The following is a 144179-nucleotide window of genomic DNA, read 5'->3' as shown; positions in this document are numbered from 1 at the left end:
CCAGTGTTGGCCAGCTAGGGGCTATCCCACTCACCTGTCCACCTGGCAGGGGGCTGAAACAGGTCTGGCCTTTGAATGGAAGCAAAAGGCTAAGCTAGTCTGAAGGTGGCTGAGAAACACATTTGGCAGTATTGGGCTTTTTTTTAAAATAGCTGGCTGGGAAGAAAGGGCCTGGGGGCCACCATTGTGGGTGCTCAGGACCTCACAGGACTGGGGGGGCATGTCTCAGTGGCAGAGCCTCTGCTTAGCATGCAGAAGGTCCCAGGTTCAGTCCCCGGCATCTCCAGTTAAAGGGACTAGGCAAGTAGGCGATGTGAAAGACCTCCACCTGAGACCCTGGAGAGCTGCTGCCGCTGTGAGTAGAAAACACTGACTTTGATGGACCGATTCAGTATGGCAGCTTCATGTGTTCATGTGTGCTTTCCTGCCCTGCTTGCATCCCGGTTAACAAGCCACCACTGTGAAAACACTGAAAGTCTCTACTCCCTCTTAAAACACAAGAAATTGATCTTATTTACCAATCAAGGTAGCCAAATATTGTGCTGTTATTATGAAGCTTCGTAAATCATCTGCTTAAATGATGCTATCTGCACTTATTGTGCCTTTTTCTCACTCCACCTAGTTTTTTATGTAAAGTGTTCTTAAAATTTATATATATGTTCCATCTTTTTAAAGCCGCTTTTATATTGTTTCAGCTGAGGTTTCTTGCTGTATAATTTTTTTACTGGTCTGACTGACTGTATTAATACATTTGAATTTGAATCTTATGTAAAGTTTCCATTTCTTGGATCCAGGAAGCATGAAACTTAAGGCCAGTGGCTTTTTACCTTTTTTGTGGCAGGACTCCAGTGCCTTGAACTGCTGCACGATCGATAGAAATCCAACCAATTACGTGCTTTGTTTTCCCTCCCTCTGCTCCATCAACCCCGAGCAAAGACCAGACTACGCCTTAGATTGCAGGTCTGTGCCCGGAGCTCCAGATGTGTAATTTGGGTTAAAAAGGAACCACTGAAGGCCAATATGGAGAAGAATGTAGGGCAGGAGAACATTTCTTGCCTTTGAAAATGCACCTGCTCTGGTTGCTTATTGCTCCAGTAAAGAAAAAAAGATATACGTACCTGTCTTTTTCCCCTTTCCTAGCCAAAAGCAGCTGGGAACAGTCATTTTTAATCTGGAAAACAACAGGGGAGGGAGATGTAAACTGGCACCTTAATTTTCTAAATAAAATAAAAATTGTTCCATATACAACCATTTCCAGAGATAAAGCGAATATAGCAATAAAGTGAGTCACACAACTTTTTTTGGTTTCCCAGTGCATATAAAAGTTATGTTTACACTATACTGTAGTATATTAGGTGTGAATAGCATAATGCCTTTAAAAATGTGCTGTAATACTAATGAAAAGTTTGAAGTATTGCAAGAATGACCAAAACGTGACAGAGACACAAAACGAGCAGATGCTGTTGGGAAAATGGCCGATAGACTAGCTTAAAAAAATGCAATATCTGCGAAGCGCAGGGAAGCTAAGCGCAATAAAACTAGGCATGCCTGTACATTCTCACTTCTTTGGAATCGGGTCCATACCAGCAGATTCTTCAGACTGACTAGGTAGATTGTTACACAAAAATATGTCTGTTTAGGCTATTTCCAATCTAGCAGTTCTGAAATATAGCTCTCATTCTGGAAATATGGCCAATGGAATGTTCCCCTGCTACCACTCTGCCCTAAGAAAGTTATCAGATAGCACTGGTGGGTTGTACTAAACACTGAGGAATTCTTGGGTAACATAAATATGACACTGACTGAGCACGTGGAATTTTGCACAGTTAAGTGTTTTGTTAACATACCTGTCCCTCACTCAGCACCTCTGAGCTCCGACAGATGTACCAGGAATATATCCCCTACCACTGACAAATGGGTATTGATATTGTTTTGTCGAGTTTTATTAAGAGAGAACTAAGAGAGACTGGGGAATGGGTGTGAGGGGGAGAAGAAATACCTATTGCATTTCCAGGGCCATTTGTCTTAATTGATTGGCACCGCTTGTGAGAGCAAGGCCTGTAGCAACAGATAACCTAGCATTAAAAAGACAGCAATTAGAATCCAAAGGGTTCTCGGGAAGGAAGAGGGGCTTAAATAGCAATTTAATTATGAAGACTTATTGTTCTGTTTCTCAAAGGACAAGGCTCTTCCTGTCAGTTTCCTCCCAAGTTCAGATTAATGGCCCTCTTGGGCTATCATCAGCTAAACACCTCTAACATCCTATAAATCTGTGAGAGAGGTCACTGGGAATGTCCCAAGAGTGCCAAGCTATTGAATTTAGTGTCGGTCTTTGGGCTGTTCAGGAACCTGAGTGGATACGCAAAGCACAGAGGGCCTTTGTCACTTTGCTAATCAGTTGGCATTGGGATGGTACAAAATTAAGAATGGTTGGCTCTGCCATTCTGTAAACATGCATAGTTGTGGGTCACACTAGGGATGTGCATTTGGATATCCCTGAGCCAAAAATATATCTGAAAATATATTGTATTCATTTATTGGAATTTTATGGATATATTCAGGTCTCCCAAATATATCTTGGATTTTTTGTGATACCAAAACCTGGGTCCCAAAAAATCCTGAAAATATTAATGATTAACTGGGAATATTGGGAGCCAGTGTTTGAGGTTCCCAGTATTCTCTCTCTCTCCACCCCCCTCCCAGGTTTCTGTGTCTCTCCAGGCTTGATATTGGCTTACCAGGTTGTTTAAGTCAGATTCTGTGAGTTTCAAGTGTTTCTCTTGTTTTTAAAATGTTTGTTCTTTGCTGGAGTTGGTTTGGTTTGGGTTCGAGGTTTTTTGTGGCTTGGCACAGTTTACACTGAGAGTCCTGCATTTTACGTAGGTTGAGATTCTCACATTTTATATAGGTTCAGATTCTTGTGTTTTACATAAGTTCAGATTCTCCCATTAGGATCAGAGCTCTTAGCCCTGGGAGGACAAAAGGCAGATTTTTATACCTGTGTTCCTCTCTTAGGCTATTAGCAGCTTGGGAGGGAGGATTTCTATCAGAGAAGCAGTACAGGGGGAAGGCATTGTAGCCTACATAATGTAGTGTTTCACCTGAAGATTCCTACTAGTATCTGATGAAGGGTGCTTTGACTTTCAGAAGCTTACACCCTGGGAATCTTGTTGGCCTTTAAGGTGCTACTGAATTTGAGTCTTGCTCTTTTACTGAAGAGCAACACAGGTGCCCACCTGAAACTACCTTCACCTGAAGATTGTCCATCAGACCTAATGCTCAGGATGTGAATACACTCCAGGTGCTCCCCAAAGGCACTCTCAGCTGAGATCTCTCATGCAGGTAGAGACTTCAGTGCCTTTCTCATATTGTGGTGATGTTCTAGGGCCTCATTCATTAGGTGGGCCAATACATATATCTGTTGTATATCCATCTTAAATTACACTGCCTCCACTCTAGGCGTCTGATCTTGAACGTAGTGATTGGGACCATTAATGTCATTTTTCTCCCCCAACTCCTACGCTTTCCTTCAATCATTGGTGTTTCACTGTGCCTTGCGGGGCCTCTAATGTGTTTTCAAGCCCTTGACTGTGGGAGTTAATAAGATTGTCAGCCATAGAACAGAAAAATAAATGAGATGAGCATTGTGTCTTCTTTTTTTGTTACCAGAGAAAATGTTGCTTTCAGTCATTTAGGACTGAATTTTTAAAAGGTCAGTGGAACATCTCAACTTTGCAGTTTTCTCTGCAACTCATCTCACTGAGTTTCCATGATCGTTTCAACTGAGGAGTTTCTAACCAGTCCTGTCTGAATGTTTAGTCTTCCAATGAGAAGTCCTTCTCACATCCATTGTTGCTGTGCTGCTTTCTGAATTATTTGATCGGTGGAATATTAGAGCGTGAAGGTTTCTCCAAGGCTCACCCACTTGCCCTGAGAACTTGCATCAACGGTTATTTCTCCCCAAACTTTCTGTAATAGAATTAGTTAAGCTCCTGTCTAAGTGCAGAACTGGCTGATGTCATCAGGCGGGGAGAGCTGTGTTTGAAAGTTAGTTATGATAAAACACTTGGGAAAGTCCTGCCTAACTCATCTTTGTTACTATTATATTTTTCTACCTTCAAGAAGCCCTTATTACATTGACTTACTTGCTGCAGAATTCCTACAGCTCTGCTGTGGAAGCGTGTGGTGTTGTGAAATATTCCAAGACATTGTCTAGGCCAGCGGTTCCCAAACCTTTTGAGTCATGGAGCACTTTTTAGGAGAGAAATTTGTCACAGAGCACTAATTTTCACCTAGCACCTATATACAAAACCGAATGACCATCGTATTTTTCTTTCTAGTCTATTCATGGAGCACTAGTAGATGTTTCGCAGAGCACCAAGTGCTCCTTGGAGCACAGTTTGGGAACCGCTGGTCTAGGCGACCCATGGCTGGGACCTGCAGGAGGGTCACAGAGTCCCACTCGCTAGGTCACAAGCTCCTACTGAGCTGCCATTTCTTGCAGCTTTTTGGAAGGACTGGCTGTTAATGTGCATGTTGTGCACCTCCTGCCTCTCTTAGCATACCCGCTGAGAGTACCAGAAGAGTGGCAAGGCAAGGTTACTCAGTAGTAAAGATGTCCTATTCTACGCCTGGCCAGGGATGCAGCTGTGGGATCTCAGATGGGCAGCCAGTTCAAGACCAACAACTTGAGCAGGGCCTGCAGAGCTGAAGCCCTCACAGTGGGGAGTTGTCCAGGCTGATACCCAAGTTGGTTTGTAGGAAACATTGAACCAGCCAAAGTTAGAGCCGAGATGAAGGGTTATATTGGAAAGGGTTCGCCTGACCCCTTCAAGTAGCCAGAGTAGGATCTCAGATCCTGTCAAGCTCTAGATTGAAACTGGAATGTGGGGAGCTTTGAGTTGCCAAGTATACGCTCTTTGGCCTGGCCCAGAATTTGGTTGTAGCCCTCCATCTTCATGGTTCCTGGGGCCTGGGGGAAGACTCTGAGGGTGCTGGAAGCAAGAGGGCCCACTCAGGGTTCCTGATGTGCCTGTGCCACAGGAAACTGAATGAGAGCCTGCAGATATAGAGGGGGCAGGAGGTCTCCAGAGTGCCCAGGGCCTCCTGTGTAGTGGGAACCATAGGGGGTTCTTCTTAAGAACATTTGAAGATGGCTACTAGTCGAAATGAATGCTAGTCATGATGCATACCTATTCTCTCCAGGATCAGAGGAGCATGCCTATTATCTTAGGTGCTGTGGTTCACAGGCAGGACAATGCTGCTGCGGTCGTCTTGCTTGTGGGCTTCCTAGAGGCACCTGGTTGGCCACTGTGTGAACAGACTGCTAGACTTGATGGACCTTGATATGATCCAGCATGGCTTTTCTCATTTTCTTAGTCATTTTACTCTTGCCCAGCACTCTCCAAGTCTAGTGCTGTCCTACATAAATACACTCTAAAACACGTCCCACACTCTTCTCTGGCTGCCTATTGCACGAGATTATTGGTAGCAATGGGAAAGCTTGCCTTTTGGTCCCCCTTTACTGATCTTCCCATTGAGGGACCTCTGAATTTATTTATATTGTGTTATTTTCCTGTAAGCGGCTTTGGGTCCCCACTGGGAGAAAAGCAGAAAAACTAAGCTAAACAAACAAATCAATTCCAGCAGTTCAGTTTCCAAGCCACCGCCTTCCTCCTAAAGCATACCCGTGGGATATTTCTGCAGCCCCAAAATGCCCAAGGAAGTTGATTCTACAGCTAACATTTTTTCCTAAGAACAATTGGTTTGTATTTATTTCTTGCGGCAGCCTTTAATAGAAGCTGCATGCTGATATTGTGGCAGTAACAGCAGGGCCATAGCTAGAGGGGGCCGAGGGGGGCAGCCGCTGCCCCTGTGGCATGCAGAGGGGTGGCAGGACTGCCTCTTCTACCCAGCACAGAGGCTCCTGTAGGAGAGGCAGTTCTGCTGCCCTCTCTGCATGCCACAGGGGCAGCGGCTGCCCCCCTCGCCCCCTCTAGCTACAGCCCTGAGTAACAGAGAGGCATTCTGTTACAGCCAGCTTCAGCCGCCTTTGGCCAGTAAAACCAAACACAGCACTGCCGTGTATATGAGTCCGGTGGGGGTTCGCTAACCCTCTCGGTTTGCTTCTGGGGCCAGTTTTTTTAAAAAGGGAAGGCTGTCAAACGCTTGGCGGGCCGACTGCTCTTTGATGAGTCACAAGGAGTTCGCTCACTAGAGGACAGGGGAGCAATTAAGAAATTATGTTACATAGAAGAAAGAATTAAAAATGCCCTTTGTGACACAGTGGTGCTGAATAGCCCCAAAACATCACTCACAATAGCAAGGACTCAAGTCCCGAAGACTAATGAAGCACAGACCTAAAATTAAGCCCCAGAAATCCACAATATATGGGCCTTGGGTTGACTGGCAGATTTTCACTTAACCCTTTTCAAAAGATCTTCAGGGATAACAATACTGGCCTACCTTATAGGACTGTTGTAAGGATTACTGAGGTAGTGAATAAGAAATGCTTTGATCGGCTGTGGTCCGTGCAGTGGTTCCCTGGCGGACCATCTGTTTTCACTGCTGCGTGTTGCTGGACAGGGAAGGGGAATCCAGTGGGCCACTTTTTCAGCACCAGGAAGGCAAACAGCTCCTAAAGCCACAGCAGCATCCACTGTAGGTGATGACAGCACTGGCCTATACCAATCCTTGCTACCCACTCATCAACCATGCGCCTGCACAGTGCTAGGGAACAGCTCCACTGTCCCTCCTCCTCCTGATACCCTCTGGAAGAGGTGCCCGATCCTCTGCTCAGTGGGGTCCACCAGCAGATGTTGACAGAAGTCCACAGATGAATTCCTGCATGAGTGACCACTGCCGTAGATCACTGAAAACCACAACAGAAATGCTAAATGCATTCTGCTAAATGTACCAGGAGCATAATCTAAGCTGTCAGCGAAAGCCCTTTGTGCGCGATGACCTATTACCCATCACTTCCTAAATAGGTGCTCGGGAGTAATGCGGACGGTTGGGTTAGGATGTCAGATGTAAAAGCCCCATGTTTCCTCCTCTGTGATCTCACTGTGGCCTTTGCCCGAAGCATGTTTGCGCATTTGGAAATCTGACTTTGGCTTCCCTCTCCTGAGATATTTTGTTCTGCTTTGTTTTTTCTGGCACTGCCTGGTTTATTAGTCTACATGAAAAACCATTTAGCTTGCTTCTGTTTCAGAAGGCCAAAACAGGGCTTTAAAAAGCAACAACAGAGACCATTTAAAGGTTTGGTGGGATTATCAATACAAGGTATTCCCCATCCAATAACCCCCCGCTTTCATTTATTTTTCTCCAAATAGCAGCTCCCTGTACTGTTCAGTCTCATAAATGAGTTGAGAGTAATTGGGGAAAGAACAAAACATTTTCCACAGGTGGTTTTGGACTAGTCTTGAAAGCGGAGTATATCTTGCTGATCCTCAGTGCTGCAATTCTGCTGTAAAGGTGCCATAAAGTACACCTAAGCACACTTTGCACAAGCAATTTCCCATTGCCTCCGGTTATAATAATTTATCTTGTCTTTTGTTCTTAGATGACTGATCCTCAAAGGACTTTTAAGGGGGACAGTACATGTTGCTTTAAAAAGCAGACACATGTAAACAAAGCCTCTGTTGAGTTGTGAGAACAGCACAATCTCTGACTCCTTTGTGCTTGATCAAAATGTATGTATTTACTTGCTAAAATATCTTTCCCGTCGACCATGGCGACTCAAAGTGGCTTACAAAAACCTATCCCACATACAGCAAACAATTAAAAAAAAAAACAGACAGTTGGGGGGGGGGGACACAACTACACAATTTGCCCTCCAAGGAATCATATAATTTAGCTGCCATATAATGTAGTCCTTGCTAGACTATTTCCACTGGTTAGAAATTCTTATTGGCGAGGTGTAATACCCTAGACAGGAGCCCCGTGGTGCAGAGTGTTAAGCTGCAGTACTGCAGTCCCAAGCTCTGCTCACGACCTGAGTTCGATCCCAGCAGAAGTTGGTTTCAGGTAGCCGGCTCAAAGTTGACTCAGCCTTACATCCTTCCGAGGTCGGTCAAATGAGTACCCAGCTTGCTGGGGGTAAAGGGAAGATGACTGAGGAAGGCACTGGCAAACCACCCCACAAACAAAGTCTGCCTTGGAAATGTCGGGATGTGATGTCACCCCATGGGTCAGGAATGTCCCGGAACTTGCACAGGGGACCTTTAGCTTTTACTTAATACCCTAGACTCAGCCGAGACACAAAGGCGATAAATAGACTCCCTAGTCCACTTTGGTTTTGCATGTCCACAAAATCATATTGCATGAAATAAATACATCACTCCCTGGATAAAACAGCTAAAGACGCTTTCTGAGAAGCGGATACTGCGTTATCTGCTGTCAAATAAATCGGTCAATTGCGTGAGAGACGTGGCAACTTTTCTCTTTATAGTGTCAAGGAAAAATTAAACTTTATCTCCCCTTTTTAAAGTGTGAAGTGGTTGATGGATAGCCAGTGGCTGTTATATCTAGGGAAGGGAATTGATCAGTTAATTAGAAACAAGGCAGATGATTACTCCACTAGCAGGTAGGGTTGCCAGCTCCAAATTGGAAAAATCCTGGATTTTTGGGTGAGGGGCCTGGGTTCTCTATAAAGAGAAAAGTTGCCACATCTCTCACACAATTGACCAATCTATTTAATAGTGTTGTTTAAAAGTAAACAGCTAGTTCAGATCAGGGCCATAGCATGGGGAAGAAGGAGTTTAAAAAGAGAAGTGTATGAAGCCGCTTTCCCTGGATATGGTTAAAACTTGAAACTTCATTTTGAAAACTGTAAGGCTTAGGCGATTTGTTACATAGTGGCCAAATAGTACTATAGAGATGTTATGCTTATTATAAATTCTAGCTTTGCTTTTTAGAAGAATGTTTGTTGGCCTTTGATTAGTATGGACTTTTACAGGGGCTGTGGCTCGGTGGTAGAGCATCTGCTTTGCATGCAAAAGGTCCCAGGTTCAATCCCCGGCAACTCTAGTTAAAGGGACTAGGCGATGTGAAAGACCTCCGCCTGAGACCCTGGAGAGCCGCTGCTGATCTGAGTAGACAGTACTGACTTTGATGGACCGAGGGTCTGATTCAGTATAAGGCAGCTTCATGTGTTCATTAAGGTGTTCATTATACAAAAAATAGACAAAACATTTTTTTTTTAAACGAAAAAATTGCTGGTGGATTATCTTATTTAGCATCTTCTCTAAGGATTGTGATGACACATCTTGGAACTGTTAAATGCTAAATAGATTGAGTAAATATTCATCTTGCAAAGCCAGTGTTCATTTTCTGAGAAGTAAGAGGGGTTTTTACATGTTGCTGATATTGTGTTAGCTCTGATTACAGCATAAAGATCCCAACAGAAGGCTGTCCCTCAATGTCTATTACGCCATAATGAAGCCTAGTTTGGAAATGTTTTGTGCGCCATGTTTGAAATAAAAGCGATTTTTAATAAGGTACTGTTGGATATGATGGTGGGGCATATTTCAGGTTTCTTTTAAGCCCAGAGAAATGGGAGGATCATCAGAACTTGACCATGGTGTCATTTACAGTGTTTAGTTAAAGGAGAAGAGAAAACAAGTCTAAATTGGAACAGAAACAATGGCTTGCAAGTTGTGAATTGGTCATGGCCTTGGAATGAATGCTTCTTTTCCTCATACGTATTAGGCTGCAGAGAAAACATACATTTAAGGAATACTGGGGCTCAGTTCTTCAAGTCAATACTGGGAGAAATACAAATTTTAAACCCCTCTCAAAAGACCCATGTGTCTTACATGCCAACGGAAAGAAAAGTTGCCTTTTTCCACGGCTGTTGGCATTAGCTTAAAACAGATTGAGATGTTCACAGCAATTGAAGCGGGCTCTGGCAGAAACATTCAGAAAGAAGTTTGTACTTCGAAGTTGGTTAATGAGCCGCCACTGGGATTTCTACAGGCCAAGGGTCAGTTCCCATGTAATACTGCAAATCGTTTCATTTTGACGTTTGTCCTCACAAACGTGATGTGAGGCAGGCCCACTTCTTTCCCCATGTAACTAAGATGGAGTGACTATTATTCTGTGGTGGGTCATGCTAGTATGCACAGCCCTCTACCCCTACCCCAGTTAAATGCTTAAGGCATCATGTGTTCTGACCATAAGCACAACATTATATAGGCCTGTATTTTTGGAAGCCCGATCTATGCATGTTTCTCTTGTTAACAGTGGTGGAAGATTTGTGAGCTTATTCCAGGGGTGGACTGGGAGGATAAAAGACCCCCAGTTCCAGAGGGACCAAAGCAGCTTACAATATCACTCTTCTCTCTTCCACTTTACTCTCACAACAACAGCCCTGTGAGATAGGTTAGTCATAGGTCTTTTAAGAGCCAGCGTGGTGTAGTTGTTAAGAGCAGTGGTTTGGAGCAGTGGACTCTGATCCGGAGAACCGGGTTTGATTCCCCACTTCTGTACATAAGCGGCGGAGGCTAATCTGGTGAACCGGGTTGGTTTCCCCACCCCTATGTATGAAGCCAACTGGGTGACGTTGGGCTAGTCACAGCTTTTTTAAGAGCTCTCTCAGCCCCACCTATCTCGCAGGGTGTCTGTTGTGGGAAGAGAAGGGAAGGTGATTGTAAGCCAGTTTGATTCTGCCTTAAGTGGTAGAGAAAGTCGGCATATAAAAACCTCCTCCTCCTTCTTTATGCATGGCTGTTTCACTTGCTGTTACCCCTCCGACGAGTTCGGGTCTTTGTATTTATTATGCATGTCATTTCCGACTGTCAGAGGTCGCCTCGCTCTCCCCCTGCATTTCCCCGTGTTTTGCCTGTGTTTTCAAAGACCTGTTTTATCTTGAATTTGAAAATGCAGTCAAAATGCAGGGAAACACAAGGGAGGTGACCCTCTGACGGTCGGAAATGGCATGCATAATCAACACAAAGACCCAAAGTTATCAGAGGGGTGAAGGTGAGAGAAACAGCCATGCATAAAAGACCTGAGAATGACCAGCCAAAGATCACCCAACAAGCTTCAGTGACAGAGTGAAGATTTGACCTTGGTTCTCTGAGATCGTAGTTGGACACTCCAACCATTACTGGCTCCTTGGCCCTTTTCATCTCCTTCCAAGGTTTCCACCCCTTTCAGAACTACCCAACAAGCTGTAATTCAACATGTGAAGTTTTTCCCAGCAGTGATGGAGGAAGGTTTTACCTGTTGATTTTCTGTCTGTCGTCCAGTTGTTAAAAGCCCTAGTAGGCATGGAGATTAAAGATTGATCTAAACTGATGCTATGAAACCCTATGTGCCTGTGCTTCCAGAAGTCACTCTGAGCAGTCATGCAAAACTGGAGTGAAAAAGCGGAGTCAGTTGAATAAAGCTGCTGCTGCAAGAAATAAATCCAATATCTGCAAAATCAGCCCAAATAAATACTGTAGCCTTGCCAAACATAATTTTTGTTCTCTGCGGTATAAATGGCCCTTAAGCTTTAAGTGTAAACAAGCTGTGACCATTCAAGGGATTCTGGCTATAACTAAGATTCTCTTGAGACAATACGAAACCATGACCCTTGAGCTATGGAGTAGATTGACCTGACTGGCAATGGATCAGATGCATTCATTTCCTGTGAAGGTAATTTGAGAGGCATGGTTTTTTAAGTCCCTGTTTGTCACTGGCTCCAAATAGGAGTTCTTAAATTGGTTTTTTGTTTGACGAAACACACTTTATAGGCCAAGACATTCCCCTTCTCCCCCTCCCCAAGGGCTCTTCGTTTTATGTAAGCCAATCACTTGAAATGTGGTGTTGGAGGAGAGTGTTACGGATAACATGGGTTATAGATCAAATCAAGCCTGAACTGACCCTAGAAGCTAAAATGACTAAACTGAGGCTATTGTATTTTGGTCACATTATGAGAAGACAAGAGTCACTGGAAAAGACCGTCATGATAGGAAAAGTTGAGGGCAGCAGGAAAAGAGGAAGACCCAACAAGAGATGGCTTGACTCAGTAAAGGAAGCCACAGCCCTCAATTTGCAAGATCTGAGCAAGGCTGTCAAAGATAGGACATTTTGGAGGACTTTGATTCATAGGGGCGCCATGAGTCGGAAGCCGGCACTTAACACATACACAATCCTTCTCAAAGATCTCAAGCATAAATCATTCACAGCCTTAACTGGATATGACTGGGATTGAACCTGTATACAAATCATATATTTTACCACTTAGCTATGGCCCTCTATGGTTTTAGCACAGCATTGCAAACCCCCCCCCGCCATATTCCCATCCACAGCCCTGTGAAGTCTCCTGTCTTCTACTTTAAGGTGAGCAGCTGTGGCTCAGTGGTAAAGCATCTGCTTCGCATGCAAATGTTCCCAGGTTTAATCTCTGCCATCTCCAGTTATAAAGGAACTGGTGATGTGCGTGTACTCTATGGTGAATGCACATGACCATTTGGTCTGCATTTCCCCACTATGTTCGGTAGCCTCTTTTTCTGCCCCCCCCTTCAACCCATGGCAACTCCTGGCAACTTGTGACAAGTAGGTTGTGTGCACAGCTGCTTTGATTGGCATTTCACAAGCAAGGAGTCTTTTTGGTCTGATAACAGCAAAGTAGTTTTTATGGACTTTTATGGACAAGATTTGCACAATGCAATCTCTTCACCAGGCTACTCTCATCAAGTTTGCAAGCAATCTGGGGCCTGTTAATCCACGTATTCAGTTAATTGCACAACAAAGGTATATCCTGTTTACTCTGCACTGAGCCCAGTGTCTCTTTCCGTTTACACAGAAATCAAGCAAGCCATTACATTTAATTTAAGGTTTTCTAAAAGATTGTGCCCTTGAGCAAAGGTTAAAATGTGTACCAAAGGCTATATAGCCAAGGAGACTAGAGAAGCTCTTTGATCAGAATATCGTAAAGCCAGCGTAGAATCACACGGCTTGTTGGCACTTTTCTGCCCCTGCCAGGCATTATCCTAAGTGGTCCCAGCTGAGTCAGCTGTGCTTGCTACAAGCCATTTGAGGCAAAAGACCCTTCTTTCCTTAACTTTCCTGAAGCTAGAAGAAGAAGAAGAGTTGGTTTTTATATGCTGACTTTCTCCACCACTTTAGGGAGACTCAAACTGGCTTACAATCACCTTCCCTTCCCCTCCCCACAACAGACACCCTGTGAGGTAGGTGGGGCAGAGAGCTGTAAGAGAGCTGTGACTAGCCCAAGGTCACCCAGCTGGTTTCATGTGTAGGAGTGGGGAAACCAACCCGGTTCACCAGATTAGCCTCCGCCGCTCATGTGGAGGAGTGGGGAATCAAACCCAGTTCTTCAGGTCAGAGTCCACCGCTCCAAACCACTGCTCTTAACCACTACACCACACTGGCTCCTTCAGAATGTGTTCAGCTACTAGCTACTTCAGAATGTGTTCAGCACCTCTCTTTCACCCACTCCAATAGTGATTCTCTAGAGCAGTTGCTGATAACATAAGAATATGCCAATTTGGGAGTTGCCCTGGGTTCAGTGGCTGTGTAAGAGGACACTGGAAGATGTAACTTTGGTAGTGGGTAGTGGAATCTGTATTCCACAGAGAAAAGGTGACTTCCATTTTCTCTGCTCAGCTGAAAGGGGAGACTGTCTTCCTTGTAGACGAAAGCAGAGGTTCCCAAACTGTACTCCATGGGGCACTTGGTGCTCCGCGAAACATCTCCTAGTCCTCCATGAAGAGTTTGGAAAGAAAAATACTACTGTCATTCGGTTTACTATATGGGTGCCAGGTGAAAATTCTGTGACAAATTTTTTTCCTGAAAAGTGCTCCATGACTCAGAAAGTTTGGGAACCTCTGGACCAAAGGATTGCAACCCGTCTTAAGGAAATGCTCGCGGCTCCTCCTTGGTGTTTCTTTATTAGGGCTTAGCAAAAGCGACCCTAGTTCATGTGAGGGCTTCTAAAAGTGACAGAACATTATCAGATCATGTGTGAGGTCAGCCAAGGCATGTGATTGACGCCGGGACATCTGCAGTGCCTGGTTCTTCTTGGAAAGAGGAGCTCTGGTTTCAGGGTGGTGTTCAATAAGATTGAACTGGCCCAAGGTCACCCAGCAGGCTTCGTGTGGAGGAGTGGGGAATCCAACCCCGTTCTCCAGATTAAAGTCCGACGCTCTTAACCACCATATCACGCTGGCTCTCAACTCCCTATAGGAGCTGGCAATCTGCAGGCCAGCAGATTTTTTTTTTTCCTAAAAGAATACTTCTTGGGACAGTGAATTCCATAAATGATTTATGGCTGTGTGAAGAACTGCTTAAATCAGTCTTGAATCATGGCACTTCATTGCATAATCCCTGACTTCATTGGGGGATCCCTATAAGAGAGATGGGAGCAGGATGTGCTGCTGCAGTTGTCTTATTGGGGGCTTCCTAGAGGCACCTGGTTGGCCACTGTGTGAGCAGACTGCTGGACTTGATGGGCCTTGGTCTGATCCAGCAGGGCTTTTCTTATGTTCTCAAATATCTCTCTTTCCATGCTGGCCCCAATTCTGCAAATAGCTATCATGTTATTAATAAAAGGTTCTGCTGGAATGCCATCAGGACCTGCATCCTTCCGAGTATGGAGACCTTTCATACGGTTCCCTATCTCTGAACATAGAACTGGTTGCCATTCTGGGAAATCAAGAGGCATTGTAACCTCTAGATTGTCATCATAATTTGTCTTAGAATACAATGATGAAAAATACGATACCCAAGTCTGGGCAGTGATAGCATAAAGGAAACTACCTCTAGATTTCAGAGGAGAGGAAACAATCGACCAGTAGCTATCATGTTCTGTCTTAGTCGCATTGGTTCCATCATAAAGTTAAAAAATTCCAAGTTTTTTATTCTTCACTAATAGAGGAAAGGGCTCCTGTAGAAAGAAGCGTCATGACCTCAGCCTAAAATTGAAACTCTCCCCAGCACCCTGCATTTCAGTCAGAAAACCAGTTTTACTCAGATCCTCGGCGCTTCTGCAACGTAGAGCGGCCCACCGCTTTCAGTTAGGTTAGTCACTGAACTGTAACAGCCTTTCAACCTTTCTCTTTGATGCGTCATAATAATGTGGGCATAATTCCCGGGATCAATGTTTACAGCCCATTACGAGTGCGGCAGATCAGGAGATCAGAAGATTATGAGTTTTGCAGAATGCTCTTTAGACCCGCATAAATGGCAGTAACAGCTCCTGGTGTCTGCTCCGTGGAGGAATCTATTGATAGCATAAATTGCTAATAATAAAAGGTATTGGGGCGGGGGAACAGTCTGTCTGGCGCGCAAGTAAATTATTAATTTTTCAGCAGTCTAAAGGAATGCGGCGACTATGAAATCCAAATAAGTGGACTGCGGGGGGTGTCAAACACCACAAAGTCTTGTGGCACCTTGAAGGCTGATAAATGTACTGCGGCATAAACTTTCATGATCCAAAGATCACTTCATCAGATCCTTGAAGAATTAGATATGCAGATTTGACAGAAGTGTGGGCACAATAAGGTTTACTGCAGAAATGAGCTGTCCCCTCCATAGGAAGGTTTTTATGCACTATTCATCTCTTCCAGTTCATCAGCAGTTGCAAGTAGTGGTCCACAACATCTCTAGTTAGACCCTGTGTTAACTAGATCTTGTTTTGATTGGCATTCCATAAAGTAATCACCCAGGGCTCAGGCATATGTTGGGTTAACATCCTGGTTTACAGAAGAAATGTTTTAAAAAGTTGAAAAACTGGAGGGGGGGGGATTGACAGAGAAACATTCAGGTCTAGACTTAAAACCAAGAGACAGGTTTTTCGGCTTCTGTAATTACTAAACTAGTATCTCAACCAACGGGTTGAAATTAAATCAAAAGAGTTTCCGTCTAGACATTAGGAAGAATTTTCTGACAGTTAGTGCTTGCTCAGGAGGTGGTGAGCTCTCCTTCCCTGGAGGTTTTTAAGCAGAGGCTAGATGACCATCTGTCAGCAATGCTGATTCTATGAGCTAGGCAGATCATGAGAGGGAGGGCACCTTGGCCATCTTCTGGGCATGAAGTATAAGTCACTGGGTGTGTGTGGGGGTAGTTGTGAATTTCCTGCATTGTGCAGGGGGTTGGACTAGATGACCCTGGTGGTCCCTTCCAACTCTATGATTCTATGATTCTACTGCTATTGCCATTTTCCACGTGAAATGTGGGTGTGTGGAAATTGCAGGAGTCTATTGGATAGTGTCTGTGTCTTTAGCCCAACTCCTCTCTGCTAACATCTGCACCAGTTTATATCCTCCTGTTTTTAATTGACGGATGTTTTCCCTTTTCTGGATACTTTTACTGGAACACCCACTTCCCCAGCACTGTTTTGTATTTCAAAAAGAACTGGTGGAGAACAGCAAAATGTCCCTCTCCTTCTTTGTGCCCCTGCCATTTTGTGGACTTTTTTGTGCTTTTCTTAGTTCTTTGGTGGCTGTTTGCTCGCTTACTGTACAAGGCTCGTGCTGACGTATTCATCCGGCTTTGAAATTGGAGCCAAGAAGAGTGGGCCTTCTTTTCCGACTGCTGTAGCACTTTATGAATATCATTTATCTTTTCAACTAGAGGTAGGATAATTTAGTTATTCATGTTAGGATTTATCGAACTGTGACCGTTTCCTTTGGAAGGTGAGGCTTCTTAGAGACAAAGTGTTAGTTCTCATTCTGAAGTGTTTACCAGGAACCATTAACAACCAGCTTGTGGACGCAGTGCTGTGATCAATGCGATCTTTCTGTGCGCCTCCTTTTCCTTCCAGCTAAGATCAAATTGACATTTTAAGCCTTTTGTCCGGTCTTTTTGCACTGCTTAAAACCCACCTGGTTTGCTAGGCTCTCAGCTGCGCTGAAAACACACTCATGGAGAAGAAATAGAGGCAGCAGCTTTATTATCAAGACCGTTTGGTGTGAGGATTACGAATCTTGTTGGTGGGAGCAAAGTTGTCAGATATTTCAGCATCAACACTAGGCAGAAAGGGTTTGGCTCGCTCACGAGATCTATGAATAGAATCTATAAATAGGGCGGTAAAACAACATAACACGCGAGCCTCCTCTAGAACGAAGGCCATTTATGCATGGCGGTATCCTCGTGGTCAGTCTGCCAACTACTTCGGGACGTTGCTTTGATTATGCTTGCATTTTCCGACCGTCAGAGGTCGCCTCGCTCTCCCCACGCATTTCCGCATGTTTCCCCCTCATTTTCTTTCTTTTTTTTAAATATAATTTTATTCACTCTCAAAAGGGGTACAGAAAAGGAAAAAGGGGAAGAGTCCGGTAAGGGGGAGTTATACAATTCGTTTTGTGTCTGTGCCCGTCAAAACTCGTCTACATTTCTGCTTTTATTGTCATTGTTATTATTATAAGTGGTCTTTTTGGAGACACAGGAGGGTGAAGGGGAGGGATGGTGCATGGGGAGGAAGGGAATGGTACTTGTGTTCTGGTCCTTCAACCCCCGTCTAGCTCTTTGTACTTGCGTAGCTTCACATGAAGCACTACCAACTCATTACTAAGTTTTCGTTCTGGGAAGTAGTCTCTCTGCGGTAGATGTTTGGACCGTTGATGTGTAGACCCGCGATTTCTTTCTGCTGTGCCCTGGGTGCAATCCTGGGTGGTCTGGTTATGGTCTGGTTATGACCTGGGTCACTTCACATCCATATTTTTCGTAAAATGATCGCCATTTTTGTTGATGCTCCTCCAATTGTGTGCCGTGGAGTAGGTTTGTCAGTCTTGCCATTGTTGCGTACTCCATCATTTTTGTAATCCATTCAAATATTTTGGGGTTTTTCTTATTTTTCCAGTTTCTTGCGTATAGATCTCTCGCCACAGTCACCGCGTATTGAAATACCTCCTTTTGCTCGGTCTGTATCTGAGTCGGTGCTATTCCTATAAGCATGAATTTCGGGTTTAATTCAAAGTCCGCCTGAAGGATTTCCCTTATCTCTTAGTGTATACGCTCCCAGAATTTCTGAGCCTTTGTACAAGACCACCATTGGTGGTAAAAGGTTCCTTCTGCTTCCGAGCACTTCCAGCAGTGTGCTTGGTCGGATTTGTACATTGTTCGTAGGTCTGTGGGTGCCAGATACCATCGGTAGAACATTTTGTACCAATTTTCTCGGACGTCTTGGGACTTTGAGAATTCGATTTCGGAGTTCCACAGCTTCTCCCAGTCTTGCACTGGGATCGTTTCCCCAAAGTCCTGCATCCATTTTATCATACATGTTTTGACCTGTTCCTCAGCAGTTTCCATGGTCAACAGCATTTTGTAGATTTTGGACAGCAAGTGATCTTGGGATTTGGTTATCAGTAGTTCAAATTTCGTGGGCATGTCTGAGGAGTTACATTCAGTTTTCTGTCCGTGGACCACTTGGTGATATGTGAACCATGTTATTTTGACGTTTTCTGCCTTTAACTCCTCAAGTGTTTGGATTTGTCCGTTCTCCTTCATGAGCCCACCATAGGTCAGGAAGTCGTTATTTTTGCTGCTTCCCATATCCAAGTATGCTTTAGTAGATGACATCAGGTTTGACACATGTGGACTGAGCGTCCATCTCAGGGAGTTCCAGGTTTTCAGCAGATTGAAGGCAGTGGAGTCCCGGGGTAGGGCCTTGGGCATTGTTGTTGGAGCCTTGGACCATAGCCAGTAATGAAAGCCTTTCCTAGTGAGGCTTTTTCAAGTCTGATTTTGCGGTCTTCTGGGTATAGAACCCAATCCGTAATGGCTACCAGCGCTGAATCGTGTCCAGCCAGCATCCAGAAAACGTGGGTGAAATGCGTGGAAACACTTGAGGAGAGTGAGGTGACCTCTGACGGTTGGAAAATGCAATCATAATCCAAGCCCATGAGGAAACAGCCATTCATAAATGGCCTAAGAGAGGTAATACAGTATAGTAGTTAAAGTTTCAGATTAAGATTGGGGAGACCCGTGGTTAAAATCACTGCTTGCTTTGAAACTCACTCAGTCATTCTGTCTCAGCCTAACTGACTTTACAGAGCTGATGTGCCCCTTGGAGGAAGGGTGGGATCTTGCCCAAAAGTCTATCCAGATGCAAAATCAGTCAACCATCGATCCCCATTAATCAACCCACATTGGGGCAAATAACTGGAGGCCCAGTAGAAATTCGTTTGGCCTTTAGAATGACTCTGAGAGCACACGACCACTGGTACAAGTGTGTGCATGTCAGCTGCTTTCTCCCTCGCTAAGGCACAAGAAAGAGCTTTTTAAGCACCTGTTCTCTCCGTCTTGAACAGTATCAGAAGTTAATTCACAGTGGGTAGCCGTGTTAGTCTGTTTGCAGTAGTCAAAAAGGGCAAGAGTCCAGTAGCACCTTAAAGACTAACAAAAATATTTTCTGGTAGGGTATGAGCTTTCGTGAGCCACAGCTCACTTCTTCAGATACAGAAGAAGTATCTGAAGAAGTGAGCTGTGGCTCACGAAAGCTCATACCCTACCAGAAAATATTTTTGTTAGTCTTTAAGGTGCTACTGGACTCTTGCCCTTTTTGACTAGTATCAGAAGTGACACAGCTAAGAGGGTCTTGGCAGGGCAGTCTTGCTGTCGGGGTAGCAGGTGGGGCTGAGAGAGCTCTAAGAGAGCTGTGACTAGCCCAAGGTCACCCAGCTGGCTTCATGTATAGGAGTGGGGAAACTAACCTGGTTCACCAGATTAGCGTCCACCACCGCTCCAAACCACCACTCTTAACCACTACACCACACTGGCTTTTAAGTGTGACTGGAGTTGACTCTATGGCTTGGCTCACTTCTTTAGCCTTCTCTGCGTGTACACTATGTCATGTTTTCTGATTTGTGGCACATTCCTAGTCTGGATTGCGGTGACTTGAAAAATACATGCCTTAGCTGTACACTTTGGATAAACAGCTTTTTTCTGTGATCTCTGGCCCAGACCTTCACGGTGATACTAGACTTCTTTAATTTCAGGGGTTAGCAATTCTGTACTGGCTTTTATCTCCAGACTTCATGCACTGCTTCACCTTCAGGTTTTAACTGTGCCTGGCTAAGGTCCATCCCAGGCATGTTGCCAATAAGCAGGTACAGCTGCTGTGGCCTAGTCAAACACTTGGAGACACCTCAAGTGCTAGTAAACCCTTTCCCTGTCAGTCCCAACAAAAGCTGGTCTCTGGATTCCTTTAACGTGTCTGCAAAATTAAAATTCAGTGCAGACTGATAACTTTCCCAAGTTATCAGTCTGCACTGAAAACCTGGAAGCAGCATGAAGGTTTTTAAAGCAACAACAGTGAGGCTTATTTACTTGCAGAATTTTAAAAAATGAAGTGTGTAACTATTTGAAGAGTTCTTCCCACCAGCTCTATTGTTTCTAAGGGCAGAATTGCCGGTGGTGAGGGCAAATGTGTATTCTTAAATCCGTGTTTGTTCAGACAACATGAGTATCCTGTCTCTTTCCCCTTGCCCTGCTTTTTCTGCCCACCAGAGTGTGCGTAGTTTATGGAATATAATTTGGAATGGGCAAAGGGCAGAAAAGGTCAAACAGCTCTGTTCTCCTTTGTCAGTCTTCGGCTCTTCGTTGCAACCCTTCCCCTACCCAGCAAATCATCGGAGGAAAGAAACGTGCAAATGCATGCAACGTGTAATTTGGCCCTAAATCAATTTGCTCCTGGGTGCAACCCCTGTCAGTCAAAGAGACAAGGGGACACGGGCTGTGAACTTTTCTGCAGATGGGGATCGTAATTTTAGGTGAGCTAAGCATCTGTCTGGCAGTCTTTCAGTCTGCTCCAAAAAAACGGGGGGTCAGCCTATTTATAATGCAGGAAGGTTGGTGCCACTGTTCTTACAGTATTGCAAGAGACATCCCATAGAGTCTCATTTAGGGTCTAAAAATAACAGTGTGGTAGGTTTGCTAATGCACTGATCTTTGCCATTCTCGTAATCTTGAATGCACTCCCTTTTGGCCTTGGCCCTCAGACGTTTGGGTCGCAGTGGCTTCTCCAGGTTGGAGATATCCTAACAGTGCATTCCTGAGATTTCGGCGTTTGGGGACAGCGGGGAGGAGGCGCCGCTGAGTTGCCTCCTAATCCATTTCCCCAATGCTGAAAATGTTGGCTGTTACCGCACTAGGTATTCCCAGCAATGTATCAAGAGTTTGAAAATGTTATAAAAAAACATCGCTTTTAAAAGGGTTTTTGGATGCCACGGCTTAAAAATGGAAGACGTCTTCACAGCTAAAGGGGCCAAACAAAGTGCGAACAGTATTTTTTATAACAGTTTCAAACTTTTAATACATCGGTGGGAATACACAGAAAGTGCGAACAGTATTTTTTATAACATTTTCAAACTCTTAATACATCGCTGGGAATACCTAGTGCGGTAACAGCCTTTTAAAGGCTTTTAAAATTTTAAATGGGGCTTTTCGCCCCATACAGAAAAACAAGGCTGTGCCTGCTAAAAAGCAGGCGCAGCCTCGCCACCAGCATACCCGGGGCGAACGGGGACAGGAGTTTGCCTAACGTCAGCTCTTCCCCCCCCCCCCGGGACGCCTTGGGAACACCTCCCGGGACGCCCCCCGGGACGCCGGTGCGGTGGAGGGTTGGGGAGGCCAGCATTTCTAAGAAACGGTAGCTTTTGCATTATCCCCCACTCAGAGCCCATCCTCAAACACTATTTAATAGAGTAGTGTTATTCTAAAAGGCTGTAACTTGTTTTCTGAAAATGTGCATATGTTTCTAAGTGCACAGCTGCAACTAGTAACTGAAATCTGCTCAGACCTACCTTAGGATAATGACCGCTTCCATTTCCCCCCCTCTCTGTCTTGACTTGAAACTTTATGGTCATCAGGAATACAGGCCTGACTGTACTTTGTTGCCTTACTAACTCTCATTTTTGAAACTGTGCATTGCATGACTATAATAACTATCTGATAGGGTGGCCAAGAGTTATCCTATGTGCTGTGGGGTCCTGTCGGCCTTGATTCTGAACGCCGTATTGCATATCTGTTCTAAGCACAGCAGTGTTCAGGATAATGAGGACAATTCCTTCGTAGCTGGCATCACGCCCTTTCCCGTTGGTCAGACAAGTTGGCCTCAGCTGTCAGCTGTGAGAGAGGAATAGCTGTGAGGCTGGAGCCCTTTTCCAATGGCGGTGGTTTGTGGTGGGATTTAATTTGTTCCAGCTGGCCAGCGCCTCTGTCTCTCTGCCATTGGGCGAGGGAAGGGAAGCCTTGGAAGCCAGCCCTGTTGTGTGGAAGTCTGTGTGCATTTCATTGTGGAAGGAAGGACACAACTAAAACCTTCCCCCGCCGCTCCTTTTTTTGCTTTTGCAAGTCTTGCCATGAAGTAGTTTGAGAGTAGCACAAGTAGTTTGCAAGGGTAGCACAAAAGGCTTTCCCCTAGCAGAACAGTGCAAACGGAATAGAAGTTAACCCTATACTTAATCTTTTCTTCACAAAAGCTCTGATGATGGATGCACAAACATGTCTTTTTGGGTTTCTTTTCTTTTCTGGTATGTTGTCAATCAATCAGTCAATCAATCAATTGACCTTTATTGGCTTATTCTCAGAAATATAGCATAGACGGTACACAAGAATATGGCCAGAATGACTTTTATGATGAATTCAACTGATAATGAGTCTGTGGAACAGTTCAATGAGAAATGGCAGCCATTTCATACTTATATATCAGCTAATCCATAGATAAATACAGTATACGAAATTAGACAACATAACTAGTTATATGAAAATGTAAAATGCTTTTGAATATATTTGACCAACAAGAATGCTCATTTATTGTAGTACAAAAATGTAAAATGTTTCTGAATATGTTAGACCAATAAGAATGCTTGTCTATTGCAGACGGATTGCTTTTACCCACCCCTCCCTTTTCCCCGTTTTTGTACCCTATAACTATAATAAATTTTAAAAATATTCAAAAAAAGAAAGAATCCTGAATCCATACATTTCCCATATAAATATGATTTAAACTTTGATCCTAGTCTTGACGACTTCTGTCAAAAATTCCGCCACCTTTAATGTGACTTCAGGGATAGAGTCATTCATTAAAAACCGGCATACGGAAGTTTCTTGGCTAGATTTTATTTTATCAATCAAGGGTAAAATTGTTTTCTTACAAGGGCCATCATGCAGAAGACAATTTATGATTATATGCTGAAGTGTATCATGTTGACTCAAACCGCATAAACATATTCTTTTCTCAAAGGGGATATTTTTAAACCTTCCTTTTAATACCTCCGAGGGGAGGGCATTAAGTCTGGCAAGCATAAAAGCCCTCCGTTGGAGGGGAGGTTGTCATTGTAAACTTTTCCATTTTGACAACTTTTGTTGCTGTTTCAATATAATGATGTCACAGTTATTTGCTACGGAAATCTAAAAATCTACACTTAAATCAGAAATGGCGTAAATAGGCCATATGATAAGAATAGGCTTGCGGTCTCAGCCAGCTCTTCCTTCTCTGTGCTTGGGCCCTAGACTCGATTGACAAAGAGAACCTCCACATCCAGGGGCACTAAACCTCCGAACACTGGTGCTTAGAGGCAACCTCAAAGCAGGCCTTGGCCTCTATGGTGGTTTTTTTCCTTCCTTCCACTGAGAATCCAGAGAGCAGTAATGCATTTCTGCTTATTCTTTCTTTTTACACTGAAACGATCAGGTTAGGGGGGAAAGGCTGGTGACAACCCCGTCAAATTTAAACTCTTTTACGGTCTGTTGACATCAAAGGGAGATATTTAAGAACTGAAATGAATGAGATTTTTTTTTTAAAAAATGTACTCAGTTTTAGTTAAACTGATTAATCCTGAGTCTCTGACACAGGGTGGAGTCTGTGAGCATATCTGCCCTGGGTAGTTGAATAAATTGTCATTTCATGTCCTCAAGGAACCTTGGGAACCTTTGCCATAAGAGGGGGAGGGTGGGTGTCTCTAATATAGGATTCTCAGTACCCTCACCAGATGACAATTCCCTGGTTTCTTTTGGGGAACATTTTTAGTCATATAAGACTGATGGGTGGGGTCCAACCTGCTTTTCCACTGGTGGTCACCCGGAAAGGCTGTGCGGGGTATAGGCTTGCCATTTGCCTGCATGTGGTAGATAAACCCTTGCCCTTGGCCGCAATCCCCCAACCTTGAGAAATTGAGGAATGGGAGAATAAATTGTCGGAAAATGACCTCCCTAGTGGCACCCTAGGAATATCCCCATGTTTCTGTGGTCTTTACCAGAAAGATTAGGGGAAATTCCTAAAGCGTCAGCCAGAAGTGATATCTCATCTTCCCCAAACTCCACCCTCCCTAGGACTCCCCCTCAAAATTTCCCATACTTTGCTGAGGCAGTGCTAGCAACCTTAGGTGGGGATCATGGGGCCTTAATGGACAAAAGGCATGTTGGATCATGAATTGGAAGAGACTGTGAAAAATGTGGTTGGACCCCACCTCATATATGCCCTGAACATTCTTCAGTAATGTGTGGATCAGCAGTGTCCAGGACTAGGATATCCTGCCTCTTACACTGTTAATATATTGTAGACTTTTATAAGGCAATAACATTTATTGTAATCTGCTTCCTTCATAAATCTTGGCCAAACTCCATCCAGAAATCTAATAAACCAGGAGAGAGGTGAATCAACATTTACATGTTTAAAAGACTTTACTATAATGGGCCTAACGCAGTTGTCTCTTTTTTCAGTTTTAGAATCCAGAAGTATGGATCTTTGGCTGTGGCTGTTTACTTTGGCATTGGTGTCTGCAAACAAATCTCTTTCCACAAGTGTGGGTGAGTATTACGAGGAAATGCCTTTCAGACATTGACACTAAGCCCTGTTTGAGGTACTTAGCATGAGAGATTTACACCGTAATCCAGTGCACAGTTGATCCAGTTTAAGCCCCTGGAAATCAAAGGGCTTAAACTAGAGTAACTCTGCACAGGATTGCAGTGTGAGTCACGGCAGTGTGTATTCTGTGAGTGTTCACGGCAGCTATCGAAAGCTGGTCTAGATAAATGCGGTTTCTGATAAGCTCGGCTCAGTTATTTAGCATTAAGCCAGACTCTAAAGATCATCTGTCCTTACATAAACTTGCCTGCCTGTGGAGATAGTTTGTGTTTCCTTGCCATAGGGGCAAACATAGTTTGGGTTTCCTTGCCATAGGGGTTGAAGGCATCTGCAGCAAAGAGCAGGGCCTTTTCAGTAGCAGCTCCATGACCATGACTTCCTTCAAGTGATGCAATTGAGCAGTTTCCACATCGATGTTTTTTGCTCCTCCTTTCCTTACTTACAACAGTACTATTTGGGGACCATCCAAATGATATGGTCCTCTGTTTGTCATGCTTCTGCCATTGCCCCCTGCTTGGCTGCAATCTTTCCCAAAGCTGATTTTGGAAAGATCACAGTCAAAGCACTGGAAGGTATACATTTTTATGAATCAGACAGGCACAGGCACACTTTTGTGTTACGGAATATGCTCAGTTTCATTCTGTTTAATTGCAAGCAAATTAATTTGCCCCTCAAACACTCTCAGCTTTAAGAGGCTTCAGGTCAGCAACCCTGTATGAGAAGACAATTTCTCTTCCCCCGTCCCCACCATGCTATTAGCCTCTTATACTTTCTGAGAATCTTGACTGTTACTTGACTTAATGAGGAGTGCATTCAATATCTTGTCATTCTGGTAGGATTTATGTAGCCCTCAAAGCACCGTAAAAAAATAGCCACAGAGTAGGGTTGCCAACCTCCAGGTGGTGGCTGGAGATCTCCCGCTATTACATCTGATCTCCAGGCAACTGAGATCACCTGGAGAAAATGGCAGCTTTGGAAGGTGGACTGTATGGCATTATACCTCAATGAAGTCCCTCCCCTCCCCAAACCCTGCCCTCCTCAGGCTCTACCCCCAAAATCTCCAGGTATTTCCCAACCTGGACATGGCAACCCTACCACAGAGAAATCTGTTAAGGTCAATGATAGGCTACATTCCCCCCCCAAAAGAGAACACACGTTCAGAGCTGACCTTCCAGTTACCATCAGCAAGTGGCCTGGCATTTTCCCAGCATGCCTTGATCCAGCTCCAACTGAGAGCCCCCCACCCTCTGCCTGCCATTGACAATCAATGTGATCATAAGCAGGAACCAACCTATGCCTCCGTAGGGTTACCAACCTCAAGGTGGGACCAGGAGTTCTCCCAGAATTAAAGAGCGGATCTCCAGAGATCAGTTCCCCTGGAGAAAATGTCAGTGATGATGGACTCTATGACATCTCATCTCCACTATGACGCTACTCTCCTGAGGCATCCCCCCCCCAAATCTCCAGAAATGTCCCTAGCCAAAGTTGGCAACCTTATAAGTCCTTCCATTATGCCTGGATCCAGCATCCCTGCAAACATATGTATTTAATTTTATTTGTTGTTCATATTAGTTTTTTTTACTCCTCTGAGTCACTTGAGAAGCTAAGTTTTGCTGATGTGTGGGATAAAAATGTAATAAGTCAGACGCAAGACCCAATTCTGTCAGTTTTTAAACTACATGTTGCAGATGTTGCATAAAAGACATGCCTTGTTCTGGAACATAAGCAGTGGCCTCCTTATGTACAAGAGGGGCGTTAATACAAACCTTTGAACATGAATCACCACAGACTTGTCACAAAAGCTTGCCCAGTACTCTCTTTGCACCATTTTACTAATGTTCATGATCTGATTTGCTCACATTCACTTGTGAGATGGAAAAGGCCCATAGAGGGGAACACCAAAAATGAGGTGCTTGATTACCTTAGTTGGCACACGGGATCATATGGGGAAAGGCAGGTACACTAGAAATGTGAGTCCCACACCATGAAGAGCTTTAAAGGTAACAACTGTTGCCATTTGGAGATGTGAAGGGCTTTGAAGTGCATCAGGGAGTTATTGGGATCCTGACATCCGTTTGTTTTCCCAGGGAAGAGAGCCATAAAATGCACCAAGAAGTCAAACAGAGCAGAGCTATATTTGCCTACCTGCCAGGGAAGGCAAGGTGGACAGCTGTTGTAAAACATGACTTGGGTATTTAGATATGTGGGATGTGCACTCTCAGTTGATTGGGATATTGGGGCTCACTTCCTCATGTGGGGCAAGTTCCCTAAAACTGGATTGGGAGAGGCTTCCTGCAGGGAAGGCAGGAAGGCTTAATGGGTTGAAACATCCATTAGTCCTTATTCAAATGTTGGTGGTCAGATTCCCCTGCATGGAGAAGGTGGGGTCAGGATGTGCATTTGTTCCACAGACATCCGGGAGGGTCCCATGTTACTCCGGGGCTTTTCACAAAGTCAGAGAAGTGGGCCAACATACCATCAGTTTGCATTGGTGGCAACCCCGTACTATCAGCATTGCCTACAAACATCTCTTCCAGCTTTCCTGAATTCAGTTTGGATATAAATTGCTTCCTCTGATAACACATTCTGTTCCATGGAGGAGATTCAAAAGATGCCTGGTGCAATCCTCTTTCGGAATTTACTACCTCCCACTACCTAGGAACAATCTATTGCTCCAACCGGACACCACCCTGCCAACATTTTTTTTTTTTGCTCTTCAAAAGCTTATATGTCAAAAAAGTCTTCATTAAATATGACGGAGTCACAGCTGACCTATGGCGACCCTATAGGGCAGGGGTGTCAAAGTCATTTGTTACGAGGGCCGGATATGACATAAATGTCACTTGGTTGGGCTGGGTTATGCCTTGCCATGCCTTGCCAGCCCACATTGGGAGCGGGGTGTAGTTTCCTTGGCTGGCAGGCCAATAGCAGTGGGTTTGCCAGCCTAGATCCAGGGTGGGGGGATGGCTGCCCGTTGCGGGCTTGCCAGCCCAGATCGAGAGTGGCGGGGGGTGGCTGCCATGGCTGGCTCGTGGGCCGGATAAGAGCTCTCAAGGGGCTGGATCCAGCCCCCGGGCCTTACTTTTGACATCCTTGCCACAGGTTTTCAAGGCAAGAGATGTTCAGAGGTGGTTTGCCATTGCCTGCCTCTGTGTGGGCTGAGAGAGTTTTGAGATAACTGTGACTAGTCCAAAGTCACCCAGCAGGCTTCATGTGGAGGAGTGGGGGATTGAACCCCGTTCGCCAGATTAGAGTCCTGCCGCACTTAATCACTACACTACGCTGACGTCTGTATACAGAATTTTAAAATCACAATATCCTAATGGTGATTACATCAAGCACAAAGAGTGTGGTTTTAATTCTGCCAAAATAATGTATCCAATTTGTAGAATAAACTAGTATGGGTTAAGCAAAGGGCAGTAGAACAGAAGCTGAGGAATGCGTCCTGGCTCATGGAACAACACATCATGAGTAAATTTAGGCATTTTCAAAACATGATCTCTCCCCGATGGAAAAGCCTGGACACATCCTGTTTTGTTTTGATTCTGGAATAAACTTTGATCCAGTTTCAACCTCTGTCGTACAGCTCATGACAGTTATAATTCAGTACCCCACAAGGGGGGGAAAAAGTGTATGAAGAGCACATGATCAAGAAAAACAAAGCAGTGTTTGGACGGTGTGTCCTTACAAACATTGGATTTGGCGCTATAAATCTGCACCGTGAAAAGTTGTTGTTTTCTTTTTATGCAAGTTTGAATTTGCGGAAGGAGGTATTGATTCACAAGTTATGGAGACATGATACTGTTACATGACATGCTGGCTGCCCCAATTTGTTCTTTAAATATAGGGACCCAAAACACAATATAGGGATTAAAGCACAAAACTAGTCCGGAAAGATCTGTAAACATAAAGCACCAGCACCTTGCAAGGAACCCAGAAACAAGTGGACAATCGAGTACTTTGATGTCAATATCTAATTTGTGAGCTCACAACTTATGGAAGCTTCTGGGTTGTCCTCAAGGACAGCCCCACATAGAGCTCGTTACAGTAGTCAGTCCTCTAGTTACTGAAGTGTGGATCAACATGCCCAGTCAGCTGAGATGAAGAAAGGGGACAAAGCCCAATGCCATTAAAAGAACAAACTCAAAAAAAAAAGTTGAGTCTTTCTTCCCCATTTCTTTCTTTTCCATGGTCAATTCCATGTATTTGCTTACAGTGCAATCCTAAAGAGAGTTAGGATCGCACTGTTAGCATCCCTTCTCTGAGGGGAACTTGGAATTGCCACAATGGCTCAGATTCTCTAGAATCAATCATCCACCATTGTCCGTTTTAGCTGGTTCCTTATGTTACCCCTGGATACCTATGAAATGTTTTAATGTAGACAGGCATTTAATATTATCTGTTTTATTGGTAGTCCCACTTTAGATTAATAGTTTTATTGGCTGATTCCTGGCAGCTTTGTGTGGGTTTTATTGCAAGACTGGTAGATATTGCTGGTGTGGGAAGAAAGACGATAAACAAGCTCTCTCTAGTCATCTGTAACTGTTTCCCCTGCAAACTTGAGGACTACTGGAACTTTTACCATTGGTTGGGTACTTGCAGGGAAGATGTCAGAAGGGTAGGGGGAGCAGAAAAGGTAGCTGCATTGTTTACAAAACCTGCTTTTGAAACAGGGGAAAGCCTGGGCTGAAAGTGAAATTTGAAATTGACTGCACATGTTACTCTGTAAAAGTCTTACAGAGGTGTAGCACAGCAAAATAATTGGCAGTAAAAGGCACTAAACAGTTAAAATCTGGCCTATTTCCTCCATTACATATATACAAAACCCTCATTTGGCGGCTGTTCAGGGGGATAGGGTTGCCAGCCTCCAGAGATCTCCTGGGATTACTGCTGATCTCCAGGCGACAGAAGTTAGTTCACTTGGTGAAAATGGCCACTTTGGAAGGTGGACCCTATGGCATTATATTGCATTGAAGTCCCTCCCCTTCCCAAACCCCACCCTTCCCGAACCCAGCCCCCAAATCTCCAGATACTTCCCAACCCTGAGCTGGCAACCTTAGGGGGGAATCCATCAAGCCAATGGAAAACTGGCCAATTGGCAACCCTATTGAATAGCCTTTTTGCGTTCTTAAGATGCCTAAGCAGTAGAGATATGCACCTGTGCCCTTCGGGAGGGGTTTGTTTTGTATGTTGTCATTGTGAGCCTTCCATTTTGGTCATTTTGTTGCTGGTCCTTCCAGTTTGTTTCTTTTACAGCAGCTTAATGCCAATTATACACTATTCATACTCGTTGATAGGGGGGAAATGTTAAAATTGCATAAATTTAAGGTGGGGAGGAAGCAAGACCAAACAGAAGATGTACAAAAATCAAGACTTGCAGGTTCAGTTTACACATGGGAGAACAGAAGGGGGAGTTGGTTTTTATATGCCGACTTTCTCTACTACTTAAGGAAGAATCAAACCGGCTTACAATCACCTTCCCCTCCCCACAACACACACCCTGTGAAATAGGTGGAGCTGAGAGGGCTGTGAGTAGCCCAAGGTCACCCGGCTGGCTTCATGTGTAGGAGTGGGGAAACCAACCTGGTTCACCAGATTAGCCTCCACCGCTCCTGTGGAAGAGTGAGGAATCAAACCCTGTTCTCCAGATCAGAGTCCACCATTCCAAACCACCATTCTTAACCACTACACCACGCTGGAGTAAATTTACTCTGTCAGTTGGGTCTCCAGGGTCTCAAGTCAAGGAAGGTCTTTCTCAGCACTTGCTAGTTGAGATCCTTTAAGTGGAGATTCCAGGGATTGAATGTTGGAGCTCATGCATGCAAAGCTAATGTTTTGTTCCCCTTACTTTAACGTAATATGCAAATTTAATCACTGAATCGATTTAAAGAAAGATAATGAGTTCTTAAGTGGGTTGAGTTTATTACAATTGCTGTGACATTTTCTCCTGGTGTTGCTCTTTCTACACACACACACACATAAAGCAAGGTCGCTAACCTACAAGCTTTCAGTCTGTCATTTGTGGTGGGGGCTTCAACAGAGTTTTGTGGGGGGAGCCTTTCAGCTAAACACGACAGTGCCGTTTTTTTCCTAGTGTCATAATTTAAATTAAGGTCAGGGATTTTTTTTCCCCCCAAATGAACTTCTGCTAATAATTTGTCCTTTCAAATTGCCTGGTACTCAATCAAAATGGCGGGAGTAATGAAGTTAAAAGGCAGCTGAAGCCCGTTTATGATAACATGCATTTGGCCAAGATGGAGCCATTATATGCAAATACATCCTGTTAACAAGCAGCTGTGTTGATCGCCTGCCAGGCACTTCATAAAACAGTGCCTGTTTGGAGCCAGCTACTTTGCCACCCATGGCAACCCATAAACTATTATGCAGTTCCATAATGGGAAGTTAAGAAGGTACACTACAGCTGTTAGTACCACAAATTCACAGCAAACATTAGAGTGCTTTGACATTTTGAAAAATCAGATTGTGAATCTGTTGCACAAAAGACGAACGCAGTGATCTTGTGTGGCCACTGGTTTGCCCATTTGTGTATTTATTACATTTTTGTTCCGCTTTCAAAGTCTTGTTTTGAAAGAGATTTACAGAGCCGCTCGGGGAAACAAGAGCTTGACACAGTGAAAACCCTACATTAGGGAGGGGCCGTGGCTCAATGGTAGAGCCTCTGCTTGGCATGCAGAAGGCCCCAGGTTGAATCCTCATCATCTCCCGTTAAAGGGACTAGGCAAGGAGGTGATGTGAAAGACCCCTGCCTGAGACCCTGGAGAGCCGCTGCCGGTCTGAGTAGACAATACCGACTTTGATGGACCAAGGGTCTGATTCAGTGTAAGGCAGCTTCATGTGTTCCTGTGTACATTAATTTTAAGAACAAGCTTTAATGAGATGGAATGACCAACTGCAGGTTAGAACAGGGTTGCCAGCTTGGGTGGGGAAATTCCTGGAGATTTGGGGTAGAGTACAATGCTGTGGAGTCCACCCTCAAAAGCAGCCATTTTCTCCAGGGGAACTGATCCCTGTCATCTGCAGCTCAGCTGTAATTCTGGGAGATCTCCAGACCCCCCCACCTGGAGGTTGGCAACCCTAGGTTAGAACTCAAAAGTGTAGTGTCAACTATTTTTACTTGAGAGGAAACAAAAGTTGGGGTTAAATGAGCCTCCTAGGGCAGTGCCTTCTGCAGCAATGGGGTAACTACTGAAAAGGCCCTGATCTTGGTGGATCTTGCATATGGAAATGGTGATACCCTAAGCAGGCCTCAGAGGCATTGGGTGAAGCAGGACTGTAGATAGGGAACCTGGGGCCATAAAGAGACTTTTCACCGTGGTCACCCCCGCCGACTGCTTCAGGGCTTCCTTTTGATTATGCATGCCTTTTCCGCCCGTCAGAGGTCGCCGCGCTCTCCCCACGCATTTTGCCTGTGTTTTCAAGATGCTGTTTTAGCCAGAATCTGGAAAATGTGGGCAAAACGCATGGGGAGAACAAGGTGACCTCTGATGGGCAGAAAAGGCATGCCCCAAAGCAGTCAGCGGGGGTGACAGCAGGGAAACATCCCTGCATAAAAGGCCAGACTCTTGCGTCTCTCATATATCTCCCAAATGCTGTCAGTAGATGAATATGCAGATATAGATAAGTACATAGTTTACTGTGTAGTGTTTAAAGATGATATATGCATTAATAATAACAAATGTTGATGTGGTAGATAGGCGAATGGGTAAGCCGCTGCCCAACCTTGGTTGTCCACAGTCCTTAGGCAACCAGTGTGTTAGTGGCCCTGACTTGTGTTGGCCCAGGACAGGTTGCCTGTCTCTGTACCTCGAGAAGAGTACTAAAGTACTCTAGGATATGAGCTGGGTATGTATAGCCTGAAGAGGAGAAGAATGAGAGGTGATATGATAACCCTCTTCAAGTACTTGAAGGGCTGTCATATAGAGGAGGGTGCCGAGTTGTTTTCTGTTGCCCCAGAAGGTCGGACCAGAACCAACAGGTTTAAATTAAATCCATCTAGACATTAGGAAGAATTTTCTAACAGTTAGAGCGGTTCCTCAGTGGAACAGGCTTCCTCAGGAGGTGGTAAGCTCTCCTTCCCTGGAGGTTTTAAAGAAGAGGTTAGATGGCCATCTGTCAGCAATGCTTGATTCTATGACCTTAGGCAGATCATGAGAGGGAGGGCATCGTGGCCATCTTCTGGTCATGGAGTGGGGATAACTGGGGGTGTGGGGGGGAGGTAGTTGTGAATTTCCTGCATTATGCAGGGGGTTGGACTAGATGACCCTGGTGGTCCCTTGCAACTCTATGATTCTGTGAGCATTTATGGCAGAGGTGGGCAAATTGCAGCCTGGGAGCCACATCTGGCTTTGTCGTGGTTTGCTTCCTTTAGCCGTGGCCACATCCAGACACCTGAATCAATCATGTTGGTTAATGTTTTGTTTGAAGTGGGCTCGCAAACCACAATTTATCATAATCGTGGTCGAGTGTTATATCTACGTTGGGGAAACTGTGGTTAAGGCATTCCTCTTGTCTCTCTTCTTGCAAGGAGACATGCTGTTCTCGTTGGTGTTCTTTGGGGAGGCCAGGCTCAGTTCAGCAAGTTAAATCATGATTTCAGTTGACGTTTGGAGAGTGGAGATTCTAGCTTTGCCATCGTGGTCTTCTGTTGGCTGTCTGGCTTAGTTCTTGTGGCTCCTGTCTGGCTGTTAATCCAAGCTAAAAACCAGCAATGTCAGGGTGCAAACTACATTTGATTAACATTAGAGCAGTCCTATTACAGACGCTTCGCTGTCCTGCACAAGTTGTAAACTACAACCTTTAGTTTCTTCAAAGGCAATAGGAGCTCAGCTTCTGATTGATTGATAGTCAAGAAATGCTCTGCACGTGAAAAAGAGCACAATGTTCCTTTGTGCTATAAGCTGAGCTCTGAGGAGAAAACTTCCTAACATCTGGGAGCGTATTTAAAACAACAACAACCACACCCATGCCAAAACTTCCAGGCAAATAGTTGTGGGTGTGTAGTATTTCCCCACAAGTGGGTGTTGTTCCCCTCCTACATAAGTAGCTAAACTATAAAAGAGGCTCACTGCATAACTTATTTGGCTTAGTGGTTGCACACAGAACTCTTTGTAACAAAACATGATGTTTGAACAATTTGCAGCTGACAGTTGTACATACCCAGTGACTTGTGGATCGTCACGTGATCTGCCTTTATGGCTTTATTAAGAAATAAATGGAAGGAGCAGATACTTGTTGCCTGAAAAAAAAATTGGCTTAACTAATATAACACTCACATTACAGCTTAATTCCGTTATCTTTAGGGGAAACACATACACATTGGACTGTTTAGCCTAATAACCATGCATTGAAATACTGGATATGCAATTTAGTTTGGGTGACGAGGAATAAAATGATAAAGAACACTATGTGCCTTCTCAGTCTAGACTTTATTTACCCCTATTATGTTTTAATCCTGAATAATACTCTGAGGTGGTGCAAAACATTGCGTAATACAGTGACAAACTTGAATTATATTTCACGAACTGGGGAAAATTAATTGTATAAGACTTGGCCATAATGACTATTGTTAAAAAGAAAGTTTAATCCCTTTAGTATTTATCACTGAAAAATCCACTTAATTTTTTTTTAATGTTGCTTGTATTTTAAAAAGAAATCAAAAGGAGCATGGTCCCTGATCTAGACTGAGACAACATCATTCAACATGATGGATCACAAATACAAGGATAAGACAGAGTTGGGAGCCAATATTGTTGGTACAGTCAGTGTGCATTGTTCTTTAGGATGTCCTTGAAGTGCTTCCATCTAAAACCGAGTCAGCTAAGGGGGAGGGAGAGGCAGGATAAACGGGGAGGCAGTATACTCTTGTTCTAGTTCATCCATCCATAGGCTTAATATCCAGGCTGCACAGCTAGCAGAATGAGGTGGTAGAATCTTGAGGCGGTAGATTGGGTTGTACTAGTTGAGAATGTAGCCCTGACCTGGATGGCCCAGGCTAGCCTGGTCTCGTCAGATCTCAGAAGCTAAGCAGGGTCAGCCCTGGTTAGTATTTGGATGGGATACCACCAAGGAATACCAGGGTTGTGACGCAGAGGAAGGCACCTCCGTTAGTCTGTTGCCATGAAAACCCCAAAAGGGGTTGCCATAAGTTGGCTGCGACTTGACGGCACTTTACACACACACAGTTGAGAATGTAGGTGGTGGGGAGTCACATTTTTAATATTCCCTTAGGTAAACACTCCCTTAGGCAAATGACTTCCACTAGAGACGCTGATCTGAGCTCTCCGTTCCTCGGGAGCTCCCGGGGGACCCAAGAAACGTTCTAATTTGGGGTGCACCCTGCACCCCTACCCTGTGCCTAAATAGTGGACCGGGAAACAGGAACTCTCCTGCAGCCTTGAAGAGCGGTCTGACCCCCATTTTTTCTGAGAGAGGAAGACTCTCGGGGAATTGGGCGAGGTCCCGCCAGCATAAGGGGAATTACAACGCCACGAACAAGAATACCTACTCTCCTAAAATCTGAGTAAGTTTAAAGAACTCTTTTGTTTGTACCTGGATCTGGAAGCTCCGAGAGATTGCTAAATACATCTGGCAAATCCGTATCTCCCCACCCATTGTTTAAATGACTCTTTGAAAACAAGAAAAGATCAGATAAACCGGCAGGAATCTTATCAGTTAGATCGGTGGGAAGACATAACAACTAGGATTTTTGAAAGACGCTTCAGCTACCAATCAGAAACTACGAAGTATGAAGGGGAGGGAGGAGGAGTAACCCCCACCCCACCCCGAGGTCTCGTCTTTCTAACTAAATTAAATCTTCCTGCCTCGTCCTTCCCGGAAACAATATATCATCGCGAGAGTACCAGAGAACTTGGAATCGTAAGTGTGACATTATCGTGTAACTGGCAAATACTTCCCAAGTTCCTGAACAAAAGGAAGACGGAAGGTTTACGACCCTGATTCCTGCAGCACCTCTTTGTTATTTACAACCGCTGTATTTGTCTGGACTTTACCAACTAAGTCTTAACAGAATTTTCAGAAGCAGCAACCATGGAACGTCTGACTAAACAGCTGGATCAACTTTCTGCTTTGATGAACACTCAATATCAACTTATCAATCAAAAACTGGATATTATCTTAGACGACCTTAAGGATATAAAAACCCAAATCTTCACAATGAGGTCAGAGGTGACACTAGAGGGCTCTCTAGTTGACAAGAGAGATGAAGAACAGAAGAATCTTGCAAAGGAAACGGAGAACTACAATAAACAAACTGCAACAGTCCAGCTGGCAACAGCGGATCTGAATGTGAGTGACTTTGACTTCTGTCTCTATAATCTGCCTGATGAACTTTTTAACACCAGCTTGGAGGACTTAAAGGGTAGAAAAACTGGAGCTACTGGGATCTCTTTCTTTGACTTTGGGATGGAAGAAATTGCAACACAGATTTACTATGAAGATCATTCACCTGCAGAAGAAACTCTAACATCAACTTGCAAGGATGCTCTTCGACGTTTAGTGTTAATGAGGAAAAGAAGAACAGCACCCAAGAGCTGTTCCTTGCCCCAAAGCAGTGATTCCCAATGTGGTGGCTGTGGACACTCTGCTGTCTTCAAACAGTCTTGAATGGAACAGGGGGAAAGGAAACTTAAGTTTGTCCTCAAAGCAAAGAGCCAATTCCAGCTTTCTTATACCTCCTTAGTGCAAAACATACTTCAGAAGAACCTAGCAGGCTTCATCTTGGCATTTGGAGGAAGCACCCATCATAACAGGACTCCTGGCTTGGAACTAGGGTTGCCAGGTCCCTCTTCGCTACCAGCGGGAGATTTTTGGGACGGAGCCTGAGGAGGGCGGGGTTTGGGGAGGGGAGGGATTTCAATGCCATAGAGTCTAATGGCTAAAACAGCCATTTTCTCCAGGTGAACCGATCTCTATCGGCTGGAGATCAGTTGTAATAGTGAGAGATCTCCAGCTACTACCTGGAGGTTGGCAACCCTTCTTGGAACCTTCCCATAATTTGTACTTCCTTCCCTGTGGCAGTCTTTTGTGGCGGTGTCCACTACCCTTTCTTAAAAGTCCAAAAGTGCCCACAAGCTCAACAAGGTTGGGAATCCCTGCCCTAGAGGCTTCAGCAAGCCACTACAAGGCCTGGTGGATGGTGTGAAGGTATCCTATGAAATTCCCAGGCTTTGGGGAAATAAGGATGGGTGAAAATGGTGGTGTCAGTTCCTAGACCCTAAGAAGAAAAGAGAGCCTTGAAAGAAATCACGGCTAAAACTCAAGTACTGAGGTGAAAAGGAGTGATGGTTCTACAAATGGAACTCAGAGCTCTCAAAACTGCTCTGATTCAAGAAGAATCCACCCAAAAGGTAATCAGCTATTACTAAGCAACGTCACGCTCATGACACGCTTTCAAATTGTCAGGTTCCAGTATTGCGGGGGGGAACAGTCGCGCTGTAGCTGGATTTTGGAATCAAGTCTGTATGTTGCAAGTCGTCGTGACTTTTGAAGCAAGCTTTTGTTTGAGAGAGGCCTTGCGGGATCTTGCACGAAAGAAACACCAGCTGCTACTTAACTGCAGATGGACATTCACAGGTTATTGCTGGGTGTTTTGATGAAATAGAAGAGTGGGAATGAGTCAGGAGGAAGAGGAATCTTACTGTGAGCAATCAGTAGTGGTAGTGGGAAGGAGGGTGAAGGGGAGGAGGAGGAGAAGAGTTGGTTTTTATGTGCCGACTTTCTCTACCACTTAAGGAAGAATCAAACCGGCTTACAATCACCTTCCCTTCCCCTCCCCACAACAGACACCCTATGAGGTAGGTGAGGCTGAGAGAGTGCGACTTGCCCAAGGTCACCCAGCTGGCTTCATGTGGAGGAGTGGCTAAACCAACCTGGTTCACCAGATTAGCCTCCGCCGCTCATGTGGAAGAGTGGGGAATCAAACCCATTTCTCCATATCAGAGTCCACTACTCCAAACCACCGGTCTTAACCACTACTCCACGCTGGAAGCAGAAAGGAAGGGCAGGAGTGGGTTGGGAAGTGGAAATGGTCCTGGGTATAGCCAAGTTGAGTGGCCACACAAGCCAGTGTGGATTACTCAGCTCAGCAAAAACCAACAATGGGCATTAGCTCCAACCGTTGCTTCCTTCTGAAAACGGGCAGCAGAGCAAGAAAAGACAGCTGGCAAAGTGACACCAATTACCATTTATTTATTTATTTTGTGATTTATAGCCCTCCCTCCCCGGCCGAAGTCAGCAGATGAAGAGTCCCAAGCCAAGTGGCAGAGTTGCTAGAGAGCATTATTATGCTTGCACCTGGTCACCAGCGGTCTTCTAGGGTAGTGACCCACTGGGAAATTCCACTGTTAAGTTAAATTTTATTTATTTGTTTGTATCTCACCTTTCTGCTCTTACAAGGGTCGCCAAGGCAGCTAACAATTTAAAACGTACATGATAAAATGGCATTATAATACCATTAAAATCAATCCCTCTCCCAAACATACATCATTAAAACATTTTTAAAAGAGTTAAAAAAACAGTTAAAATACATACAAAACATGTATGGCCAGTCCACCCTTGAGGAAGGAGAAGGCAGGTGGCCACTGCTAATGACTCGGAAGGCTACAGTTGTCTCTCTTTAAATGCAAAGAGTTGGTGTGTCTGCTCTGAGTAGTCCATCTTATTCTGTTTCAGGCATGTAGTGCTACACAGAAGTGTGTGTGTGCGCGCGCCATGAAGTCACAGCTGATTTATGGTGATCCCATAGGGTTTTCAAAGCAAGAGATGTTCAGAGGTGGTTTGCCATTGCCTGCTTCTGCATCACGGCCCTGGTATTTCTCGGAGGTTGCCCATCCAAATATTAACCAGGGTTGACCCTGCTTAGCTTCTGAGATCTGATGAGATCAGCCTAGCCTGGGGCTATCCAGGTCAGGTTCTATGGTGCTTACTCACAGGAAAATGTTCTTAGGATGACACTGTCAATGGATAGAAAAAAAGATGAGATTATACTGGGTGCAAAGAGGATAATTTGTACCCCAATCTGCTGCTGATTTTATCTGGGGGTTTTTTGGCTCAGATCTGTTCTACCCATAATTAAACACTGGGAGGGGGCAGCGTGGAGAGGCATTTTGCTTGCTGCCCCTGCTAGACACACACACTCTTAATATCACTATTTGTGTCTAAAAGACAAAAACACCAGGCAAACCATGTCTAGACAGCTTAATTTGTTTAGAGAATATCATTGGTCCATTCTGAATGCATATAATTACTTTCCCCCCTCTTGAGCTACCACAGTATTGATAGCAGCATTGAAACTTATTAAAATAAATTATCAGGATGTAAAAGGAAATGTTGCAATGAACTGATATGTAGCAATTAGCAGTGAGGAACTGATATGCAGCAATTAGCAGTGATTGTTGCTGGTAGGGCTTCAGCCCCCAAGCCCCCAGGAAGAAGCACCCCCCAAAAAACCCAGCTGTTCCTTAGCTGAGGATAGAGAGAGAAATTCTGCCTGGAACAATAACAGTGGCAGTGTATCTGGGCACCTGGTTGACAGTTTTGCAGTGGTGGTAAAGTGGAGTCTGGGTGTATGATGAAGTAAATCACATTACTGCTTCTTCATCAAGCATTGCCAGAGCAAAAAAATCAAACCAAATCCACTTATCTAGGCTGAAAAATCCTGTATGGTCACATTGTCTCAGATTTTGAAGGTGCTTGAATGGGGCTTCATTCAGACATCCAATTTAACAGAGGTTAATTTTTTAAAAAGTACACACACACACACACAGCTTGTGCCGTGCTCATGCATGCGTCTGGTTTATCCTCTTCCTCCTTCCTTCCTGTGCAGAGCCGAATGAAAGAAAGGTGATTTAAGAATTAACTCTGGTTATTTATGATGTATGAATGCAGGAGTGCTAGATTTCTTAACCAAGGTTTAGGTTAAACCATGTTTGTTTGTTACAGATAACAGGAATTAGTGTTAAACCACAATTCCTTTACCATGCTCCGAGAGAGAAGGGAAGGGGGAAGAGGATGAACCAGTTGCACATGCGAATGTGGAACAAACTGGCTTCGTGCAGCCTTGCTGACTAGGTCTAGTCAGTCTTTGGGTAGGAGACCCTCAGTTCACACCTTGAGTTCTATAATGGAATAAAGTACAAGGCAGCTTCATGTCCCTTGGTGGTGGCAAATGCCATCGGGTCAAAACTGACTTACGGCGACCCTGTAGGGTTTTCAAGGCATGAGAAGTTCAGAGATGGTCTGCCATTGCCTGCCTCTGCGTCACAACCCTGGACTAACTTGGTGATCTCTCACCCAAGTACTAACCAAAGCCGAACCTGCTTAGCGTCTGAGATCTGACAAGATCAGGCTAGCCTGGGCCACCCAGGTCAGGAGTCATGTGCCTTGTGTGTGTAAAGTTCCATCAAGTCACAGCCAACGTATGGCAACCCCATAGGGTTTTCAAGGCAAAAGACTACAGAGGTGGTTTACTGTTGCCTTCCTCTGCACAATCAGAGGAGCATGCCGAATATATTAGGTGCTGTGGAACACGGGCAGGATGGTGCTGCTGCACTCGTCTTGTTAGTGGGCTTCCTAGGGGCACCTGGATGGCCACTGTGTGAACAGACTGCTGGACTTGATGGACCTTGGTCTGATGCAGCGTGGCTTTTCTTATGTTCTTATGTTCTAACAACCCTGGCAGTCTTTGGTGGCCTCCCATCCAATTACTAACCAGGGCTGACCCTGCTTAGCTTCTGAGATCTGACAAGATCAGGCTAGCCTGGACCATCCAGGTGAGGGCTCATGTGCCTTATATATGCCTATGTATATTATTCCTTTTAGTATAAGGCATCTTCATATGATCAGAGATGGAATAAACACTGAATACAACGCACGTGCTTCTCTGCATGGAAACTGGGTAATTATTTGTCCATCTGTGTATAGGAATAGCTGACTATCAACTTCACATTTAAAAAAAGAAAGAAAAGACTGGAACAAATCCCATTGAATTTTCGAAGGGTGATTTGAAGAGTGTGAGAAGTAAGAGGAAGCGTGTTCTTGAAGCTTGTGGTAACAATAGACAGTCTAGCCGGTTGGAGCATCGGGCTGTTTCCCAAAGATATATTTAATAGGGGCCAAGGGGATGAGCCACATGAGATGTTGCTATGGAAATGGAGAACACAGTGACATTTTTCTCGAAGCCAGAATAATATAACCATGAATTCCAAGGCTGCCCCCAAGCAATGTCTGATCACAATTTTGGGCTAGATAAATTGCTGCCCTTTGAAAAGCATAATGATAGATTTTTGTTTGCGATGAGGAGGACCTCCTGGTGCGTTTGGGTACTCCTCTTCCCACCATCCTAGGAGGCAGGAACTAGATTGCTCTTTCCACCACCGATGGGGAAGGGAGTGCCCGCCCTCTTCAGTTCTTTTCCTGCTTCCTCAGAGAGCGCACAGATTCTTTGAGCTCTGCGGGACACCAGTTCTGCGGGACACCAGCGGCTAGATAGCAAGATCTTTCCCTAACCTTCCTTGTTAAAGTATTTATCTTCCCCACCGTCCAGGCCTTACAGCAAAAAGAGGGGGGGGGGAGAGAGAAGGCTGTTTGTGTCCTCAGTCTGTCTCCCCTGACCCCCCAGCCCCATTAGCAAATTGTTATGGCTTCAATAGACTCAGCCACTGAAGTTACATCTTCAGAAGGAAAGCTGGAGATTATCCACAATCAATATTGGGGGCTATCATAGACTCTCAACAGCCATTGGAGCGTTTGTCATCTTGTTTTACTTTCGGAAAGGGCACAGAAAATAGTGAAGGCAGAAAAAAGAATTCAGATGGTAAAGAAACTGGGCCTTTTGATGCTAGCCCGATTACAGGATTCAATTATTGCAGCAATTGATTCTGTGCCGTGGGCAAGGGCCCCCTCTTGACAATTTCAGTGGTTTATATTTCCATATCAAAGACACATTGCCCTCAAACGACATGTCAGAATGAAAATGCCCAATTCCTTGAAGAACGACTTCTCCTGGTGGACGATCAAAAAGCATCTTTCCAGGGGAAAACCACTTCGCTGGTCAGCAAACATACAGCATACTACGGACACGAGCCCGGTGGGCTAAGGAGTCCATTGCTCACTGGGACATGTATAGGGCACATGTACAGGGCACAAGAACCATAATGGAATCCAAACACAGCTAGTTTTCTATATGCACAGATATCAGGAGAAGATTTGAAGACAAGCCTTCTCCCTGACACTAACACTGCAATCCTGTGCAAAATTATCCCAGTTTAAGCCCACTGAAATTCAATCACATGAGCCCTAATTTGATGTTGTACTGCCCAGACACAGAATTACCACTTTGGGGAGAACTAGGTCATAGCAAGAATGTTCAGGCCCTTCTCTCACAAATGTACTATGGTTTACAGTGTTTGAGGGGACAAATAGAAAGCCAAGATGCCATAGTTTTCAGAAGCTTTTTGTTTCTTAATTTTTTTCCCTGTTAGCAAGCCGGTTGTGCTGATTTCTTTTAATATGTCAAGAATGGTTTCCCCTTGGGAGAAACTTGTGTCTGTAAAACATCCGCAACCATGATGAAAAATCAAAATAAAAGAGTACCTATGATCATATCTTCCTTTAGGGCACGGAAGGATATGAAAGAGAACTGCTTCTGCGTTCATGTCTTGTTCACCTGCCTTGTGTATGCTTCATTAAAAGTTGTAGCATGGAATAAGGTACAAATGTCAAGTGGTGGGAAAATCTATATCTAAACTCATAGGTGCAAATTAAAGTATGGATCATCACAGCCCGTAAGTGCCTCTGAAAATAACTATATTGCAAAGGGCTTCATTTCAAATAAATTGCTTTCTGGACCCAAGTACAAAGCACAGAGCTCAAGGTCAGCAGTTAGAAATGGAATGGGATCATTTGACTTAACCAAAGAGCTGAGAGACATTTTCTGGACATACATCATATACTTTTTTTTTTTTTTTTTACTGTGGGTAGGGGAAGTAATGTTGAATTAGAAGGAAATTGCAGTGGAAATTTGTTCATTCTTCTGCATAGGGGCACATCTATATTTCTGCCCCCTCATCCCAGCCATAGAGAATACGGGATTCCACAGCAAACCTTTATTGTAATAATTCTTGCTTGTTATACTGGTCCTAGCTGAGTTCCTGAATATATTTATAGGAAGGAAGCCAGATCACTTTGAGACTTCCAGAATACCACAGGAAGGACGGTGTTGCAGCACATTGTTAGACACCATGGGGAAATCATTTTGCCTCATCTCTAGAAGACGAAATGAGAAGCCAAAACCTGTCACTTTTTTTTTATCCTGCCCTTACTCCAAGGAGCAGGAGTGACACCCACAGTGACCCCTACTCCATGCCCAGGAGATCTTGGCCATCTTCTGGGCATGGAGTAGGGGTCACTGTGGGTGTGGGGGATGGTAGTTGTGAATTTCCTGCATTGTGCAGGGGGTTGGACTAGATGATCCTGGTGTTCCCAACTCTATGATTCTATGATTTTATTATCCTCACCTGCCTGTCAGCACAAGGGCCCCCAAAGCCATCTTTGGCGCAAGTGAAAATCCCACTGATCAAAAGGTTTGTGTGTTTATCAATGTATTATAAACCTCAAGAGTTCAAAGTTGTTCCAGATTCTGAAGATGTGGTGCCATATTTGAGCCAGTGTTGCACAGCTGTTGGAGCAGGGGTTCCTAACATGGTGCCTATGGGTGCCATGGTACCTGCTGACACCCTTCCTGGCACCTGCCAAGTGCTTTTAGAAAGTGTAAGGGGCTGGGTGGGGATCTGCCCAGCAGGGCATCTGATTGGCTGCACAGATTAAAAGGCATCTTGTTAAACAGAGCTTCTTCCTGAAATGTTGAAGAGTTACTATTACAGTTATATATAACCTCGCTTCCTTACAGTTTGTGGTTGGCTCCACCTCCTGCGGCAGCCATTTTTATTGGCTCCACCTCCTGTGGCAGCCATTTTGCAATTGTGCCCGCCACCCTGTGTCAGAATTGCAAAGGTGCCTGCAGGCTCAAAAAGGTCAAGGACCCCTGTGTCAGAACCACAGGAGATGACTGGGGAGATCAGGGTTCAAATTCGCATTCAGCCATGAAGCTCACTGGATGTCTTTTGGTCAGCCTCTTCTCAGCCTAACCTACCTACCTCACTGGGCTGTTGTTTTGAGGATAATATGAAGGAGAAATATGAAGGATAATATGAAGGAGAAAAGAACCATGTTTCTGAGTTAAAGGGACTAGGCAAGTAGGTGATGTGAAAGACCTCTACCTGAGTCCCCGGAGAGCTGCTGCCGGACTGAGCAGACAATATTGACTTTGATGGGCCAAGGGTCTGATTCAGTATAAGGCAGCTTCATGTGTTCATTAGCACTAAAGACTAACAAAAATATTTTCTGGTAGGGTATGAGCTTTCGTGAGCCACAGCTCACTTCTTCAGATACTTCTTCAGGTATCTGAAGATATCTGAAGATACTTCTTCAGGTATCTGAAGATATCTGAAGATACCTCTTCAGGTATCTGAAGATATCTGAAGATACTTCTTCAGGTATCTGAAGATATCTGAAGATACTTCTTCAGGTATTTGAAGAAGTGAGCTGTGGCTCACGAAAGCTCATACCCTACCAGCAAATATTTTTGTTAGTCTTCAAGGTGCTACTGGACTCTTGCCCTTTTCTACTACTGCAGACAGACTAACACGGCTACCCACTGTGAATTATCTTCATGTGTTCATGCGTTCAATCATTTTCAGAGTCTGCTGCCCAGTGCAAGAGGTCCAGGTGAAGGGTCCCGGGTTCAATCCCTAGCATCTCCAGTCAGAAGGATCAGGGAAAGGGTGATATGAAAGAGCTCTGCCTGAGCCTCTGGTTGCTGCTGCCAGTCAGAGCAGCCAATACTGAACTAGGGGGGAAGGAACAGCAGAAGAGCAGCTTCATATGTAATCAGGAGCAGAATCTCCAAGCAGCTCGCAGCACTGAGCGAATTTTTGTAAGCGGTCTGTCTGGGAGCGTCACCTGATCTGGCCCGGCCCGTTGTGGTTAAGAGGCTTTCTGGCTGATCTCCCTGTAATTTTCTCCTTTGGCTGTAGCCGAGTTGAGGGCACACCAGATGACTTGGCATTCCTTAGTTCTGGACCTGCTCTGGGCTTTCACATTTTGACACCCGCCGCCTGCTGTTGACTTGGCCCTTTGCTGAGCCAAGGTAAAGAGTGTCAACAGTATGTTCTTGTCTTCACAGGGGTGTCCCTGAAGCTTCTGGATACTGGAGGAAAGGAGGAGAGCCAACCCACTGTGCTAGGCACGAGCGCTTATTAAAATCATCAGCAGGAAAAAATATTGCTTTCAGAATATCTGTATTCTGAAATCCTGCTCTTGATGAAGTCAAGGGAGGTTTATTTATCTGTTGCTAGCTTCAGTTGGAACGAAGGGTTGGCATTGGGTAGGGGGGAGAGAGCGCTAGCGCAACTCACTGGAATAACAGAAATAATTTTTCCCGAAGATCTTCCAAGCGTTTAGTAACTGAGCCTGGTGGGCAGAAATCCGACTTGAAAGCTCATAAGAACTTGAACCGAACGGGTCTAAACGAAGAAGGAAGATCAGGATTAACTCTGCCATTATGGTGGTTCTCTGGTTGAGAAGAGGAAACTTTAGATTAGGCAGGGGGCATTCTATGGAGCTGAGAGACGAGGAGTCACCTGCCCTTCATTTTAAATCCTTCAGCCGAAAGAAAACGTCTCGGCTCCTTGGCTAGGAACTGCTGCCAAAACATGTTCTTGGCAGAAAACGCCTGACACATATGTTCTTTTTTAAACTCTGCCTTTTGCCAGGGAAAGCACGGGCCAGGGACATACTGAAGCACCCGTCTCGCGATGCCTAATATAGACAAAGGTTATATAGCTCGTCCCCATAGAAAACTCAAAGCAGGTTACAATATAAATAACTCATTAAAAAAATACAATGAAAACAACATTATTAAAAACCATGAGCATCACAGTTTAAAAACTACAATTAGGATTGCCAGTAATAAAAGCTAAACCAATCAAAATCCAGTCCTAAATAAAACTGTCTTCAACTGCTTCCAGAAGATCAACAATAAAAGGGGCCAGGTGCGTCTCCCTGGGGGAGGGGGGTTGTTCACTATCTGTGGGGCTGCCACAAAAAGTCCCTCTCTCGTGTACCCAACCAAACAAGCATCTTTAATAGGTGGGCCATTGAGGAAGGCATTTCCCCATTGTCTTAATTCCCAGGCAGGAACATATGGGAGAAGATGGGCCTTCAGATAACTGGTTCTGAGGCATGTAGGGCTTTAAAGTACAAAACCAACACTTTGAATTGGGCTTGGGAGCAGATTGGTAGCCAGTGTAATTGCTGTAATATTGGGGCCATATGCTCCCAATAGCTCGCCCCAACCATCAGCCACAGCAATCTGCACTAGCTGCCGCTTCCAAACACTCGTTGAGGGCAGCCCCAACTAGAGTGTATTGCAGTAGTCTAGTCTAGATGTAACTAAGGCATGGATCACTGAGCTAGATCTGACTGAACCAGAAATGGATGCAGTTGATGCACCAGCCAGAGCTGGGTAAACGCACTGCAAGCCTCAGAAGCCGCCTGGTTTTCTAAGGTAACCACCGTGTCAAGTTTTTCAAGGGGAGTATATCCCCATCCAAGACAGGGGAGTTCTGAAGTCCTTGGTTTGCCTTTCTGCTAACAAAGAGAACATCTGTCTTGTCAAGACTAAGTTTCAGCCTGTTCTTCCTCATCCAGCCCATTACTGACTCCAAGCACCGGTTCAGAACATCAATAGCATCCTCAGAATTAAATGGGACAGAAAGAGAGGACTAGATATCATCTGCATATTGGTGACATCACAGCCCATAACTCCTGATGACCTCTCCCAGTGGCTTCATAGAGATATTTAAACAGCTTGGGGGATAACATGGACCCCTCTGGCCATGGGGCAGAACAGGAATCCCCCAACACTATCTTCTGAGATCAACCCCGCCCCCGATAGGACTCGAACTACCACAATATAGTGTCTCTTAGTTCCAGTGCTGACTATTCACTGACAGACCTTAGAAGAAAAGAAGGCATTTACACAGTGTGAGAGTAGTCATATGATCTAGTCCATATTACTAAAAAGCAGTTTGGCACTGGGGGAGAAATTTCAGCAATAAAGTCCATTCCTGAAGGGGGGGCAAAGCGCCTTTGGAGCTGGGGTGACCCCGCACCAACATCACGGAATAAGGTGGCTCCTATGCCGGTGCAGGGGCAATCATGCCAGTGGCCGGGCGCTGCCAGCCCCCTCTGCCAGCGCTGCCATGCCAGCAGGTGTGTGTGTGTGTGTGTGTGTGTGTGGTGGTCCCAAAGGTGGAGTTGCCTTTAGGTAGCATCTATAGCCCTTTTGCCCCGGGAATGCCCCCTTGAGCGGCGGCAGGGCTGCGCCACCATTTTTGATGGCGCAGCCTCTCTATTTCCAATGGGGCATTGCCCCCTTTTTCATAATTTTATTTTCGAAAATGCTTTTTTAGGCTCCGTGGCAGCCAGGAAGCCTTTGAGGAGGCTGTGCCGCTCTGTTGCTCCTGGCCACTGCGGATCTACCCCACCCTTCAGGATTGTGCTCATAGGGGCATTTTTTTTTTAAGTACATCTTCAACAGCAGGAAGAAAAACACCGTGTCTGTATTCAATACGTATTTTTCCATGCCCAGAAAAATCTTTCTTTTATTTCCCCCTCCCCCCCACATGTGCTGCTTTCTTTTTTTATTAGCGCTAGAATAACAGACCAGACACTTCACTCAGGCGGCATCTCCACAAAATGGCACTGAACAGATTGTAATTAAAATAAACATAAACGTAGCAGGTGGGCAAGGTTGAGGAACAATAAGGGATTATTATTCCGTTGCCAGAGCAACAACTTTCTCGCTGGCTCAAAGAACAATAGTTATGAATGGAAATATATATATATATATATATATATATATATATATATATATATATATATATATATATATATATATATATATATATATATATATATATATATATATATATATATATATATAATGATGCAGACTGCCAGGGCCCCAAATATGAATAATCTTACACACACCTACTAAATGAAGAGCATGAAAGAGAGAGCTTGAATTTTTGGCTAGAAAGGGGCCAGCTGCAGCGTATTGAGGAGCAAAATTTTAAACTAAACATTGCCTAAGAGGAAGAGTTCTCCTTTTACCAAATGCTGGATAGCTTGCATTGTGCCACCCCTGGCTTTAAAGCCACATGGTATTGCATTCAGTGGATTTCCCCCCCAGTATACTGGAGGAGGCCTGTGGTGCAGAGGGGTAAGCTGCAGGACTGCAGTCAGAAGCTCTGCTCGCAACCTGAGTTCGATCCTGACGGAAGTTGGTTTCAGGTAGCCGGCTCAAGGTTGACTCAGCCTTCCATCCTTCCAAGGTCGGTCAAATGAGTACCCAGGTAGATACCAGCTGCAGCATCACTACCATTTGTAAAAAAAAATTTGTGGGGGGGGGTCTAATGAAAGAAAATAAAGGCTTGTCTGGGATAGAGGGCGGAATATAAATCCAATAAATAAATAACTAAATAGATAAATAAGAAAGGGAGGAGGTCAAGTCAGATAGTTGTTATGGTGTAGAACTAGGAACAGAGAGGACTGGAAATCAGATCCTCACTCCGCCATCCAACTGACTGGGTGAACTTCAACCAGTCACTTTCAATCTGTCCTACCTCACAAAGTTGCTGTGAAGATATAACGGAGGAGGGAGAGAACAGGGATCAGCATCACCACTAGGTCGGCTTTGAAGACATTTGGTGAAGAGGATGTATTCAGCTCTGCCGACGCTCTATAGAGTGTGGATTCTGGAATTTACCTCAGGCAGATATAGGGAACTGGAAGGACTTGAGCCGTCTCAGTTTATGCATGAATTCGTGAGCAGAGGTAGCTTGTGTGGATGTTTGCTGGAAGACTACCAGTTACTGCCACCTGAATCAGCAGGAGGAATCCAGTGTCTTTATGAGAGTATGTCAGGATGCAACAATGGGGCTGCTACTGCAGCTCTGTTAGGGTTTCCAACCTCCAGGTACTAGCTGGAGTTCTCCAACTATTACAACTGATCTCCAGCCAATAGAGATCAGATCCCCTGGAGAAAGTGGCCGCTTTGACAATTGGACTCTATATGGCATTGAAGTCCCTCCCCTCCCCAAACCCCACCCTCCTCAGGCTTTGCCCCAAAAACCTCCCGCCGGTGGCGAAGAGGGACCTGGAAACCCTAAACACTGTGCATGTGTGGACAACTGTTGAATGGCTAGCAGTGTTCCTCATAAGCCAGTTATGGTGTTACCTGATATACTTGTTGCTGGCTACTAAGCAGCCTCATGCTTTTACAGTGCTCCGATAGCATCCATGTCCAGATTGCACAGTATGGCTTGTGCATGAACCAAGACTCCACTTGGCTGCATTGACTAGTTTTACTTATATTTCATTTATATTTGGCTTTTCCAGATTTTGGAAAATTTCCGGGTTTAATAAACTTGAACCTGGAAAATACCGAAAAAATGGTGCACAGCTCTTCTGACCAGCGTAGCAAAGCTGTCCTGCACAAATATCATGCTAACAGTATTAGTATTTGTTGGAAGAAGAGTAGTAAAGAAATTAATTTCTTATTTTGGTACTGTGATGATAAAGCTCCTACTTTTGTACTCTGGTGCATATTTCCTGGTAGCATATGAAAAGCGGTAGACTGATTAACCTCTGTACATACAAGATTTCAAATTAATCCTGTCTTTTAAAAAAATATCTGCACAAAACATTTGCCTTTTGCTAGAAATACAATTACTTAAGAAGTATAAATGAATGGCAAGATCATGTATCACATCTCTGTAGAGGAAGAGGAAAATTAGGTCTCATTTACAATCTGAGAGATTGTATGGGGTGTTTTATCTTGACAGCTGCGTTAATTGTGCAGTAAAATACGCCAGCTGTTTTACCAAGAAAGGGCTCTTCTGCTAGCAGTGAATATGTCTGTAATCTATATAACAAATTGCCAAGAAGAAAAACAGCAAATGCTGCCTTCAGTGTGGAGACATGCTTAAATCAAGCATGACAACCTCTTCTGGATTCCTTCTGAGGAACAGTTGGAAAATTCCAAGCACTGTAATAAATTTCTTGTGATATGTAAGCCATTTGTATTGCGTATGGTTGCTGTGTGGCATTAGAAACTGGCAGCGGCTGTTTAATAACTTAATAGCTGACATGGATGAATATTAATAGTTTTTAATATGCAAATCAGGACTCCTGAAGAGGATATAGAAAAATGCCAGCAAGATGCAAGCACTTCTATCAACCCTCCTGGTATGCATTCTGATTAATCCAAGAGGCAGGACCAGGTTGCTAACCCAGCCTCTCTCCATGATATCAGAATCTCAAACTTAATGTATTGGTTTTAAAAGCTTGAGAGGATGAAGGGCAGGATAAGACATCTTTTGAAAAACAGTTTTTTGCCTTCCTAGGGTCATGGGTAAATCAGATCATGCTGCAGGTCTTCGAGGCCCTTGGCGGAAAATAATTCTGAACAGTTATTTAAAGTACATTTCAAGCAGCAAACTGGTTTTTCGGACAAATTGTAAAAATTCTGCCAATTTCCTTGTAAGTCTGATGATACAGCTTTCCCGCTGTTGCATCTGGAAAAGCGGGTTTGGTTTTAACCTACAAAGGCTTATCCTGAATTTAAGAAGGAAAAAACCCAAACAAGAAATCCTACATAGATTTGCACTCTTCCTAAATAGATTTACACTCTTCTAAGGCTGTTGACTTTAAGGGACTTAGAAGGGAAAAAGAAGAAGAAGAAGAGTTGGTTTTTATATGTCGACTTTCTCTACCACTTAAGGAAGAATCAAACCAGCGTACAATTACCTTACCTTCCCCTCCCCACAACAGACACCCTGCGAGGTAGGTGGAGCTGAGAGAGTGTGACTAGCCCAAGATCACCCAGCTGGCTTCATGTGTAGGAGTCGGGAAAGCAACCCAGTTCACCAGATTAGCTTCCGCCACTCATGTGGAGGAGTGGGGAATCGAACCCTGTTCTCCAGATCAGAGTCCACCGCTCCAAATCACTGCTCTTAACCACTACATCACACTGGCTCTCTGCTTTGGACTGCTTTGTAAATAAACTAAAAGCCATTACGGCTTTCCAAACTAATTTTAAACAGTAGTGACATTTTGAACTGGGCAGGGGACGAAAAGCCAGAAAGAAAGGCTCGTCCACTGATGCATTCCTACACGAATGGAAGCATAGGCAATGTGTTTTGTGGGCAAAAATGAGGCCCCCTGCTCGCTATAGTTGAAAGACACCAGTGGGACAACAGGGCAGAAGTCCCAGCAGCTGCATATGGTGTCTCTGACACTGTAAAGGGACAGGGATAATCTCTTAATGTATTCACAGAGTGCTCATACATACTTACACATTTCATTCACATTCCACTCTGACGCACACACAACTTTCTCACCCACAGCATGTCAGTTGACCAACATGTTGACAGTTCAGTGTACTCCTTTCTCTCCTCAGCGCCATACTGCCAAGAATATACCCTTCCTGTGCTGACAAGCTTTTAAAACTTCAGTGTAGCTAATCTTCCAAAGCCAGATCTCTGACAGCTAATTTCGATAGACGCTTTTGGTATTATTGCCACTATTTACCTCAAGGTGTGTGTGTGTGTTTTTTTTTTTTATCAAGTTCATCAATTGGAGAAAGGATAATTTAGGAAGCACATGAATGTTCCGAAAATCTGTGCGCTCTGTGCTTTAATCTACCTCATTGATTTCTGCAGAACGTCGGTTTCCAAAATGTATGTAGCAACTCACTGGTGCCGCAAGAAAGGCTGAAATGTGCATTAAAAAATTTAAACACCAGATTGCATGCATCCTCTACTTTACAACCCTCACACTAGGGAGGCCGCATGTAGCATCGATCCAGCCCACCTTTTCTCTTCCAGTATATGGGCAGGAACATCATTTCAAGGGAGTAAGCCTACATTGAGGTTCCCTGGTGTAAGAAAATCCCAAAAGCAGCATCATGGTTCACCAGACAAAATTTTAAATGGGCTTTCACCACGTTGAAAGAAGAGAGCTTATCCGTTGTCCTGAGAGCAAAGAGAAAACGGGTTGGATCCAGCCAGCTTTTTCACTCAGTCTCATCTGATTCCCCTCATTACAGCCGCAGTCCCACATGACCTTTGTCCATGTAGGTCCTGCGTTTTCTGGCATAACCTTTTTGGTGGTCAAAAATGACCCTCTCCCCCCCTTTTTTACAAGTGGATCCAACCCAATGTATATTTATTTATTTACTTCACTTCATCCCCCCTTTCTCCGCAACAGGGATTCACAGTGGCTGCGTAGTCCTCCTCCATTCCGTGTTATCCTCACAACAATGCTGTGAGGTAGGTTAGGCTGAAAATCTATCACTGGCCCAATGCCACCCAGAAAGCTTGCCTGGCAGAGAGGGGATTCGAACCTGGGTCTTTCAGATCGTAGTCTGATACTCTAACTACTTCACCACACTGGCTCTTTTTGGATCGAAGTAATGTGCCTCCAATTATATTGCAGACCTGTGTCCCAGGGATCAAAGGTAGCATTGCTCAAAGGTTGTCCAAGCCTGGCTTTGACTTCACAAATGGAAAGATGAATTTTCAATATCATTCAGAGTAGCATTTAATTGCTCCTGCAGTCTTTTCTTCTGAAGGATTTGATTTTTTTTCAACAGCGGTCATGCTGCAAGGTTTTGGAGGGAGCGACTGGTTTTGCTATAGTGAATTGGCTTAGTTCTTTCAGGTATGAAGGGCTTATCTGCTATTGATTTTACCCAGTGTCAGCCCTTGGCCCACAGAACCAGAAATCACCACAAAGTCATATAGAGTCCAAACAGATGGCTTTTACTGGTCAAATAGGCATACAGTGCAAACGAATAAAATGACAGCTATGAGAGACTCACTAGCTGGGAGATAATATAAGGCAGAAAAGGCGGGAGATTACAAGCATAGGCTGAATACAGTTTCCCAGGAGCTGAGTTCCCAGGCCTAGGTATGCGACCTTGGGGGCCAGACAATACAGCGCAGAGACAGAGGCAATAACGAAACCGAGATAGCAGCCTGACATTCTGCTCCCCTCAAGGCCCCCTCCCAGTTCGCAAGGGGGCTGGCTTATCCGGGTAAGCAATGTGAAAGGCGTTGACGAGGTCGGGGGCGGAGACATCCCGTGCGCGCACCCATTCGTCATAGGCAGGGGGGAAATGTTTCCAACGGACTAAATACTGCAGGTTGCCATGGTGAACACGGGAGTCAAGGATCTTGGAGACTTCGAAGTGTTCCTCCCCCCCCACCATGATGGGTTGCGCAGGAGGTGGATCCGGATGCCACTGTGGAGAAGCAACATGGGGTTTGAGGAGGCTAATGTGGAAAACAGGATGCACACGCCTCAAGGACTTGGGGAGAGCCAGTTCCACCGTGACAGGGTTTATGACCCGGGTGATGGGGAAAGGGCCAATGAATTTAGCACTGAGCTTATGGCACGGACGGGTGGAACGGAGATTTTTGGTGGAAAGGTAAACCAAAGCACCCACTTGCAGATCACCCCCGGGGGAGCGATGTTTGTCAGCTTGCGCTTTGTATTTACGCTTGGCTCGGTCGAGGTTGCTAACGAGCCAGGGCCAAGTGGTACGGAGGGCGTGTGCCCAGGAGGCAATGTCGGGGTTCCCCTCCCCCTCTACATCATCTGCAGGAGCAATAGGACTGAAATCTTGTCCATATACAGCAAAAAATGGGCTAAAACCTGTGGATTGATGCATGGCATTATTGTAGGCATATTCTGCTAAAGGTAACAGTTCCACCCAGTCATCCTGGTGGTAGTTAACATAACAGCGTAAATAACATTCAAGTACAGCATTGACACGTTCAGTTTGACCATCAGTTTGAGGATGGTATGCACTAGACAACCCTTGTTCCACTCCCACCAACTTGAGGAAAGCTTTCCAAAACTTAGAAACGAAACCACTTCCGCGGTCACAAATTATCTTACGCGGAAACGAATGTAAACGAAAGATATGCGTCACGAAGAGGCGGGCCAGTTTCTGAGCAGAGGGGATCCCTGCGCATGGAATCAAATGTATTTGTTTAGAAAACAAATCAGTAACAACCCACAACACAGTTTTACCCCCACTGAGAGGGAGATCAGTCATAAAGTCCATAGCAATCACTTCCCAAGGTTTGCTGGGCGTTTCAAGAGGTTGTAGCAGTCCCGGGGGTTTGCCCTGCGATCGTTTCGCAGCGGCACAAACGGGACAGCTGCGGATGAAGGAGTCAATGTCGGAACGCATTCCCCCCCACCAGAACTGTCTGCGCAATAAGTGAAGGGTTTTCAGAAACCCAAAGTGCCCAGCTGTTTTGGCTCCATGAGCTCGTCCTTCCGGAGAGCTTTGGGTACATACAATTTCGAGTCCTTGTACCAGGACCCTCCCTGTTCCAAAACACCAGGGGGTAGGGTATGAGCGGAGCGTTCTAAAAGGCACTGGTCCCGAAGGACATTTAAAAAGGACTCGGAGATGGGGATTTTGGAGGGGGCCCCCCCGTCGGCCATGGAGATCTTAGAAACAGTTATGGGGCTAGTGCTTACGTGCGGCGGCGCGCAGACTGCAGGCGGCTGGGCGGCCGGAGGGGTAGGAAGGGCGGGAACGCCGGTCTGTTGCGGTGGCGGCTGGGCAGCCGGTTGGGCTGGCGGAGCTTGTAAGTTGGGTGAGGCGTGCTGATGCTGGGATCGAGTTTGCACAGCCAGCATAGGTAGGGCCCCACGTTGCATAGGGGTGAACAGAGAGTTGGTGGGTCTCTCGAGTTTTACCGGATATTGTGGTAAACGGGAGAGGGCATCCGCGAGAACGTTCTGCTTCCCAGGGACGTGCTTCAGGGTGAAACGGAACTGAGCAAAGAACTCCGCCCACCGTTGTTGTTTCGCCGATAGCTTATGGGACCCCGTGAGGGCAGCTAGATTTTTGTGATCGGTCCAAACCTCAAAGGGGACTTTAGACCCTTCCAAGAATTGTCGCCATAGAGTCAGTGCATGATGAACTGCTGAGGCCTCTTTCTCCCAGATGGGCCAGTTTAATTGAGCGTGCGCAAATTTTTTTGAAAAGTAAGCGCAAGGGTGAAGAAGACCATCCGGTCCTTGCTGGAGGAGAGCCCCTCCCATGGCTACATCAGAAGCATCGACTTGCACAATGAACATTTGATTTGGGTCTGGGTGCCGTAGCACCGGCTCCGAAGTGAAGAGGCGTTTGAGGGCCAGAAAAGCGGCTTGGCATTGCTCAGTCCATAGGATTTTTGCGGAGGGCAAGGCAGCCGAGCTTACTTTTCCCTTAGTTTTCAGTAGGTCCGTAATGGGTAGAGCCACCTGGGCGAAGTTAGGGATGAATCCCCGATAGAAGTTTGCAAATCCCAGAAATTGTTGTACTTGCTTACGGTTGGTGGGGGGAGTCCAATCGAGGACGGCTTGGACTTTGGCGGGGTCCATGCGAAGACCTTGGTGGGAGATGATGTATCCCAAAAACGTGAGTTTGCTTTGATGAAATTCGCACTTAGCTAGTTTTGCGAAAAGTTGATGGTCACGCAGGCGTTGCAGAACTTCCCGGACCAGAGCCACATGCTCGTTCATAGTTTTCGAATAAATGAGAATGTCATCTAAATAGACCACCACCCCACGATATAGAAGGTCATGTAGGATTTCATTGATGAGTTGCATGAAGACCCCCGGGGCCCCTTTTAATCCGAACGGCATCACTAGGAATTCATACATTCCGAAACAGCTAGAGAAGGCAGTGAGGTGCTCATCCCCTTCGCGGATACGGACTCGGTAGTAAGCTTCCACCAAGTCTAATTTAGAGAACACACGGCCTTCCTGTAATTGTCCCAAAATATCCGATATTAATGGGATAGGATAGGCGTTGGTCTGGGTAACCGCATTGAGCTTTCTGAAGTCAATGCACAGGCGAAGGTCGCCCTCTTTTTTCCGGACGAAAAACGCGGGGGCCGAGTTTGGGGCATTCGAAGGGCGAATGAACCCTCTGGCGAGGTTTTTGTCCAAAAAGTCCCGGAGGACAGTGCGCTCGGAAGCGCTCATAGGGTAAATCTTACTCTTGGTTAATGTGCAGTCCTTTACCACTTCAATCGCACAGTCTGAGGCCCGGTGGGGGGGTAAGGCATCACATTCCCTAAGGTCGAAGACATCTTCAAAGTCCCGGTATACAGCAGGTAGAACCGGTGGTGCTGGGGCAGTAGAGGTTAATGCTGGAACGGGCGGATATAGCAGAGCAAAGTTCTGCCGATGCTGGTCGCAGGTGGGACTAGCGAAGGAGATAGTGTTTGTTTCCCAATCAATACTGGGACTATGTCCTTTAATCCAGTTAATTCCCAAGACCACTTCAAATCAGATAGGGGCTATAGTGAAGTCTATTTGTTCCCAGTGGGAACCAATTCCCATTGCCACCCCTATGGTGCGGTGATCAACTGGACCCCCCTGGAAATGGCTTCCGTCCATTTGGGCAAATTGGACGGGGGCGGGTAAAGCCTCAGAGTCGGCTCTGAGTGCAGCAAAAGTGGCTTCGCTTATGAGAGTGCGACAGCAACCGGAGTCAATTAGTGCTTTGACGGGGAGTTGTGGACCACCGTTAAGGTGTTGTAAAACTGCATCCACGTAGACGGTGGAGTCCACTTCTTTGATTTTGGTAGGAGCATTCGGTTTGATAGGAAGATCCTGAGAGGTCTGTGGAGACGCTCCATTCACCACAGACCGGAGCCGTTTTTTGACAAGTCGAGGGGAGATTCCAGGTTTAAGGCTGGAGAAATCCAAGGATTTTCCTCATCCGAAGAGGGAAAGTTGTCCCCCAATGGGGCACTTGTAATCCGAGACCCGGCGGGGTCGTTGGTAGTAGGCAGGGAGGCTGGGTCCCCGGCATGGAGTGCAGAGGGTGTGGGTCTTCCCGGAGCTGCGCTGCGGGTGGCCGCGGTGCCTCTGCGTGGTGGACGACCTCGGGCGCGGGTTGTCGTGCTGGGACGAAATAATTCCTGGCGGCGCGGGCAAACGGCTGCAAAGTGGCCCATTTCTCCGCAAGTAAGACAGGCACCCCTCTGAAATCGGGCTTCACGTTCCTGGGGGGGACGTGGGGGATTTCGTGGGACGAGCAGTGGTGCCTTGGGTTGAGGCTTTTGGGTGCCTTTTTCCTTGTGCTTTTGACGAACGAGAGAAATAAAGCGTCGGCGGCTTTCCACTTCCTCGGCTAATAGGATCCAGTCTTCGAGGGTATCGGGATCGCCCCGCATGTAAGACCAGTTCAGAATGTCAGGATGCAAGGCTTCCCTGAAATGATGGATCAGGGTGGTCTCGGGCCAACCTACAATTTTACTTGCCAGTCGTTGAAATTCATCGGCAAATTCTCGAACTGTAGCAGAGCCTTGTTTTAATTGTAAGAGTTCCGTTTTGGCTCTTTCCCCCAGGAAGGGGTCCTCAAACCTCCTTCTCAGGGCAGTCATGAAGTTGTTGAGGGAACGAATAGCACGAGAGCGGGTGTCAAACTGGAGGACCATCCAGTCAGCCGCTTTACCTGTCAGAAGGGAAGCTACGTAACGCACCCGGCTATCTTCCGTGGGGAAAAGTTGTCCTTGTTCTCGCATATAACTGTCCACTTGATGCAAGAAACAAGGCAAAGTCTCGAGAGATCCGTCATACGTAGTCCTCAATTTGAGTTGCTTCCAAGGGCCGGGCGCAGGTTGGCCCGGTTGCACGGGTGGTCCGGGCGGAGGAACAACAGGAGCTCCAGGAGGCAAGGGTGGAGCAGGCACATTAGCAGGTGGTTGCACGGGTGGTCCGGGCGGAGGAATAACAGGAGCTCCAGGAGGCAAGGGTGGAGCAGGCACATTAGCGGGTGGCTGTACGGGTACCCCCTGACCCGGTATCGGAACGGGCTGTCTCTGAGCTATCAGGGTTTGTTGTAATTGCCTGTTCTCCTGAAGCATACGTTCCATTAGTTCCTGGAGTTGATCAACACGGTCGGAGAGCTCCCGATTCTGGGCTCGTAAGAGATGAACCTCCTCACTTGGGCCACCAGTAAGATGAGGTTTACTGGTCCGGAAGCTAGTGGCCCATTGAGAGCTATCCCCATATAGATCCTCGTCTTCAGACTCTCCTGAGTCTCGACGTCGGTCAGCCAAACGGCGTGCGCGTTGGGTCGCGCGCGACGGGACAAACGCCGGGGAAAAAGACAGACCTGATAGCCCTTGTACATTGTCCTTGGGGCGCGTGTCCACGTTCGCCCGATCCCTAATCCTTGCTGCAGCCGCCCTGGCTGCTTCCGCAGCTTCTCTCTCTCTTGCGACCTTAGCCGCTTCGGCGGCTTGCTGATCCGCAAGAACTTTGGCGTTCTCAAGTCTTAGGGCAGTCTCTGCCGTAATGCGCGGCAAAAGTTCTGTCTCCAGGAGTGAGAGTATGGGGTCGGGTTCCCCGCCCAGCAGAGGTTGTACTCGAACCGCCAGTGCGGGTGCCTCGGCTCCAAAAGTCGAGGTCAAAACTTGAGCCAAGGTGGCTACCGGGGTGTCCTTTGTACATTCCACAAGGAGAAGAGCGGTGCTAATAGCGACTCGCTTGGCCTCAGCCTGACAGCTGGCTGCATCCGGGATCAGGGAAAAACCCTCCGGCGGGGCTCCCGCCATGGTAGAAAGAGTTTCTCGAGAAATAAGATTATCCAAAAGTCCAGTTAATATTTGTAAATCCTCAGTTGCCAACCGGGCATCGTCCAGTAATTGATCCAAGTCTTGAAGATCTAAGCGAGTATCAGTATCCTCCGACGTTAACATCCAGAGAGTTCCTGTAAGAGATTGCCACTGTTCCTGTACCAGTCCCCTCAAGCGGCAAACCTCTCGGGTCGTCCGGAAAAGTTCAGCGATTAAGTCTTGTAACAGAGTAGGATCCTCAGAGAAGGGCTCCAGGGTAGTAGATCACCTGGAGAGCTGCACAGCTCCCATCCAAGTGGCAGGCGAACCCCCCTGGGCTCCAGCCTGGCTAGTAGAATGGTGAAGAGATAGCTGTCATAATGTCAGCCCTTGGCCCACAGAACCAGAAATCACCACAAAGTCATATAGAGTCCAAACAGATGGCTTTTACTGGTCAAATAGGCATACAGTGCAAACGAATAAAATGACAGCTATGAGAGACTCACTAGCTGGGAGATAATATAAGGCAGAAAAGGCGGGAGATTACAAGCATAGGCTGAATACAGTTTCCCAGGAGCTGAGTTCCCAGGCCTAGGTATGCGACCTTGGGGGCCAGACAATACAGCGCAGAGACAGAGGCAATAACGAAACCGAGATAGCAGCCTGACATTCTGCTCCCCTCAAGGCCCCCTCCCAGTTCGCAAGGGGGCTGGCTTATCCGGGTAAGCAATGTGAAAGGCGTTGACGAGGTCGGGGGCGGAGACATCCCGTGCGCGCACCCATTCGTCATAGGCAGGGGGGAAATGTTTCCAACGGACTAAATACTGCAGGTTGCCATGGTGAACACGGGAGTCAAGGATCTTGGAGACTTCGAAGTGTTCCTCCCCCCCCACCATGATGGGTTGCGCAGGAGGTGGATCCGGATGCCACTGTGGAGAAGCAACATGGGGTTTGAGGAGGCTAATGTGGAAAACAGGATGCACACGCCTCAAGGACTTGGGGAGAGCCAGTTCCACCGTGACAGGGTTTATGACCCGGGTGATGGGGAAAGGGCCAATGAATTTAGCACTGAGCTTATGGCACGGACGGGTGGAACGGAGATTTTTGGTGGAAAGGTAAACCAAAGCACCCACTTGCAGATCACCCCCGGGGGAGCGATGTTTGTCAGCTTGCGCTTTGTATTTACGCTTGGCTCGGTCGAGGTTGCTAACGAGCCAGGGCCAAGTGGTACGGAGGGCGTGTGCCCAGGAGGCAATGTCGGGGTTCCCCTCCCCCTCTACATCATCTGCAGGAGCAATAGGACTGAAATCTTGTCCATATACAGCAAAAAATGGGCTAAAACCTGTGGATTGATGCATGGCATTATTGTAGGCATATTCTGCTAAAGGTAACAGTTCCACCCAGTCATCCTGGTGGTAGTTAACATAACAGCGTAAATAACATTCAAGTACAGCATTGACACGTTCAGTTTGACCATCAGTTTGAGGATGGTATGCACTAGACAACCCTTGTTCCACTCCCACCAACTTGAGGAAAGCTTTCCAAAACTTAGAAACGAAACCACTTCCGCGGTCACAAATTATCTTACGCGGAAACGAATGTAAACGAAAGATATGCGTCACGAAGAGGCGGGCCAGTTTCTGAGCAGAGGGGATCCCTGCGCATGGAATCAAATGTATTTGTTTAGAAAACAAATCAGTAACAACCCACAACACAGTTTTACCCCCACTGAGAGGGAGATCAGTCATAAAGTCCATAGCAATCACTTCCCAAGGTTTGCTGGGCGTTTCAAGAGGTTGTAGCAGTCCCGGGGGTTTGCCCTGCGATCGTTTCGCAGCGGCACAAACGGGACAGCTGCGGATGAAGGAGTCAATGTCGGAACGCATTCCCCCCCACCAGAACTGTCTGCGCAATAAGTGAAGGGTTTTCAGAAACCCAAAGTGCCCAGCTGTTTTGGCTCCATGAGCTCGTCCTTCCGGAGAGCTTTGGGTACATACAATTTCGAGTCCTTGTACCAGGATCCTCCCTGTTCCAAAACACCAGGGGGTAGGGTATGAGCGGAGCGTTCTAAAAGGCACTGGTCCCGAAGGACATTTAAAAAGGACTCGGAGATGGGGATTTTGGAGGGGGCCCCCCCGTCGGCCATGGAGATCTTAGAAACAGTTATGGGGCTAGTGCTTACGTGCGGCGGCGCGCAGACTGCAGGCGGCTGGGCGGCCGGAGGGGTAGGAAGGGCGGGAACGCCGGTCTGTTGCGGTGGCGGCTGGGCAGCCGGTTGGGCTGGCGGAGCTTGTAAGTTGGGTGAGGCGTGCTGATGCTGGGATCGAGTTTGCACAGCCAGCATAGGTAGGGCCCCACGTTGCATAGGGGTGAACAGAGAGTTGGTGGGTCTCTCGAGTTTTACCGGATATTGTGGTAAACGGGAGAGGGCATCCGCGAGAACGTTCTGCTTCCCAGGGACGTGCTTCAGGGTGAAACGGAACTGAGCAAAGAACTCCGCCCACCGTTGTTGTTTCGCCGATAGCTTATGGGACCCCGTGAGGGCAGCTAGATTTTTGTGATCGGTCCAAACCTCAAAGGGGACTTTAGACCCTTCCAAGAATTGTCGCCATAGAGTCAGTGCATGATGAACTGCTGAGGCCTCTTTCTCCCAGATGGGCCAGTTTAATTGAGCGTGCGCAAATTTTTTTGAAAAGTAAGCGCAAGGGTGAAGAAGACCATCCGGTCCTTGCTGGAGGAGAGCCCCTCCCATGGCTACATCAGAAGCATCGACTTGCACAATGAACATTTGATTTGGGTCTGGGTGCCGTAGCACCGGCTCCGAAGTGAAGAGGCGTTTGAGGGCCAGAAAAGCGGCTTGGCATTGCTCAGTCCATAGGATTTTTGCGGAGGGCAAGGCAGCCGAGCTTACTTTTCCCTTAGTTTTCAGTAGGTCCGTAATGGGTAGAGCCACCTGGGCGAAGTTAGGGATGAATCCCCGATAGAAGTTTGCAAATCCCAGAAATTGTTGTACTTGCTTACGGTTGGTGGGGGGAGTCCAATCGAGGACGGCTTGGACTTTGGCGGGGTCCATGCGAAGACCTTGGTGGGAGATGATGTATCCCAAAAACGTGAGTTTGCTTTGATGAAATTCGCACTTAGCTAGTTTTGCGAAAAGTTGATGGTCACGCAGGCGTTGCAGAACTTCCCGGACCAGAGCCACATGCTCGTTCATAGTTTTCGAATAAATGAGAATGTCATCTAAATAGACCACCACCCCACGATATAGAAGGTCATGTAGGATTTCATTGATGAGTTGCATGAAGACCCCCGGGGCCCCTTTTAATCCGAACGGCATCACTAGGAATTCATACATTCCGAAACAGCTAGAGAAGGCAGTGAGGTGCTCATCCCCTTCGCGGATACGGACTCGGTAGTAAGCTTCCACCAAGTCTAATTTAGAGAACACACGGCCTTCCTGTAATTGTCCCAAAATATCCGATATTAATGGGATAGGATAGGCGTTGGTCTGGGTAACCGCATTGAGCTTTCTGAAGTCAATGCACAGGCGAAGGTCGCCCTCTTTTTTCCGGACGAAAAACGCGGGGGCCGAGTTTGGGGCATTCGAAGGGCGAATGAACCCTCTGGCGAGGTTTTTGTCCAAAAAGTCCCGGAGGACAGTGCGCTCGGAAGCGCTCATAGGGTAAATCTTACTCTTGGTTAATGTGCAGTCCTTTACCACTTCAATCGCACAGTCTGAGGCCCGGTGGGGGGGTAAGGCATCACATTCCCTAAGGTCGAAGACATCTTCAAAGTCCCGGTATACAGCAGGTAGAACCGGTGGTGCTGGGGCAGTAGAGGTTAATGCTGGAACGGGCGGATATAGCAGAGCAAAGTTCTGCCGATGCTGGTCGCAGGTGGGACTAGCGAAGGAGATAGTGTTTGTTTCCCAATCAATACTGGGACTATGTCCTTTAATCCAGTTAATTCCCAAGACCACTTCAAATCAGATAGGGGCTATAGTGAAGTCTATTTGTTCCCAGTGGGAACCAATTCCCATTGCCACCCCTATGGTGCGGTGATCAACTGGACCCCCCTGGAAATGGCTTCCGTCCATTTGGGCAAATTGGACGGGGGCGGGTAAAGCCTCAGAGTCGGCTCTGAGTGCAGCAAAAGTGGCTTCGCTTATGAGAGTGCGACAGCAACCGGAGTCAATTAGTGCTTTGACGGGGAGTTGTGGACCACCGTTAAGGTGTTGTAAAACTGCATCCACGTAGACGGTGGAGTCCACTTCTTTGATTTTGGTAGGAGCATTCGGTTTGATAGGAAGATCCTGAGAGGTCTGTGGAGACGCTCCATTCACCACAGACCGGAGCCGTTTTTTGACAAGTCGAGGGGAGATTCCAGGTTTAAGGCTGGAGAAATCCAAGGATTTTCCTCATCCGAAGAGGGAAAGTTGTCCCCCAATGGGGCACTTGTAATCCGAGACCCGGCGGGGTCGTTGGTAGTAGGCAGGGAGGCTGGGTCCCCGGCATGGAGTGCAGAGGGTGTGGGTCTTCCCGGAGCTGCGCTGCGGGTGGCCGCGGTGCCTCTGCGTGGTGGACGACCTCGGGCGCGGGTTGTCGTGCTGGGACGAAATAATTCCTGGCGGCGCGGGCAAACGGCTGCAAAGTGGCCCATTTCTCCGCAAGTAAGACAGGCACCCCTCTGAAATCGGGCTTCACGTTCCTGGGGGGGACGTGGGGGATTTCGTGGGACGAGCAGTGGTGCCTTGGGTTGAGGCTTTTGGGTGCCTTTTTCCTTGTGCTTTTGACGAACGAGAGAAATAAAGCGTCGGCGGCTTTCCACTTCCTCGGCTAATAGGATCCAGTCTTCGAGGGTATCGGGATCGCCCCGCATGTAAGACCAGTTCAGAATGTCAGGATGCAAGGCTTCCCTGAAATGATGGATCAGGGTGGTCTCGGGCCAACCTACAATTTTACTTGCCAGTCGTTGAAATTCATCGGCAAATTCTCGAACTGTAGCAGAGCCTTGTTTTAATTGTAAGAGTTCCGTTTTGGCTCTTTCCCCCAGGAAGGGGTCCTCAAACCTCCTTCTCAGGGCAGTCATGAAGTTGTTGAGGGAACGAATAGCACGAGAGCGGGTGTCAAACTGGAGGACCATCCAGTCAGCCGCTTTACCTGTCAGAAGGGAAGCTACGTAACGCACCCGGCTATCTTCCGTGGGGAAAAGTTGTCCTTGTTCTCGCATATAACTGTCCACTTGATGCAAGAAACAAGGCAAAGTCTCGAGAGATCCGTCATACGTAGTCCTCAATTTGAGTTGCTTCCAAGGGCCGGGCGCAGGTTGGCCCGGTTGCACGGGTGGTCCGGGCGGAGGAACAACAGGAGCTCCAGGAGGCAAGGGTGGAGCAGGCACATTAGCAGGTGGTTGCACGGGTGGTCCGGGCGGAGGAATAACAGGAGCTCCAGGAGGCAAGGGTGGAGCAGGCACATTAGCGGGTGGCTGTACGGGTACCCCCTGACCCGGTATCGGAACGGGCTGTCTCTGAGCTATCAGGGTTTGTTGTAATTGCCTGTTCTCCTGAAGCATACGTTCCATTAGTTCCTGGAGTTGATCAACACGGTCGGAGAGCTCCCGATTCTGGGCTCGTAAGAGATGAACCTCCTCACTTGGGCCACCAGTAAGATGAGGTTTACTGGTCCGGAAGCTAGTGGCCCATTGAGAGCTATCCCCATATAGATCCTCGTCTTCAGACTCTCCTGAGTCTCGACGTCGGTCAGCCAAACGGCGTGCGCGTTGGGTCGCGCGCGACGGGACAAACGCCGGGGAAAAAGACAGACCTGATAGCCCTTGTACATTGTCCTTGGGGCGCGTGTCCACGTTCGCCCGATCCCTAATCCTTGCTGCAGCCGCCCTGGCTGCTTCCGCAGCTTCTCTCTCTCTTGCGACCTTAGCCGCTTCGGCGGCTTGCTGATCCGCAAGAACTTTGGCGTTCTCAAGTCTTAGGGCAGTCTCTGCCGTAATGCGCGGCAAAAGTTCTGTCTCCAGGAGTGAGAGTATGGGGTCGGGTTCCCCGCCCAGCAGAGGTTGTACTCGAACCGCCAGTGCGGGTGCCTCGGCTCCAAAAGTCGAGGTCAAAACTTGAGCCAAGGTGGCTACCGGGGTGTCCTTTGTACATTCCACAAGGAGAAGAGCGGTGCTAATAGCGACTCGCTTGGCCTCAGCCTGACAGCTGGCTGCATCCGGGATCAGGGAAAAACCCTCCGGCGGGGCTCCCGCCATGGTAGAAAGAGTTTCTCGAGAAATAAGATTATCCAAAAGTCCAGTTAATATTTGTAAATCCTCAGTTGCCAACCGGGCATCGTCCAGTAATTGATCCAAGTCTTGAAGATCTAAGCGAGTATCAGTATCCTCCGACGTTAACATCCAGAGAGTTCCTGTAAGAGATTGCCACTGTTCCTGTACCAGTCCCCTCAAGCGGCAAACCTCTCGGGTCGTCCGGAAAAGTTCAGCGATTAAGTCTTGTAACAGAGTAGGATCCTCAGAGAAGGGCTCCAGGGTAGTAGATCACCTGGAGAGCTGCACAGCTCCCATCCAAGTGGCAGGCGAACCCCCCTGGGCTCCAGCCTGGCTAGTAGAATGGTGAAGAGATAGCTGTCATAATGTCAGCCCTTGGCCCACAGAACCAGAAATCACCACAAAGTCATATAGAGTCCAAACAGATGGCTTTTACTGGTCAAATAGGCATACAGTGCAAACGAATAAAATGACAGCTATGAGAGACTCACTAGCTGGGAGATAATATAAGGCAGAAAAGGCGGGAGATTACAAGCATAGGCTGAATACAGTTTCCCAGGAGCTGAGTTCCCAGGCCTAGGTATGCGACCTTGGGGGCCAGACAATACAGCGCAGAGACAGAGGCAATAACGAAACCGAGATAGCAGCCTGACACCCAGTTGTTAGGGAAGGGAAAATGTAAGGTTTGGCATGTTGAAATTGATTCAAAATACAGTTTTGGCTGCATTCCTCTTACCTGTGTTCACATAAACCTGGCAGAAGTCCTTCCTCATATTAGACTGGTGTTTTCCACAAGATCTTTCCTTTTAACTTAAAACAGGCGTTCCTTGACTAAGGAAATGTGTTGGTGATGGTTTAGTTGTGTTCAAAAGAGGCGTTGTAATTAAATGAATGTTACTTTGACCCTTCCTGAAACACGTTACAATTATAAGCGGGGAAATACATAAATGAGCACCCACTAGGGTTGCCAGCTCTGGGTTAGGAAATACCTGGAGATTTTTGGGGTGGAGCCTGGGGAGGGCGGGGTTTGGAGAGGGGAGGGACTTCCATGCCATAGAGTCCAATTGCCAAAGCAACCTTTTTCTCCAGGGGAACTGATCTCTAGCATCTGGAAATCAGTTATAATAGTGGGAGATCTCCAGTCACGACCTGGAGGTTGGTAACCCAAGCACCAACATACAGTATTCCCAGTACTGGCGATCACCTTTGATGGTGTTTTAAACAGCCACACTCAGAGATAGACCTCTCACACAGCCAGTGTGAGATGCTGTTTTTTCTCTTGCTTCCCATAAACGGGATCTTGCCATTTATGATTTTATTCACTGAAAGCTAGAGGCTTCGAAATTGGCAAGAAATCCAGAGAGGAAATAGAAACAGGCCCAGCTGCAAAGTAATTTCTTTCGTAAATCCTCACAATTTTGCTTCTTCCAAACGTGTAGCTTATTTAGTAAATAAACATACCGCAGCATTCTGGTACCTTTAGGCTGTGTTACTAAAGAGAACTGTTTATTGGGCGGGGGGGACCCTCAGTGATGTCTGGTAGTCTATAAACAGATAAAAATTAGCATTAAAAAGACATTTAGGCATAGCCACATCTGTAATACAAGTAAATGTGTTTGTTCGCTATTTGCTCTACCGCCTTGTTTTAAAATGTCATCTCTGATGCCTTACTGCAGAGGTTCCCAAACGTTTTGAGTCATGGAGCACTTTTCAGGAGAGAAATTTGTCACGGAGCACTAATTTACACTTAGCACCTATATATTAAACTGAACGACAGTAGTATTTTTCTTTCCAATCTCTTCACAGAGCACTAGGAGATGTTTCGCGGAACACCAAGTGCTCCACGAATCACAGTTTGGGAACCTCTGTCTTACTGTATTCTTCTGTATCTGAAGAAGTGAGCTGTGACTCATGAAAGCTCATGCCCTGCCAGAAATTTTGTTAGTCTTTAAGGTGCTACTGGACTCTTGCTCTTTTCTACTGCTACAGAAAACTAACACAGCTACCCATCATGATCTGTATTCTTCCAAAACGATATCATGTAGCAGCTGAAATTTCTTGGAAGCTGTGGGCCAAACCTGGGAAAGAACAGGGTGGTTGCGAAAGATGAGATTTGTGACATTAACATTAACCCTGACCCCTGCTCTGTTCTTACTATTGGTTACCTTTGCATGTCCTTAAGCGGAGATCCCACATTGATATTGGTTTACTTGCTAGGAGACTGGAAGGAAGGGCAGGAATCAGGGTGAAGACGAAGAGCATCTCTATATAAAGGTAAAGGTAGTCCCCTGTGCAAGCAGCAGGTCATTACTGACCCATGGGGTGACATCACATCCCGACATTTACTAGGCAGACTGTATTTATGGGGTGGTTTGCCAGTGCCTTCCCCAGTCGTCCACCCTTTACCCCCAGCAAGCTTTTGTTTCCCTGGAATAAAATGGTCTGGACATTGCAGTCAATCCCTTTGGGGTACCCCTGCGGATTCATAGTAGAAAGCCGCGGCATTGATACTTCCGGAGTTCTACATTGCCCTTTCCTTGGAAAATGTTTTTCATGGCATGAACCCATGAATGGCCCAGGTCATTTACTCATCTACTGACTTCTTTTCAAAGTGAAATTTCAATAGAATTCTTGGAGAAAACTTCAGTGCATTCTTCCTGTTGCAAAAGCGTATTTCTGCAAAACGAAGAGGCCGTATTTCATAAAGTAGCCATGTCAGCCTTGATAAACAGCTGGCAGTTAAATGATCTGTTCATTGATGGTATGTGTGTTTTTTCTCCTTGTAATTCAGAAGTATACATTCTTTTATTAGAGATGTGGAAACAGCTAAAACTTTTGATGTCAGTTAACTTTGTAGTTTTTGATCAGTTTTTAGAAGCTAAGAAATATTCCTTTCTAATTGCAAGTCAAGACTGAAATATGGATTTGCAGTTTTAAAGTGCATTGAATGTGCTTTGGATAGTTGGATGCTTAAAGCAGGTACTTGTTCATTAAAAAAATGAATAATAATGTAAACCAGGCTTCCTTAAATTTAAGGAGGTGGGATGAGAGAAACATGTTTTTAAAGCTCACCATGATAAAAAATATTAAGAACATAATGTAAGCCCTTCCCCCATTGTATTTCTGGAACATTTTAAGAAACATGCAGAAAATGAAGTGAATGCATGCAAAAAACGCAAATGCATGTTTGCAAATGCATCACAATGATGACTGTAGAGTGTGCTACCAAATTAGGAAACCAAAGTTAAAATTCTTTATTTTCCTGGGCACCGTTCATTGGAAATTTACAGAAAGTAAGCAGTGTTGTTTCCTGCATTATCTTCCTTTCTAGGTTGCCAATGGGAAATGGGGTAGGCAAGGACTTCTGGGTAGGGGGTGGCATTGGTGTTCTCGGCTCAATGACGTTGCTTCCGGCATGACCCAGAAGTGAAATCCTCGTGCCAGGGTGACACACTAGCATTCACCCAAATCTGTAGGGATTTACCATAGAGTTATGTCTGAATGCTAGAGTGTCACTCGGTGCACTGACGTGGCTTCTTGGTCGTACCAAAAGCCATGTCATTGAGCCAGAAACACTGTCATCATGCCAGGGGCGCTCGCTACGCCCCAGCCTTTTCGCCTAGCATTTCTTCCTGCTGCCCAGCTGAGTGGCAGCAAGCAACAGGAGTGGGGAGGCAAGAGATCCCCTGCCCCCAGCAGGAATCTGGCAACCCTAGTTCAGCATGAGGAATGGTAACAGCTGATTTCAAAGTGCCCACGGTGTGTGTGTAGAATTTATCTGATGTACATGCCTTTTGGATTTGAAATGCCATAACTTTAAGCATAAATTATGACACTAAGAATTGCCCTTCCCCATGGTGATTAGGGTTGCCAGGTCCCTCTTCGCCACCGGCAGGAGGTTTTTTGGGATGGAGCCTGAGGAGGGCGGGGTTTGAGGAGGGGAGGGACTTCAATGTCATAGAGTCCAATTGCCAAAGCAGCCATTTTCTCCAGGTGAACTGATCTCTATTTGGCTGGAGATCAGTTGTAATAGCAGGAGATCTGCAGCTGCCACCCAGAGGTTGGCAACCCTAATGATGATATAATTAAAAACAGTGATTTGGTGCTATAATGTAGAATTGTTGTTCATTTACTCGTTTACATTGCATGTAAGGTGAAATGGGGGTTGGAAGTGATATAAAGGGAGGAATCTAAATTTGAATTTTCAAAGAATGAAGTAACCTCAGAGGAAGGGATGGGGTTTGGGGAAGTGACCCAGAAGCAGGGTTGCCAGGACCCCGCTAAGCATCGGCAGGAGTTTTTTGAGGGCAGGGTTGGGGGCAGTGATTTACATTGCATGTTCACCCCTGAAGTGCTGACATCACATCTCCACGCTTCAGACCTTTCTGTATTTGAACACCAGAATTATTGCCACCAGTCTAATTCCAGCCTCAGGGATGGGGTTGCCAACCTCCAGGTGGGGCCTGGAAATCTCCCACTATTACAACTGATCTCCAGACAATAGAGATCGGGTCCCCTGGAGAAAATGGCTGCTTTGGAGGGTGGACTCTATGCACCTTGCTGAGGTCCCACCCCGCCCTCCCCAGGATGCTTCCCGCAAACCTCCAGGTATTTCCCAATCCAAAGCTGGCAACCCTACTCAGGGAGGTGATCCACAGCCCGTTCGTGATATTAAAGGGCTCTTGTGAAGCTCCACATTTCATGTGTGGACTGTACTCTGATACATGTACTCAGCAGTATCTAAAAGAAGACAGTCCCCTTGAAAGCAGGCGTACACCTTATGGACACTTTCGGCAGCCAGGTAAAGATTAATCTGTCAGCGTTTCACTGCTGTTCCAAGAATGTTACAACATGTGCCTTTCTGTCCATGCTGCTGGACCCCATCCAGAATTGCTTGTAGGTTTGGTTTCCAAGCTCATGTAACGAAATGTGGATCTTGCCAACAAGCCGGGACCTTCAGTGACCCAGAGCTTCATTATATAAGCAGTTATAATAATAGAATTAATGTCACAAGGGAAAATCCCCCCCATGTAAATACGTGGAATAAAAACAAGATGGTGACAACTCCTTTAGGAAGTGCTACCTGTCGGAAATGGCTCCTTTACATCTGCTGAAAGAAGGTCTCAAGCAAGTCTCTTGAGGGGGTCAAGGCTCATGAAACCAAGGCTTTAGCATAGCTTAGGTTTTTGAACTGTTATCCACTGGCACATGTGACCCTAACATCAAGTGGATTAAAGAAGAACGCTTGACAACTTGTATGTGCCCCATATTTCTTCAACGTTTGCAGAAAACAAGTTCCAATCCAGATTCAAAAGTGGATCACACCTCACTTTTGAGAGCAGAATTTGAATCATTAATGACAAGACAAGAACAACATGTACTGTATTGAGCTTCTTGAAGCAAGAATGGGATAAAAACGATAAAGAAATACATGATTATCCTCAGCTGGCTAATATGTTATTTGTTTATTTTTCAGCCAGTCAGTAAATGGATTACAAAATATAACAGACCATCAGTGCATGGATTATGAGATATGATAACATTTAAATCTAACAGCAAAGATTCCTAGGATGACAAAATAATGGAGGTGGGCTGAGATTGTAGAAAGGGGGGGGAGACAGAACAGTTTATGAAAATCTATCTATAAAGGCAACAAGATAATCTGTGTATGAAAGACTTTATCTCTAACAAAAGTCATCTCCTGAGCCCCTAACCATTACACCACAGCTTTGCTCCTTCCATATGAACGCCCTCCTGAGCAATTGCGTTTTGCATATTTTGGATTTTGCTGTAAATAAATTTATTCTATTATATTCTATTATGCAAAATGATAGAGAGCCTTGGGTACAAAACAGAGGGGACAAAAGAAAGAATGTTGACCGTGGGGCCAAAAGGCCATGAAATGCAAGAGACGCATCTTTGACAAAAGCATTTCTTTGCAAATACATGTCACAGGGGTGCCGTGTCTCTCACAATACATGGCTTACACAACAAAACGATAGAATAATCTCGCTAGTAAACAGTATCTCCAGCTGATGTACACTTTGATTATACATACACAATAGGGTCCCTTGTGTGCCTGACAGATGTTTCAGCTTGTCTCCTGATTGCATTTCCTGACAGGCACACAGGTCACACTCAGGCCTGGCTTGCACACGCAGCACCATGAAGTGGTAGAGATGCCCGAGGTGACCGAATGTAGGGTTGCCAACCTCCAGGTGGTGGGAGAAAAAATAGACACCACTGTACAGTATCGGGAGATTTGGAAATCAGTACAGGAGCGAAAACAATTTTAAACAAAGTGCAAAAATGTTTATAAGCTACTACATGAATATAAAGACAACACAAGACAAAGTGTACACAAAAGACCTACAAAAGCCATCTATGAATATTCATATGTACAACGGGAGTACTTTTTCAAAGTTGTCTCAGGTATGAGTGTACTCCCGTTGTACATATGAATATTCATAGATGGCTTTTGTAGGTCTTTTGTGTACACTTTGTCTTGTGTTGTCTTTATATTCATGTAGTAGCTTATAAACATTTTTGCACTTTGTTTAAAATTGTTTTCGCTCCTGTACTGATTTCCAAACCTCCAGGTGGTAGCTGGAGATCTCCTAGGATTACAACTGATCTCCATGCAACAAAGATCACTTCACCTGGAGAAAATGGCCGCTTTGGAAGGCGGACTCTATGGCATTATAGCCTGAAGTCCCTCCCCTCCCCAAACCCTGTCCTCCTCAGGCTCCACCCCACCCCACCCCCACAATCTCCTGGTATTTCCCAACCTGGAGCTGGCAACCCTAACCAAATGGGCTGTACCAATTTTGATTGTGGGAAGGGAAAGTCACATTTAATGTTCCCCTATGTAAAAACTCTTGGCACATAAAATTTAACATTTCAGAAAGAGTTTCTCACCTGGCTGTTCACACACTCCACAAGCTCTCTCTTGCAGAGTATTATTCATGTAGGGCAGGGGTGGGGAACCTTTTTTCTGCCAAGGGCCATTTAGATATTTAGAACATCATTCACGGGCCATACAAAATTATCAACTTAAAAATTAACCTGCTATATTTGGTCAAACATTCAGCCAAGAGGCACAACCGGAGACAGCTCCGAGTATCTGCCATGTAGAGCGACTTGCTTTTGAGCTCTGCCTTTCCCAGCTGGGCCCGAGAGATTAAGGCAGGGCAGCAAACACAAGACACAGTTTGTTGGGCGGTCCTAGCAACTCCATAGCTAATGACTCTTCTTCAAGGGGGGGGGAAGGTTCCCTTTCTCAGCAAGACAAACTCACATCCGCCTTGAATAGAGGCTATTCCTGTCCGCGGGAGGGGGCGGATCACTGGTCTTAGATCCTTCTGAGCTAGAGATCTGCCAGGACCCACAAAGGGCCAGACCAAAGGATTTCGCGGGCCTTATATGGCCCCCGGGCCTGACGTTCCCCACCCCTGATGTAGGGGATAGGCTTGCTGTTTCCCAGGTCCAGGCTGGGGCACTTGACAGGGTGATGGAGGTGGGGGGTGGGGAATGAGGGGCAATTCACTGTTGCACAGACCCCTCAACATTACCTCTGATGGAAAGAGGAAGTAGCATCATCACGTTGTCATGACTCTCTAGGATTTATCCAAAACTCTATGGTTTAATTTCAAACACAACACAAATATGGTAAAGGTGGATCATGTAAATCCAGATCCACATTGTACATTGCCAGTTCCTGCTTTTTAATTAAAACAGTGTGAACATCATAGCCTTTTCTAGTTGTGGGGGGGGGGGGCTAGTTTCACACCATTTTTAGGTAGAACAGTCATTGCAAAGTGATCCCCCCACCCCCAGTGAGTTAAGTGGTTATATGTATATTTCACAGTGAACTTCTTATTTCTTTTAAATCAGTTTTTGGGTGAATCAGCCATTTTAGGTGTTTCTTATTTAAAAGATCTCTCTTAACTTTTATGCTAGAAATAATTGAATTTCTGAATAATCTTTAAAGTTTTTTTTCAAATTAAAGGAAGTGACATAGTTAATATTGACTATATTTTGTAAAAGGATAGATTGTTGTTTCCAAATGATTGCATATTGATTAAATTCCACAAAACCTTCCTTGACTATATTTTGTAAAAGGATAGATTGTTGTTTCCAAATGATTTCATATTGATTAAATTCCACAAAACCTTCCTTCGTTCCCAAGCCCTATGAAGAAAGGCTAAGAGATTTGGGAATGTTTAGTCTGGAGAAGAGGTTGAGGGGGGATATTTTTGCTATCTTTAGGTATTTGAAGGGCTGTAACTTAGAGGAGGGTAGGGAGCTGTTCCAGTTGACAGCAGAGGACAAGACTTGCAATAATAGGTTTAAATTGAGGGCAGAAAGGTACCAGCTAGATATTAGAAAAAACCTTTTTACAGCAAGAGTTGTTCAACAGTGGAATCAGCTACCTAGAGAGGTGGTGAGCTCCCCCTCACGGGCAGTCTTTAAGCAGAGGATGGACAAACACTTGTCAGGGATGCTCTAGGCTAATCCTGTATTAAACAGGGGGTTGGACTAGATGCCCTGTATGGCCTCTTCCAACTCTATGATTCTTTTAATGTAAGTTTTTTTAAAGACACAAATTTATTTAATAAGGTATGGAAGCCCCAACTTTACAACAAAGACAGTTAAAGTAAGCCTTCCAAAAGTAATATGGCTTTTTAGATCAATTCAGAAACATCTTTGTGGTATTGTTTTGTTGCTAAGTACTGATAATGCTCACCTCTGTGTCGTTTGCAGATTCACAGCTTGCTACACACATTGGTTGTCCCTTGTGGCCACCTACCTTCCTTCTATAAACAAGGCATATGCAACAGAGCATATTCAGATGATGATCTTAATGTTCAGGCAGACTTCTAAGGGAAAAGGCCATCCTCCTTAAGGTACTCAGGTCCTAGGGTGTTCATAGTACATTACTAAACGCAGTTACACCCTTCAGTGACTTGTGTGTGTGTGTGTAAAGTGCCTTCAAGTTGCAGCCGACTTATGGCGACCCCTTTGGGGGTTTTCATGGCAAGAGACTAACAGAGGTGGTTTGCCAGTACCTTCCTCTGCACAGCAACCCTGGTATTCCTTGGTGGTCTCCCATCCAAGTACTAGCCAGGACCGACCCTGCTTAGCTTCTGAGATCTGACGAGATCAGGCTAGCCTGGGCCATCCTGGTCAGGGCCTTCAGTGACTTCAGTGGGTTTAAAAGGGTGTAACTGTCCTTAGGAATGCACTGCTGCTCCAAAAGTAAGCACCTGCACTTCTGTGCTTGGAAATCAGCACGGCTCCAGGTGCTTCAGAAACAATGGGGTATGTTCTCAAATGCGTCAGAAGAAATGCGGTATATTCTCATGTGGGGAGTGTTGCTGCTGCTGCATTCTGAACTGAAGTTTTTGAACCATCTTCCAAACCTATATGGGAATTTGGGGAGGGGGAGTTCACACAGGCACTATGGGTCTCACCCGGCATCCTTGCCTGGCAAACTACTAATCTACTAATTTTTTCATTACTAATCTTTTTTTAGGATGATGATGATTAGGAAATTAGGAACGTTACAAACCTATCGGGGGAGAAAGCGGATCAAATTCCCAGACTTGGCTTCAAGGGCAGTCCCCCGCAGAGTGCATTGTAGTAATCTAGTGTCAAGGTTACAGTAGCAAAGATCAGCGTAACTAGATTAGCCGTATTCAAAAGGACGCACAACTTTTGAGCTTGATCTAACTAAAGGAAAGCACTCCAGGCAATGGCATTGACCTGCTTCTCCATCCGCAAGGTTGGATCCAGGAATATCCCCAAGCTCGTATCTGAGTCATAGAATCATAGAGTCCATCCCTTTCTTCTCTCTCTAATATGCACAAATTCCGTAGCATTTGTAAAAAGGGGAATAGCAGACGCAGTTTTGAAGTCATAAATATTTTTACTGTTACTACTGCTGGAAATGTTCGGTAACGGAAGGAATCTTCTATCATCAATGGTGGACATGTAAAAAAAGTCAACAGTTTTGGAGGAGAATACGTAAAAAAATTGAAGCCATGTTACAGGTCAATTTTGAGCTAAATCCCAAATACATGTTGTTGGGTATAACACCCCCACAAGTGAATTCAGCCCACAAAGAGCTTTTTCAATATGCGACCACCGCTGCCAATCTTATAGGCAACCTATTGGAAATCCAGTATGATTCCAGACATCGCAGACAGAGTGGACCAATAAATTATTTTACTTTGCCTTGATGTCCAAATTAACACATTTGATGAAAAATGAAAACAATAGACGATTTTAAGCTGAAATGGCAGCCACTATATGGTCATTACTGTCTTTGAATGCAAGTACTTCCTCCCATGAAGTGTGATTTTCCCGCCTCCCCCCTTCCACAACACCTTTCTAGTTGTGGCAGCTGCTCTCCCAGATCTCAGGTAAAGGTCTTTCACATCGCCTCCTACCTGATCCATTTAACTGGAGATGCTGGGGATTGAACCTGGGTCCTTTGGCATGCCAAGCAAATGCTCTGCCACTAGACATTGGCAGGCTGTCAGATCTGGCCCTTTAACTGCTGCATCACACTAGCCATGCTAGTAATGTACACCAGTAGCCCTTACAGTCTCCGTAGCTTGTATCTGATTCTGTAGCTTGTATTCTGTATCTGTAGCTTGTATTCACTGGGTTTATCTCCAGTGGAAAGGATTCCTGTTGTGTTAGAGGCTTGATTGCATGCTGTTTCACTGTGCCAGGAAAGTCACCGCAGCATGGGTAGCTGCTGACAAACTCAACCACTGGACATCACATAGTTGACAGACAGCTGTACATTCCTACTCAGTTTCCTGGAAGAGCATGTACTACTTCTCAAAAAGAAACAAACAAACAGAAGCTAGAAGCATCTGGCTGCATTCCCACTGGACAGCTTCTGAATTTGTACTCAATATATGAAAGTATTTGTACTCAATATAATAAAGGAAGCCACAGCCTTCAATTTGCAAGATCTGAGCAAGATTGTCAAAGATAGGACATTTTGGAGGACATTGATTCATAGGGTCGCCATGAGTCGGAAGCGACTTGGCGGCACTTACACACACATATGAAAGAAAATCAATTTCATACAGTAGACTCTCCCCCTTCCTTTCCCAAAGTCTGTAATCCTTATTAATGATATTGTAGTGTTTTTTAGACTAGGGTGCCATAGGGTGTGGGAGAAAGACAGCCATAAAAATGGCTTGGTGTATTCATTAGTTTACAAATTAGGATGAAGGCTTAAGTTCAGCAGTGTTCATTATTCTGCATTGTACGTGATGTTCCTCCAAGTTAATTAAATCACTGGTTAATTTGATGCTCTGTTTAACCCGAAAACATGGTGATCATAAATCTTCTGCGTTAATAGGGACACTGCTTTTCTGCCAATAGTGCCATCAACATTGGAAGGTCTCATACATTATTAGCGTATGATTTCTTTACAAAGCTGTCTTTCCATCCTATCCCAACAGTACAGCGTGAGACTCAATCATGGGCTTTGCGCTCTCAGGATTTATCGAGGCCATTGGCTAGAAAAGGTCCTTAAGAGTAAAATGCAGAGAGAAAAGCAGAAGAGAAATGCACCCCAGAAGACTAACATAGTAGATTACTAGTACACTCCTAAGGAGCCCTGGGGCGCAGAGTGGTAAGCTGCAATACTGCAGTCAAAGCTCTGCTCACAACCTGAGTTCGATCCCGACAGAAGTCGGTTTCAGGTAGCTGGCTCAAGGTTGACTCAGCCTTCCATACTCCTACACAGATTTACTCCCTTTCTAAATCCATGGACTTAAATGGGCCTAGAAGAGTGTAACTGTGTTTAGGATTGCACTGTCTAACTGCAGCTCATTCATGTTCTTGCAAATTATTGCTGACTAAAGACTTTGTGGTACCGAATGCTCCAGAGGGTTAGTTATATAACTGCCTTGTATGAAAGAGGCTAGACCTAGCACAACATGTCCATTGAAAGGTTCTCTTAACTATGGTTAGCTAACTCAATATTATGACATGAACATTTTGTTTCCTGGCAATTGCTAGGCACACAGCTGTCCTTTTTCTCAACACGTGCGGAGCTGGGCCCCCCTCGTCTGCTTTAAAAGCTGTGAACTGACATTGATTCCAACAGAGCAACAGGGAGCAATTCCTCCTTTTCCCTGTACAATGCCACCAAATCCGGTTCATCTTGATAACCGTACAAACGTATAGAGCAGGGAAGAGAAGGTTGCAGGAGATTATGGCTTTTTGTAACGTGCTGCAGATGTGCAAGACTTCTGACCCACCAAGAGGAACACAGCCCACAAAACACATATGGAAACCAACAGGCGGAAAAAATGAACTTTTTAATGGTGCAAGTTCTTATGATACAAACAGTTCTCGGTCTAATTAATTTTATTCTTAAGGAAAAATCAGACATGGAGAATTTGCTTAAGTGGTGAAGTATACAGTGTTAAAACAACAATTTTTTTTCAACTGTTTGGCTTGCCCTGATGCACACTGCATACCAGTCTACCGCCGGTTGAGGCGTATCCCCGTTGGTTCTGCTGGATCTCTCAGCAGTTTTCTATATCACCAACCATGTTATCCTTTTGGAGCGGATAGCAGGAATTGGTCTGTGAGGGACAGTGTTGAACTAGCTGCAATCCGTCCTGGAGAGCGTGTCTCAACTAAGACGGTCTTGCTGTGAGACTTCTGCCCTTTGGAGAAGCAGGAACCTACAGGGTTCTTTAGAGGTCTATCTTGTCCCTGTGTTGTTTTACACGAAACCACTGGGAGAGATCATTCTTTTCCACCTAATTTCATGTAAGCGGTGGAAGGGCTTAAGCAATGTCTGAAAATGGCACGATGGCACTTTGAAATCTGGGGGGCTGATCTGCTGATATTTATGCTGTGGCGCCTAGGTATAGTTACGGCCATCTGTTTAAGGTTTTAAATAGTTTTAATGATTATGGTTTTAAGGATGTACTTAATTTATATTGGATATATTTATGTTTTAATTTGTTAGCCGCCCTGAGCCTGGTTCGCTGGGGATGAGAGCGGGTTATAAATTTGAATAAGCAAATAAATGAAAAAACTGGACTTTAATCCAGACGAAAATAGAAGCACTGTGAATTGGATTTAATTCACAGTGCTTTTATATCCCAATTTTCTCTAACTTTTAAGGAGAATCAAACCGGCTTACAATCTCCTTCCCTTCCTCTCCCCACAACAGACATCTTATGAGGTAGATGAGGCTGTGAGAGGTCTTAATAGAACTGTGACTAGTCCAAGGTCACCCAGCAGTCTTCATGTGGAGAAGTGGGGAATCAAACCGGGTCTCCAGATTAGAGTCCACCATTCTTAACCACTAAACCATGCTGGATCCAGCCTGCTCTGGATATACTTCCCATGGTAGAACAGGTTCACCATGTAGAAATACTCCCAGACTCGTCTCTGTCCATAGACAACAAGGTGATAGAGAAGACAAGAAGTGCTGTTTATCAGTTTAGGTGCTTTGCCAAGTGTGGTAGTTCTTGGACAAGGTGGACCTGGCCATGGTCACACATACCTTGGTGACATCCAGATTGGCCTACTTATAACACTACTAAAGGCTGCCTTTGAACCTAGTCCAGAAACTTCAACTGGTTCAGAAGGCAGCAGCCAGAACACAAACTAAGCCAAAACCAAAGCAAACATGTGATACCAATTCTGCATCTACTGCTGGCTCCCAGTTTTGAGAGCTGGGAACTGTGGAGCCAACCAGACGTGATGTTGCTCGGTCTGGAGTTGACATCCTGACGGAGAAGTGATTGCTTGGTAACCCTGCTATGAAAACTCATCTTTATACAACCCATATTGTCTTTTAGCTAAGGATTGCTGAGTTTATCCAAGCAAGCAGGTTTAGTATATATCCCTTAGAAGTTCCCATTGTCATTTCTCATGATGACTGGGGCAATCCTAACTTAAGGCTGAAAAAAGCAGCCGGGGAAGAGAAGAATGAATGACACAGTGGATGTGAAATAGCCAGCCAATGCTTTGGTTGCATGCTTCCGGTCTTGCATTTGATGTGTTAAAGGACCTGTTATTTTAAATGTTGGATGTCCGTCTGATGATTGTTCAAATACGATCATACCATGAACAGTTTATTCCATATATAGACTTTTTTTCAAGGGGTTCTATTAGATGCGAATCTAAAGCACTTCCTGTGTAAAAAAAAATAATACTTATCTTTCGTTTTCAGTCTTCCTTTTCACATAGTGGTTTGTTCCAGGGACAAATAAACTATGCCAAGGATCTCTGCCGAGCTGTTTATGCTAACTTGTGGGAATCTCTGTAGGGGTCAGATGCGGAGAAATCTGATCAAGAATTTTGTATGCTGGGCTCTCCCTCCCTTTGCGAACCAGCGTGGTGTGGTGGTTAAGAGCAGTGGACTCTAATCTAGAGAATCTTCTTGATTGTACTGTATAATGCCTTCCCTTCATATAGTGCATGAAGCTCTCCAGGGTCTCCGGCAGAGATCTTTCCCAATCTAGATATCTTAGATCTTTTTAACTGGAGATGCCAGGGATGGAACCGGGAGACTCTCTGCCTATAAGCTGTCATGGATGATAACAGGGTCTTGTGTAGGTAAGAGCTGTGGTACAGCAAATGCCTCACCAGTGAGCAAAGGACCCTTCTTCAGTACACCATAGGTGGTTTGGAGCGGTGGACTCTAATCTGGAGAACCCGGTTTGATTCCCCACTCCTCCACCTGAGCGGCTGAGGCTAATCTGGTGAACTGGATTTGTTTCCCCACTCCTACACATGAAGCCAGCTGGGTGACCTTGGACTAGTCACAGTTCTCTTTGAGCTCTCTCAACCTCACCTACCTCACAGGGTGTCTGCTGTGGGGAGGGGAAGAGAAGGGGATTGTAAAGCCGGTTTGATTCTCCCTTAAGTGGTAGAGAAAGTCGGCATATAAAAGCCAACTCTTCTTCTTCATGGCCTTGGCTTGTGTTCTGTTTCTCAGGCAGGCTAGAACATAACAGAACCGTGGTAATTGGCTTTTATATATACCGAAGTTGAAGAACAATTTTATTATAGAAGGCTTCTTGTAATTACACATTCTAACCTGCTCCTGAATTAATATGACAAACTGTTTGTATTTTAGATGGCTGGGCTTCTTGAGATTTCCTACAGACCAACATTAGTTTTTGTTCACTATTTAGATTGCTCATATTTCAAAGGCCCGTGCTACGTGACGCTTTGTTCTTACTAGTTGCTTGGCTTCCCCCCCCCCCTTTGCATGTAGTATTTTTAGATAATCACAAAGTCCAGATCTGTTGCAAGAACAAATATTTGCTTCAGATTAATCTTTTTTTTTTGCCTAATGCTTCCATTCCATGCGTACCCTTGAAATTTCCAAGTGCTACTGCCCTTTTGCTCTTAAAAAAAAAAAAAAGAAGAAGACACGAGACCGAAAGCAGATACTTTTTGTGGGTAGAACAGATCTTTCAAGGCCAAAGTAGTCAGAACTACATAGAACTGAATGCCCTGTACTTACGGATGGGAAGCAAAGTCGGCCAGACCACAATGCAGGGCAAAAGACTTGCCCAGGCAATAAATTTGGCATGTCAAATAGGGATAAGCAAAAATATGTTTGGACAAATAGGCACCACTCTGATTTAGCAGCTGATTTAAGAATTCAGGTTTGAATGTCATGCCTTAGTACCATCTTGGAATTTTTTCCTGCCTCTCCTAGCGGGGGAGGCAAACATGGCAAAGTGTCCGTGTGTCCCAATTAGCCTTGTTTCCTCTGACAGCAAAAAAAGGCCAAGGACAAACACTTTTTTGTTTGCAGTAACATTTCTGCCCCACTTCTTCAGAAGCCCGAAACAGCTTCCAGAAAGGTTTTTAAAAACACGTTTCATAAAATAATCACAGCCCTATAAAATAATATTGTCCCCATCCAAAAGCAATGCCCCAAATTAAGAAGAACGTTAGGTTCCAGAAACAGTCAAGTACTCAAAAACCTATAAACCCACTCGTAAACCTAGCGGAAGAAGTTGTAAGACCAGAAATCCAGGCTATAAAGTCAGCAAACAATGGGTTAGCTTCCAAGGGTTCACTGGAACAGGGCAGCCTTACATCATTTCCTGACTCTTGCTAGAGAGAAAACACACTGTGCACCACCTCTGGCCAGCTGTTTGAAAGGGCTGGGGCTGCTACAGGGACCGAAAGAAGCAATTGAATTCCTGGTGTGGATACTTTGCGAATCCCTTCTACTAGATGACAACTTTTCTAAGATATGAAAGGACATTTTAAGTGGTGGAGCTTTTTCTCTCCACCGGTGTGTCTTTCTTTAATGAAGAGCGTGGTGTGGTGGTTAAGAGCAGTGGTTTCTGTGCTGAACTGGTCTTTTGACCGCAATAAATGATTGATATTGAAGAGCAGTGGTTTAGAGCAGTGGACTCTAATCTAAAGAACCAAGTTAGATACCCCACTCCTCCACATGAGCGGCAGACGCTAATCTGGTGAACCGGATTGGTTTCTCCACTCCTACACATGAAGCCAGCTGAGTGACCTTGGGCTAGTCACAGCTCTCTTAGAGCTCTCTCAGCCCCACCTACCTCACAGGGTGTCTGTTGTGGGGAGAGGAAGGGAAGGTGATTGTAAGCCAGTTTGATTCTTCCTTAAGTGGTAGAGAAAATCGGCATATAAAAACTAACTCCTTCTTTATTTTGTAGTGCTCAGCCATTTTAGGCACTTAATCAGTAATTAATAGTAGAAATTGTACATGTGTCCTACCTACCCAGAACAGCCAGCCACTTTCCCTCCTGTCCCAGGTAAATCTTGCTCCTGTCCCAATCATAACTGTGTTGCTAAATGTTATGTACCTTTGGGTTATTGTCTTTTCCTAATGAATGCCAGGGCAAGGCTTTTTAGTCAGGCTCTTTAACAACCGGGTCTGACATCAGATAATAGCTCAGAACCTTAATGGGCAGCTTAAAATAATTAGAGTGCAGGACAGTTAATCTTCAACCCAAACTCCTGGTCCCTAGAAAGCCGCTGATTCCAGGAAATTATATTACAAGTGAATGAATAGTCAGTCCCCGTTGCTGTACAAGCAAAAAATCAGAAGCGAGATTCACAAAGGTAATATCGTTTCTGTTCAAGCAGAAAGATTAAATGTGAAATCTTTAAAGAAAATTAAATGGGGCATTGGACAGGGACAGTTAACTTAAGGTTTAAAAACTTGCCTCTGTCTGTTCCATAGCATTTGCTGCCATTTCATGCTAAACAAGGTCCTCTGATTATGCTGTTCTGTTGCTGAATTATTTACATACTTAAGGGCCTTTTTGCAATCCATCCAGTGGCATGGCTTTTTTAAATTATTCACTAGAGATATAAGTGTTCTCAAAACCTCCGTTTTCTATTGCTTAAATCTTTGGTAACGCGGAAAGTGTGTTATCCTTCTCCCACCCTTCATAGTGAATGTGTTCCTTCCGTGGAAGCTCCCCCCCCCCCACTTTTTAAATTTATTCTATTATATTGATACAGAAAGAAAGAAAGGGATGGGTAAAAGGTAGGGGGTATCCGTCTTATGATATACCAAAAAAAGATAACATATGACAGAAGGCATTTTAGAGAGTTGGTCGAGTGGACTACTTAATGGTTCTTGTTTTTACCTATGGTCCGGGCAGAAAAGTAGAAGAAGAAGAGTTGGTTTTTATATGCCGACTTTCTCTACCACTTAAGGCAGAACCAAACCGGCTTACAATCACCTTTCCTTCCCCTCCCCACTACAGACACCCTGTGAGGTAGGTGGGGACGAGAGAGCTCTAAGAGAGCTGTGACTAGCCCAAGGTCACCCAGCTGGCTTCGTGTGTAGGAGTGGGGAAACAAATCCAGTTCACCAGATTAGCCTCCGCCTCTCATGTGTAGGAGTGGGGAATCAAACCCAGTTCTCCAGATCAGAAAGTAAGAACATTCATCAACATCTTTTACAACTAGCTAAACATTTTCCTACTCTACACTGGAAGGCTAACCTATGGTTATGTGGCATTTAGTTTTTAATGTTGCTTTCTTTGTCATAGAAAAATAATGGAAGAGATCTCTCAGCAAGGAAAGAGGGTATTACCAGGAGAACTGAAATGGGTCTGCACACTTGTTTCCTGCCTTACACCTTATTGTCCCTCAAGTGTGAGGCCGGGGGGGATGTACCTCAACAGTTTCTCTCGGTGCTAGATCAGTGCTATTGTGATAATAATGTTATAACACAATACTCCAACAATGCCCAGTTCCCATTTTTCATTGTTAAAATGGTAAATCACTAGCCCTTTTTGTTGCGAAGTTATATAGGGAGAGGTACTGGCTGCACATTTCTCCTTATAGCTCTGCCATGAAAAGGGCTAGTGACTTACTGAAAGCTAGGAATTAGTACACTGTTGCAATACATCAGTATAACATTATCTGACAACTGCCAATTTTTTCAAAAGCCCTCTGGGGGCAACCCCAGAAAGCTGGAGCAAAGGCAGGATGATGAAAACAAAGCCAAGAAAGTACTGGGGAAACTTCCATTTGGATGCTCTGTTGTCAACAGCAGGAACAAGCGCTACATGGAGAATTGTCTCCATGCAGAGGTTGCCAAGGAAGCCTTGTCATGGAAACAGGCTTCTGCAAATGTTTAGCTTGCGGGCTCAGACACCACCAGTGCGAATCGTGCACATACAATTGTGGTTCAGGGTACACATGTAGCATTTCCTCACTGCATTGCCTTCACTGCAGTATATATGCAGAATGCCAGTTTGAATGCACACACACACCCCGTTAAAAGCAATGTGGGTTGGATAGCCTATCTGTGTGCTTTGATGCACATTGCATCTAGTTAACCACCAGTCGTAGTCGTAGTCGTAGTAGTAGTAGTAGTAGTAGTAGTAGTAGTAGTAGAAGAAGAAGAAGAAGAAGAAGAAGAAGAGTTGGTTTTTATATGCCGACTCTCTCTACCACTTAAGGGAGAATCAAACCGACTTACAATCACCTTACCTTCCCCTCCCCACAACAGACACCCTGTGAGGTAGGTGGGGCTGAGAGAGCTGTGATTAGCCCAAGGTCACCCAGCTGGCTTCATGGGGAGGAGTGGGGAATCAAACCCGGTTCTCCAGATCAGAGTCCACCACTCCAAACCACCACCCTTAACCACTACACCACGCTGCTTCCCCAAGCATTAGGAAGGAACAGGCTTGTCCTGTACTGAGTTTCCAGTTGAATCATAAAACTCATTACAGGTAGACAGATAAAGCACCTAAGCAGCCCACATGGTGGAGGGAGGGAAGAATCACACTTTGCATCTGTCACAGTGACCTGGCGACTGTCACTCCAGGGAGGGAGCAATAGAGAATTTCCCCTAATACCCCCTTGAAATATGGGGCAGAAAGCAGCAGCCTTTGTCACTTTTCGTCCCCTTTTGTCAAGCCCAACACCGGCTGCTGGGGTGGGAGTGCAGGCGATCCCTCTCCAGCAACGGAGATGCCAGGAGTAAGGTTGCCAACCTCCAGGTAGTAGCTGGAGATCTCCCGCTATTACAACTGATCTCCAGTGGATAGATTTCAGTTCACCAGGAGAAAATGGCCGCTTTGGCAATTGGACTCCAAGCTACTACTTGGAGGTCGGCAACCCTATTCTGGGGACAGCTGTAGCCTCGGCTTGTGACGATGTTTGTGCATTTCTCATTGCAGTTGTTTCAACCTGAAAAAAACCCCTTTCAGTGTCACCCTTTCCTTGTGCAACTAAAACCTAGCAATCTTTAATTTTGTGCCATCCCCCCCCTTCGGGATAAAAAGCAAATGTGACATTTACTGCGTTGATGTTGCTTGATTCTGTTCCCTAACTGGTTATAAATAAAGGTATTGGCCATGGTCTTTACAAGAAAGGATTTCAATTTGCAGTACCAGATAAGCCTGATGATTTGAAGGTCTTCATTCGAAGGACCACTTTTTTGGGGGGGAGAGGGGGGGTTGGAATCCAGTTGATTACTCTTATTTTCTGGCAGAAGACAGGCATACGCATGCTTGCTGTTCTTATAACTGAAACGAGGAATTGGTTCATGCTGTTTGCATGTATGGCCTAGATTTATGGAAGGAGTATTGCAGTCTCTTTTTCAGAGGTTTTTTTTTGAGAGGCTTATTCAACCTCAGCAGAAGTGAGGTACATAATGTGCTTATACGTGACTGAAGCACAAAGGGAGGGAAGGCTTGGTGAAATGGACCCCTGGGGGTGCGGTTGTGTTTCCATCCATTTTCCTTTCTTTGGGGAGAGCCTTGGCAGAGCTTGATTTAGGGACAAGAGGAGCGTTGTGGTATATCTGCTGCTTCGCGCACCCAGCCCACGCACGCTGCCATTTGGGAACTTCAAGAAGCAACGTGGGCAATTGATTTCCCACAAGTTTCGAACTTGTTGACCCCAGGCTTGGCAAGAGCCATGTCTTTGGTCGTTTATGCATGGGTACTTGCACTCACGTCCGCCCCCCCCCCCCCCGGTCTTTCTCAGTTGTTCCTTGGAGTTATGCATGAGTTTTCCCTCTGTTAGAGATGGCCTCGCAGCCAGCCCTTGCAAATCCCGGGACTTCCCGTTCCTCTAATTACCCAACTCTTCCATTTCCCCTGAGATCAGCCCGGGTGAAATCACCGTACATAAGGCAAAACACGGGACACAGAAGCTTGTGTGTGTGTGTGGGGGGGTGACATTTCTCTCACCGAAAGCACTACAGCCAATTAGAAAATAGCATGTCAAGGAGCGGGGATTCAAATGCTTCCTGCTTTCTTGGCGTTCTTTCTGAGCAGAAGAATGGATTTTAAAAACGAGGCTTGGGTTTCTTCCCCCCACCTTTATTTTAGAGAGCTCCGTTTTTTAAAATGCTTTTTTTTTTCACGGCACTTGGGTTTTCACGGGGGCAGGGAGTTTTTCTCTCGCAGTAAGCACTGAAGCCAATTACAAAGCAGCATTTCAAGGGGCAGGGACTCCAATGCTTCTTGATTTGAGCTTAGAGACTGCTGGTGTGGGTCCAGCGAGCAAAGAACCTCAGGTAAAACGCCCAGGCATAAACGACCCTTGTTGTCTCTGTTAAAGAATTCCATCTAGGTGACCAGTCAAGAAGACCTGTAAAAGGGAAGAGAGATGACCCATTTCTTTCATACTGCCAGTGTGCTACAAGTGACTAGCGGAGGTATATATAGGTAGGCAGGTTAGTTAAAATTTGCATGGGCTGATAACGTCTGTGGACTTACCAGAAAGGTTGTGTTGACCCCCATGTGAGTGCATCACATTTACTTCAGATGATTGGCTCCTGAATATTTCTGCACAGCATATTTTCATTCATTTTTAATGCAGGGGCAGGCAAAAAAAATCCACTAGATCCTGAGCTGGGTCATCGTGGATTTCAAGAAGTTGTTGGATCTGTGTGAGTGTGTGTATAATCTTTATTCATTCTAATTTTGCAATTCCAGCTTTCTGGAGATTTGGGGGTGGTGCCTGGGGAGGATGTAGTGTAGGGATGGGAGAGAGCTCAGTGGGGTTATGGTTTCACTCTACCATTTCTCCTATACTCTATGGTATACCTTAAAGTTTGCTCTCTGAATCTGGCGTTTTCTTCAGGGAAATTGATCTCTGTAGTCTGGAGAAGTTGTAATTCCAGAAATCTTCACCTTGAAGTTGGTGATCCTCATACTAACAGGGCTTCTCTTCTAGAATTGCTTCCACAAGTACTGAGTATGCTGTTTAAAGCCCAGAAAAATGGAATAAAAGAAATAAACTGAATCCTAGACATGTTAATGTGTAATTCTCTGGCATTGAGTAAAGTTCTGCTGTGTATCATATACATAAATGAGATACATTAGTTTGAGATGTAATTGGGAATTACATAGAGTTCACGGATAGAGAGAGAGACAGTGCAGTCTTCTTCCAGCATTTCTTGAGAGTCAAGCTAAGATAGGGTAGAGAAAATACAGGGAAAAAATAAATTCTCTGGCATCAATATTAGGCTTCATGTCTATAATTTATTCTTACTGTCAAAATAATATTTAAGATCTTCACAGTGACTCACCAACCTCCAACAATATTGGATACAGTGGAAAGTGTTCAATGGCTGTTTTCCACCATCTGAAGAACACTTCTGCTGGTGAGGTAGAAGAGGATAAGTTCAGCCAATTCCCTCTCCCACCCAAGACCCCACTCCATTGTGACCAGCACTGATTCTGGGAATCTCCTGGACTCAATCAGATGCAGTCATGGTTGTGCTCCATTCCCTTTAATGCAGGAGCACTGTTCTTTTACCCCAATAGTTTCCAAATTAAGCAAGAAACTAGGATGCCTGTGGAGCTCCAGTCTTTCTCCATCTCCATTTCTGGGCTCACCTGGAGCTTTTAATAACTCTTAATTGCGTATTCCTCTTTTTGGAGAAGCCTAGGCCCCTTTAAATCGGGTTGTGTTGTTTGTGTTGCATTATTTCTTATGAATTTGAAAATTAAATACAGATTTATTTTATTTTTTAATCTGGGTAATAGCTCTATAAACCTTCTCCCATAAGGGAGAGCCCATCTTTTAGGACAGTTGTTAAAACATTTGTTTTCCATAGAGATTGGGATGGAAATTAATTGTCGGTTGGGGGCAGGGTTGCCAGCTCTGGTTTGGAAAATTCCTGGAGATTTGGGAGTGGAAACTGGAGACGATGGAGTTTGGAGAGGAGGAAGACTGCAGTGGGGTGTGGGTGTGTGTAAAGTGCTATCAAGTCACAGCTGACTGATGGCGACCCAGCAGGGTTTTCAAGACAAGAAACTAACAGATGGTTTGCCATTGCCTTCCCCTGTATAACAACCCTGGTATTCCTTTGGTGGTCTCCCATCCAAGTACTAACCAGGGCCGACCCTGCTTAGCTTCTGAGAGCTGATGAGATCAGGCTAGCCTGGGCTATCCAGGTCAGGGCACAGTGGGGTATAATGCCATACAATCCATGCTCCAAAACTGCCATTTTCTCCAGGGGAATTAATCTCTGTAGCATGGAGATCAGTTGTGATTCTAGGGGATCTCCAGACTCCATCTGGAGATTGGCAACCATAGTGGGGGGCAGTTTTGTCACAGGTTGGTTGCTGATTTGGGGATCTCTTGATTTAGGATTTTGCTCTGGTGCCTCGTCCTGATTTTGTTTGTTTAGTGGAGGGGATTTCTGCTGGAATTTGTTTGTCTATTTCTTTTCTTCTATTGAGTCTTATTGATGGCATTATTCTTTTACATTTTTAATTACATTTCTGTACTGAAAAACAAGCCAAAATGTTTTAATCGCTAAATAAATGCATGGGCATGAACCATTGTGTGTTATATAGAATGCAGTCTGCCATTCTGCATGCCATAGGTGATGAAGCACATTTTGAACTCTTGATAAGCATATGTAATTACTTTTTGCTGTTATTTCCTTAAGTAAAAGAACAAACACCCAGTTTGCTCTTAAAACACTGTAGAGTAAGCTATTTAACACCAAATGAATAGAGACAAAAATGTGTGATAGCATTGGGGGCAGGGAGGTTGCTCTCTCAGGCAGTGAAGCCATTATTTTCTCTTGGCATAAAAGGTTCCTTTACCCTTCAGACCACATATCTGTGCTTGGTTATTTTCATGTCATAGCTGTGATTAATCTTCTCCTTTATGACAGCATTTGATTCAGATCATCGATCCTTCCTTGTCTATCTGACAAACCTTGAAAAGTGAATGATTTTCTCTTGAATTGCGCACAGTCATTTCTAGCAGAAATTTCTAATCAGTACAGTATTTTAACCTTTTCTGATGTTCAAATAATCTCCCTCCACATGCAGCTCGTGTGTTATTCATCGATAGAATTCCGATGTGGAAACGGAGAGCAATATTGCCAGCTGTTTTAAAATCAATAGGCACAAGTCAGTCAAGATGATCTTTGCAAGTTCTGTTGAAATACATGAGGACTTGTGCAAGTTCAGACATTACACAAATTGATGATACAAGAACATTTCACTGCGTAAATCTTTTGAATCACAATTGTTGAAACTATTAATTTGGAATTTATACCCAGTTACTGGATTGGTAATTTCTTTAACTGGTAGAAGAAACTTGCAGAAGGAGAATTTTCCGCATTTAAAATTTCCTTTGGGGAGGTTGGCTACCTGTCTGAATTGTAAGTTTTTTTGCACTAGCATATCTCTAATGGATCTTGTGCGTCTGAATGCAATTCTAGGTGGTTGTGTGCATCCAGGTAAGTGTTGTACCAGGTGCCAATGTTTAGTTAGAATTTCTCTGATTGCTGGAGTCATGGAGGTGTATTGTAAAGCGAAGGAGTGCTTAGGCTCATCTCTTCTATTTCCACGTCCTAAAAGTTCTGATCTTGGTTTGGATCTTGCTCTTTGTATTGCGTGATGGATTACTCTATCAGGGTAATTTCTTCTGAATAAATCATTTTTTAACTGCTGAGCTGCTTTTGTGACATCTATGTCCTGTTGCGTTTCTATGTTGCGTTTCTTTTAAGTCTTAGCATTTGACTATATGGGAGGTTATTTTTTAGGTGGGGTGGTGGTGGAATGAATTGTAATGTAAAAGTGTGTTTCTGTCCATTATTTTCTTATAGGGACGAACAGCCAAGCCCCCATCTTCCCTTTTAAATATCACTGTATCAAGGAAGGGTATTTGTTTATGGTCAGATTTTCCTGTAAGTTTGATGTTGGGATCTTGTATATTAATCCACCTGCTGAACTCATCAAAGCTATTTTTATCTTGCATCACCACCAAAATGTCATCCACAAAACGTTTGTAAAATAATATTTTTTGTTTATGTGGATTATTATGTAGAATGAATTTATGTTCAAAGAATACCATATACATATTTGCAAGGTAAGGCGCATAGGCAACACTACACCCCATTATTCACAGTTGGGAAGATGATCCTGGGGTTTATAGAGTTCCCTAGTGAGTTGCCATTCATGGCTGGTGTTTCGTTTCAGGTTGGAAGGCACCCGGTTGTGCAGGCCTGGCTAATGGGCTGCTCTATAGGCTGCAGTACCAGAGTTTAATGTTATTCTATTAGAGCAGCCCCGCCACGGCAGTAAATGAGTGGGAAAGAACAGTGTGATGATCCCAAGATAACCTCGGGAGGAAAGGTGACACGCTCGCCTTCTGAATCATGTAGCCTAAATGTACAATTATTCTGTGCTCCTGAACTGGCATCAGCCGCCTTCCAGCCTGCCCAGAGTTGAGACCGTAGCTAAAATCCATGATTGTTAACAAAACAAAAAACAGGCGCCGTGGGTTTTTGGTTGGCTTTTGTGCTTGGGATTGTAATCGCTGACTATTCTGCCACTCCTCAAGTATGTTTTAAAGCAGGGGTGTCCTGCTCCAACACTTCTCCCATCCACCCCCACTTCATTTCTACCACTTCTCTCTTCCTGTGTCTTTCACTCCCACTTCCTTCCCACCACTTCTCCCCTTCCACTTCTCCCAGTCTCCTAGCTGGGGTTCCTAGAAGTGGAATGTGTTAGGTCCCACTGGGCACACATAAGACCTTATGCAAACGTCTAGGAGTGTGGCATGCATTTGAAGATCTATGCTTTTATGTGATCAAAAAGGAAAGCGCAAACTGTTATTTCCACTAGTCTGAATTTTGTATTGTGAACTTCAGAGATGAATAACTGCGCCCTTTAGCTTTTGATGCCTAATGTCACTGCCTTTATGCTCAAATGGATTTCAATCCTGCTGCACATTTTACAATGTATACAGGAGACTGAACGCATGTGGCATCCTTATAAGTAGTGATGTTTTTTGGGTGTGTGCGAAATAAAGGATTTCCCAAGAGATTGGCTCAACCACTGGGGGAGCCATTTGAAATCACAAAGACCCACTGTGAAGAATCAATTAAACCGAATAGAAACGATCAATTAGCAGCTCATTTGTGTCTACAGCTCCAGCACAGATTATGAAAACAAAATAACACAGGGGAAAATTCCAACACCAATGTTATTTTATATCCTATATCAAAAGTTACACAAACACCTTTATCCTGAATAGGAAAAATATATTATTTGTGCTATTACTTCTGTAGGGCTTATGCACACCATGAAGCAGGGGGTTCCAAATTTTAGATTTAAAAACTACAGGCTCTCTGGCTTAGGTAGGGTTGCCAACCTCCAGGCACTGGAGGAGGAAAAGAGACACCTCTGTACAAATATCCAGGGGATAAGAAAATCAGTACAGGAGCGAATATTATTAGAAATCAACAAATTCTTATTGTGACTACACACATATATATTCCAAAAATAGTCAAGTTGACCATCAACATACCAAACGCAACATACATCAAACACAAAAGGTGAGTAATAAATAGGGTGAGTACACTTTTGTCCCTTGACATCCTTTCGTCCATACAAACCTGCTCCTGTTGAAAAAGAAACATAGAAAGATTATTGGGTGTAGTCACAATAAGAATTTGTTGATTTCTAATAATATTCGCTCCTGTACTGATTTTCTTAACCTCCAGGCACTAGCTGGAGATCTCCTATTATAACTGATCTCCAGCCGATAGAGATCAGTTCACCTGGAGGAAATGGGCGCTTTGGCAATTGGACTCCATTGCATTGAAGTCCGTCCCCAAACCCTGCCCTCCTCAGGCTCTGCCCCAAAAACCTCCCACCAGTAGCAAAGCGGGACCTGGCATCCCTAAGCTGAGGCCAGGGCAGGCCAGTGGGTAGGAACGGGGAGAAACAGTAGCCGGTGTAGTCCGCCTCACAGGTTGTGAGGACGAAATCATGTATGGCACTTTAAGCTCCTTGGAGGAAGGGCAGGAGAAAATGTGATGGATTTTAAACATCCATACACCAGTAGCAGGCCAATGGGAGAACTGGTCTCTAGCGTGGTAGAGAGTGAGAGAACCTTGTCGGCCAGGAGCGGAACCAGTAGCAAACAAAAGAACAAAAGCAAGCATTCAGATGGAGAAATGGATCTGGAGGTGACTACAATATGTGTGTAATGACACAGATATTACCAAAAAAACCAACAACAACAAAACAAAAAGCAATGTTCTCCATCCAATGGACCAAACCATATCACCACCACCCCTGTAATATCCTACCCCTCAAGAAAGTAGGGTGAGACCCCTTTTTCATAATCATATTGTATAAATATCATTAGCAAATATATATCTGCTAGTATATAATCCTAGTGGCACCTACCAGGAAGGATTTGAGAAGCGTTCATAAATAAGTCAGGCAATTTAAATATGAGACACTAAGAAATAATGGGCAGTATAGAACTGACAGTTTTTTGACCATATGCAGATTTTTATAGTCACTATGGTAACAAATGTAATACCCAGAACTGGCAAATTGGTAACAGGAGCAATTTATGGTGCCACTTAATTGGGATCATATGGTATGATCATGAATTATTTTGAATTCTTTTCTTGTAATCAATCAGTTTCTGTATTTTTTTCTCTCTCTTTGGAAATATAATTTATCTTTTCTTTCTCTTTCCTTTCAGAAAGACCACATATCGTTAAGTGCAGATCACCTGAAATGGAAACATTTTCTTGTTATTGGAACAATGGTGGTTTTCACAATTTGACTGCCCCAGAAAACATTCAACTGATGTATATAAAAAGGTAAAGAGAAGACAATCATGCACTTCAAATTGCTGTCTAAGATGAAAGCCATTCCATGTTAAGGCACCAGAAATGCCTAGATGGAAGTCATGAAAATAGTTTTATCACACACAGTAGCCATTTTGCCAACCGTGGTTCTGTGTGACACAGAGACTCTTAAGGACAATTTGTAGTTAACAGGTTATATTGGTAAACAGGGGACAGTCAACCCACCTTTATCTGCCCCCTATCTTCAGCACACACACCCCAACCTGGCCAGAATGCAGGGAGAAGCAGCACTGGAAATGGGCGAGTGGGAGCGAAGAATCCCCCCCCCCAATCTCTAGCACTGCTTCTCCCTAATAACGTAAGAAAAGCCATGTTGGATCAAACCAAGGTCCATCAAGTCCAGCAGTCTGTTCACACAGTGGCCAACCAGGTGCCTCTAGGAAGCCCACAAACAAGACAGCTGCAGCAGCATTGTCCTGCCCGTGTTCCACAGCACCTAATATATTAGGTATGCTCCTCTGATCCTGGAGAGAATAGGGATGCATCATGACTAGTATCCATTTTTACTAGCAGCCATGAATAGCCCTCTCCTCCATGAACATGTCCACTCCCCTCTTAAAGCCTTCCAAGTTGGCAGCCATCACCACATCCTGGGGCAGGAAGTTCCACAATTTAACTATACTTTGTCTGAAGAAATACTTCCTTTTGTCTGTTTTGAATCTCTCACAGTTCAGCTTCAGCAGATGACCCCATGTTCAAGTATTACGAGAGAGGGAGAAAAGCTCCCTCCCCACTCTCTCCATACCATGCATAATTTTATAGACCTCTATCATGTCTCCCTGCAATCAGGCTGGCTAGTAACTGGCAGGAAAGTTTTAAAAGGACAGCTAGCTGGCAGCTACAGGGGCTGGGGTGAGAAGGAGCCCCCTCACCCACTCACATGCCTCTTTAGTCATTTTAAAACTTTCCTGCCATCTTCCAACCAGCCAGACGACAGGGAGAAGCAGCGCTGGAGATGGGCAAGTGAGAGTGAAGAATCCTCCTGGTCCCCCCTCCTTCCAGTGCTGATCCCTGCTGACTCCCTGGTTAGAATCGGGCAGGAAGGTTTTAAAAGGAGCCACAGCAGCAGCCTGGTTATTGGGAACGGTGGCAGATTGGCCCAACCTTGAGAAACAGATACGTAGACGATATTTGCAATATCCCTTCAACTGTTTAGCAACACATTAGAGAATTACATCCAGGTAAATAGGGCAAGATGTCATGGATTGCAAAAGAACAAAAATGCCCATTTTGTCCAGATCAATTAGACTTCCTAGCCCAGGGCTTCTTAAATTTTTTCCACTCGCGACCCCTTTTCGCCCGAGAAATTTTTACATGGCCTCGGGTATATAGCTATATAAAATAGGTATACAAATCAAACATTTACTGATAATAAATCATAAAGAAACTTATTTTAAAGCAATTCTTTGGTATACATATAATTTTACCATTTATTAAAGACGAAAGCAATTTTTTTGCGACCCCCACATTCAGTTATGTGACCCCATATGGGGTCGCGACCCACCGTTTAAGAAGCTTTGCCCTAGCCCACATAGTTTTAGAATGTCCACAAAATAATATTGCATGGAATAAAAATATCACTCCCTGGATAAAACAGCTAAAGATGCTTTCTGAGAAGCAGATACTGCGTTATCTGCTGTCAAATAGATGGGTCAATTGTGTGAGAGACATGGTAACTTTTCTCTTTATAGTGTCAAGGAAAAATTAAATTTCATCTCCCCTTTTTAAAGTGTGAAGTGGTTGATGGATAGCTAGTGGCTATTAAATCTAGGGGAAGGAAGGAAAATGTCATGGCTAGTTGCATGAGGCACTATAAACATTTATTTATTTTATTAGATTTTTATCCCGCCCCTCATTGGCCAAAGCCAGGCTCAGGGTGGCTCACAACCATTATAATACAGGCATAATTCATTCCATTTTAAAACAGTACATTATAATGCATAATAATTTATCAATAAAGCCTCTAAAAAATCCCAAGTTTATATGTACTAAGATCCAAGGTGCCAATCAACACATTAGCAAACCCTTTGGTCAGGAAAAGAAGGCGGGTGGACAAGATGGAACAAGAGCAAGGAGGCCAGTTTTGATGGTAACCGTTGCTGTCCTCAACCTGGCGGAACATCTCCGTTTTGCAGGCCCTGTGGAATTGAGCTAAATCCCACAGGGGCCTGGTCTCATTTGACAGAGAGTTCTACCAGGCCAGGGCCAGAAGAGAGAAAGCAATGCTCTCTGAGAAGAAGAAGAGTTGGTTTTTATATGCCGACTTTCTCTACCACTTAAGGAAGAATCAAACCGGTTTACATTCACCTTCCCTTCCCCTCTCCGTAACAGACGCCCTGTGTGGTAGGTGGGGCTGAGAGAGTGTGACTAGCCCAAGGTCACCCAGCTGGCTTCATGTGGAGGAGTGGGGAAAGAAATCCAGTTCACCAGATTAGCCTCTGCCGCTCATGTGGAGGAGTGGGGCATCAAACCCCATTCTCCAGATCAGACTACACCGCTCCGAACCACCGCTCTTAACCACTACACCACGCTGAGGGGTGTATCTGGAGAGGCACGATGGTCCCAGACCGTTTAGGGCCTTGAAGGTCATAAAGATAAAATTCAAATTGGCTTATTTGGTGGGGGTGGGGTTAAAATATATTTTTTTCTCAGACCTGATGTAACTTCTTTCTTGGAATGTTCATGATATGTGCATTTTTCATTGTGATTTTGCTGTCATTCTAGGGAGAGTGAATGGAAGGAATGTCCTGATTACGTAACCGCAGGTGAAAACAGCTGTTTCTTCAACACTACATACACCTCTGTCTGGGTTCCTTATTGTATCAAGCTAATAGGTGGAAATCAAACGTACGACGAAAAATGTATACTCGTTGATGAAATAGGTATACTTTTTACTATATATTCTATCCTGCTTTAAAAAAATACTATATACAAAGGTTCTTTGGTGTGTATTAATTTGAATACTAGAAGTAATTACACATTTGGACAGATCTGTGCATTCTCCCTTTAAACATTTGGATGTCAAAAATGGAAAGCAACGTATGTTCTTAACAAAGTTTTTCATCACATTGTATGGAATTGTGCCTTCCCCTTCTGCACATCCTGGATTCCCTCAAAACCATGTACTCATACAGGGTTCATCCATCAGTTTCTCAGCACCTTGCCCTGCTTCTTCCAAATCACCAGCTCCTGCAGGTACACACACACCTGGACCATTTTATTGCCCAATCCCTCTCCGCATCACTACACCCTTTCTGCCCCTTCGTCCCATCCCTGGATCCTGCCTGCCCAGAGGTAGCTGCAGATTTTGGAGGGCCTCGCTCAAGATTCCTGTGACTAAGGTGCTGCTATCTCTGACCGGGAGCTGGCCTTTTAAACCTGGGCTCCACTCCCCAGGGTGTCCTCCTTGGCTTTTGTGCTGTGCTCCCCTCCCAGGCCTCCTCACCCGTGCCCCCTCTTAGACATCAGTCCCCAAAGCTACCTGTAACTGCCTCGCCTTCTCTGAATGAGCCCCGTCACTTTCCTTGAGCAGTGGCATCTTCCCCTGCCCTTCCAGCGTGGTGTAGTGGTTAAGAGCGGTGGTTTGGAGCGGTGGACTCTGATCTGGAGAACCGGGTTTGATTCCCCACCTCCTCCACATGAGCAGCAGAGGCTAATCTGGTGAATTGGATTTGTTTCCCCATTCCTAAACACGAAACCAGCTGGGTGACCTTGGGCGGGTCACACTCTCTCAGCCCCACCTGTCTCACAGGGTGTCTGTTGTGGAGAGAGGAAGGGAAGGTGGTTTGATTCTTCCTAAAGTAGTAGAGAAAGACGGCATATAAAAACCAACTCTTCCTCCTAATAGGCATCTACACAGACATTCCTCCTCCCAAGGCTCTTCTAGCTGTAGCCAACAGCTCAGAGCTGCGTCACTCTTCCCAGGTGCTTCTTTTCTCCCCCAGGCAGGCTCCTGAGCATCTCTTGCTGTCATCTCATGTGCTCCTTGTCTCAGCTCGCCCTCGCAAGTTCTGCCTTCCTGCCGGCATCTCCTCACCCTTGGCAGCTTGGCTGACTTGTCTTCCGGTCAGGCTGCTTAAAGTTTCCTGATGCTGCTCCTGCCTCTAGGGTCCGCTCTGATGGCCACAATTTCCTCTAGTGTCCCTCCTGCTAAACACACAGTTATACTTCATCCTCCACCTCTCCATCTACCTACTTCACTCAGTCCACCAACAGAGAGCCAGCGTGGTGTAGGGGTTAAGAGCGGTGGTTTGGAGCGGTGGACTCTGATCTGGAGAACCGGGTTTGATTCCCCACTCCTCCACATGAGCAGTGGAGGCTAATCTGGTGAATTGGATTTGTTTCCACACTCTTTCACATGAAGCCAGCTGGGTGACCTTGGACTTGTCAAACTCTCTCAGCCCCACCTACCTCACAGAGTGTCTGTTGTGGGGAGGGGAAGGGAAGGTGATTGTAAGCCGGTTTGATTCTTCCTTAAGTGGTAGAGAAAGTCGCCAAATAAAAACCAACTCTTCTTCTTGTGTTCACACACACACACATTCTGCCTGCATACCAGTCTGGGGAGGATGAAGCAGGGTTAAAGGGAGCCAGAAGGCCCACTTCCCACTCTCTTAACTAGTACTTTGCCTCAGAATCCTCTGTCGTGGCACAGAGCCTTCCAGAGAAGTCTCCGAGTTTCTTGTGGGAGAGATGCCCAGGGAAGGAATTCATACTGGAAAAGATCTTTTCTGTACTCATCAGAAAACACTTGTTTTTTAATTCCCAGTAATCCCTGACCCTCCCGTTGGACTCAACTGGAGTGTACTAAACAAAAGCCCAATAGGCATCTACACAGACATTGAAGTCGTTTGGAAGCCTCCACCTTCTGCAGATGTTCAAAAAGGATGGATCACTCTGAAATATCAGCTACAGTACAAAGAAGTCAATGGGACAAAATGGAATGAGGTATGTCAGAGACCCCATGCAGGGGATGTCCCAATTCTTGACCTGAGGGTCAGAGTGAAGCTCTAGACTAATGGGAAAACTGCAGGATAGACCTTCCTTACTAGCATCTATACTTTCCTGTTAGACAAAGGCTTGCTTATATGGTAGACTCAGTCCACCAACAGAAACATCTGGTCAGTCCTATGCCAGTGGACAGGCACACATGAATGAAACATAAGAACATAAGAAAGGCCATGCTGGATCAGACCAAGGCCGCTCAAGTCCAGCAGTCTGTTCACACAGTGGCCAACCAGATGCCTCTAGGAAGCCAACAAACAAGACAAGTGGAGCAGCATTATCCTGCCTGTGTTACAAAGCACCTAATATTATAGGCAGGCTCCTCTGATCCTGGAGAGAATGGGGATGCATCATGACTAGTAGCCATTTTTACTAGTAGCCATGAATAGCCCTCTCCTCCATGAACATGCCCACTCCCCTCTTAAAGCCTTCCAAGTTGGCAGCCATCACCACATCCTGGGGCAGGGAGATCCACAATTTAACTATGCAGTTGTGCGAAGAATGGCATTTCTAAATATGCTGAACAGCTTGCTGATTTCTGGGTGTTCCTCACAACGAGAGTAGCACAGGACAAGCTCCAGTCCTTGCCTGCAGATAAAACAACCGTTTATAACAACAAGATGCATAAAACATTTGCAAATAACACCAGTTGTCAAGGGGAGGGTATTTGGCCACTAAAACATGGGCATTTCTTGTCCACACTAAACTTGCAATGAAAACAGCGAGGCATAAATTCATTGGTTCTTGTAGGTTATCCGGGCTGTGTGACCGTGGTCTTGGTTTTTTCTTTCCTGATGTTTCGCCAGCAGCTGCTGGCGAAACGTCAGGAAAGAAAAAACCAAGACCACAGTCACACAGCCCGGATAACCTACAAGAACCAATGAACTCTGACCGTGAAAGCCTTCGACAACATAAATTCATTGTTTGGCCCCAACAGAAACAACACTGTGTTTTCACTTTTTAAAATTTGTTTGCAGAGTTGCTATTAATGTTTTTCCCCAGCTGTTTTAACAATCACTTCCTCCTCCTTTTATCCAGGCTTTTAAGATTTTATGAGCAGCTTTAATTACAGCTGCTTTAATCTCAGTGGGACTTAATGCATTTCAAATGTATTGTTCAAATGGCCCAACAACTTTAAATTTATTAATTCCTCATTTTGCATACTTAGAAATTTTATTTCAAAACAATGTTTCCTTTAATTGCATGGTATTAACTGACAATTATGACTCATTGTCTTGTAGTCATCATGTCGGATTTAAATTGTGCACCGTGTGGTAATGGTGCGGCCCCAGTCTGTAATAATAGCCATTACTGGCATACATCATTTCTTTCATAACAAAAGTGTCTTGAATTTCACAGAATAAACCAGCAAAGCCCACTTAATCAGATGGTATTTTAGGCTGTCTTTGAAACAAACTGAGGCAATCAGAGTCTTTACGTCCTAGAAAGACAAGTTTTAGTAGAAATTTATAGGATGTAGATTCAACCGAAAGGGAGACTGCAGCCAAGAAATCAGAAGGAGATTGAGACTGGGAAGGGCAGCCATGAAGGAGCTAGAAAAGATCCTGAAGTCTAAGGATGTATCACTGGCCACCAAGATTACGTTAAGTCATGCCATCGTATTCCCTATTACTATGTATGGGTGTTAAAGCTGGACATTGAAGAAAGCTGATAGGAAGAAAGTAGATTCCTTTGAAATGTGGTGTTGGAGGAGAGTGTTATGGATATTGTGGACTGCCAAAAAAACAAATCAGTGGGTTATAGATCAAATCAAGCCTGAACTGACCCTAGAAGCTAAAATGACTAAACTGAGGCTATCGTATTTCGGTCACATTATGAGAAGACAAGAGTCACTGGAAAAGACAGTCATGCTAGGAAAAGTTGACGGCAGCAGGAAAAGAGGAAGCCCCAACAAGAGATGGATTGACTCAATAAAGGAAGCCACAGCCCTCAGTTTGCAAGATCTGTGCAAGGCTGTCAAAGATAGGACATTTTGAAGGACTTTGATTCATAGGGTCGGCTTATAAAAACCAACTCTTCGTCGTTGTCTTCTTTTGGGACCCTTAGAATCTGATGTTATGGTTGACCCTTCATGAATGCTAACCTATGGATTCATTTTGCATGGACTTTGCAACTGTACGTAACTGTCCAGCATGGTATACAGTACATAGTGGGTCAGCTGTGGATCATCACACCTATGATTCTCAGCTTAACCTTGAGATTCAGACAACTGCGTGAGAGATGTGGCAACTTTTCTCTTTATAGCGTCAAGGAAAAATTAAATGCCTCTGCATACAGTAGCTAATGCACATCAAGAGGGGAAGCTATGGTCTTGCTTGTAGATCTTCCAGGGACATCTAGTCAGCCATTGTTGGAAACAAGCTGCTAAACTGCATGGACCATTGCTCTATCAAGCAGGGTTCTTCTTTGGTCCTTTTCAAAAAATATTTACATCATTTACACCCCACTTTTCTCCCCAGTAGTGAGCCAAAAGGGCTTACAACAGTCTCCCCTTCTCCATTTTACCCTTACAACCCTGTGTGGTAGGTTAGGCTGAGTGGGGATTCCAACCTGAGTCTCCCAGATCCTGGGCTGACTCCCCGACTGCAAAACCACGCCGTCGCTCAATGTTTAATTCATCCTTACAGCTGGAGACAGTGGTCTCAACCACAAAACTTCCTGTGTATGCCTTGAAGACTTGCCGTGATTATGAGATACGAATCCGAGCAAAAGGATCGTCTGAAATCTATGGAGAGTTCAGTGAAATACTTTATGTATCTTTTGGTGCAATAAGCCTGACGCCATGCGAAGAAGGTAAGTGAGAAAAAGTTATTCCAAGCTCCGCTGAAAATACTGTTTCCTATTTACAGCTTAGCTGTGGACTCAGATTTCACTAGTCATTAAGAGCATGGCTGTGTTGCTCATTCAGTGCATCTGATGTTTTCAGGGCATGTTGTACACAGCTTGTGCCATGCACAAGGATTGGCTGAAGGATTAGTTCATCATCATTTTATTTGCAGTCATAGACCATCAAACAAATTGAATTTATGTAGCTGAATAATATAGAGTAAAACAAGTACAAAATACAATTAAAATTTAAATGCTTAAAAATGGGAAAGTATGCAGAGGTACATGGCTAATTAATATCAAATAAAACGAAAGCTGTATATTATTAAAATGGAAATGCTTAATAATAGCAAAAACCTTGGTAGAATAAGTCTATCAGAAAAAACATACATTAAGTAAATAGATATATATATACAGTAGGCACAATACACATTCTCTATTTCCTCGGCTATTGTATAGACTTAAGTGATCTTTGCCTTATTTTCATTGCTAACCAAGCAAATCTGGCCATGCTAGCAGATAAGTTAGCTATTGTGTCCAATAGGAGAATACTTAGTTAAAGGGACCAGTGGTGGCTAGTTACCTTGGGATGTGAGGATTCACGCCCCCCACCCCCAGCCTTTTGGTGTTCTTTCCTAACCTGTCACCATTAATAAAGACTTTTGACAGGTATGGCTGAATTAAACGTGGTGGTCTTCTTTTTAAAGTGGAGCTGAGCTAATAAGGGTTTTGCTTTAGTTCTTGTCCAAAAGGATTTTTGTTTCGTGGTGTGCTTTCAAATGTCCACTCAACATGTCATCTGTTTTTCAATGTCCTAGACATTAGCAGGAAAGATGCACACAAGGCAACCAAAAACATCCAGCACGAACTAGCAAGAAACTTCAATAAGGTACCCAAAAGGTAAGGAATCAACATGAAATCATGGGCTAATATTGATACAAGTGATTTTGTGAATAATATATAATAAATTTAATACAAACACAAAATCACTTGCGTCAATATTAGCCCATGACTTCATGTTGATTCCTTACCTTTTGGGTACCTTATTCTAGTTCTATAGGGTTAAGGGTTTTTTCCCCTTTTTGTTGTTGCTATATCTATTTCTTGGGGATCATAGCTGTACAGTAACCAGGTAGTTTGTACAATGAATTTATTCAGCTATTCAGCTGAACAGGTAGCCTCTTTACTAACACAACCATCATTTTTCAACACAAAAAGACCCAGTGATGGATGCATTGTGTTTGCATTAATTATATATTATTCACAAAATCTTTTTGTTGTTGCTAGCAAGAAACTTCCACAATTAATAAAGAAATTTAGGAAATTACACAACTCTCTGAGGTGTTTGTTTTGTTTTGTTTTGTTTCAGAATTTCGAGTCCCTTGGTCTTTGGTGATAGCCTTTGGAACCATTGGCATGATGGTGATGCTGTCAGTTATCCTCGTTTCTAAACAGCAGAAGTAAGTTTTCCTACCCCTGACAGATTGTGTCTAATCGTTTTTTGTGGTTTTTGTTTTACCCCATCAATTACTACCTTTTCTACCCCTGCTGGTAGACAAAAACAAAGGAGGGATGGACGGATTCTGACTCTCCAAAACATTTAAAATTTTCTGCAGAGTCCTTACTCATGATGTTCTATTTCAGCGTTCTCAAATTAAATGTGAATGTTTCTTTTCAAGGTTAAAGATACTGATTCTTCCTCCTGTCCCTGTTCCGAAAATAAAAGGGATTGATCCAGACTTCTTAAAGGTAATTCAGGAATGTTATACAAAGCCAGTTGGCAGAATGATCATCGTTACAGCATGAATGTTCCAAAATGATGCGCTAGCTAAGAACTAAGAACCACCTCCATGGTTTTGGTGTTGTGTGTTTATATGACTTTATTGAATTATGTTATATATTATTTTAAATGCTGTTTTAATGTTCAAATGGTTTCATGTTCGCTGCTTTGGGGACCCTGTTTGGGTAGGAAAGCAGCATAAAAATGTTTGAAATAAATAAACAAGCAAACAAACTAGTGTTGTCTAACTACTTCCACTCTAGGGTTGTGGAATCAAATATAAATCATCTTTCAATGTGTACCTATTTTGACTAGGGCAGGCAAAAAGATGATTTGATGGTTTGAAGTTTTCACTGATAGACTGGGGGCACAATGTTCATCTATTCCCCCCTCCCACACCAAACCTTTCATGTTATTCCTTGGTGGTCCATGTTCCCCCTTTTCTGAGGGAACAGGCCTTTCTGGGGGCATTTTGAGCTGGAGAAAGAGTGTGGAGGTGGAAAAGTCCTTTACCACTAATAGAGGTCCTGTTAGCAGAGGTTTTGGATGGGATCCAACCCCTTAAATAAATATAAAAATAAATAATTGCCCCTTTCATAATAGTTTAACATTTTATTTGATCACAGAAAGGAAAACTTGATGAAGTCAATTCCATCCTCGCCTGCCATGGTAGTTACATACCACCGCTCTACGGAGATGACTCTTGGGTTGAATTTATTGAGCTGGATATAGATGATGCTGAAGAGAGAATGGGAGGGTCAGATACCGACAGGCTTCTTGGCGACGACCACCTGAAGTCTCACAGCTGCCTTGGAGTGAGGGACGATGATTCTGGGCGGGCCAGCTGCTGCGAGCCAGATATCCCAGAGACCGATTTCAGCGCGAGTGATACATGTGATGGTACCTCAGACATTGGTCAGTCCAAAAAGGCAAACAAAAAAGAAGAGGATCTCTTGTGCCTTGATCAAAAAGAACACCAGAAGCCACCGTCAGATGCAGACAACTCAAACATCCAGCAGCCATCTGATAATCCACCAGAACACCAGCAACCAAAACCTCAGGTTTCTAACAGTGCTGAGGCAACCAGCCCTCCTGTCCAAACCCAGCTAAGCAACCAGAGTTCAGTGGCAAACATTGACTTTTACACGCAGGTCAGTGACATTACGCCAGGAGGAAGCGTCGTACTTTCTCCGGGGCAAAAAATTAAGATGGGAAAACCCCTGAGCAAGGTTCAGAAAGAACCCACTGTGCAGTGCCAACCAAACTTTGCTATGGACAGTGCCTATTTCTGTGAGTTGGATGTGAAAAAATGTGTCACTGTGACGCCTCAAGAAGAGGCTGAGCCAGAAGCTCCAGAGCAGAGCTTTCCCGAGGGTGCTTACTTCACCACAGAGAGCCTTACCACTAATGCTATGAACACCACCCCAGCAGCAGCAGCAGCAGAAGCCGAAAGCTCCGACATGCCTGTGGCGGACTATACCTCCATTCATGTGGTACAATCCCCGCAAGGCCTTGTGCTTAATGCCACCGCTCTCCCTGTGCCAGACAAAGAATTCATGTTATCCTGCGGGTATGTGAGCGCAGACCAACTGAACAAAATCCTGCCGTAGCTTTCGTGCGCAAAATGGTGTGACCCCCCCCCCATCTCAATTGCCTCCTTGAGGTTCCCAAGCACACTTGGAGCTCTTCAAAAAAGGGTGGGGGGAGGCTCCCCGATTCATTTTATTGCCATGGAATATTTTTCATAACTGCAAAGCATTCCTTAACATTGAAATGAATAGTCATGTCTATGGGGAGATCCATGTGCATGTCGGAGTCCCTTTGAACTGGGACATATAGTTAAAAGGCATAGAGTCGGCTTGGGCTTGTATGCTTAAACCAAAACAAATGTGTTCAGTATTTTCAAAGGGGGGATGGGTATATCCCCTTCCTCTTTATTCTGAGATGTTGACTCAGTCACAGTATTTCTGCCATATTTTTGTAAATATCTTTTTTTGAAATGTCGCGGGGGCTGGTTTCAGTAGCAGTGACCGTCTTTTGTGATTGTCAATGTTGGTTTGGGGGTCATTCTCAAGAAACTGGGTGACTTTGTAATGTACCATAAATCATCTTTATTCAAAAAGCTAATAGCAAGTGGCTTTTGAAGTCTGAACATTTGCTGTCAAATTGCATCACATGCCAAGATGTTTATACTGAGAACCGAAGAATATATGTAGGAAAGCAAAAGTAGTTTGGATAAATACATTTATTTTGATTTATATAAATAGACCTATTTTAATACTTTAGACAAGCAGGCATGGATATTTTATATGCACATTGCACATTGTAGTTTAATTATAATGATCCATCTCTAGAATATACGTGCTTGCAGTCATTGCGGCATTTAAAAAAGAATATAAGGGAAAGAAATGTTTTGTACAAAACGTTTTTATACCTCCACAAAATCTATACAGCATTCTCAATGTAAAGTTGCTACACTACTTTATCGGAACCTAATTGACTATTAAAATACTCTCCATATGTTTGGATTTTGTGGCAAAATGCAGTATGTACAAAGCAAAATGCAAAGTATGTACAAAACAGAGACTTTCCGTCATCAGGGTTTTTTTCTCCTAGCTAACATTATTACACAATTTGTATAGCAGCAAGAACTAAAACGGATTTGGACTTTTTCAGGACCAGAACTACACTTTTATGGGAAGTTTTGAAGCACACAGGAAACAGCACAGGTGACTTAACAACACTGTCTTTCACATCAGATTCTGAAATCCTTGACTCAGAAAACAACACTGAGTTTTAAAGCCGAGTCAGGACTCCAGAATTGGTTAAAGCTCACACTCTGAATCAAATGAAGTTATAGAACTCAGCACAATATTGTTAAAAGTGCACATTTCTTTTTTTTCTTTTTTTCTTCTTGCATATTTTGCATATGTAGCAAGGCTTTTAAGTAGCGTGGCTTAAGCCTTATTTACATTGATCGGTTTTCTCAAGGTACGCCTTAACAGTCTTCAGTCTCAAATTCTGTTTACATAGGTAAAGAGTAAAATAATGTAAATGACATAAATAAAATAAGTTAAATGCAAAGGTCTGTTTCCAACATGCATGCCATGCTTTGTTTCTTCAGCAGTCATACAGGCAAGTACTAGGGCCAGGACTGGGCCTGCAGTCAGCTGTATCTAACTCTAGATTTGCAGTATCTTTAGTTCAGAATCCTTGAGATCAGAGACTTGAGCTGCAAGCTCAGAGCCAGAGCTCCAAAGCTTGAGGTGACCTACTTCAAGCTGCAGAGCACACTGATGTACAATGAGTGCCAAACGGGAGATAGGAACAGCTGCATAAGTTCCCTTGAGCACATGGCTGGAAATAGCGCATCTAGAGTCATGAACATGGGGAGTATCCTGCCACGCAGTCATGGAAGAGAGGTTTTACTGAATGCACTTCCGTTTGCGCAAGGCATTATGCAAGAGCTACTGTTCGATCAAACACTGATTGTTTCCCCTTCCGATCAATGTTTCTGCGTATGAAAATCCAAAGGCTATTTGAGGCATCGGCAAATAGACCAATTTGGAGATGTGATATGATTTGATCGAAGAAGGTCATTATCAGGAGGCAGCTTTTTGAAATATACTATGCGCTGTGTTTTGTGCAAGTGAAAACACAAGATAGGATGCATCCTTGTTGACTTAGTGCAAAACCTACTCGCAATTACTTTCTTATATTTCTGCTTGCACAAGAGCTCTTGCACAAGTGGAAGTGTTTGGTGGGATCCATCCCTATGGCTGCTGACTGTATTAACACATTCACACAAGTATGTACCCACATACACGCAATGGAGTGGAGAAAATGTGTGGGGCTTGCTTACGTGAACTGGCCAGAAATTAGAAGAGAGTTTAAATCTAAGAAAAAGAGCCCTTAGACTGTAGAGGTTCTTTCTCCCAATTGGTGTTATCTTTAGGGCAGGAATAGACCATCAAACTTAGTAACAGTTCATAAAGCTGGGACAGTCGTCGTTGGGTTATCTATGAATCTTTTGGACAGGTGTTTACACAGAATGGGTGTAAGTAGTCTGTAAGGAAAGAAGATGAGGTTCAAAATCTGGACCCAGTCAGTTGCCGATGGTTGCCTTAATCTACAGTCCTCATGATTCACTGAACTTGGAGGGACTTGCTTCTAAATAAACATGCTTAGGACCACACTGTTAGAAGATTAGCCTGGCTACATGTCACACTTTTCCGATGAAAAACATCCAGGCGCTTGCAGAGAAGCCTTCATCAGGCTTCTTTCTGCAGTCAGTGAAAATATAGGGGTTTGTCTTGAAGACATACTAAAGTAGCAATTGGGCTTTCCTTGCGGGTTATCTTGCTCAATTAATCTTCCCTCATCCTGTCCCTTCCAATTGCTAAGGGAAATAAGCTGAGAGCAGCAGAGACACAAGGAGGGAAAAGCCAGCAGCCTCTTAACCTTTCTGAACATTCAGAACCTTGCTGCTTTTCACTCAGTGTAATTAGGGTTGCCAGTTCTGGGTTGGGAAATACCTGGAGCTTTTGGGGGTAGGGACTGGAGGGATTGGGGAAGGACAACAGCGGGGTATTAATCCCATAGTCCACCCTCCAAAGCAGCCATTTTCTTCAGGGGAACTGATGGTGTTCGTCTGGAGATCAAGCTAAGTGTAATATGTAGCCAGAGTCTAACGATTCTGTCAGATCTAAGCCTATATCTCAAGTAGGGTAGTGTTTCCACATAAGCAATTCACAGCCAGTTTTAGCTGAGGCCTGAAGTTGTGAAAGGGTTACCAGTTCCCTCTTCACTACCGGCGGGAGGTTTTTGGGGCAGAGCCCAAGGAGGGCAGGGTTTGGGGAGGGGCGGGGCTTCAATGCCATAGAGTCCAATGGCCAAAGCCACCATTTTCTCCAGGTGAACTGATCTCTATCGGCTGGAGATCAGTTGTAATAGCAGGAAATCTCCAGCTAGTACCTGGAAGCTGGTAACCCTAAGTTGTGACCAAGGGGTTACACCTCTAGGAATGGCAAACCTGAACCAAGGTTCTGATTCAAGACAACGGTTGTGAATTTAAACAAATCCCAGCATCCTGAATCATGTAATCGAACCTTGAGAAGCAAACCAAATCACAGCTGGAGGCTCTGTTATGTTTAAGCACTATAGTTCAGAATGAGTTACTTCAGCGTTTCTGACATACTTGCTATTTTAACAAAGCTATTTTTCTAAACCGCAAGGATGTTGCCTTCTCAGTGGCTGGAACTAGGAAATTTTGTGTTTGGCTTGTATTTTTAAGACAAATTGTATTAGATACTCTGCTGGTGTGTTACAACTTATTTTTTTCCTGACAGCTGCCTTCTTTAGTTCTCAGCACTAATGCCATTAAAGCTATGTAAGTCTTTGTTGGAGGCAAGGGAGCCTTATACTATATTTCTATATTGATGGAGCATTTCAGTCACCAAAAACTAGTTAAATACCTCAATCAATCTCAGAATGTCATTTTGGTACTTTGCTGGTTACACAAGCCATTATACTCTAATATGAAGAATTGTGTCTTTCTGTATGTATTTAACTTGCCTCATGTCAGTGTTGTTATTTCTTCTCCAAGTTTAATAAATTTATTTTCGTTGATCCATCTTGGTATCATTGTACACTTTACTGCAAACGTTTTATGAAGGATGAAAATGCATTTAAATTCAAGGAATCGTTCCCTATTTGACCTTTAGCCAGCACATTTGCATATCACATTTTCCAAATTTCTGCAGTGTTGGGCATGCAGAAGGTCTTTGAACAATTTTCAGAAACTTCAGTTGATAAATAAATTTATTTATTTAGAAAATGTTTATGCTTTACCGGAGAACCGGCTAGAAGTTGCTTACAAAAAAAATATAATAAAATCATAACGTTCCTGTAGACCTGGTCCTATTTTTCTAGAGCGTAAAGATTTTCACTTGCTACCAGTTTGTTTCTGAGCACAATTCAAAATACTGATTCTTACCCTTATAGATCAAGCAGTGTCTTCCTGTGCAGTTACTCCAGTCTAGGTTCATGAAACTCAATGCTTGGAGTAACTCTGCATAGGATTGCATAGTAAGAAAACTAAGACTGGGATATCGAGAAGCCAGGGAGGTGTTGTAATGATGGCATAAGCAATTTCATGCATAATAAAGACTGCATATTTATGTCAGTTACAGAGTGTTACAGATATATACCGTGGACGACCAAAAAAACAAATCAGTGGATTATAGATCAAATCAAGCCTGAACTGACCCTAGAAGTTAAAATGACTAAACTGAGGCTATCGTATATTGGTCACATTATGAGAAGACAAGAGTCACTGGAGAAGACAATCAAGATAGGAAACGTTGAGGGCAGCAGGAAAAGAGGAAGACCCAACAAGAGATGGATTGACTCTAAAGGAAGCCACAGCCCTCAATTTGCAAGACCTGAGCAAGGCTGTCAAAGATAGGACATTTTAGAGGACTTTGATTCATAGAGTCGCCATGAGTCGGAAGCGACTTGACGGCACTTAACAAGCACACACATTTGTGTCAGTGACTTCAAGGAATCATACAACGTAAATCCACAGTAGTATTTCAGCAGACATTGGCAAAACTGTTTCCAAGGGTGTTGGCAATTGCCTGACTAAACCAGGACCTTTAAATCAGATACAAGCATAACGATGCCCTCACAGAATGGGATAAATCTTTGTGTTAGTACTGCCAAGCCAGTGTGGTGTAGTGGTTGGAGTAGGATCTGGGAGGCCCAGGTTAAAATCCCCACTCTGCCACAGAAGCTTTTTTTGTGCCCTTGGGCCAGTCACACCCTCTCAGCCTAACCTACCTCACAGGGTTGTTGTGAGGATATAATGGGAGAGGGGGGGATGACATATCCTGCTTTGGGTCCCCATTGGGAAAATAATGAAGTAAATGAAACGATAAACACAGAGAAGACTGGATAGTCTCTGTTTGCTCAGACACTAGCTCCCACACAAAGTTCCCCAGCTAATGCAAAATTACTTTGAACTTCAGAAGGTGGATTCCTGAGAAGGTAAAGAGACTTAAAACATCAGCTTCGCACATAGACACCGGCCAGACCTGAAAGAGCTAGACTGAGTGGGGAATCTGAATATCAAACCAGATTTCTTTCCACGTCCCAGTTCAATTCTACTCAAACTTTGAAGGCTATAAAAGCAACAGAAGATACAAATAGGCTAGTTTTGTTTAGGCTATTTCCCCTCCTCCCCCCCACGAAAGAAAAAAATAACAATCCTCGTTGCATGACATTCAGCAAGTTTCATTTGAAATTGAGCGAAGTATCAAAAAGCAGACTGTGATATAAGGCATGGAGGATCCACTGCACAAAGAAATGAACTGATCAAGTCAAAACTTGTACGGTACTGGCTAATGCAACCCCCCTGCATCAGCTTGAACAGAATTTATTCTGTCCCAATACAAGCCAGAAAGTTTTTTAAAATGGCAATAAGAATGCTGAGCCATGTTAGTCCCAAGAATGGAATATGCTATTTATAAGAACAATATCAGAGTGGTACTTTGTTACCCAGGTAATAGGTCCCTTACTGGCAGCTTGGTGTTATCCTTTTCTATCAGTAACATTTTTTAAAATATTGGTATATATTGCTATACCAATATAAGCACAAACCTCAGTTAGGAAAAAGAATGCATACCACCACCCATATATCTAGTATCAATAGCAACTGTTGACTTTATCTAGGAAGATTTCACATCTTCTCTGGCTGGAGCTCTGCTGGGGAAATTAGGTCATCTTTCATAGGGCCAAGGGAATTATTAATGGTGGATATTCTCCGCAGAAAGGAACACAATTCATTGCTCTGCTCTGAAGCGAAAAGAAAAAACAAGACTGAACTGAAATTGTGTGTCCTTTTTTCCTTGTTTGTGTGATGAATTCAATTACATGGACCGATCCAATATGTCACATGTTTTACTTTAATTTTCTCAAAGCTATCCATGTTTGGGATTTAGGAGGCAAAAACGAGGAGACAATATATTTAATGAATGCTTGGTCAAGGTGTTCAAAATATTAAACAGTGCGGGAAATTTTTTCTGAAAAACTAGATTAGCTCTTGTAGAAGGGAACTATTTTTGGTGGCTTTCAAGGCAAATACATGGAATACCAGTCCATCACCATGCTACCTCCATGTTCGGAGGCAGGAACCTTCTGAATATCAATCAGTGCTGATGGGTAAGAACAGTGAGATGGTTTGGCCTCCATATTCTGTGTGAATCTATTTTCTGTGTGACTGTTTTTACCCCATCTCCAAGTGGTGTCATCTGAAATCCTCTGTAGAAGGGTTTACAGTGCTATTAATTAGTCCTGAAACTAATTAATGTGTACACACATAATTGTTATTTATACATTTTGGATTGGCTATCATACATTTACAAACACCAAATTGAATTCCAACCAAATTCAGCCAACAATGATGGGGAAGAAGACTGTGTAGCCTATATTTTATTTATTTATTTACAACATTTATCTTACCCTTTCTGCCCAATGAGGGCCACCAAGGCTGCTAACAGATAAAACAGCACAATAAAATACATCATTACAAAAAACTAAAATGTACCATAAAAGCAATTAGAACTGGAACTAAAATACATATGTAAAACAGAGAGCAGCAAATTAAAACACAAGGCAGGAAGGAGGGATCACTGAGATGAAACAAAAAAAGTCTTCACCCACTGATGAAATACAATGATAGAAAGGGACGAACATCGCTGGGGAGACAGTTCCATAACCTCCAGGTACTAGCTGGAGATCTCCTACTATTACAACTGATCTCCAGCCGATAAGGATTAGTTCACCTGAGAAATTGGCCGCTTTGGCAATTGGACTCTATGGCATTGAAGTCCCTCCTTTCCCCAAACCCCGCCCTCCTCAGGCTCCACCCCAAAAACCTCCCGTTGATGGCGAAGAGGGACCTGGCAACCCTATCCTTAAGGTATGTTCGTCCCAAAAAATATAGGGCTTCAAAGGCCAACACTAGCACCTTGAATTGGGCTAAGAAACCACGTGGGAGCCAGTTCTCGCGGACCCCTGGGGGTCCATGGACCCCTGGTTGGGAACCAGTGATCTAAATGGTGCTTGGGTGCCTTTTCTGGAGCAGGCCAATGCAGGGGAAAAACCTGCAGTTCGAATGGAGAAGCTTCCTCTCCGAGTGAAGTTTTTACAGTTTTTACAGAAGCAGTGTGTAAAAAAACAGAAGCCGCCTCTAGGCCACTGGTTCCCAACCGGGGGTCCGTGGACCCCCAGGGGTCCGCGAGAACTACATGAAGGTCCGCGAAACAAAGTTATAAATCCATAATAAATTAACATTTTCAACTAAAAGTTCTCTATTACAAAAACATATATTCAAATATTATTCTAAGTTTAATGTTTAACTAACAGTTATGATTAAAGTTTATTTTCAAATTCTCGGAATTTTTATTTTGAACCTTGGGGTCCCTGCACCGAACAAAAAAGTCCTAGTGGTCCCTGGTCAAAAAAAGGTTGGGAACCGCTGCTCTAGACCATTAGAAATATAGGTAGCAGACAGGTTTTGCCCTTTCTAAGTGCTGTATTATCTGTTCCTTTATCAACATAAGCTCTGGCCGCACAACAAACGTGTGCCAGGTGAGCTCACGAAGCCCTGTTCTCCTCTGCTCACGGCTCCAGAACGTATTCTGCGCGAAGGCCACGTTTCTCACCAACGGGGTTGCCAACTGATCAGGAAATAAAGGCCTGGCCTGCTCTTTAAGCATAGCTGCATAGGCAGAGGTCAGCATGAAGGTTTTTACTGTGTGGCCCTAAACACAATCACCTGCTAACAGGGCTGCCAGGTCCCTCTTTGCCATCAGCAGGAGGTTTTGGGGGGCGGAGCCTGAGGAGGGCGGGGTTTGGGCCACGCTCCCCACGCCCGTTGGGTGGGCTGTCGCTCGTGGTTCCCGCTCCTACTCCCTAGGTTTATTGCATACACAACAGAGTCCGATAGCCAAAGGTCATCCAGAGCACTTCATGGCAGAGAAGGGATCTGAGCCTGGGCCTTCCTGGTCCTAGTTTGGTACTCTGACCTCTTGTAAAATATGTAATGCAAACGTCTCTAACACTTCTCAGTTTTCATGCTCTCCTAACATCGGCCGCAATTAAAATGGGGTCGTTCACCAAAATTTGGCATTCAGTTGACACAGTTCAGATTTGGTTTGCATAACATGACTTTGGGGAGGGGCTGTGGCTCAGTGGTAGAGCCTCTGCTTGGCATGCAGAAGGTCCCAGGTTCAACCCCCGGCATCTCCAGTTAAAGGGACTAGGCGGGTGGATGATATGAAAGACCTCTGCCTGAGACCCTGGAGTAGGCAAAACTGACTTTGATGGACCAAGGGGCTGATTCAGCATAAGGCAGCTTCGTGTGTTTTACAGCCAAAGCGGCCATTTTTCTCCAGGGGAACTGATCTCTATCGGCTGGAGATCAGTTGTTATAGCAGGGGGTCTCCAGCTGGTACCTGGAGGTTGGCAACCCTACCTGCTAGACTCCCGGGATCAAAGGACAGCGATGGGGCAGTGTGGGGCAAAAACTGGCACCCCTGTTCAAAAAATGCATTGTGCTTCCTTCCTCTCACACACTGAAATACACGCAAACCTTGTTGTGACTCACCACAGCACAGGCTGAATTCTGCTTCTCCCCGAAGAAGGAGGGGGGACGTTTGGCTGTGGTGGAAGCATAAATGCTATGTCTTGTATTTATTTATTGTATTTGTTTTAGTTACGTATACCCTGCTGATCTCCCCAGTGAAGGCCCAAAGTAGCTTACCGCCTTGCTCTGCCCCTTTCCTTTTCATCCTCACAACAACCACCCTGTAAGTAGGTTTGCCAACCCCCTGTGGGGAGGATATGTTCTTTTAAAAATATATATATATATATATATATATATATATATATATATATATATATATATATATATATATATATATATATATATATATATAATTTAACATATCAGCATGGAAACAATATCCAATAGTAAAAATAATAGTAGTGATAAAAAAAAACAAGGAATATTACTAATTTAACAATAAAATGACTTCCCCCTCTGTTCTGTCCCTTTCAATAGAGGCCTAATATGTAGAAATGGGCAGCTAAAGCATGGAGGTAAATAACATCATCCGATAAATAAAATCCCATCAAGCTTCTATTAAAGGGGTAAGATTTTTCTTTCTCCAGACTATTGGCAATCCTAACTCTGTGAGGTAGGTTAGTCTGACGAGAGGCTGGCCCAAGATCAACCAGCAGGCTTCTATTTCGGATTTTTGTATCTAAAACTTATTTATGTGAATAGATACGTCAGTTGAATTGAGGAGAATAAAGCCCCAACAGATTATCAATTTAAAGAAATTAGGTTTGGAATACTGTTGGTTGAATATTTCCAAATTGGGCCTTTAAAAAAATACAGAATAATAGTAAGGGAAATAGAAGGAAGTTTACAGGCGCTAAAGAGATTGAAAGTATTATGACAACAATATTCACTGTCAAAGATGTATCAAATTTTGTTCGATGTTAAGGAAATAGGAATCCTAGTTATACATAATTGAATGAGATTCTGTCAGTCAGCACAGTGACATGTGCTCTGTTGTGGTGGTCTGGGGAATACAGTCAGTTTTGTCAGTGGGATCACACACTACACCAAAATAAAGACTATGTGATAAAATGGAACCAACGTTAATGAATATAGAATTATGCTAACAGAGTTCTAATTCTTAAATACGTGTTTCTTTTATACAGAAAGTTACTGAGTGATCTTGCAGATAACCAAGCATGAAGAAAATGAGTGTGGTAAATCTGGATAAACTTCTAGATGATTTCTCTCATATAGAAAAGGTACTGTTGTATGAAAGTAATACCAAACGTTTAGTTTGCTGTGTCATTGCCACGCTAATGTGTTTATTTTTATTTATTGAAAATTGTGACTTTTTCAGACGTTACAATCATGCATACCAGCAGCCTACCAGCTGTGTGCAATGGAAATGTTTGCTACCCACAATCATCCCAATATGCACAGTCACTACAAATGGGGTAACAAATATATTTACCATGCCTGTACAGCACGGATTGCCAACAGACCTAGAGGGGGGAAATTAAATTATGCATTTAATAGAGGCATAATGTGAATAAATTGGCAACTGAAGGCTTTTATGGCATGGAGGTAAATTGCATCACTTGATAAATATAGCCCCATTGTGTGTGTGTAAAGTGATAGGACTTACGTTCTTAGGACGTTTTGGTGGACATTGATACATAGGGTCACCATGAGTCGGAAGTGACTTGATGGTACTTAACAAACACAAAGTGCCATAAAGTTGCAGCAGACTTATGGCAACCCAGTAGGGTTTTCAAGGTAATAGACGTTCAGAGGTGGTTTGCCATTGCCTTCCTCTGCATAACAACCCTGGTGTTCCTTGGTAGTCTCCCATCCAAGTACTAACCAGGGCCAACCCTGCTAAGCTCCTGAGATCTGATGAAATCAGGCTAGCCTGGGCCATCCAGGTCAGGGCAGAACCCCATTAAGCCTCTATTAAAAGGACAGAACTCTTTCCCCCTCCAGTTAATTGGCAACCTTGAAGCTCTAGTCTGTATGAACACTGGATTTTTCAGGGCCAAGGTTGGCTTTGAAAATAGTAAAAATGCTCATTCCTTCTGCTCGTACAATACAGTTACCCATTATATAGGTAATTCACAGTGGGTAGCCGTGTTAGTCTGTTTGCAGTAGTCAAAAAGGGCAAGAGTCCAGTAGCACCTTAAAGACTAAGGTGCTACTGGACTCTTGCCCTTTTTGACCATTATATAGGGAAGATCATGTGCTCCTGTTACATTCAATTAGTATGCTCCCAGTAAGTATAACTGTAATGTCTGAAAAGACTAATGTGGTTGTGGCCAACGGTGGTTCACAATAAAAGCAATTTTTAAATGAAAATAAAATTGGAGCCAAAAAAAATTTCCATTTGTAATCTAAACAATGTCCAACAGAAAATATCAGAACTTCATGGAGAAAATAACCATCTGACTCTGCAGTTGGAAAAAGCAAACAAATTACTAACCATCAGCCAATCACAGGAAGAGTCAGCAAAAGAAGGTGAGTCACTTAGAAGTGTTTTCTTGCATTCCTATATTTAATAGTTTCAGTGTTTTGGCAATTGGACTCTATGGCATTGAAGTCCCTCCCCAAACCACGCCCTCCTCAAGCTCCGGCCAAAAAACCTCCTGCCAGTAGCGAAGAGGGACCTGGCAACCCTACAGGGAGAGAATAGGCTGGCTTGCTCTATTTCACTCCTCTGGGTTGATCACCTCCGCCTGCCATTTACACAGTTACAGTCTGTTTTCCTGCATTCACATACAGAGGGAAAGCTAAAATCAGACACTGGGAAAGCTGATGATTATGTTCTAGGAGATCCTCCTCATGGTCTGCTAAATAATGGATGCTGTATATTAAAATATATACTTCCTTCTAAAGTGTTAGAACACCTAATCAAGTTAAATAAAACATTGTCTGCTTCTAGTTTCAAAACGACCCCAAAGCTTCACAGCAGTGATTTATAACTAGTCAACAAACTACTTATACTGGAGTGCTTGCGTCTGAGATTGTGCTCACCTGCTTATCAACTTGTAAAACCGCCATAACCCTATCCTCCCTTCATATGCAGAGCTGATCAAAAGCTTCCTGATTTCAGAAACCTTCTGTCGAATGCCAGTTCCCCATACCATCCAAATATGAATGCCTGGCATTTTCTTCCCCACAAACCAGGATTCTGAAAAAGGGAGGAGGTGGAAGGGAAGATGGAAACAAGCCAGGCTTGAACCAGTCACAAAAAAACCTTTGTTTGATTGTGAAATCTGTATGCAACCGTTGGCTGGGTAAAAGAAGAACACTTAATACTAGCTGATCCTACTGTATGTGGCTCTTCCTAATCAGTATACTAAAGAAGAACCAAGTTTGTAGTTTGTTTTGAAACATGCCCTTTTCCTCAAAGAACTCAGAACATACAAGGGGCTCAAGGGGGCAGCATATATTCCCACCTTATTCTCCCTTTGGGGTATTTGGGTGAAAGAGAGTGACTGGCCTCAAGTTAGCTAGTGAATTTCATGACGGCGTTAGAATTTGAACGCAGGTCTCCCCCTTAAAGTCCAAGACTCTGGCTCAAACTTAAAGATTTAAGTTACAGATGCTCTAAAGAGTTGCAACTTTGGCAAATGTCCCTGATGAAATTTTAGCAAGGAATACCCAAAAGGCAAAAACACGATAAACTGGAACAGCAATTTATCAGGAAATGGGGCAGCTGGAGCGCAAGTAAGAGGGCCTTAAACTGCAAGCATTCCTTTCTCTGTTCAATCAGTACAAATAGCACAAATCCCTTAAGGGTGAGCGCTCAAAATTAATCACAACTATATTTTTCACTGAAGATCTATGCCTAGATTATATCTTTGTAAAATAGGCACCAATCGTGGTGATCTGCAAGACTGAAGATTGGCTGGATATATATTGCAGGCAGAAAAGAAATGGTAATTTTCGTCCCTTGAAGCCTTCTTTAAATGACAGAGCAGAGCAAAACAACAGCTCATAAATCATAAGAGTGTTTGTCAGAAACAGAGCGTGATTTGTTAGGTTGTCTCTGCTGTAATGCAAAGACTTTACCTATAAAGAAAAAGAATGGTATAAAAGCACAGATGGATTAGTTTAACTGAATTTACTGTGCACTGTCTCTTTGCAGGCTTCCTTAGGGATCGGTATTACATAGAACAAATATGCAGTGTTTAACAGTGCAGGGGAAACTTTGAATGTCAGGATTCATTTTCCTGGAGCACATTTCAAACAGTGAAGTTTCTATATGTATAATAGGTGTTTAAATAGCTCACAATAAGCTCTTCTATCCAAATCAATTTTACATATTAATTGCATATCAATTATAGCACACCAAAGAATACACATGGGTGGATTCCATCTTGGAAACTGGAGTTTCAATACATTCACAGAATTTGTTCACCCCAAATCTGACATTCTTTGAGCATATACTAAGTATGTTAATTTGATCATTAAACTCTTCCCCAAATATTATTAAATCATTATGCTCTATTACAAATTTTTACCACCATCAGCGGATTTGCAACAATGAGGTTTTCTTGGATTCCTGAATATACAAAAAAAGAAATTATTAACCACACTGTTTTGATAATCTCCAGGACTGATGTATTCCAGTCTGGTGCTGTCCTTGAAAACACTTGAGAAAATTACATCAGATGCAAATAAGCAGTAGGGTTGCCCGGTCCCTCTTTGCCACCGGTGGGAGGACTTCAATGCCATAGAGTCCAATTGCCAAAGTGGCCATTTTCTCCAGGTGAACTGATCTCTATCGTCTGGAGATCAGTGGTAATAGCAGGAGATCTCCAGCTAGTACCTGGAGGTTGGCAACCCTAATAAGCAGGCTGCTCTCAATCCCGGCGTAAAGAGTCTGCATTGGGGAGGGGGCAGAGGAAGAAATTGAGTAAATGGATCTTTTCATGGGAGACCCCGACAGCCATCCCATTCATGGAAATTTCTAGATGCATTGTCATACAACTGGGGATGCAAGCAATGGGGAGGGGAAGCAGGGCTTTATTACGTTTTTTGGAAAATGTTCTCATGGTATATGCAGTTCTGATAGGTCATGTAGTGGGTTTCCACCCTTCAACCCTATATAAAGGGGTGTTTTGCATTTTGTTATTTTAAGAAGACAGCAAAAAAGACAACGGTGTGCTAAAGCTAATATGAGAATACCAGAGGGCCATCTTGTGTTCATTACATGAAATTGCAAGCACTTTGAAATGCCGCTTACTTAAAAAAAATTAATACATCTATTATGTGGTGTCTGAAAGTGCCGTCAAGTCACAGCTGACTTATGATGACCCCGTAGGGTTTTCAAGGTAAGAGATGTTTGGAGGTGGTTTGCCATTGCCTGCCTCTGTGTGGGCTGAGACAGTTCTGAAAGAACTCTGACTGGCCCAAGAGGAGTGGGGAATTGAACCCTGTTCTACAGATTAGAGTCCACCGCTCTTAACCACTAAACCACTGGCTATTAAATAGCAGCCAAAATTTTAAAAAATGCAAAAACAGTACTTAAAAATCTTTGAAAATGCAACGGGTAGAAGCCAAGCAACCACATCGCATTTTTTAAATTACATCAAAGAATGCCCATTCTCAAATAGAATAATTTGACAGAACTTTATAATAAATAATTATAACATTAAAAAAATCTTCTTTCTGCCTGTTTTTATAAAAGAATGTGCTACGCTTCAGAACATGATTAAGAACCTTCAACAAGTTATTGAAAACCAGCATCATTTGAGAGGTAATAAAACAACTGCATGTTTGTGTGTGTTAAGTGCTGTCAAGTCGCTTCCAGTTTATGGCAACGCAATGAATTAATGTCCTCCAAAACATCCTATTGTTAACAGCCTTGCTGAGGTCTTGCAAACTGAAGCCCGTGGCTTCCTTTATAGAGTCAATCTATTTCATGTTGAGTCTTCCTCTTTTCCTGCTGCCTTCAACTTTTCCTAGCATTATTGTCATTTCCAGTGACCCTTGTCTTCTCATAATGTGACCAAAGTACGATAGCCTCAATTTAGACATTTTAGCTTCTAGGGACAGTTCAGGCTTGATTTGATCTAGAATCTACTTATTTGTCTGTTGGAGGTCCATGGTATCCGTAAAACTCTCCTCCACCAGCCTGGCTGGGGGAGGGCAGGGTATAAATAAAAGTTTATTATTATTTATTGTTATTTATACAGATGAAAATGAGAGGTTGAAGAACACAGCCTGTATGTTAGAAGAGAAAGTAAAGACCTGCAAACAGGTAGGAATGTGCACTTTGTCTGTAATGGGCTACTTTTTTGTAGGACATTGACTATGAAATATGTTTTCCATGGAAATATTGTCTTCTTTGATAAGTTGTTAGTGGGATAATTCTCATTATTATTGTGTTGTCATTAGAAATCATCATAGTGAGCAGCCTGGCTATAAGGAGGTTTGGTACTGTTAAGTTTTTTGTCTTGGTTGAGGCTCATAATCTGTCTACACACCCATCTCAAATGCTTGTTCCTGTGCATCTACCATGAAGGCCTTAGTTATATCCATACAAAGGGTGTGGCTCAGTGGTAGAGCCTCTGCTTGTCATGCAGAAGGTCCCAGGTTCAATCCCCGGCATCTCCAGTTAAAGGGACTAGGCAAGTAGGTGATGTGAAAGACCTCTGCTTGAGACCCTGGAGAGCCGCTGCCAGTCTGAGTAGACCATACTGACTTTGATGGACCAAGGGTCTGATTCAGTGTAAGGCAACTTCATGTGTACATGTGTTCACTGTATGTTGTGTCATCGTAGTAATAAAGCTGTTGTCACAGCCTGCTTGCTTATTGCACTATCCCATACTGTAAGAGAGCCAGCATGGTGTAGTGGTTAAGAGCGGTGGTTTGGAGCGGTGGACTCTAATCTGGAGAACGGGGTTTGATTCCTCATTCCTCCACGTGAGCGGCGGACTCTAATCTGGTGAACCAGGTTGGTTTTCCCACTCCTACACATGAAGGCAACTGGGTGACCTTGGGCTAATCACAGTTCTCTTAGAGCTCTTTCAGCCTCACCTGCCTCACATGGTATCTGTTGTGGGAAGGGAAGGTGATTGTAAGCCGGTTTGCTTCTGCCTTAAGTGGTAGAGAAAGTAGGCATATTAAAAAAAAAAAAAACCAACAACAACAACAAAAATGAATTGTAAGTGTGAAAAATACTTCACAGTTAGAGGGGAAAGGTCATAATTCGGAGATAGATCATTTATACTGCATGTATAAAATCTAGGTTCACTCACAGGCATCGGCAGAGAAGAGGGCTGGGCTCAGACCTTGGAGAAGAACCAATGAGTTGGCTTACATGAGGCTACTGCATTTGTTTTAACCTTGTTTTATTGCTCCTTGCAGCTTCACTTTAATGAGTTCATTGAAAGTTGTACACAGCAAACTGAAGTATTTAAGGGTGTAATTAGATGCAATGCCAAGAGATCTACTATTGAATCTTCCAAAGTTTTGTTCATTTGTTTTTAAGCTAATAGTCATTCATTTTAAGGCAAAATGAATTAGGGCTGCAGTGGTGGTAGAGGGGAGTTTAGTGAGAGGGGCTGTGGCTCAGTGGTAGAGCATCTGCTTGGCATTCAGAAAGTCCCAGGTTCAATCCCTGGCATTTCCAGTTAAAGGGAGTAGGCAAGTAGGTGATGTGAAAGACTTCTGCCTGAAACCCTGGAGAGCCATTGCTGGTCTGTGTAGGCAATACTGACTTTGATGTACCAAGGGTCTGATTCAATATAAGGCAGCTTCATGTGTTCATGGAAAAACATACAGGTAAAAGTGAATTTTCCCCTACAGATCAAATAACAGCAAGGGGGGATGATTTTGATCAGGACAACAGTGAATAGAAAGGGTTTAAATCCCACCCCCCAGCACTGTAGCCCCAATTAAATTCAAGTGCTCTACTTTGGCTACTATGAACTTTGACAATTGGACTAAGGCATGGCTGTGGTGGAACCAGGGCTGCCAGCTCTTGTCAGCTCTGGGCCCGCTTGACAAATCCCACAAATCACCCTCTAGGCAGGTCGTCTGTAGAAAGATGATTTATTGAGAAATATACAGTGAGATGCAGAAATCGACGTGTAAATAAGCAAGGACACTAATGGGGGGAAACTCTAAGGGTACAGACGATATATAGTAAGAGTGAACATTCTGGAGAGTGAACATTCTGGAGGATTCCTAGTTGCTACAGCAACCCCCCGATAGGACTTGCCCTTTCCCAGGATAGGGCAGACACAACAACCTTAGACAGTTCGACCTTGAAATACCATCTGGCTTACCAAGCTGTTCCGTACCAGGCCGGAGTCTGACATTCTGCCCCCTCTAAGACCCTCCTCCCCCTCCCATGTCCGATGGGGAGGGTTTATCCGGGTATGCCGCATGGAATTGGCGGACCAGTCAGGGGGCGGAGACGTGGTGGTGAGCAACCCATTCATTGTAAGCAGGACCGAAGTGCTTCCAGCGAACAAGGTACTGGAGCGCTCCCCTGTGGATACGGGAGTCGAGGATTTTAGAAACTTCGAAGTGCTCCTCCCCCCCCCCCCAACATGTTTGGTACCTCCAGAGGAACTTCTGGATGCCATTCGGGCGAGGGCATATGTCGTTTCAGGAGGCTGATATGAAACACCAGATGGACCTTTCTCAAAGCTTTGGGGAGGGAGAGTTCCACGGTCACTTTGTTGATGATTCGGGATATGGGAAAAGGTCCCACAAACTTCTCACTAAGTTTCCTGCACGGGCGAAGGGATCGGAGGTTTTTTGTGGACAGGTACACTAGATCCCCCACCTTAAAATCCCAATCAGGCGAACGATGCTTATCTGCCTGGATTTTGTATTTCCGTTTAGCCCATTCCAGATTCTTTTGTAACCAGGGCCAAGTGGTCTGAATGGCCTGGACCCACTCTGTTATGTCGGCACCTCCCTCCTCCCCCGAGACGTCAACACTGCCTAGGGGACCGAACTCTCTCCCATACACTGCGTGGAACAGGCTAAACCCTGTAGACTGATGCACAGCATTATTATAAGCATATTCGGCAAAAGGCAAGAGGTCGACCCAGTCATCTTGATGGTAATTAACATAACACCGTAAATATCACTCCAAAACAGCATTTACTCGTTCAGTCTGCCCATCGGTCTGAGGGTGAAAAGGACTTGACAGCCCCTGCTCCACCCCACCAATTTGAGAAAAGCTCTCCAAACTTGGCAACAAATTGAACCCCGCGGTTGGAGACCACCTTGCGTGGAAACCCGTGATGTTTGAAAACATGTGACACAAACAAATGGGCCAATTTTGGGGTGGAAGGCAAGCCTGCACAAGGAATCAAATGTACTTGCTTGGAAAATAGATCAGTAACCACCCATAGTACCGTTTTCCCCCTGCTGAGAGGGAGATCCATCATAAAATCCATGGCAATAACTTCCCACGGTCTTGAGGGTGTTTCTAAGGGCTGCAACAACCCGGGGGGCTTTCCTGGGGACCGTTTGGCGATGGCACAGGTGGGACAACCACGTATGAAGGTGTCTAAGTCCGATCGCATTTTAGGCCACCAAAATTGTCGACGAAGCAGGTGTAGCGACTTCACGAAACCAAAATGTCCTGCAGATTTCGCCCCGTGAGCAAGACCCAACACCTCCCCCCGAAGTGCTTCAGGCACATATAACTTGGTGTCTTTAAACCACAGTCCCCCCTCTTAACAAGATTTGCAGGAAAGGCATTGGATAACTGTTCCATTTGGCAACCCTGGGTCAACGCATTTCTGAAGGAATCAGTTAGACCCTCCGGGAGAGGAAGTGGAGATTCAGGAGGCTCCTCAGGAGTAGGACTCGCGGGTTCCCCCGACACTTCAGTCTGCTGTGATGGAGGGAAGGGGGCGAGCGTTTCACTTGGGCACTGCACGTCCACGAACTCGAGGGACCGTTGTGTTTGGGCACGGGTCTGTACGGCTAACATCAGACCCCTCTGTGCGGGAGTAAAAAGGGACTCCGTGGGGCACTCCACTTTGCTCGGGTATTGGGGGAGGCAGGATAGAGCATCCGCCAGCTGGTTTTGCTTCCCAGGAACATGGCGCAGCACAAATTTGAACTTAGAAAACAAATCCACCCACCTTGTTTGGCTGAAAGTTTGCGAGCCCCCATTAGGGCTTCTAAGTTCTTGTGATCAGTCCAAACCTCGAAGGGGGCGTCTGCCCCCTCTAGAAAATGTCTCCACACCGTTAAAGCATGTTTTACCGCGGCGGCTTCTTTTTCCCATATGGGCCAGTTCATCTGGGATTGGGAAAACTTTTTGGAAAAATAAGCACGGGGTGTAGCTGACCATCCTCCCCCCCCCCTGCAAAAGGGCCCCTCCTATGGCTACCTCTGAGGCATCCACCTGAACGACAAAAGACCGGCCACAATCCGGATGCTTCAACACAGGCTCAGAGGTAAACAACTGTTTAAGTGTGTCAAAAGCCCTTTGACACTCCGGTGTCCACTCCACCCGAGCGGATGGCAGGGTTGCCGAACTCCCCTTTCCCTTGGTTTCGAGGAGGTTGGTTATGGGTAACACCACTTGGGCGAAGTTGTGGAGGAATCCCCTGTAGAAATTTGCGAACCCAAGAAACTGCTGGACTTGCTTCCGGGTCGAGGGCGGCTCCCAGTCCACCACTGCTCGCACCTTTTTGGGGTCCATAGCCAGTCCCTGGTGCGAGATTATGTAACCCAGAAAAGTCAAGTGGTCTCGGTGGAACTCGCACTTGGAGACCTTAGCATAGAGTTGGTTCTCTCTGAGGTGCCATAGCACCTCTCTGACCATGGCAACATGCTCTTCGTAAGTATTGGAGTAAATCAGAATGTCATCTAAGTAAACCACCACTCCTTTAAACAACAGGTCATGCAGGATTTCATTAATTAATTGCATGAAGAACCCCGGGAAGTAGAGGATAGAGTTTGGCAATGGGAAGGACCTACATGGAGTATACTACCAGACAGTCTACCCTCCAAAGCAGTTTTTTTTTTCGAGAACTGATCTCTGTCAACTAGAGACTAGTAATTCTGGGAGTTCTCCAGGCCTCACCCAGAGGTTGGCAACCCAAAGTGGAACTATGCAGCCTATATCACATGATGATGTTCTTTCATTGCTCAGCCACATGTCCAGCTGCTAGCTCAAAGATATTTTCATGCTCTTTCAAAGCTGCCAACAAGTAGAATGAACACTTATTCAATGTTATGAGCTGTATGCTGGTAAACAAACCTCTCCACAGGCCTACTCATATCTTCAACAAGCAAGATCAGGAGTATGAATTGACCCTAGATTTGCTTGAAGTACTCCATTCCATCTAAGCTGTTTTGAGGATAAGGGCCACATTATCCCTCTTTTATAAATAAAGGATTGAGGCTGGGTCTTGCTCAAGGCCTCCTAGAGGATTCATGGCTTTCAAAGTTAATTTTGAAATGCCTGACAGTGTTTTGTTAAAAAAAAAATTCCTTAATCCTAACATGGTATGTAGGGGAATTTTGTGAACACAGACTGATCAGATACGTTGCAAATCCTATTGTTCCAAACAATTGTTTAAACAAATTCACAGGAATATGAAAGTCAGATTGACAGACTTGTGAAAGAAATTGAAAGCAAGGAAGAGGAGCACAAGCTTGAACAAAAGAATACTCACTGTGAAATGAACAAAAGACGTAAGTTCGCACAATACACGTACGATGCATTTGAGATATACTGAAATTTGTCACATCCAAAGCAAAATCTTCATTGTTACCACTTAATTCTTTTTCAAATTAAAGACCATTAGTTTGAGAGTACATTTCACATGGCTCTGTGTGTGTGTGTGTGTGTGTGTGTGTGTGTGTGTGTGTGTGTGTGTGTGTGTGTGTGAAGTCACAACCAACTTATGGTGAGACTCAATAGGATCTTCAAGGCAAGAGATGAACAGGGGTGGTTTGCCATTGCCTGCATCTGCGTGGAGTTCCCTGGTAGTCTCCCATACAAGTTCTAACCAGGGCTGACCCTGCTTAGCAGCCAAGATCTGATGAGATGGGACTAGCCTGGACCATTATAGGCTGAGGCAGACATAACCTACAGAACAGGCTCCAGCTGCTTGGTGGTGGAAAGTGCCGTCAGGTTGCAGCAGACTTATGGACAGAGGGTTTTCAAAGCATGAGATGAACAGAGGTGGTTTGCCATTGCCTGCATCTGCACCTCAAACCTGGACTTTCTTGGTGGTCTTCTATCTAGGTACTAATGAGAACCGACCCTGCTTAGTTTCTGAGCTCTGACAAATGTTGGCTAACCTGGGTTATCCAGGTCAGGTTTCACATGATAGACCTCTTTCAAACCTATTTTAAATATCCTTTTCCATCTCCAAAAGAGCTCATTTACCATCTGTGACCTGCAAACTGATTTAATTGTATTTGCTTGATTTGGTTTCAGCATAGGGTTGCCATCCTCCATGTACTAGCTGGAGATCCCCTGCTATTACAATTGATCTCCAGACGATAGAGATCAGTTCACCTGGATAAAGTGGCCTCTTTGGCCATTGGACTCTATGGCATTGAAGTCCCTCCCCTCCCCAAACCCCACCCTCCTCAGGCTCCACCCAAAAAACCTCCTGCCGGTGGGGAAGAGGGACCTGGCGACCCTACTCCAGCAAGATGGGCAGCCTGTTTCTCACTCGTCCCACGTACAGGCATGAAAAAACTGCAGCCTGGCACTGTTCTTTCAAAAAGATTTTTTCTGCCTATGAGGAAGCTGCTGGGAACCCCTCTTAATGTGACAGAAGGAGCTGTGTTTGCTCACATGTCTGCCTCATTAATGTATAAAGAAGGATATGAGAGGTTTCATTTTGAGTATCAAAAAGGGTGTGTGTAGGAGGTGCTCGAACCTGCCCTTCCCCTTACTTTTCATTGTCCTCGACATTTTCCCTGTCTGCCATGCTCATGTCTGGTATATGAACTGACTCAAGAAAAAAAACATTCAGGTACTAAAGAGGAATGTTGCAGCTTGGATACATAAACCTGTAGGTCTTGAAATAGAGATTGGGCATACACTCCCACATTGGCTCCCCCTTTCCGCATAAATTTGGATTGGTGGCGGAAAGTGCTGTCAAGTTTCAGGATTTTTCATATTAAAATGATAGTCTCTTTTTAAAGAGAACAAGCGGTTTACATTCACGGCTATTTATCACAATGGAATCTACTCAGGGTTAACCAATGAATGTTACTTCAGTATTGTTGTCATTATTTTTATCAGTTGAAACAAAAGAGGAAGAACACAAACAACTAATAGAAAAGAAAGATCTGGAGATTTCAGAACTAACCAGGCAACTGAGAGATCAAGAAAAGGAAAAAGAGAATGAGATCATCAAATTGCAAATAGAGGTACGTGCTAGAAACCTACAGACAGAGGATGCAGTGCAGTGGAACACAGGCAGGATGGTGCTGCTGCACTCGTCTTGTTAGTGGCTTCCTAGAGGCACCTGGTTGGCCACTGTGTGAACAGACTGCTGGACTTGATGGGCCTTGGTCTGATCCAGCAGGGCCTTTCTTATGTTCACATGGCAGAAGCCTTGTGTAATATATCTGTTCCACTCTGGAACTCATTGACATGCAGAAGACTCCTCCAGCAGTGTTGGAAGGGAAGGGCTTTGTGCTGTCTCTTCACCTCTTAGACTAAGCCTCTTAGCCTCAGACGTAAAAGGGGGAATACAGAGATCCAGAGACATGGGGAGTTAATGCATGGCTGTTTTGTCTTGCAATTCTCCTGCATATGTAGTGAATCTCCATTGTCTAAACCAGTGGTTCCCAACCTTTTTTTGACCAGGGACCACTAGGACTTTTTTGTTCGGTGCAGGGACCCCAAGGTTCAAAATAAAAATTCTGAGAATTTGAAAATAAACTTTAATCATAACTGTTAGTTAAACATTAAACTTAGAATAATATTTGAATATATATTTTATAATAGAGAACTTTTAATTGAAAATATTAATTTATTATGGGTTTATAACTTTGTTTCACGGACCTTAATTTAGTTCTCTCGGACCCCTGGGGGTCCATGGACCCCTGGTTGGGAACCAGTGGTCTAAACGCATGGTCATCTCCCATGCATGGTTGTCAGGATCCTGTGCCTCCTTCCTTTCACTGCTTTGTTACTGTCCCTTTGATGAGTAGATTGCTTCAGGGAATCTTCCTTCCTTCCAGCTGATGCCTTCTCTCTTTCTCTTCTCCATCTTGCTACCATGAGAGCAGAACATGCTTCCTGCATCTCCATCCATCCTGGTTAGTTGGACTAGAGTAGAATCTTAGCTCTAATTCAGGGGTGTTAAACTAATTTGTTGATGAGGGCCAGATATGAGATAAATGTTATTTGGTCCGGCCGAGCCATGTGTACCAACCCAGATCAGCCATGTGTGCCAGCCCACAGCAGGCTTGCCAGCCCAGATCGGGACCCGGATCCAGCCCATGGGCCTTATCTTTGACACCCTTGCTGTACTCTAGAACTAGAATGGAGTTCCTTACAATAAGGACTCAGATTAGGTTGGTAAGATTTAAAAAGCTTGGTGTGAACTTCATTTCCCCAGCAGCAAACACCCCCCCCCCCAGATAATTCACTGTGCCTTGAGCACTCTGTACCTTTACATAAGCATGCAAAAACAGCCAATGCTGACTTCCAAAATATTTAGAATAGAAAAGGTGTATTTAGCCTAGTGTTCTGAAGAACGGCCGATTTGCCTTTTGTAGACTCGCCCACCAACTACAGTGAGCCTAACAGCTGCTTTTGAAAGTCCTCTCCTTTCAGGAGGTTCAAAACAGATAAAAGAAAGTATTTTTTCACACAACGCATAGTTAAATTGTGGAACTCCCTGCCCCAGGATGTGGTGATGGCTGCCAGCTTGGAGGGCTTTAAGAGGGGAGTGGACATATTCATGGAGGAGAGGGGTATTCATGGCTATTAGTTAGAGTGGATACTAGTCATGCTGCATGCCTATTCTCTCTAGTATCAGAGGAGCATGCCTATTATTTTGGGTGCGGTGGAACACAGGCAGGATGGTGCTGCTGCAGTCGTCTTGTTTGTGGCTTCCTGGAGGCACCTGGTTGGCCACTGTGTGAACAGACTGCTGGACTTGATGGGCCTTGGTCTGATCCAGCAGGGCCTTTCTTATGTTCTTAATCCTAAACAGGTCTACTTAGAAGTAAGTCCCATTTTATTAAATAGAGCTGACTCCCAGGAAAATGGGCTTAGGATTGCATCCTCAGGTCCTTGGCCTGCCAGCAGAAAGTACAGAGCAGGGGTGTCGAACTCAACTGTTACCTGGGCCAGATATGACATAAAAGTCACTTGGTCGGGCCAGGCCATGCCTAGCCAGCCCTGAATTGAGAGTGGGTGGCTGCCTAGCCTGGCTCGTGGGCCAGATAAGAGCTTTCAAGGGGATAGATCCAGCCCGCGGACTTTATGTTTGACACCCCTCATAAAGAGCAACCTTCTCTGGTCAAGTTGTGAGCTCTGCCAGGCTGTTTTATTTCACAAAGCTTTTTCTGGCGGAGTTCTGACTCCTTTGATCTTTGTTTCAAATCTGAGGAAAATTGGGTACTATTAGGCATGGATCATTTCTGTGGATGCCATTTTAGTGAGCTTTCATTATGTTTATGGATATGTTGAACATCACTTTGAAAAGGGGTGTACATTTTATAAATATATCTGTAATAGCCTCCTCTTGGTCTTCGCTTACTTCCACTGACATTCATGGGACGTGATTCTTTTAAAAGTACTTAAAATGCTAGTGTCAGACTTATTGTTCTCTGTATGTTTTTCCCCATTATATTTCTCAGCTGTCAAGGAGCAGAGAAAGCAAAACATTTGTGCTGAAGTATTTTGCTTTCTTCAGCCTCGTCTAATGGAAACGTGTTTTTAATTCATATACTCTGGAGCGCTGCAACGTCTGATCCTGCGTTTTGTCAGATGTTGAAATAGTCTTGCCAGGACCTCAGTAGATTTCACAACTGCTTCAAATTTGAACTGCCCCCTCCCCAAAAAAATTCCAATTTTCAGTCTCACTGAAATCTAATAAGCAGGATGTTTCCTCATTGGGCTTGTCAACATATTAACATTTTTATTTCAGTTTGATGCTAAGCTGACACAGTTGCAGAACAGAACACCCAAACCACGTCCTGACCCCAGTGCATTGCCTCAGAATATCTACAGACGGGTATGTGTCTTTCAGCACTCTTTATGCTTGCCAAAAGTTGGTCTGTATGTATATATCATTGGATAATGTACAGAAGTGCCATAACGCTTTGTCTGTTAATGGTGTGGTATGTGTGTTATGTGTGTTAAGTGCCGTCAAGTCGCTTCCGACTCATGGCGACCCTATGAATGAAAGTCCTCCAAAATGTCCTATCTTTGACAGCCTTGCTCAGATCTTGCAAATTGAAGGCTGTGGCTTCCTTTATTGAATCAATCCATCTCTTGTTGGGTCTTCCTCTTTTCCTGCTGCCCTCTACTTTTCCTAACATGACGGTCTTTTCCAGTGACTCTTGTCGTCTCATGACGTGACCAAAATACGACAGCCTCAGTTTAGTCATTTTAGCTTCTAGGGTCAGTTCAGGTTTGATTTGATCTATAACCCACTGATTTGTTTTTCTGGCAGTCCACGGAATCCGTAACACTCTCCTCCAACACCACATTTCAAAGGAATCTATTTTCTTCTTCTATTATGGTGTGGTATACCATACTTTAAATGTACCAACAACTCAAACTGAGACTCTGCTCTGTAAGTTAGAACAAATCACCCCAAACCAATGATTTCTTGGTGCAGGAGCGTAACAGCACACTACTTGGAGGTGAGAATGGCAAACCACTTCTTGGTTCATTTCAAAAGGGGGAGCTGATTCTGATGTTTTAAACATTCTGCCAACTTGGAAGGCTTTAAGAGGGGAGTGGACATGTTCACAGAGAGGGGTATTCATGGCTACTAGTCAAAATGGATACTAGTCATCATGCATACCTATTCTCTCCAGGATCAGAGGAGCATGACTATTATATTAGGTACTTTGGAACACAAGCAGGGTCATTCTGCTGCAGTCATCTTGTTTGTGAGCTTCCTAGAGGCACCTGGTTGGCCACTGTGTGAACAGGCTGCTGGACTTGATGGACCTTGGTCTGATCCAGTATGGCCTTTCTTAACTGAAACGAAGGGGGGCACTGGGTGCACATGGACCTCAGACGATGACAACAGTGTGTGCAATTTTCATCCAGCATAGTTCTCATCTCTTAAGTGTGCTGTGTGTGTGTGTGTGTGTGAAATTACTTGAAAGACTGTCACTATTATCCTAAACAGAGGTACAACCTTCTAAGCCCATTGACTTTGGACTAAGGTCACAACTCTAAGTATGGCACTGTGTATGTACTATTGCTTAACCAATAGTTTTTGGAATGGCCTTTGGGCCTACCATGAAAAGATGCATGCCATTACTTACCGTAGTTGAGGAGGAATATAGTACCTGCTAAAAATGCCAGGTCTAATTCCAGTGGTCTTGTTCTCATTTAGCCCAGTTCCAGTCCATAGTTCAGCTTGGGAGGTACACGTCATGGGTACATCTTCTGGGCATGGAGTAGGGGTCACTGGGGGGGAGGTAGTTGTGAATTTCCTGCATTATGCAGGTGGTTGGACTAGATGACCCTGGTGGTCCCTTCCAACTCTATGATTCTATGGTCTTAAAATTCAACAAACGTCCATATGCCTCAACTAGGACCACTCTACTGTCTCAATGAATGGCTACTACAGCAACTGAATTAATAAAATATGGTACTTTCAAACAATTTCTAGTATTTTCCAATGGCAGAGGCACTTTTATTGTATTTATACTAGCTAAGCTTTGGGTTTTTAATGGGCCGCAACACTATTTGCTTGAATTTCTGTAGAAGCTTCAGCACTTGCAGGAAGAGAAAAACAAGGAAACTGAAGTTCTCCGCAACACCATCAGAGACTTAGAACAGCGGCTCAGCAAGGGTCAAGATGTCCACCCAAAACGATGGCAGATTTGAGAACGACTTGAAAACAGTATCAGATGTGTATTTGGGAAGACACACAAGCGATGAGTCCACACAGGATTGCCTTCTTTTTCCATTTATTAAAAACTCCTATAAATTGCACCACAGGGATAAAGTCCACTTATATTCCACCCTTCCCTCATGCTTACAAAGCACTTGCCATAAAAGAATTCAAGCTTTATAGGAGCCTATTTCCCTATTAAACCATCAATAACTATAGCAAGCACATTCTAAGCAAATTCCTTCTCCATGGAATATTTTCTTTCATCTCTAAATCCTTTGGAACGACACAAAATTCAGTTCATTTCAGAAATGCAAAAGTTAAACAGAGAAGTGCAAATGTTAATAATCCGTTATAAAAGGAGTCAATATTGGGCCCATGCGTGACAAACTACAGATCAACAGAAATGGCGGATGGTTATATTGGTTCTTACATCTGATTGACAGAAATTTTTTAAGCCCTAATCGTTTAAGTGAGATTTGCTTGCCCCTGCTGCATACCATCCTACTCCCTTCTTACCTCGAAGGCTGTGATCCTTTGTTTATTCACAAGCAGACTCACTGAAACTATGTCAGAAACAGTTGCTTTAAAACGCTTCAGCACACAGGCAAAGAACTAGGCTAGTTAACTTGCTACAAGACTTCCAGCGCAGTCCTAGAGAGTTATATACTTCTAAGCCCAATGACTACAATGGATTTAGAAAAGTGTCACTCTGCTTAGGATGGCATTGTTTTTTCTTACACATATGTCCAAAATCTATTTTCTTGGCGCTACAGATTCCAGCAGAATTCCTCTTAGGTTGATAATATATTGTTTGAAATACAGCTTATGCGTTCTCTACACTGTGACTCTTTTTTAGTGGGGGGGGGGGGGAAGCCGAATTTTCTTAATCCTTCCCGTAAGGGAGAAAAAAAATACTACATATGGTTTTTAAAAAGTGGTAAACACGTCTTTCCTTGTCCTCTTCTGTTCTTGGTTGTTATATATCAAACAGAAGCCCCTAGGTCATAGTTTCTGCTTCTGTCTTCATGAATACAAACAGAATGGTAGAAAAGGAAACAAGAAAGACAAGCTACCAAAAACTGAGCCAGCACTGGGGAGAAAAAGTGTACCGTTATGAGGGCGCTTTTTTCCGAAAGCAACACCAGTTGACTTTGCAAACTCAGCCCAAACCAGTGAAGATGCAGACTTCGACTTCCACCAAAAGTATATGGCTGAAACACAAGCATGCGGACTTCACTCGTTTGAGGGATAGAGTTGCACAGATGACTGTCTTTTGAACGGTCACATAATGGTACCTTCACGGGAAGATCACTGTTCAGCAAGACACTCTTTCTGTTGGACTGTCTTGAGGAAATGCAAACCTGGTGGATACCAACAACTGCATTGTTATGGAACACATTCTAAAAGGGTGTGATCTTCCCTAGTGCTGAAGATGTTTAGATGGCTCTTCAGGCTCAGTCGCCTGTCCTAGTGTCTCAAACTCAGGCATCGGACAGGACGGGCTCGCTCGCTGCCTGTGACTGTCAAGCAGCTGTAGGCAGCCGTCACTGACAAGACTCAACGACGGTCTCTGCCAACAGCTGGCCCTGTCACCTGCAGGAAGACGGGAGCTCTCCGCGGCAGGATCAGGAGGCCGTGCTAGCCAGATCCTCAAACAACAGATGCCGTCAGTGTCAGCATCAGCTACCGGAAGAAGGCCCTGCATCCTGTAACCAGTCTCAGTTCAACTGCCGGTTTCAAATGGCGTTGCCTTTTCGTCAGAGCCTTACCGCTTGTGGGGAGGTTTCAGCAGCTTGCTGCAGGGCAGCTTCAGCTGCCTCCCAGCTACCGGCCTGACCTGCATTAACTCTACGCTGTTGCAGGTGGTCCTGATGGGATCGATGCCCGTGGACGTGAACAGCGCCGCGCTGGTTTTGATTTTCAGAAAGCACGTCCCCGTGTCTGTGATGGTGCCTGGGAAGTTCGGGGAGAGGGTCTGTGAACTTGGTGGGTGCTTTGGCGAGTTTTGTTATGTTCTTGCATCTTTCTTCAATCTCTGGGGTCTAGAAGGAAAGAGTTCAGGCAACGTTAGTTTCAGCAGATCGTTCTAGATTTGTTTCCAGGTAATAAACAAAATCTCAGTCAATTTCTGTGTTTTCTGTTGTCAAAAAATTAAGCAAATAAAATTTAAAATATTGCAATTGTTAGGTACTTAATTTTTTCTCTAAGACACAAGTTACCAAAGTGACAAATCTATGCAATCTTTTTTGAAAGATACCAAAGGATAAACGCTTCCCCGCCCCATCTCCCTCAACCCCAGTAATTTCTGAAATTATTCTATGGTGAAATCAACATAAAACTTTTTTCATTTTCTATTGTAAGCTTTTATGGGAGTTATAGCTGAAAGGCAGTCTATAAATACACAGGAAATAAAAAAAAATTCACACGTGTATTCAGATATTTTTCTAAGGAGCTTAAGTGACTTCCAAGCACTCTCCCATTCAGAATACTGGCTTGCCCCAAACTTATTTAGCCTGGGAAATAGAACAACATAAAGTGTATTCCAGACCACATAGGATTTTGCTGCATTATGGCAAAAATTGGCCACATCGAACAAGGAAGCATGTCTAAGATGCAACTTGACAAATTTGGCACCAAATGAGGATGATGTTTGCAACATAGCAAGCAGAGAGCCTTCTTAGTCCCACAAGAAATATGGGATTGAGAAGATTCTGGGCACTATGTATATTTTGGAATGATCTTTAATTCCATTAAAATCAATGGGGTGAGTTAAAAATATGCTTACCACATAATATCTGTAATTTTTCTGCAGAGAGCCAAAATCAATTGGGAGGACAATTTTTTTAAATGGGGAAGTATGACAAGAAGAAATTATATATAACACTTCTCCCCTCCCCCTCAAAATGAAAGCTAGCGGTTATATTGTATTTAAAAAAACAGTAAAAAGGATCATGGAACTACATGTGAAAGAAGTCTGATAGCAAAACAGACATTCAATGCAAAGTTGTGATTAGGATTAGAGATATTTCAATTTTTTTGATGGGGAATTTCTGTAACCTTTTTCCAGAGATCTTATTTGAGGTACAGGTAAGTTGTGTAATGAAACTATGAATAACCTACAAGAACCGATGAACTCTGACCGTGAAAGCCTTCGACAAAACTATGAATTCCTCATAAATTGGAAAATAATGTTCAGAAAATAGGCTGAAAGCACTCTTTCATTTCATTAGGTTAAACTTAGATTTTTTTAAAAATGTGTCTAGAGGGCAAAATAAAGCAACGGTTCTCAAGCTTTTTGAAGCGAGAACCCTTCTATACTTACTGTAGCTTTCAGACAGACTTTAAGAGTAACCTGACGCTACTTTTTCCCATTAGTTAACAGTGAACTAGTTTATATTTTTCATATTTGGTATTCTTAAATATATGGAGCACCAAGAGGCTTTTTTTCACACATTATGCAGAGGCAAAACTGAACATACAACAGAGGTTCCTCTTCCAGTCTTGGCCTCGTGACCCAACTCCAAGACACCCGCAACACTCACTATGAGAACCGCTAACACAAAGTAAACTCATACCATGTAAGAACAGTTTCCACATGTTGATTCACAGTATGTAACCTGAATAGCATCTTCCACGTAGGGGAAAGTTAGAAAGGTGTAAGGCAAACCAAGATGATACACAAGACGGCCGCACCTAGGGAAGAGAACCAAGTTTTATTATCAGTGCAGACTTTATGCGCAGTTTTACTGGACTGAAAAGTAAGCGTGTTCTCTGGATAACGTAGGCCCTGTTATGATCCCCCAAAGCTCCTGCAAGCACTGTTGTTCCTGCAACAACCCTATGTGACCAAACTGCACAGAAAGGGCACCTGCAGTAGCTGTTTACAAAAACATCTCTGGCCAATTCCTCCTGACATAAGAAAAGCCCTCCTGCATCAGACCAGCGGACCCACCTGGTCTGGCATCCTGTTTCACACAAGTGGCCAGCCAGTTACTCTGGAGGGACAACAAACCGGGCAAGGCCGGTGCCAAGGAGGCAACATCAAGAGAAGCTCTGGTTTACTGCCTCTGAATATGGAGGTTCCCTTTAGCCACCATTGACGGACCTCTCCTCTGTGAATCTGTCTAACCCCCTTTTAAAGCTATCTATGCTCATGGCCATCACTACCTCTGCTGGCAGTAAATTCCACAACTGAATTAATCAATGAGTAAAGAAGTGTTTTCTTTAGTTTGTCCTGTACCTACTGCCCATCATCTTCGTTGGGGTGCCCCCAAGTTCTGATATTATGGGAGAGAAAGAAAAAGCTCCTTCTGATTGGTTATGGTGCTCCTAAAACATAGGCATCCTTTCTTTTTCTCTGCCTGTTATAGTCTAGAGAGCTCTTTATTGAATGTCCCATCCTGTTGATTGTACTGACTCACTCTGTGTAATCCGCCTTGAGTCTCAGCGAGAAAGACGGACTGTAAATAACATAAATAAAATTTTTAAAAAGAAAAAGGTATAGTCTTAGTGCTCACTATGATTGTGGGGCTTACATGACTGCGTGTTTCTCCATAAAGAGGAAACTCATACACAGAAATGTAGCATGTCAGAAGAAAGGGTAGGCTACCACCTTTCTTCCTCATGTCTAATTTATAGGGTTGACAGGTCCCTCTTTGCCATCAGTGGGAGGTTTTTGGGGCGGAGCCTGAGGAGGGCAGGGTTTGGGGAGGGACGTCAATGCCATAGAGTCCAGTTGCCAAAGCGGCCATTTCCTCCAGGGGAACTGATCTCTATCGGCTGGAGATCAGTTGTAATAGCGGGAGATCTCCAGCTACCACCTGGGGGTTGGCAACCCTACTAATTTACTATGTTCGGGGATTTTTAAAAAAATACAGCGGCCTTCAAGCATTTGAGGCCCCACCTGGTCTGATATGGTATAGCCCAAACCCAGGCATACCACATAGTGAAAACTATGACAATGCCATGGATGTAACAAAGGGTTACCAAGAAGAAGAGATTCCAGCCCAAAATAGGGACCACTCCCTCTTGAAAAGGTCACATACTTCAAACCCCTTGACCCAGTAGGAAACAGTGCTCTATTTGAGTCGAGATTCCCTAGCTTTCCCCTTTATAGACAGACCTGTCATAGATCAGGAAGTCATCCTTCTTTCCATTTAGAGTAGTCCAAACATCAGGCTGGGCGTTCTCCTGCTGGTATACAGGAACGTTCTCCGAAACCTTCTCTCTCAGCTGGGGATACTTTTGCCGGGAACTGTGCCCCTGGTGGTTGACGACCACAAAGGAGACGTTGGTAAATCCATCATTTTCTAGCTTCAGTCGCAGGTCTTCCAGCCTAATGGAAGATATTGAGGGGAAACTGAGCATTTCAGACACGTTTTCGTTAATTATGAACTACAAAGGGGAAATGGATGGCCATTCTCCAGTTTCTCTGTGTATAAGGTTTACTGGCCATCCTCTTCAGCTGGTATAGTACATGGACTTGCACACTCTCATTGTAGCTTATGAGTACTTCCCCGATGCAATTCATAGCACCATGGGACGGGCCTGTCACGGAAACCCAACAAACGAGCATCGTAAAGAAAAATCACGACAACTCTGCTGTCGTGCGAATCATCCCTAAGAAAACATGAGGAATTATACTCTGAGCTCTTTATCAACTAGTTTTCCCAGAATCAAACTTAGGATAAAACCCAAAAAATGAAGCTTATTTGAGGAGTGCTGCATTTACAGACAGTGCTATAGAATCCAAGCTGTGAAACCAGCAATGGCACTTTTTGAGCCAAAAATAACTTTACAAATGTAATGTGAACCCAGTCTAGGAGTGCCAGTCAAGTTAAGGCCCCATGAAATCTGGTGAAACCTGAAATGATTTTGTATTCAACCAACTCTGGTCAAACACCTTATTTTTAAAAGCGCATGAAGCTGCCTTACACAGAGTCTGACCCGTGGTCTATCAAGGTTAGTACAGTACAGTCTACTCTGACTGGCTAAGGTTCTCTGGGACCTCAGGTCTTCCACATCCCCACACTGGGGAGGGGCTGTGGCTCAATGGTAGAGCCTCTGCTTGGCATGCAGAAGGTCCCAGGTTCAATCCCTGGCATATCCAGTTAAAGGGATTAGGCAGGTAGGTGATGTGAAAGACCCCTGCCTGAGACCCTGGAGAACTGCTGCTGGTCTGAGTAGACAATACTGACTTGGCTGGACTCGGGGTCTGATTCAGTATAAGGCAGCTTCATGTGTTCATGTGTACTTCCCAGTCCATTTAACTAGAGATTCAGGGACTGAACCTGAGACCTGCACGTAATGCAGATGCTTGACCATTGAGCCATGGCCCCACCCCTAGACAAAAGTCGTTCTGTTCTCCTGCCCCAAAACGCCATTGAAAACGCAGCGGGCTGTCCTTACCTGGAAGCCTGGAGCAGGCACAAAAATCAGCTAGCTTTGAGAAGAGCCACTACCGTTACGAAACCTCTGGAGTCCAGCATAGGATTTTCCTCCCCAATGCGCCAGTCCGGAGCTTCTCTACAACGGGTGCTGGAGCCCTGGCTCTCCGCCCCTCCTCCTGGGAGGAGGCAGAGAGCCAGGGTCAGCCCCAACCCAACCCACATGGCTGGGCTTCAGCTGCGAAGCAAAGGAAAACAAAGTTACGATAACAGTTTAGCAATCTGGAACCTCACAGACTATCACGCTCTTCGCTTGCGTTCCTAGAATACCAAAGGCAGCGTACTCTGCAAAGAACTTTGTCCCAAGGCAGTTTTTCAGGACACCCCCTCCATTCTTCGCTAAACATTAAACCAAAGGTAACTATTGCGCATTTCGTAAAACTAAACATTAAGAACGCAGAAGTGTTCAAACATTCCCAGCTTGTGAAGATATTTTGTTCTTTCAAACGTACATTTCCCACCCACCCCCCAACCACTTTGGAACAGATTTTAGCCCCTTTAGTCATTCAAATCGCCACCAGGTATTTGGCACTGGCTACCAGTCCAAGACAATGCATGTTTGCTTGAAAATAAATTCCCGTGGTGTTAAAGAGGGCTTATGCCCAAGTAAACAGGTATAGGATCGCAGACTTTGTTCCCACGGAACCCCCGCCTAGAACTGTTCTAACTGGAAAACAGCTGGAGAAAACTTGGGACACTAAAAACGAGTTGTTGCTAAAGATCTCATAGATTTTTAAAACCCATTTCTATTATTAAACGGAACAGTCTATTTTCTCCGATTTTTCTTTCTTTCTCCACCTTTTCTAGCCAACTAGTCTTATTTTGAAAGATCTAATGGGGGGGCCTGGAAGCATCAAACGATTGGGTTAAATCCAGACAACGTTCCTGCATGTGAAAAATGGGAGGTGTCATCCTTTTGACCAAAAACAATGCAGGGGATCACGGGACCTGCATGGGCAAAAGCCGCGAGAGACGGGGAAACTGTAGGAGAAATGGGCAACGCTTGGGGGGAAACCATCCGGACCCATCCTATTTTCTTGTCTCTCCAGAACCCAAAAACGGTTCCTGGCACCCAGCATCTGCCAAGCAAATTGCTCACACATATACAGAGCATGCATATTTATTTACTATAAATATTAACATATTGATGTCCCGCCTCCCCTTGACTAAGGTTGCCAGGTCCCTCTTTGCCACCGGCGGGAGGTTTTGGGGGCGGAGCCTGGGGAGGGGAGGGATTTCAATGCCATAGAGTCCAGTGGCCAAAGCTGCCATTTTTCTCCAGGTGAACTGATCTCTATCGGCTGGAGATCAGTTGAAATAGCAGGAGATCTGCAGCTACTACCTGGAGGTTGTGCAAAGGAATAATACCAAGCTCTAAAGTTTACTCTATCAAAACTTCTATTGGTGACAAAGTGAGAATCATACAAAGTGATCAAAATGAAACTTATAACTATGAAATGCTACAACAGACAATACTACAAACCGTAGCTGTAATGACGCTACAAGATTTCTGTACGTTCGCTCATTCTGTAAATATTTATCCACACAAAAAAAGACTTCCTTATCATAGCGACCTTCTGTACGTTCGCTCATTCTGCAAACTAAAAAGACTTTTCTCCTACAGAGTTAATACTTACCTTGCAACCTTGCAGAAATCTTGCAGCGCCATTACAGCTATGGTTTGTAGTATTGCATGTTGTAGCATTTCATAGCTATAAGTTTCATTTTGATCACTTTGTACGAGTCTCACTTTGCCCCCAATAGAAATTTTGACATAGCAAACTTTAGAGCTTGGCATTATTCCTTTGCACAGCTTGTCCAGTTCATACCAGCACATCTTTGGCTGAACTACCTGGAGGTGGGCAACCCAACCCTTGACCCAGCCACAAAAGCCACAGCTCAAAACACATGAAACACAGAACTCCATGTGCTATAAACGGATAAAACGACTGGAATCCAACTCTGAGCTGCCAACGGGCATCGCTCTTCTCTAGCTGAACTTCTTGAGGAAGCCAACCCGAGCCTGCAACGCTGGGCAGGCGACCGACCCGAGCCTGCCCAAAGAGGGACTCTGCCCGCGGGGGGCGTGCACAAAGTCGACTTTTTGCAAGCGGGGGCGTGCAAAAAAGTCGACTTTTTGCAAGCAGGGGCGTGCAAAAAAGTCGACTTTTTGCACGCCCCCGTGCGCTCAGTCTCGCTTTAGCCAAACTGTATATCCACAGGCAAAACCAAGGACGTTTGCAAAGACAGGACGCGTGCGGAAAAGCGGAAGCAAACTTTTCTGCGCTCGGGAAGGCTCATGGTATGCATCGCTGTATTTTTACAATGCTGGCCAAACGACCGTAATAAATGAGCTGAATGGTGTAAAAAAAAAACCACACACACACTTTTCTGCACGCGTCCTAGCTTTGCAACCTTCCTTTGTTCCCCCTCTGCGCTGACTTTTGCAAAAAAAATTTAACAAAAATATTTTCTGGTCGGGTATGAACTCATTCCCCTACCAGAAAAATATTCTTGCTCGTCTCGAAGGTGCTCCTGGACTCTTGCCCTTCTCCTACTACTGCAAACAGACGAACACGGCTGCCCATTGGGAACTATTTTGCAAAAAATAATAATAATCTGCAAGGCAGCTTCGCAAGAAAACCGGAGGCTTACCCGCGCCCTCGCTTCCCTTGGCGGCTCCGCAACGTGGCTCGGCCTGGAGAGGGAAGAATAGAAAATAGCGACGGCAGCTGCAAAGCTGGCTATTTATACTTGGCTTGTTTACCCCTCCGCTTGCAGATGCAGGGTTCAAAGGGCCGGGGGGCTTTCGCAACGCCCCGGCAGGCGAATCGCAAGCCTCGGGCCGAAACCCCACCCAGGAGTTGGTGCGCTTTGGGAGGAGGCGTCTTGCAAGCTCCCCGCCCAGTCCCTCCTAGCTGGTGGCAGGATAGGGAGGCAGCAGCCTTTTATTTTCCTAAAAGCCTAACCAGCTGTTGGGATTAAAAAACCTGTCCTTCCAGCAAACTGGCTTTGGGGGTCTTTGTGCCTGAAATCCAGCTCCTGAAACTCTTCCATGGCAATAGTCAAAGTACAAAGAGAGTTTAACACGGTCCAAGACCAGCATAAAAACATACCAGATATACATACATAACATAACACATATAAAAGTGCATTCCCTATACCATCTTACAATCTCTCACTCATAAAAGCCGTTAAGCGCTTAATTAAAAATATTACATGTTTAAAATTAGTATAAATATAAATATAAAATCGCTCAATCATGACAATAGTCAGAAGGAGGGTGGAGTGGGAAGAGCCGCCTTTCACAGAATAAAAACGTTTCTCGGAAAGGCCGCCTTTCCCACTCCACCCTCCTCCTGACTAATAATTCACACAAGAGGGGGAGAAGCAACTGCTGGGCCAGCGAGGTGGGGTGCGGTAGCTTTTCTCCCTTGCCCTGCCCTGGGTCGCCCCCCCCCCGGCCCCTGGAGTTGTCTCGCTAAACCACAGCTGGTTTTTCGGTTTTTAGAAGGGGATTGGGAAACTGTGGTCTCAAAAGTTGCGCTTTTCGAAGACGCGGCGGGTCGTTTGGCTCGCTTGTTTCTTCTGGCTCGCGCCGCTTCGGACTCTAGGTGATCGAAAGCTCCTCCGTGCAAAAACACCTTTCGCCTAGAAACCTAGCAAGTCACCGAACCGCTTTCCTGAACGGCTAGATTTCTGTGTGCAGGGATTTGTTGGTACGGAGAAGCGTTCCTTGACCTAAGCCCCACTTGCAAGCTGATGTAATAAAGCAAACTCAGAAACCAGCCGCTTTTGCTGTTTGTGAGAACTAGGGCTGCTTTCACGTGAGGGTGATTCCCTGATGCGCACTCTTTTATGCTGTGGGTGGGGTGTCTAGTGGCTGAGAGAAGGCTTCGAACCTGGTTGTCCCAGGTCCTAGTCCGACACTCCAACCACTATGCCACCCCAGCCCTCTCCAATGTCCCTTCACCGCCATGCCACACCAATGTTTGCGAGAAATGTGCTCACAGACGTTGCTGAGGCTTTTTCCCATGAGTTGGCGCCTCTTCCACAGATTTAGCAGAAGTGTCCTCTGAATGCTCCAGTGCACGGTGGGATCATATTGCACCGTGCCCTGAGGCAACCTACTCTTCAAAAGGATTCTGAGACATTAAAAAACCACATGCTCATCATGAACACATGAAGCTGCCTTATACTGAATCAGACCCTCGGTCCATCCAAGTCAGTATTGTCTACTCAGACCGGCAGCGGCTCTCCAGGGTCTCAGGCAGAGGTCTTTCACATCACCTACTTGCCTAGTCCCTTTAACTGGAGATGCCGGGAGTTGAACCTGGGACCTTCTGCATGCCAAGCAGATGCTCTAGCACTGAGCCGCAGCCGTGGTGCCAAAACAGAGAGAGAAGCACGTTCTTGGTGAATCTGCCAAATCCAAAGTGGCTCCAATGAACATCCCAGTCCATAATCTCATTTCTATCCTATGGTCATCCAGGCATATTCCAGAGAAGAATGACTTCCAGGCTCCTACGCAAGTGATTGGCTATGGGAAACTAAATCCGAAGACGATCCTGCTATATACTTCTGCTTCCTAACAGCCTTTGTACAGGCTGTAGACAAAGAAGTAAATAGTCTCTAGCCTATGATATTTATTCAGCAAAGGACACTCTCCCCGCCCCTCCAGCAATGTAAATAGAAGCATAGAAACGCAAAACCGGAAAGGACCTCAAGGGTTATCTAGACCAACCCTCTGCACAATGCAGGAAATGGAAAACCTCCCCCCCCACTCCCCAAGTGACCCCTGCCCTATGCCCAGGGGCCGTTCCAAAATTAGAGCAGCATGGGCTTTATAGTATGTTTAGCATAATAACTTGACAGCCCCAGGAAACAAAAACTAGGTTGCTGATCAAATGGCAACAATTGCACTTCTTTCATGTGTCTGTTTTGGGAACAAAAGCTTATTCGTTGTAGTACGCTGTTAAATTACCAAATTAAATTACCAAAAAGAGCCCCATGGCGCAGAGTGGTAAGCTGCAGTACTGCAGTCCAAGCTCTGCTCACCACCTGAGTTCGATCCCGATGGACGTTGGTTTCTGGTAGCCGGCTCAAGGTTGACTCAGCCTTCCTTTCTTCCAAGGTTGGTAAAATGAGTACCCAGGTTGCTGGGGGTAAATGGAAGATGACTGGGGAAGGCACTGGCAAACCACCCCATAAGCAGAGTCTGCCTAGGAAACGTCGGGATGTGACCTCACCCCATGGGTCAGGAATGACCCGGTGCTTGCACAGGGGACTGCCTTTACCTTTTAAAGTACCAAAACCTGTTCCAGCCAATGCGTGTTTTTTCTGTCTGTTTATTCTACCTTGACAGGATGGCTGGGATCCAGAGAACTACTGTAGATCAGAGCAATTGGTTGTAGGTAGGTGCCCGGTAGATTTTTGCTTTTTCGTTTTTGCTTAAAAGGGCTTGCCAAGTGACATGGGAGACTGCTGCTGGAGGAAAAAAGAACCCCACGCCCTTCTTTGGCACACTGGTCCAGTTACATAGCTTGCTATATCTTGGAATGCTTCTCCAACGAGGAAGCCCTGCTGCGTGCCTGGGTCCTAATGGTACCCTTCCAGGGGAAATTATTTTGGAGTCGCTGCCTATGTTCTTGTCTGACCAGAGGCTTAGACTGGGAGCTCTCGTTTGGCGAAGGAACCCCCTTTGAGTTTTCTAATTATTTGCCACTTAAGTTTCTCCCCTTGAGTGCTTTTGACAAAGGTCGGGGTGGCAGTTTTGCTGATCTTAAGGATAACCAGGCTGGTAAGATGCCATCAACCATTTACAGCACAATCCACAGTCCAGGGCCATGAAATCACAAGGGTAGATAATTCATTGTAGATAACAGTTGTGACTGCAACAATTCACTGGTTTATAATCTCCTTCCCTTCCTCTCCTCTCCCCACAACCGGCACCTTGTGAGGTAGGTGGGGCTGAGAGAGTTCAGAGAGAACTGTGACTAGCCCAAGGTCACCCAGCTGGCTTCATGTGTAGGAGTGGGGATACCAACCCGGTTCACCAGACTGGAGTCCACCGCTCTTAACCACTACACCCTGCTGGCTCTCCGTGCTGTAGGGAATGTGAACTGCTTACTACAGTTACATGTTGTTATGATAAGTCCTTTGGCGAAAACGCATGATCGCTTTATCCTCCTTTAATCCCTGTTTCATCCAGGATTCATCCAGGATCGAACACATGCGTTCCGCCTAATGTGCATTCGATCCTGGCTAAAACAGGGATTAAAGGAGGATAAAGCGACCATGCGTTTTCGCCCATCCTGTCCCCATTTTGAAACTGGAACATCTACCCTCACTATTTACCCAGGGCAGTCTTGTATTTCTGGTACCTGTCCCTGGCAATCACAGTCCCTGATGTGTCTCTGTGTTTGCTGTTGGAGGAACATCTGATTTTGCTAAAGTGAATTGCTACAATGACGGGGTTCAGCTCCTTCCCCAACCCCCTCGCCCACCCCTGGTTTCCAGCAGCTACATCTCTGAGTGGGGAAAGTTGCATCTTGTGTCTAGTGCACATGCACACTAAGTTGGAGAGAAAGGCAGGGGTGTCAGTGAAGAATCAAATGCAGTTCGTGGCCTGTCGTTTCATTTGTTGAAGTCGGCTGAAGTATGGTTTGAACTCTTGACAACACAGGAAATTATGTCTTTCATAATATACATTCGGATAGGGCAGGGCATGGCAGAGCAGAGCATAGAGAGCCAGCATAGTGTCAATCTGTCTCTCACTGCAATTCACTGCCCTTTTCTGGGTGCACCCACCATTTGAGGTCAGGAAGGCAGGGCTGGATTA

At 44.7% G+C, this 144179-nt stretch overlaps 3 protein-coding genes and 1 non-coding gene across 4 annotated transcripts; 3 read left to right on the top strand and 1 right to left on the bottom strand.

Moving 5' to 3' along the window:
• Window positions 1–24674: 24674 nt before the first annotated feature.
• GHR (growth hormone receptor) lies at window positions 24675–103819 on the top strand. The gene is made up of 8 exons (XM_056848153.1): window positions 24675–24762; window positions 92413–92533; window positions 95306–95463; window positions 97347–97525; window positions 100231–100396; window positions 101799–101889; window positions 102109–102178; window positions 102836–103819. The coding sequence occupies exons 1-8, from the start codon at window positions 24693–24695 to the stop codon at window positions 103817–103819; spliced, it is 1839 nt and encodes a 612-aa protein (XP_056704131.1). The 5' UTR covers window positions 24675–24692.
• A 10216-nt stretch (window positions 103820–114035) lies between these two features.
• CCDC152 (coiled-coil domain containing 152) lies at window positions 114036–130882 on the top strand. The gene is made up of 8 exons (XM_056849129.1): window positions 114036–114098; window positions 115245–115350; window positions 118529–118597; window positions 119037–119101; window positions 124419–124521; window positions 126092–126219; window positions 128958–129044; window positions 130760–130882. The coding sequence occupies exons 1-8, from the start codon at window positions 114036–114038 to the stop codon at window positions 130880–130882; spliced, it is 744 nt and encodes a 247-aa protein (XP_056705107.1).
• On the top strand, window positions 119388–119457 carry TRNAD-GUC (transfer RNA aspartic acid (anticodon GUC)). Its single transcript has one exon. It is a non-coding gene; the product is annotated as a tRNA-Asp (tRNA).
• A 1533-nt stretch (window positions 130883–132415) lies between the features above and the next one.
• SELENOP (selenoprotein P) lies at window positions 132416–137507 on the bottom strand. Its single transcript, XM_056849054.1, is given in 5 exon segments — window positions 132416–132598; window positions 132662–132934; window positions 134468–134585; window positions 136015–136227; window positions 137301–137507. Coding segments are annotated over 5 exon segments (990 nt in total). The 5' UTR covers window positions 137504–137507.
• Window positions 137508–144179: the final 6672 nt, after the last annotated feature.

The sequence above is a fragment of the Euleptes europaea genome, chromosome 4 (assembly GCF_029931775.1).
Source record: "Euleptes europaea isolate rEulEur1 chromosome 4, rEulEur1.hap1, whole genome shotgun sequence".
Taxonomy (NCBI): Eukaryota; Metazoa; Chordata; class Lepidosauria; order Squamata; family Sphaerodactylidae; genus Euleptes; species Euleptes europaea.
This window is presented reverse-complemented; position numbering and strand designations above follow the sequence as displayed.

Coding starts and splice junctions, on each gene's coding strand:
- CCDC152 (XM_056849129.1), top strand. CDS start 114,036: ATGAAGAAAATGAGTGTGGTAAATCTGGATAAACTTCTAGATGATTTC. Junction 126,220..128,957: donor TCATCAAATTGCAAATAGAG/GTACGTGCTAGA, acceptor TTTTTATTTCAG/TTTGATGCTAAGCTGACACA. Junction 129,045..130,759: donor CTCAGAATATCTACAGACGG/GTATGTGTCTTT, acceptor GAATTTCTGTAG/AAGCTTCAGCACTTGCAGGA.
- GHR (XM_056848153.1), top strand. CDS start 24,693: ATGGATCTTTGGCTGTGGCTGTTTACTTTGGCATTGGTGTCTGCAAAC. Junction 92,534..95,305: donor CAACTGATGTATATAAAAAG/GTAAAGAGAAGA, acceptor CTGTCATTCTAG/GGAGAGTGAATGGAAGGAAT. Junction 102,179..102,835: donor TTGATCCAGACTTCTTAAAG/GTAATTCAGGAA, acceptor ATTTGATCACAG/AAAGGAAAACTTGATGAAGT.